A 124,740-nucleotide genomic window follows, 5' to 3' on the forward strand; every position below is an offset into this window, starting at 1 on the left:
CATTTTTTTTTTCCCCTGTACTTTACAGGTAATTGAGTAAAAGACATAAGCATAATTTATAACTCTCTTGCTCAAGTATTTTTGAAGATTCTGTATGTTCCTGTTTCAAGTACACCATACCTTTAGAGTGTAAATCTGTAGTGGAGCTTTTAAATACTAGCACTCAAAATCTGCATTTTGTGTCCCATTTTATATAGGGTTTTCTTCCACAGGTCATGTTTCTGAATATAGTGTGGGAATTTCATTATTGAGCTGTCATTTTCTGTCTATATAGAATTTATTTATTTGTGTGGTTTCTGTGTTTGCAATATCTTTGTATTTCTCAGTTTATTTATGATTGCAACACTATGTTGTGATGATATACCATACCCTAATCTCATTTTAAAGCTTTAAAGTTTTAACTTTTGATTTGCAGCATGGATTATACTGTGCATATTCTAAGATGGCACACATCAAAATTCTAAAGATGTATAGATGGATTCAGAGTATGTATGAAAAGATGATGTTGCATGTAATATATCCTGTCATGTGTAACAAGCAACTTCAGCTGACTGATCATGATTAAACACCTGTAAGAATGCTATACATTAGGCATAGTTGCTAGCTGTAGGAAGTGATTCAAATCCCTCAGTGATCAGAAATGAAGCATTATTTCTAGATGCCCTTGAGATTAGGATCCATAGCCCTTTAGTAGTGAATAAGCTCTTTTTTGAGGTGAAGAGACAGCTTTGAACGGGGTTGAGGACATCCCTAAGGCAGGGAGATTGAATAAAACATTACACTGAGGGAATTTTGACATCAGGAAGTAATGCAGAACAATACTGTTTGGTTTATACAGTGAAATGTTGTATTCAAGACCTAAAAAACATTTTGGAGTGTTCATACTTCTGGCTTGACACTGTTCCCTAGTAAGGGGTTGGAACACTTTGGGTACACTCCTAGACCATGTCTTCAAGTAAATTTCCTCCAAAAATCAATTCATGGGCTTTGAGATCTCTGTGAATCAAGTAAGACACTGTAAGTGGGGACAATTTGGAGACTCCCCTCAAAACTACACTCTTCACCTGAAGTGAACTGTTTGTGTAGACAGAGACTGAGAAGGTTGTTGACTGAAACTGTCCACTTGAGGAAATTGAGTCAGAAATACACCATAACATTTGCTGTTGTCCGCATTAGCCTTACACTAGAAACATCTTTGCATGTGAAATTTGCTACTTGCTTCTAAGGACAGTTGTCTATATTTCAATGGAAGCAAGCTTCTGTAGTAAAAAGCTGCTAACCATCTGTGATCTCCTGCAGGGTTGTACAAGTTAAAGAACAGAAATTGTTCCAGACAAAGGAAGGAATGAGTGTGTGGAGCCAAGACAAAGGTATTCCAAGACATTTCTGCTAAATGACAGGAGCAACTAGGTTAAGGTACTAAAACCAGCTGCTCACTACGCAGTTTGCACTTACAAATTTATACCCTTGCTTACCTTCCTTCTCTCCATCAAATTGTTTTCTTGATACCTCTCTTCACATCTCCTTGGGTAAACGAATGAGAATTCTTTTGGTAATATGTTGTCAACATAGTTTTTCCAAAGCCAATCTGGAGGAGAAATTTCAAACTCCAGATGATCCATGTCTACTAAGTGTTTGAAAATAGAGGGGTATAGAAGATGGCCAGGTTATCTGTCAAAGCCTGAACTACTAGAACTTTGAGGTTCAAACTTATTTACATAAAGAGTGACAAAAGATAAAAATTTCCATAAGGTGTACTTAGATTTTTTTTGCATTTCTTTCTGAAGCAGGGAATACAGCATCTGTCTTTCATTTTTATTTTCTCAAATGCTTACTGCTGTGTCATATTTCTTAATTAATATTCCTCTGCTAACTTTTACTACAGTAAGAATTGTATAGTGCACAGTATGTTGCTTTATCAACCTAGAATACTCTCTTATATATTAACCAGCGGAATGTGTGAGGCTTATTGCTGAAATTTATAACTTAGCAAGTAAACACAGTAAGATTATTACATTACAAACTACGTGTCACTGTTATGGTTTTAACACTTGTAGGTTGTAATCCAGAACAGTGAAGTTAAAACTTTGCCAGCCCAAACTGACTAAAGGTGAGGTAGCACATAAGCAGCGCTGTGATGGTACAGTGGGTGGGATTTTATTAAACAATTATATTTTAAAACTCCATTTGTGGCTCTGCAAGATCATACCAATGCTAACATTTAATAGTATCCAAGAACCTAACCATGTAAATGTGTATTGATAAAATGTAGACAATAATTTTATAGTAAAGCATGTATAGTTCTTTTTAGTAAGTCCAGCAAGTGACAAAACACAAAGTAAAACCTGCCTTAAATTCCAAGAGTTCAGTTTGTTTCTTGTTGTTGAAGTCTATAAGGTAGAGTTTAGAAACACTAGCTGATATTATAGCCCTATTGAGGCACATGCAGTGAAAAAGTAAAGAAGAGGAGAAATCTTGGGTTGGAGATTCTGGAAGAAGAATACTGGGATTGAGAATATGAGCACAAGAAGGTGGCAATTGAGATTTTCATCTAACATTCATGTGACGAGCAATGAGGCCCTTTACAACATGAATAGCTGGAACTCATTTGGCCGTGAAAGTAACAAGGCTTGTACTAGGTCAGACCGAAGATCAGTTAGGCATAGTATCCAGTTTATGGCAGTGCCACGAAGAATGGTCAGGAGATGGTTCCAGAACAGATGTGCATGTGCTTGGGTATCCAGGGAGTCTTGTGTGTGCCTGCACTAGTCACCTTTTGTCTCTGCCCGCCCAAGAGGAGGAGAGGCCTGTGGTCTGTGCTGGAGCTGAGGGCAAGTCCTGCATGTAGATGCTGTTGAAGACTGTGTACCACAAACAGGAAGGCAGCAGCAGCCACGTCACTCTCCCTGGTACAGACTCTGCATCCTCAGGCACCAGCATGGGCTCCAGTGGCTGGGCAGGACAGGAGGGCTCCTGGAGCTGAAAGAAATTACAGACCCTTCTAACGCCCTTTAACAATTCTTAGCCATAAAAGGACTTTGCCCTCTATGGTGGCTTATTTTATTTAAAACATTTTTCATGAGGAACCTTGTGGAATGTTTACAAAAAAACCTTGAAAATCAGCTGTATTCCCTCATTTTCATGTCCGTGACTCCTTGGGAAGTCTTCGGTAGTTTTCTGAGCCTTGACTTCTTTTTACAAAAATTATACTTTCCAATATATCACATATTCCAAATCTGTCTGCATTATTGTATTTTTCACTGTTTGCAACATGTAGAGGCAAGGTCTGCAGTTTTATGGATTTTCGTTGGAAGTATTTTAAAAGATTTTGAAAATGTTTATCACCTTCAAGTTGATATGTGCATAGGAGGCTTAAGGAAAATATCCTATTAACTCTACATATTCTCTTCCTCCTATTGGCCTTTAGAAAAAGGATTTTTGCATCCATACTTTTTTGCAAATTAATGGTCAAACTCTTTTTTGGCCTGCCTTACTGTTCTTTCACACTTAACATGCCAAATTTTGTGATCCTTTATAATTTACTCACTTGAACACAACTGTTCCTTATTTTGATAGGTTATAGGAATATAGGAATATTCCTCCTTATTTGTAGCTACTGCCGTTTTCATTCTATCTAGTCCTGGTGACTTCCTTCTGCCATTTCTCAGGCCCTTCGGAGAAACATGTATATACAAAGATGATCTGCTGCGTCTCAGAATGGTCTCCTCACATAGCCTTCTGTCTATCTGAATAGCTGTCTTGTAGTTTTTAGCACTAGTCTAACCTTTTTAATTCTTTTTAGCAAGTTTTCTCTTTTATTTTAGTGTATTTTTAAGTTATTCCTTGGTTCTGTTAGAACCAAGAACTCAGAACCAAGTCAAATGTTACTTCTTTTCCTGGAAGAGATAAATACTATATTATATAAACTGTATAGTATAGACACAAAATAGACATTGTATATGCTCTGTATTACACATATTTTATATATATAATGTATAATATGTTATGCCTATATACCTTATATATTTACCTGTAGAACAGACTATACTACCTGTATTACTTATGTTTTTTATTGTTGGGATTCCAATATTCATTCTTGAAGGCAGGCTGTTGTGGTTTGGCACTGGCCCAATGCCAGGCATCCTCAAGGCTATGCCAAACCAGTACAGCTATATATAGATAAATTCCTCTGTACAAGGGGAACAGAAGAACACTGAGCTGCAGAATAATACTGAAGCTTCTTCAAGCATGCTACTTAAGCTCTGACTATCCAGTCATGCCTCCTACCTTTAGGTTGCCATGCCTTATCAGAATGAACCAGAAGACATTAATACATTCCTTCTTACAAAGCTGTTCTATGCTGCTTTTTCTCATGTTTGACTCAGTCTTTGACACAAGAAGCTCTTTCTTCTGTAGGTGAGGTTGTCTGAATTGTTTTCCTAGTCAACATCACTGAGGTGAAATAAGAATTTCTTCTTAGATAGCAAAGTATGTCAACTCTTTTCCACATCAGGTATTTACTTGAGGTCCGTTTCCTGGAACACAGGCATCTTGGGTAGCTAGGCTAGGTAAGTGGCCTAGAGGATAGGGAGATGAGGTTAAGAAGGAACTCTCATTAACTTTGTAGACCACGAGCAGTGCACAGAATGATAAACCTCTGCCCTCAGAGATAATACTCTGATGAAGTGGGATGACTGAAGGAGGCAAGTACTCGTTTGAAAATATTATATTTAGAAGTATAAATTCTAAAAATTCAATATATTTGTGTGTATGGAGGGGGGCGGAGAATTACTACCCCCAGTATTTCCACTACTAGCAGACAAAACTACATGTGTGAAATTCAGTAATTATTGGAGCGATTGGCTTAAACTGAGACCTCTGAGGAGGATGGATAAGGTCGTATGTATACCTGATTTAGTTTTCTTAAAACCAGCCAAAGCAGCTACCTCTACAAGACCTGATGATGCATGGACCATGTATGTAAGAGGCATATACCCTCACTAATGCACAGATGATTGGTTTATATTCCCATACAAGCATAACAACAACTTCTATGAACTATGGACATTAATTTACTCAGAAATAAATGAGCCATGTGCTTTTGAGGTCTCAAGTCAATTTTTGAAAGGGTTCCTTTATTTGCAAGCCTTGGAAAGTCAGTTTTCCTCTAAAGCTCATGTCTGAAAATTTAAACTGTGGCCAACAGGTGCATTTCTGTCATTTCAAAATGTTTTCCCTTACAAAATACTCCGTGTGTTGGACTTAGTGGCAACAGACATCTGCATATAGTGGCCTTTTGCTGTAGTGATGATTTGTATACTGTCACGACTGAAAAAGAATTTCAGCAATCACACTAATTGCTCGTAGGTGGCCGTTGCCCCATTGAAGATAAAACGCATGGAGGAGCATGTCAACTGAAGGAAAGTTTACGACGAGAAATGCGTGTTTCTCAGTACTCACGAGCTTTTTTCACTGAATTACGAAAATGCCCCAGCCCAGAACCAACACACTTTTCCTGTCGGGATACAGACGCACGGCTGTCTGTGAGCACGTAAGAACGCTTCGCCCTCCTCCAGCCCCGGGAGCCCGTGCCGGCTGCTAGGCACGAGGCTGCTGCCCGAGGGCGGCCCGGCCGGCCCGGCGCTCAGCACGGGCGGCACGGACAGCTCCGCCAAGGGAGGTGCTTCCCGGCGGGGCCCGGGAGGGTGGCGAGCGGCTTCGGGGCCGACTGGCCGCTTTCCACCAGCGGCAACACCTCCGGGCTCTGCGCAGGGCACGGGCGCAGAAGGGCAGCGCACCCGGCTACGGCTAGAGGTGGTTGGTACGGGAGGATGGAAACCGCCCTGCCAGGTACGGCCCCGCCGAGTCCGGGCCCGCTTCTCGCCGGATGCCGAAGTTGCCGCCGGGCCGAAGCGAAGTTGGCGACGCGCGACCCGTCCCGGCTCCCCTCGCCGGTTCTCGGCGCGGCCGCTCCGCCCGCACCCCCCCTTCCTCGCGACCCGGGCACCGGCACCGCCCCCGCGGGTCGGCGCAGGCGTCGCCACGGAGCCGGCGGGACGGGAGGGTGGGCGTGGGGTGCGGGCGGTGCTGCGGGCGGCCGCGGCAGAGCGGAGCGGGAGGCTGCCCGGCCGCCGCAGCCTCTCATGCCTTCACGGCAACAAAGAACGCACTGAGCGGCGGGCAGAGGCGCCGGGCCCCTGGCTGTGCCCCGGCAGTGCCGGCGCGGAGGGCACCGGGAGACGATGGCGAGGAAGGGCGAAGCCTCCGCACATCTCTACGGTGAGCGCGGAGCACGGCGGGGCGAGTGCCGGTGCTGGGGCGGGGGCGGCTGGCGCCTGTACTGCCCTCCGGCCTGTTTACAGCGCGGATCCGCCCGGCGGGCAGCGACGGCCGGAGGCTGACGGAGTTTGTGTCCCTTGGCGAATGTGGGGGTGCGGTGGTCGTAGGGTCCTCCGTGTCGGAGGTAGACCTCGGGACGCCGGATACCTGGCCCGGCCTGGAGCAAGCAGGACGATCGGTTCAGGGATAGAGCCGGTGGGCGCAGAGATGGGGGCGGGCAGACTTGGAGCTTCCGCCGCCGCGGGAGCAGGTGCGTTGTGGCCGCTTTGTCCGCGTTCTGAGGCAGAGAGGGGCCGGGGGGCAGGTGCGCGGGCCGGGCCGGGCCAGGCCGGGCCAGGCCGACTCGACTGTGGGATGCCTGAAGCGGTGTGCGGGGCCGTGGGGTGCCGGGAGCGGTGTGCGGGGCCGGAGCCCGCTGAGCGGTGGTACCTGTGGGCTGCTGGTGTTCCGGGCGCGTGCAGCGGGAGCTTCCCGCTGGTCCTGCTAACCGGCGCCCCGGGAAGGTCACCGGAGGCAGAACTTCATCTGGGTGTTTGGGCTCCGCTTTAATTGCTCCTTGGAAGGCTATGTATTTGCGATGTGGGACACGGGGTTTGCAAAGCTGCTTAGACTGTTAGAAGGTGTCGCTACAAAGCCGATTTCCTCTTCCACTGTGCGCGAGATTTCCCTGGCAAAACAAACGTGCAGAATGAGCAAATCCGCTTAGGATAGGTCTGCTGCTCCAGGAGCCCTGAAGGCCTCCAGCAGTGAGCCGAGCTAGGCGTAGGGCTAAACGCAGCTTGGTAAAGCAGCCTTTGCGTCCATACCACAGACATGCTGTGTGACAAGATTACACCTTTGAAAAATCTGTTTTTTCATTCACTGCCATGGTCTGAACCTTGATCTGACTAAAGGAAAATCTATGGCTTGGCTTCCTCTGAAAAAGGGAAATAAAAAAAAAAAAAAAAAAAAATAGCCTTTAAGGAAGGAAGACAAGCCACAAAGCTAAGGTGAAATAAAAATTGGTGAGCCTGAAATAATTTAACTTCTGAGAGAACCTTTTTCCACTCCTGTGGAATTCAAATGGTTTTGCAGGTTACTGCAGGGAGAGTGTAGGCCTAGGATCATAGATAACAGCACTGATGGCAGAAAGTGTGGAAGTGTTATTCTGAAAGAAGAGCAGGAACACAGTATTCAGGAAGGGAAAACCAGCTTTCAAATAGAGTTCAGTATGTGCTGTGCAGGCTTCCTCATTAGGTGTTTGTAAGCAAGAGCACTCCAGTAAAGTCTTGATGAGTGATACCGTCGTAATACAGTAATCTTTTAAACTTAATTTAGAAAGCATATTTCATGGGTAAGAAAGGGTGAATCTTTTTATTCACCTTTAGGGAGGAAGGCAGCATTCTGAAGAATCGAAGAATTTTTGCTATTTGAGCTGTTTCATCAGTGTGTTTACTTCCTTTTAGTTCATTTACATGTATGGATATTAATAGTGGTAATGTTTATTATGTTACTACATTTGCAGAAATCTTGAGCAATTACTCTACTATTGTATTGGGAAGCAAGGTCCTTTCCCTTGTTAGATCCCATAATGTTAAGGACTTATAAAATGGAAAGTGCAGCTTTTTCAAGCTGAGCATATGGAACATGGTTTTCCTTTTAAATTAGGTTGCTGTAATAGTTATTCTGATGACTTTGTTGTCTTTGCCAGCAACTGGTTATTTATTAGCCTGCAGGTGTATTTTTCAGAGGAATAAATGTCCTAAACTTCTTTCCTTGGAATCTCAATAATTCCTCAGGGCATTTATAAATGACAAAGGTAAATTCTTCTCCAAGATTTTTAATTTGTGTCATCAGTCTTATTCTTTATAAGAAATTAATCAAGATCATTTTTGTTTTGGGCTTTTTTTGGTTTTTGGGGTTTTTTTTAAGAGAAGCGGTACTTTTCTTTCATGTGATTGCAGTGTTAACTGCTGTCATGTGACTGTTGAAATTAATGTGGAAATTATTTTTTACTTCATTGTAGAATCAGTGATTGTCCCAGAAGCTATTTCCTGTAGCAGTGAACTGCAGTTCAGTTTTACTTTACAAAAGGACACCGAAGGCCAAAGGGATGATGACATCTTTAACAAAAACTTTTATCACTATTTTAATAAACATTGAGAAGGCCCAATTTATTATTTCCAACTCAAATTCATCTAGCTTTTTTATATCTGCATGTTTAAATCTTCTCTAGGAAGAACTACTTATCTATGTTTTGTTTTGTTTTTTTTTTGCCAGTAATGGACGCAACCCAAACTTGAGTTTATAATTGTGATTTTCTAGTTACTGCTGTGAAGCGATCATATTAGGTTTCTCCTAAGAAGAATTTGATTTGTTTATGTTCCTAAGCTGGGGAAGTTCTGTTTCACTTCAGAGAGCTTTTGACAAACTGTGACACTTACTATCAAGGTGTCATTCTTGTCCTTTGGCCTGCATTTACGATTCCTAATTTCCCCCAGTTATGCATATGTACCACGCAGAAAGGGCATCCTCAAGCTGAGGAAAATGGGCTATTTAGCCACAGCAGTGTCATACGATGTGGAAGCAATTGGCTGTGACACTACTGCAGATAAAGCTTCCCTAGTTCCTGCTGGTAAATCCTCGTGCATGTGATAAGTAGTTTATTTTGCCTTCTGAGGTTCAAATTTCATACCAGTGAGGTAGGTTCATATCAAAAATGGAACTCAATTTAACACTTTATTAACATTTTAATATACTCAGAAGTGTTGGAAATAGTGAAATGCAGATCCAGATGGCTTAAACTTTTCTCCTCTGACATAAATTTGGTCCACTTCATCTAGACTTTGCAGTGCATGTTGTCGGCAGGATAAATCATTCACTCTTTGAGCACATCTCCTGAACCTAGTTACAGAGCTTCAGACATACCTGATTTTACCAACATTCTCGTTTTACATAAAACAATTCATTGTGGAATACATTTGGGAGGCTGGGCAGAAAAACAGAGAAAGAATTTTAAACACTTTTGTAGTATGTTTCTTGTTATTTTTTACTGCAGACAGGTGTTTTTGAGTGAAAACTTTCGTTCTCAGCATGCTGCTTCATTTTTTGTCTGGTTCTGTGATAATGCCCTCCACAACATCCTTGTTCCAAGAGTTACAGTCAATGGTTCAGCATCCAAGTGGGAACCAGTACTGAGTGGTGTTCGTACTGAAACCAGTGCTATTTAGTATGTACATCAAAAAACTAAATGAGGTCAAATGCGCCCTCAGGACAGCTGCAGATGACACCAAGGTGGGTGGCTCAGTTGATACATTAAAAGGAAGGGATGCCATTCAGGGGGCCATGACAGGCTTGAAGATCTGCGAGCTGCTTGAAGTCAAGCATAGCCAAGTGCAAGGTCCTACACCTGGATCAGGTGATACCCATTATCAGCACAAGCTGGGGGATGAATGGTTTGAGAGCAATGCTGCAGAAGAAGGACTTAGGATATTGGTGGATGAAAAATTGGCTGTGGCCTGGCAATATGCACCTGCAACCCAAAAAGCCAGTTGTGTCCTGGGCTGCATGAGAAGAAGTGGGACACCAGGCTGAGGGAGGTAATTCTGCCCCTCCTCTACTCCACTCTGGTGAGACTCCACCTGAAGCTATTGCATCTGTCTCCAGCATTCCCAGCACAAGCAAGACAGGGATCTTGGAGTAGGTCTGTAAGAGGGCCACAAAGATGACTAGCAGGCTGGAGCACCTCTCCTATGAGGAAAGGCTGAAAGAGTTGAGATTGTTCAGCTTTTTAATATGTATAAAGGGAGTTTGTAAAAAAGAGGGAGAAAGATTTTATTATATTTTTTAACCCTTTTTTTTTTTTTTTTTTTTTTTCCTTTCTTTTTGTCTCTCCCAAGGTTTCTATTGACAGGACAAGGGGCAATGGTTTTTAACTGAAAGAGGATTTTTGGTTGGACATAAGGAAGAAATTTTTTATCACATGCGTGATTAGGTGCTGAAACAGGTTGCCCAGAGAAGCTGTGGCTGCGCCATCCCTGCAAGTGTCTAAGGCCAGGTTGAACGGGACTGTGAGTAACCTGGTCTAGTGGAAGGTGTCCATGCCCATGGCATAGGGTTGGAGTGAGATGAGCTTTAAGGTCCCTTCCAACCCAAAACATTTTGTGGTTCTATGAAAATATGAAAAGTACTGCATACCAGAGATGGTTTGGTCAGTAAGTGAATAAGCAATAAAACTGGTAGGATTTAGGTAATACAATTTTTCTTCACCTAGTGGTCTAGCACTTCTTTGTATTTCTTGAGCCAAATTACTTGCTGCATTTTCTATTCCATTTAAGATTCTATAGTATCTGAAAGCATCTAGCATAACATTTGTTATCCTTTAGCACTTGAGTGTTGTACATTTCTAGCTTACTGACTTATTTAAGGTGGGCCATTCTTGGTAGTAAGGTATTGGCTTAGCCATGAGCAAGGACGATACAATCAGAACATCTATAAGTAAGGATATAAATGGAACTGTTATGCATAGTTATATGCTACTGAGTGTGTTATGTATAACTCTCATTGAATATTATCAAGAAAGAGTTTAATAAACTAGGCTTCTTGTTGACTAATTAAACTTGGTTATATCTTTTAACAAACAGTATACTAATACATAGTTGAGGGGAAATTCTCATTACTACCATCCCAAGCCTGTATAGTATATTATTATCCAATCTTCCATCTCTGCTTCTCAAAGTCTCTCCTGTTCTAGTAGGCCTGTATTCCTCTACACTGTGTCCTTATATTAGAGCCATAAATATCTCATTCTGCGCAGGCTAATTAGTTGTTACTGTTACATAATAAGTAAAAATAAAATAAATTGGCCATAATCATCTGATCAGAAGGAAAAATGCTTTTACAGTTAAACACACAGAAATGTGGAGGTGATTTAGTAAATTCAATAACTGATCTTCACTTGGATATGAGAAAATTTGTTTGCTCTGCATTCACTCCTGAAGTGTAAAGGCACATCACATTCACAGTTGCTTAACTGTGTTTATTTGATTTTCCTGTTGCTAGCATCTGGCTCAGAGGCAGTCAGATTTACAAAATCTGCTAATGTGGTTCCTTGGCATCTGTGTATTATATCAGGGAGTTAGTGTGTCATTGCTGTCTAATAATCTAATAAAATAATACAGAAGTATCTAGCAGGATAGTGTAAATTACATTAACTTAGGACTATTCTATTAAAGCAAATAAATGTTAAGAGCTTTCCTCTTTCCTTGTTCCTAACCTCTGTGAAGTCAGGGTGTGTTTTATGAAATAATATTCTGAATTGTTTAATACAGGGAAGATAAATACCCGAATTTGTTAACAACCTTACTTTGTTACAGCGAAGGCTAAGAAAAATGTGATGGCTGTGGATTTTGCAACATATAAGTGAACCTGGACATTTAGATTTCCATATGTGGAACTTGAGACTTTGAATAAGGTGTTTCAGTCAGAGGTTGAGGAAACAGTGTAGAAGTACCCAAAAAGTCCTGGAAGAAGACTAGCAGAATAACCTTTCAAAGTTCTTTCCAACTTTATTTTCTGTTGGCACTTACTTGGGAGGTGATGTGATACACAGGACTCAAGGTCCATGAAGATGGTGTAGGAAAGCGGCAACAAGTCTAACTATGGGGAAAAAATAAATTTATATAATACTGTGTTTTGATTTTGCTAGGATGACAGGAAATAAATGCCTGGCAGATGTTAGAATTAAGTGGACATCTTAGGTATCTAAGTATTCTTAGGCAACAGATCCCAGCAGTGACTGAGTATAATTTTGGACAAAAGACGCATGCAACTTAATGTGTCTGGTGGTGGTGGTGTTGTTTTGTTTTGTTTTGTTTTTTTTTTCATATTGCTCAGTCTAAATTTGTTGGTACCAAGCTTTTATGGTACTGGAATTCTGGTCTCTGGAATAAATAGCTTTATACCTGCCATTCTGAATAACAGAGCTCCAATCCATATGAAACATCAAGAGTTTTTTCTTATCACATTAATTTGCTGTAGCACTTTGCAGCAGCTGGAATGCTATAAGCACCCAGAAATAAAAGTAGCCAGGAGGGACTCTGGCTGGCTTGTGGGATAATCCCCCAGGGACTACTGCTGGTATAGTAATTCAGTGCTGTCCACATTTCTAAATAAATTATGGGCAACTTCTCCTGGCCAGAGATGGGATTCATCTGACTGTTCCTTCTAACTAAGGGATATTTGCATTTTTCCAGCCTCATTCCACATAGATGAAATCATCCTTTCCTTCCTAGGCTGTGCTGAAGAGAACTGCAGCAAGTGACTGTATTCATTGAAGTTACTCTGTTGAGCAGTCACTTTGAAGTCAAAGGTCTTCTGTTTTACTGAAACCTGGGATGGTGCCTTTGATTGGCCTCTGACATCTGCCAAGAAAAGGAATTTTTGCCTAAAGCAATCCTCTACCAAAAGAGGACCACCGATTAAGGTTTCCAAAAGATATTTGGTGGGCTGCTTCTCCAGCAGGAAGTCTCATGCTTGTACCTGCTTTTAACCAGTAGATATCTGTTAAAATATATGATTTAGTGTGTACTTCCACTGTGATAAGGGTGGGAACCCATTTGTATTTTAGGAGTGTGTTTCACCAGAAAGAAGAGCTCTAACATGAGTGGGCTGGGATACCACATAATTATCTCTTCTGCACAGCTGATTCCATATAGAAGAATGTGAGTATCTATTCCATGCAGATCATCTAGACTTGTACAAACTGATGTGCTGTGAAATTTGGTAGCTGAATTAGTGTCCTTTATAATCAGTGTATTTGAAATAAATGAATATATGGAATAATACCTCTGGTATTTTTTATATAAGATTATTTATAGTGGCTATTACATTAAAATTAACTGGTTTTTCATAACTGATATTTTTCTATAAGAGTTTTTTTTTTTGATATGAGCAGGTTGCTAAAAACTAGCTAAGTGTAGCAAAATACAGTATTTCTATTTAGACCCCCTCCCCCCCCAGCAGAATGATAAATAATTCCTATGCTGTTTCTTTATTCTGTCAGACAAAAGGCAATGAGCTGTATCTGTGAATACGCCTTTTTGTTGGAGTCAGTACAATGCAATGTCTGTGCTAGCATCTAGGCAACTGCTATAAACAGGGAAATGATGTGCCCTGTCACCAATACTCTTGAACTCTTATAATATTTACCTCCATAAGTAATAAAAAGGTTTGTGTAGGATTGTGAGATAATACAATTCTTTCATACTTATATATATGTGTGTGTGTATTTAAGTAAATATGTATATAATATGTACATATATAATGCTAACAGAATTGTTTTAATTAGGAATACATAATTTCATTTGGAAAGCAAGTAACATAATGTTACTATATATTGTATTTCTAGTTATGCAGTTTATGCGAAGCAGATCCTTGCTAATTTATGCTGATAGGCTCTTCACAAATGAGTGAGTGTTGTGGCAAGAGCCATGTAACACCAGTCCACAAGCTTGAGGTTAGCCACCATTTTGGTCTCCAGTCCGAGGAAAACCAACCATCTTCGCAGCTGCCTGGCAGCTTATTTTGGAATTGTAGAGAAGATAATAAAGAGAGCGCAGCTACTGAAAACTTGTTTTTTTCTTCTAATCCTTTTATAATGAAAGGTTTTCCTTTCAACTGAGGGAATCAAAAATCTGTAGGTAGTGAATGAGTGGTTTGGGATACTGACAAGTAGAATATGAAGAGAAATCAATGAAAGTTTCTTAACAAAGTGAAAGTTACCCCAAATCAAGTGAATCTGTAAGTGGAGATGGTAAACAAATAAACAAACAAGTGCACTAGAATTCTGAGCCAGTGACTATCAGTGAAGTTGTATAGTACACCTGTAAATGTGGGTGTGCAAGCAGAAAAAAATAAACCCCCACCAACAGCCAAGAGCTTTTTTCCAAGACTCTTCTCTGTTATGTACACTGTAACCACTGCCAGAATAAGATCTATGAGAAAACCTACAAATGTTTTTTATTTATGCTCTGTCTCACTCCAAAGTATAAGAAAAATACAGTCAGAAAGGACGGCAGGTAAAGGAACAATGTGGGGAAGTGTTTCTTTTTTTCCACACAGAGTGACTCCTGGGGGATGTGGATGGTCAATTAATGTATTTTTGGTCACCTGTTTTTTGACTTGTTTTAGGCTGTTGGGTCACTTCAGTTAGCGTGATCAGTTAATGATAATATTACAGGCAATGTAGGAATTAAAATTCATTAGATTTGACTAGTCATGTTGGGCTTGTGCTAAATTGTGTTGTCTAACCATTTTCTGTCATACTTTAAGGCAAAGTATCATAGTTTTATGTCTGTACCAAAGATTATCTTTAAAAGGCATCCTGCAGTGAATTTGCTTTAAAGTATTGAATTTGCCTGTATTGATTTTGCCATTAAAATAGTAAGGCTCAGTTGCCCAACCAAACAAGGGCAGTATTAAGGACAGTGGTCCTTAATACAGGCTGCTATGCGTTTGGAAAGTTTCTCTTGTTTATGGGTAAAATTCTGCTTGTCGCCTGCATAGTTAATGAAACTGAAAGAGGAAGTAGATTCTGTTCTCACTGTGTGATCCTAAGAGCCTTTCTGCGGCACTTGTGGAAGAGTAGGACTGTATAGCTGTACTTTGACCTTTCAAACATGCTTGTGCTACCTTGGCCTGTCTGCTCATCCTCTCATGCAGACCTGATGAGCGCTTGCAAACCCTTGGGAGAACTGGGCGCTATCTTAAAACATGTTTTCCTGATGTTAGGGCATTTTAACTTTGGTATGAGTCATGATTAGTGTAATAAAGAGTACAGCCATGTGTGTCTGGTTTCCCTTGCTATGGTCTTGTACATGATTTCCACTTACAGCTGGGATTGGTTTACTCTTCACCCATGTCCTTACCTTTTCTTTTTCAAAGACAGATGAAAGCTAAATATTTGATTAGAAGATTAAATTATGTACTTATATTTTTGTGGGCTATGTTTACATTTGATGACAGCTACATATTATGTCGTTTTTCTCTGTTGCTTTGGCTGCACTACAAAAGCTGTGGTAAGTTATCTTGTGGTTACTCACAGCTTCCTCCTGACAATTTGGCACAGTCCCTCAACCAAATGCTGCTAATGTTACTAATGTAGATGCTTCTAAATAATTGTGAGGTTGCATCCCTGCAAGGATAAAGAAAGTTTATGCAAATTATTAGTACAGATGTCAAGTTCTTGTACTATAGCTGTTATCATTACAGGCATCTGTGTTGACATCATCTATGCATCTGGAGTATCTGCTTTGTATTTGTTTTTTTGTATTTGATTTTTCCTTCCTATTCTCACTCAATTGGTTTCAATTCTGCAAATCTGACCTACATCAAAATAAATATGAGCAACAAGCAAGGAATCTGAAGCTTTTTTTCTGTGTTACTTTGCAGTGTCTTTCACCATCACTGCTTTTTTTTTTTTTTTTAAGGTTATTGCAGATTGCCAAAATATAATCGTATTTAGAACACAAGATTTCTCTCAGGAGGAGTTTGTACTTGACTTCCAGCTGTGAATCCTCTGTAATGCATGATGGACCCCTGTAGGAAACCTTCCATTTTCTTTGGCAAAACCTCATTAATGATAAATATTGATCAAGAAGTTGTTGGAGGTGATTTTGTTCATTTGTTGCAGCTTTCATAGAACTAGGTAGAAAGTACTTTGCAGCAGATTTTCTATATAGCTGAAAGTTGTTTGCAAATCTTTTCCAAATCTTCTGGTGAGTAAATGTACTGCAATAAAAGAAATATTTTGGCCATGAGAAAATCTTCCTCTGGAAGTACTGAGTAAGAAGAATGTTGTCATACACTATCACATTAGAAAAAGGTGAGGAAATGTTTATTTGGTAAAGGAAGCCTCTTGTTTTTTAGGTTTTAATGACTTGTGTGTTACTCAAGATGGGAGACTTGCAGAATGTGTGAGAAGTTGTTCATGCTTCAGGACCATTTCCCAGCAGCACTCAAAGCAATTGTAAATGTAATTGTATTGATACTACGAGAAAATGACAGAGTATCCCAGAAATAATAGGTCTTAATACCTAATGCAAGCTCTGGTTGGCTTGATGTATTTATTCCTGGTGATGTGCTGTGCCAGACAATTGAAACACTTCTATTCTGGGCATACCAATAGGATGGAATGTGCACTGTGGGACAGTTTCTTGCTAGAATTCTCTAGTGGGTGGGAAGTATTTAAAGAGTGGGGGGGCCAATCCACTACCATTTTGTTGGTGGTGGCGGTGCTGGTGGTTTTTCTTAAGTCTGGAGGATGGCTTTTGTATCTTCTGTGAAGATAACACCGTTGCCTCAGTGTTCCAGCACAAGTTGCTTAAGGAAGTAGGGTTTAGCAAGAGTAGGTTTCCAAATCACAGTGAGGGAAAGGGGGACCATATCTTGGCATAAAATAATGAGCAAACACATAGTTAGAAGTGTTTTTGCAAGACTATAGAGTCACTGGCAAACTGATTTAATTTTCATATTTTCAGATTTTTAGGGCAGTAATTCACAAGTGAAGCAATTTTTAAACTTTTTTTCCTAGCTTGTAGAAAAGCAGGAAGAGAGACTGAGGATAATTATTGGTATGTCTAAAAAAGCCTGAGTTGAAAAGCACTGGCTTCCATCCTTAGAATAAAATAGTAATTTGGAACAGCCTTCTGGCGTGTGAGACTAGAAAGTCAGTCTTCTGTGTCCTAGTATTCCCAGCTTGTCCCATTCAATCTATATTAATCTTTTCAGGTTTTATAGAAGCTTTGGTTAGGTTTAGTGATTGAGAGCTCTCACAAAAGGTACTTTAAGAAGAAAACCATTTGTTAGCCTTCATTTTGCCTATTAATAATAGGAAAATACATGGCTGTGTTTCAGGTAATTTTCCTTCCGTCAAGTTCCTTATTGCATTTCTAAAGCATTCAGGATATATATATATATATATATATATATATATATACTGTCATCTCATTCTGCATTTTACCAGTACATGCTCATTATCTTTAGGCTTCTGTCTTTGTTGTTAGCATTCAGTTTTCATTTCATTAGTGTATTATCCAGAAATCAAAATCAAGTAATAACATATTGTGACTATCTAATTCTTATCTATGCAGTTTCCTACAGTTATAGTTCGACTTAAATGGATTCTGTGGATGGGAGCATACTGTTAGTTCAAAAATGTTTAGGTGCATTAAAGAAATTATTGTTGATGGTTCAGATTGAAGAAACAACTCTTTGTAAGTCATAATATGAATTGTATCTTGAAAACATGCTAGGATTTGAACTTCTTTCAGTGCACACTGTTCTTAATTACAAGATTGCTGTGCTTTAGATTCAAATTTTTGATTCAGAAAAAGATTTTTTGAATAGTTTATTCCATTTTTAGCTGTCAGGATAATCCATGTCCAGTTTTAACTTAAAGCCTTTAGACTGCTTACTAAATACAACTTGTGGTGGACTTGTCTTTAGTGAAGGACGTATGGATAATTTACTGTTTTTCTTGAATACCCGATCAGTCTCATAAACTCTCCTACACTTATGCTACAGTTTGTTCTTCAATTTACCCTTCTGCATCATCTTGTTCCTGTTTCCCTTGGTTACCTGATTGTTTCCACTTCCACTTGTTTTCCCCTCTTTTTTTTATTTTTTCATTCCTTTTTTTTTTCCCCTCAAGGAGATTTTTTTTTTAATTCCACTTAATCATTAATCAAGCCCCATTACTTGCAGTTTAGATGGACATCTGGTATTGTGTCTTTTAAGCTGAAGAGCAAATATTGCTATTGCTGCATTGACAGGGAAAGACGTCTGGGAAGCTGAAAACATTTACGTTCTAAAATATTTGATCAGTCCTATTTTAATACCTGACCAAACAAAAAACCATCACCAAACAAAAAAAACCCCTACAATCCTGCCGTCCTGGAAGCAGCACTCATTGAAAAAAAAGGAATACTGCTATTGCACAGACCACATATTTTCTTAGCAATTACGTTAAGTCTTGTTTAGGTGGCTGGGGAATCTGAATAGGCAAACATTCAGAAGAGCTCTACTGCTGTAAAAAATCTCAACAGAGTGGTTCCTGTATGAGGATGTTCTCGCTAAGAGGCCAAGGAAAGCCCTGAATAAGTTGTGTGGTGGGTGTTTGGGGTGTTTTGTGGTTTTTTTTTTTTTTTTTTTTTTTTTTTTTTTTTTTTTTTTTTTTTTTTTTTTTTTTTTTTTCCTGAGAGCTCTTTAACATAAAATCAGTACTCTGAGATTGGCAAGTGTATCTGTCAACCAGTCCTATTTTCTTCTTGGCTTACTGACAGAGATCTCACCTTTTAAATTACCGTCCCTGCGGTCTGCTTGTAACGGGATCCCATAAGTCTACTTCTTTGCATTTTTTTTGCCCCTAGTTCAGTTTAGAGATCTGTCTCTTCACCTTAGATGAGCCCATACTGGGTTACTGGAGTACAGAAAACCTTCCAGAAAATAGTAAAAGGGCGTTAAAAAAACTTCCGATACTTATCTTTGGTATCAGTTTCTCTAGCATAAGGTCTGCTGCTTAAAACATGAGAGAAATGGAAGATTTCTTGCTATTTTCAGTGCATATGTTTGCAGCTTTTCTTGGAATTTCTGTAGTAATTGTCACTCAAATTTAGGTTCCTCTTTAAGACCTCCATCTGTCTTATGAAAAAACAACTAAGATACAATTTAGAAGCAGTAGTGAAAGATGAAATTTCTGAACCATTATTTCAGACTAGTTCAAATCTCATTCGACTTACAGGAAAGACTTAACCTGGCCCTTTCCTGTGGAACCCATAGAGATACCTGTCCTTTTAATTGAGCGAGTTAAAAAGGATTTGCAAGATTTAGCATCTGAACTTTCAAATTCATAATGCTGAATTATTCCCAGGAAAGGAATGTCAATCAAAGTAAGTATTTTTCTTCTTATGACATAAACAGTCCTATTTTTGACATTTCTTTTATTAATCTCTCTGTGAACACAGGGTTGTTTCTACAAAACATCTCTTTTTTCACATTAGTTTCTGGTTACCTTACATAATTTACAATATTGTTGGAATGTAGATTTCACTTTTCACAGTTATTTTCTGTGATGGGTTCCCAAACAGATTGACTCTTGACTGGAAAAATATTTTAGGGGGCATGAAGAGCTGATTTTGTTTTATTGGGCAGTGGTGCAGTGTAAATGGCACAAATTCAGAGGAGACTAGACAAATGCTACAGCTCACTGAGATATTTAATTAGTGCTGTGCATTCTAAGGTATAGAAAACAGATTGAGTATACAGTAGTCCCTTTATATGATTGGTCTTTATGTATCTTCTTAGGTAGCCTTTTGATTTTGGACCAGCTCTTCACATTAAAAATGTACAAAACATTTTTATCTCTAAGGGTGAACAGAATGGAAACCTGTCATACAGGAGCAGTCCTGTTTCATATATGGCAGCAGAATGGTAATAAAATGTGGTTAAAAAGAGAAGGGAGAATAATTTGAGATTCAGGATGGAAAATTACTTAAGAATGTGAACTAGGAAATTAGGGTTGAAGGACATTGACAGAACAGAAAGAAACAGATTACAGGACCTGGAATATTGGAAGTCACAGATAATGGAAATAACGCTTATGAATCCTTGAACATGTTCTACTTATTTTTTAGCCAGAAGTATTCCATGAAGATCTCCCTATCATGAAGGCATTGGTCTCTTAGCAGAACAGTCACTTCTGCTCAACTGGAAAGGAAGTATGTAGCCTGCTAGCTAAATATAGGTAACAAAAAGTGTTATTATGCAATAACATGTGTTAAGATCTTGCATTTTAGAGTCACAGTGAAGAAAATCCTTCCAATTAAAATTTATACGTGTGTATGCTCACAGATCACACATGGAAACAAACAGTAGGTGAAATACAATTGTTGCAAAATTGCTAGTTAATAGTTTGGGGTGTTTTAGCTTCTCCAGAGATTTGGAATATTTAGTGAGTGCTGATGATAAATTCACGTATTTTGCATTTATACATAATATAGTATAGATATTATGGTTTTCTACTCACTTTCCATTCTTTAAAGAGATGAGTGGATTAACAGAGTGTAGAAAAAGTAGGGTACAAGCATGCACTGTGGAATCTTCTCTCTACACACTGATGCTTCAGTTTTGCAATACCTTTTGTTTGCATCAACCAGAGGTTCACCCAAATGAATATGTTGTGATGGCTCATCAGAGAAAGCTAATTCGGATTGCACACCATAACATTTCTGTTGATGTGCAATTCCCTCAAGGTCTCAAGAGCTGAGATTAGGTGTCCTGTGGTAATGCCTTCTGTAGGCTCAGTCATAGCTTAAGCACAGTATCTGAAGTCCATAAAAAGAATGTTGTGACCTGCACTGGCTCCAAGTACATGTGTCCTGAAGGCACTTGCTTAGAATACCATTGGGAAAGACAGAGTAGAATTCTTCATGGCACCAATAGCAGAGTTACTAGCCACAGAAATATAAATTGTTGTAAATTCCACTGTTATAAATTCCATGTAGCAAAGTATGTTTGCAGCACCTTCATAGCTGAATGTTAAACTTACATGCTTTCAGTCTACCTCTTTGGTATCCGTGTACTAGCAACTAGCTTCATACATTGCAGAGAAAAGTTTAAGTAACTTGGGTGTTAATGTGTAACACTTTAAAAAATGCAGTTTTGCTGGGGACATGTAACAATAACAGCAATAATAACAATGTATTAGTTGTTTAGTATTAGTGTAATAGTTCTTGACTATCCTTTCCAGTGCCAGATAACTCTAAAAAAAAACAGAACAAAACTGGAGTCTGGAGTTGATTCAGCAATAAAATTGTAATGCTCAAGGCTCAATTTTCAAAATTTACTTTGTTTCCAGTTCCTAGGATTTCACCGTTTTCACAGTATATTACAACCTCGTCACATATAAGAGCAGAAACTAATTTCCAGTTATAATGTACGTGATTATTAATATTTACCAAATATAAGACATCCATTTCTAGGAATGAGATCGAGATTAATCCAGAGATTAACTTTTGGCATCTGGGGCTAATATTAAGCATTTTTGGCTGAGATAATAGTATCAGAACTTCCAGTCAGGAAGTTCTTATATACATTATGATTTTATTGCTTACTGTTATTCTCAGAATGTTGAGGTACATCTGCAGTGCATAGAGCTGAGTCTAGGACTGTAAAATGCTCAGGTTTTGTGACTTTTTGTAAGAAGATGAGACTTGTTCTACTTCTGAGACCAAGAAGGAATTTTCTGATTTTTCATTGAAGTAAACCAAATTCTTATTCATATGGCTTCCACTTCTCATATTATTTTTCACAACTCTCTTAAAAGCTTTCTTGGTGTTGCTAAGATTAATAGGTATTCTGAGAATCACTCCAAGTCCCCCAAATCATATTTTGTCTCCTATATTGGTCTTGTTTTGACTTGTCTTTGAAATGTTTCTTCTACACCAGTTACTTGTCAGTCTGTTAAATATTCACATGTTAAACATTCACATTAAGTGTTCATACCCACAGAGGGCTGTGATTCTCTTCTTCCTTTCTCCCTCTCCCTCCAGCAGCTGGAATACATTTTTCGTGTCGCTTGTGTATAACGGGTATGTCCCTATTCTGGAGCTGCTGCAAAGTCTGTAAGAATATCTCCTTCCCCTTAGAAAAAAGTGAGGGTCTGATGCAGCATTTGCATTTAACCAAATACCCAGCTTTTGGATCCTGAACGCTTGTTAAGATGGCCTATGGCCCATTCCTATAATGAAGCAGATATTGGTCTGGGTTATTGATGAGTACCCTTTCTTTTGAACAACAGGGAGCATTGTAGAAATGGTCCCAGAGTTTATCTTTCATGATCCTGTCTTCATTAATTCCACACATAGCTGATATGCATCTAATGATTCATATACGGGTTTTAGTCCTATAATAATTTCAGTCTAGAGGGACATTCAGGACTGTTATTTATGCCACTGTGTCTGTGGATTTGCATCTAGGATTATACTTTTCAGATGTTTTGCTCTAAATTGATATACCACAGCAATAGAAGACAAGTTCCAAATTACCGATCACAGACTGGAAAATCTTCAAACTAGTTATAACAAACCTAGTCTTATACAATGAGCATATAGTGTATTTTGCTGTTGAAATGGAGGGGGAATCTGAGCCAGTTCTGTGTTTTAGACACTAACTTGACAACTGCTTCTGCAGAAACAGATTGTTTCCTAGAATGACTTTCCTCATAATGCACAGTGCTTGGTGTAGTAGCATTGCAAGTCAGTCTGTGTACAGATTTAGGGGTCACTGTATATCAGTTTTTACAGATATCTAGCTAACATGAATGTTGGGGATTAGGAGTTTTTTGTTTGTTTGGGTTTTTATTGTTTTGTTTTGGCTTTTGTTTGTTTGTTTTTTATTTTTTTTTTAAATTGGGTTTTTTTCCCTATAGAATTTCCCCCCCCTTAAGTTGCTAAGAGACTAAGTACTGATGCTTAGAGGGTGCTTGACCCACACAAAAGAAGTAGCCGAGGGAGGGGGAAGATCACATAAGTTTGGGGGAGGGAAAAGGACAGGTCTGGGGGAGCTGAGGGTTCTTCCTGCTCTCGGCAGAGGATGATCAGGCTGCTGCTTGCTGCGGGAAGAGTCCACTGTCAATACAAAGTCCGGTCCTGGGAATTCTATCACCTGCTCGTGTGCCCAGGAATTCTAGGCTCCTTTGCCTGCTCTGCTGGAACAGGGCCAGCCCTGTCCAGCTGTCGCGGCTTCTTCAGCACTGCTCATTGCGCCGGGACACCCCCCTCTGCCTGCCGGGACATCCTGCAGTCTCAGCCACCAGCCCTGGAGTTTCCACCGTTCCAGCTTAGTGCTCTCGGAGTCCCAAGAGATGAGACTGCCCCGGGCTTTGTGAAACAAAGCCCCTCGAGGTTCCTAGTTCTGTTTATTATTAATGCTATAGTTGTTGTTTGTTTGCCTTGTTATACTTACTGGTAAAGAACTGTTATTCTTTTCCCCATAGCTCTGCCTGAAAAGCCTTTTTAATCTTCTAAATTATAATAACTTGGAAGGAAGGGATTGGAATTCCCCATTCCTAGAGAGGCCCCGCCCCTCACTAGCAGATCCCCGTCTTTCAAACCAAGACAGTGAAATTTTCCAGGCTTAGTCCTCTTATATCCAAAATTATTCAGTTTTGAGATCACCATTCGAATCATAATTTCTTTGTTGTAACACCTAATAAGGAAATGTATGCAGACCTTGTTTTCTGCATTAGCGTGTAACAATCTCTCATTAATTGCATATGTTGGAAATGCCAACAAGTTCCTTTGAGGAATAAAAACCTGTAATTAGTACTGGATTATTTATTTGCTAACAGTCCTAGGAATCAAACCTGACTCAAAGGATGCAGACCAACCTAGCATAATATGTTGTTCCTTTAGAAGCCTATAGAAACAGCAAACATCAGTAGTCACAGTCCTCTTCTTTTGTCTAAGCACACATTTGGCTTTGTGTAAAGTCAAGCTTCTTATTCCAGAGTATTTTTTTTAATGAAGACTAAACAGAGAGTACAGTGGAAGTCTTTTTTTTATTAATAAATGAAAGAACTTGGAATAAAGGGTGACTTCTGACCCATTCTAAGCAACTGTGTTTGCTCAAATAAATTCTTTAATTACATCTGCCTGTATTATAACTTTGAGAATATATTCATTGTTCCAGACACAGAGCCATTGTTAACACTACTAAGGCTACAGAGCACATCCTACAGTAAGTGGCAGAAATCTCAGAAATGAAGGCAAAATAAATGAAAAAAATGTGCCTGCCTGTTCAAATACTGGATATAATAAACATAGTCTTACAAACTCTTAATTGTCTTTGGGTATCTAATGGTTCAGAAACAAACAGGGAGAGCTGGTGCCTTGTTCATTATACCAGACACTATACTGTACAGAGACTGTACAGAAAGATAGGCATTCATAATAATGCATCTTATGTACAACGTTTAATAAACATACATTTTAACCTCTGTTAAAGCAGCAATAGTCATGACTCACCATATCCCCATCTGAATGGTTTTATTTTTGTATTCTAATATCATACTGAATACTCGTAACCAAGTGCAACAGTTGGTCACGCATTTGGGTAGCGAGACTTTCAGTGAAACTGTGGGTGCTTGGTTCAAACAAATCACTTTGTAAAGGCAAAATAAGACATTTTCTAGCTTTGGAAATGCCTTGAACTATCAACGTGTCATATGTTAAATTGTCCAGCTTTATGCAGTGCATTTTACCAGACATTGCTCTGCAGACATGATCTGTTGGTATTCAGCAATGTTTGGGTGAAACAACCCTTCAGGCTGTTGTGGAGGGTGTTCTTTTAGAAACCGTGTTTTACTAATGTTAAATGCGCTTGAAGTTCTGTTACATTGTTCTTAAATAAAAATTAATTAATCACTCTCTATGTAATCATCCTGCTACCAGATCAAGGTTTGTCTTGGAAGCTAGGCCACGAGTGCTGGGGTTGGGCTAGCAGGCACGGCCTGTTGGGTGGTGCTCAGCGAGGCCAGCAGGTCCGAGCGAGCCCGGGGCTGCGCTAGCCTGCGGCCGGGAAGCAGAGCTGGCGCTGGGCCGGTGCGGCGGGCAGGGCAGAGCACGACAAGGGGCCGTGTGGGCTGAGTAGGGTCGGATGCCTCCGTGGCATCGGGCAGGAGAGCGAAAGCGGCCTGGGCTGTGCCTGGCGAGGGCCTCCCAAAGGGGGTCGGCCCTGGCTGAGGCCTCCTCGCAGCGCTGCTCCGGAGCCTCTCCAGAGACGACTAAGCGAGGATGTCCCGTGGCCGTGCTGAACCCAGGCCTGAGGCAGAGCTGAGAGCTCACAGGGCTTGGCACTAGCACTTCTCTCACTCAGGTGTGCACCAAAAGGGGATGCCTGAGGCATAGACCTGAACTAGGGCAGAAATGTCTTGCTCTGCTTCCGGTTTTTCAATCTCTCTAAGCAAAAGAATGGTTTTATTTCAGATACGGAGTGCAAGAAGAATAGTGTCAACACCCACAGAAAATGTGTTGCAACCGCTTGTCATACAATAATGACATCCAAGGACTTGTTAAAGAAACTGATTAAAATTTTACTGATTCTCTAAGCTATGCAGAGATAGAAGATTCTGGATGGTTTTCTGTCTTCTTCAGTAATCAGCTGTCATAGCTGGGTTTGGTTCTCATGCCAGATTCTCATAGACTGTAGGGTTAAGAGTTTCTGAAAGCTGTGCATTTGATTACTAGAGACAATTTTTCCAGAAACTGTGCTATTTTTTAAGACCATACTTCATAGATTTGTGTCCCCTTTTCCCTCAGGATAAAGGGCTGTGGGAGTGGATATTTGTATATTCTGCTGAAAAACAAAGGGTGAGAGACAGTAGTTTCTTGAGTGAATCAGGATATCTGGCTTACAATTTAATTTTTTTTTTTTTTAATAATTTCTTAATGTTATTTTTAAAAGCAGAACTTTATGTGTATACTTCTTTTACAGAATTCTCTCATGTAATTTCTCTGGTTTTGGACTGACCTATACTACAAAGTTCTTATTCAAATCCTTTAAATTCACTACATAAGTTCTAAATGGAAGCTTCTAAATAGGTTGTAACCATTGTTTTCTAGTAGATACTTGTTAATATAAAATTACTAGGAAATAAAAGACAATTTAAAATTATTATTTGTTTTTAGTTCTTAATGGAAAATTATGACAAAACTATGAATTGTATACATTTTGGAGTAATTAATCATGTAGGACCAAGAGTTCATCTTACAGAAAATGATAGTAATTATCAAAGGTCAGAATCCATGAGATGTAATAATTTTGTGGAATTTGAACCTTGTGCTAAAGGCTTAGTGATACAAATTTTGTTAGTCACAAAAATTAATTGTGAAAGGATATTAATAGTCTGCTTTCCCCTTAACAATAAATCACAACTTGTTCTGGAGCTAAAGCTTATCTTACTTATTTTACACCTACCATTTGATTTTGGTATCAGACTAATTTAATTGTCTAATAGTAATGATGGGGGTTTGTTGCTGCTGAATGAAAAACCAGAAGACAAGCTAGAGGACTGGGCAATCACCAACCTTATGAAGTCTGACAAGGGCAAGTTCCAGATTCTGCACCTGGGATGAGCAACCCTGGATGTAATCCTGGATGTATGGACAGACTGGGGAATGAAATCCTGAAAAGTAGTGCTGTGGAAAGTGTCCTGGGATCCTGGTTGACAGAAAATTGAAGTATGAGTCAGCAGTGCCCTGGAGCCAGGGGGGCCAACTGTGCCTGGGACACATCAGGCCCAGCGTCACCACCAGCTGGGCAAGGGAAGGGATTGTACCACTCTGCCCTCCAGAGGTCAGCCTCACCTTGAGTATTGCGTGTTTTGGTCACCACACTATGAGAAAGATACTAAGCTCTTAGAGAGCATCCAAAGAAGGGCATCAGAGATAGTGAAGGGCCTTGAGGGGAAGCTGTATGAAGGGCCACTGAGGTAATTTGGTCTGTTCAGCCTGGAAAAGAGGAGACTGAGGGGAGATTTCATTGTGGTCTATAACTTCCTCTTGAGGGGAGGAGGATGGGCAGACACTGGTCTCTTCTCTCTGGTATGCAGTGACAGGACCTGAGGGAATGGCCTGAAGTTGTGTTAGGGGAGGTTTAGGAGGGATATTAGGAAAAGGTTCTTTCCTGAGGGTGGTTGAGTGCTGGAACAGGCTCCTCAGGGAAGTGGTCACAGCACCAAACCTGACAGAGTACAAGAAACATTTGGACAATACTCTCGGGCACGTGATATGACTCTTGGGGATGATGCTTTACAGTGCTGGGTGTTGGACTCGATGGTCTTTGAGGGTCCCTTCCAATTCAGTACATTCTGTAATTGTGTAAAAATTATGTTCAAATTCCTATGTTTACCTGCAGGAATACAGTTCCTCTTAAAAGTGGGGTCCTAATTGTGAAAGTGAACTCACCAGTTTCTGAATGTGCTCAGCAGGCACTTCCTGTGCATGTCTACATCAGCAACAGGGTAGTGCACATCAGGCATAGAGTCTCTGAGACATGAAGAACCGTAACGGGAGATAAAACAGAGGTAATTGTTTTTAAATTTTGGATGCCTGATTCATTGTCTTCAAGGCATAAGCTGCATTTTTAAATGTCTAAAAAGGCCATGCAGGAAAAAGGGGAGAGAAAGGATAGAACCTTTCCTCAGTATTCCTAGAATTGTCTAAGTAATACTGACTGAAAACTTTTGGAATTATGGAACTTGAAGCATGGCAGCTAAGTTCATTTTATATTGGACATTGTACCAGCACGTTACATTAGGATGATGTCTAGCTTTCAAAAAAAAAAAAAAAAAAAAAAAAAAAAAAAAAAAAAACAAAAAAAAAAAAACCTCATTAAACAATTACAAGCAACCATTGGTTTAATACACAGCTATTACAAAAGGCCTGCTATACAGAGAAAGACAGATCTTCAAAATTATGCATTGCAGTCAAGGCTCTGATTACTGCAGTTTCAATGTTTTTTGTGAATTAGACACTAGATTATTCAAAGTTTGTGTGTCTAACTGTTCTCTTGCTTCCAAAGTAATTGAATGCATTTGTACAAATAAAATAGTGGCAGATAGATGATATACATAAAGTCCAGAATAATCCAGCTCTTGTTTCATCCACCTGGCATTTTTATATGTGTATAGTTGCACTTTTTTCCCCAATAGCAACAGTGCTGTGTTGTGATTATTAATGGTAGATGCTGAAGATAACACCCTCCCTCTGAGATTATGAAAGTGCTGTTTCAATGATTTATAGAAAGGTCTTGGTATGGTATCTGCATGCAGCATTTTACTGCATAAGAATAACTAGAAAATGTTGCAATGATATGTAAAGGTGTAAAGTTTTGGGGTTAGAGACTCTGCTAGGAGAAAAAAAAATAAATTTCTGCCATTTGTCATTTTAGATCAGCTAGGGCAAAACAGCCTACAAACAGAAAACTGTCATTTTCTGATCCTGGTTAAGAGGCATCTGATTATTTCAAAACATTCCTTTTTCTGGGTAAAGCATCATCAAAGCTGTATTTTAGGTGCTGTTTTTTCTAAAGCATGAGAGTGTGTTCCAAGACCAAGAGCCCTTTCTAGCTGGATTAATACATCAAAATGTTTTGCAATATTTAACAAAAGAGTTACATCAAACATAGCTAACAAAGAGAACTTGCTTTGTTCTAGAGTTCACCCAGTCTCCTGGGCCTAACCTCACTTAGAAAAAAATGTCTTGCAGGATAGTTGAGTTTGCAGAGAAGTACTCTTCCCACGCATCATACCATTTCAGAAGTATCTTGGTAGCTGTAACTTTGCTTGGATATTCCATGAAACTCGTTGCTGCAACAGTCCCAGAACAAGAATAAGAAATGGAAGCTGGGGGAAAAAAAGGACAATTTCAGCTCCAAAGAAGAATTTGGGGGAACAGCTAATACGCACATTGAAATGGAAACCATAATGAAGCTCTGTATGTGACCCAAACTACTGGGAACATTTTGTTTATTCTTCAGACATCTGTAAAACTTTCACTAGGTGCTTTTGATTGCATGGCAGAATTGCAGTTCAGTAATAATTTGCTTGTAATACATTAACTCTATAAATTTTCAGTCCCCTTTCTGAGGGTAATTGTTTGACAACTAGTATATTCCAATACCTGCCTAACAGCCTGTGCTGTCACTATTATTAGGAGAATGTTAAATGTGGAGCCTTGACATTTGATTATATCATGCTGGTGATGTTTTGTCTAGTATTACGTAAACATGGACAACACGTTAATTGTACAGTTGCCATCAGGAAAACATCTTGCATAAACTTTGGACTGATAGTTGCCTGGGAGTATGATGTATTCTCATTCACTTTGTCTTGTGGCTATGACATGGAGTACATCATACTTTTTCAGCTACATGACTGCAATGATAATAATTTCATTCTTATAGTTTGATTTAGTGTTTGTTTTTTTAACCACAGTAGGAAAAAACCATCAGCCTTCTCCACTGAACTGTCATTGACCTCAGGATTCCTAGGCAATTCGCTTTATGTAGTGTGCATGCCCTGGACTTCTTGGGAAGCAAAGGAGTCTGAATGATCGGTAAAACTAAATAGTACATAGTAGTTTGGTCTGCTTCTAACCTTAAACCCTTGCCTTACACTGTGTTGTGTTTTTTACTCCCTCTTCCTTTATTCTGTCCTTTGGTAAGACTTGCAGCAGAGGCACTTGGTTTGTGAGTAGTGCTGAATGCCCTCAGCTTCCCTCTAAGTCACCGACTGTCACTTTTGAAACTTGGACTAAGCGTGGGTGGAAACTGACTTGTACGTTGAGATTTCTGTCTTTGCAGCTTTGTGAAGAAAAGGACAGTAAGGTGATGAGGTGACTTGTTTGTCTCATCTACCACTCCTCTTCCCTCTCTTCCCTCTTCACTCTTCCATTTTTCCAAGTCATGAGCCAGTATCAATAGTATAGTGACATTTCAGAAACTTATGCTGGCATATAAAAGATATTTCAAAGGCAGCTACAATTTAGTATGATTTATTACACAGGAGAGGAATCATAAGTGTGTTTTTATTATAATTGCAATTTATGTGTGCATGATTGTACAAAACAAAGTGACACAGAGTCTCCAGACAGGTGCAAAGGAAAGATGCTTTATTTCAAAAACCAGGCCTTTTTAAGCAGTTAGCCCATTATTGGTTACGTAGTTTAAAAACATAACAAACATAATTCGACCAACCACTATAAACCTCGATGTGAACATGTAATGGTTATATAACTTGTTTTTCTACCTCCAATTCAGCTGAGTCACTTTTCCATGGTCCTTTTCTGCTTAGCTGAAGTAGCAGGCCTGAACCATGATTTTACAAGGGTGACAAGACCCTTATTTTATAAGGTTTTACCTATATGCAACGCATGATCTCAAAACTGAGTTATACCTGAATCTTTCAAAGAGGAAAAAAACCCCAGCATACTGGTAAATTAGGTACAAGACTTACAGAAAGAATTGTTTTTGTATTAATGTCAACCTTTTGACTTAATAGACTGCTTCAACACATGTGTGTCTTACAGTAATAATGTATTATTTTACATTATTAGGATTATTAGGCTGTGTCTGCTTAAGAAATATTGCATATGGCTTAAAATGTACCTTAAGTTTGCCTAAAAAAATCTTCTAAGTAAAATTAGACTACTACTAAACAGCAGTGCATTTCAAACATTTATTTGGATTCTTTGCAAAATTAAGACAGTAAACCTTGAAAAATTTAGGTTTTTATATATGTTTAAAAAGTTTCTCCTTCTGAAAGGGATAGATCAGTTGTGCAGGAACTTGTGTTGGGAATTTTTAATAATCCTACCGAGAACAGATGGGCAGAAGCATCAAAATCTTAATGTGATTTTTTTTTACAGAAACATAACTGCAATGAACCTCTTTCAGTCCTGCTACACCCCGTGCATTTGCTAGCAGCCTAATTCTTTGTCATGTGCACTTGGATCTTTGAGCATTCAATTAGCAGCTTGAGTACAAGGAGGCCTTATTGTTGCTGAGGCCTTTTCTAGCAATACTTTGAATTACTTGAACAAACTGATGTGCTCCAGTAGAGGGGAGCAACACCTACACATGCAGGTCCAGCGGCTTGCTAATAAAGCCTCTATTTTCTTAAAAAGCTGTACCTACTCTAGTCTCTGGTACATGTAATTGTTGACCAAAGACCAGGGAAGAAACCTGAAGAAACTAATGGTTATCAAACTAGAAATAGCATTTTATTGGAGTTGAGTAATATATTGTGGACCAAATGCATGTTAGTTAGTGTGCATTTTTGCTTAGCACTGTCTGTTCACTGCCTTCTGTTCCTTTACTATATTGAGATTTAGTGAAGCAGCCTTTCAGAGAGGTGCAAACTTGAGTGGGAGCACAGTAAAGTCAGTCATTTGGCCTCACTGCATTTCTTTTTTATTTCTGTCTGCCTAAGAATTACAGGAGGTCTTGGGAGGTAGTTAAGTACGAGGGTTCAGTCAACAGTTAATATTTTACAGATCAGTCTACATCTTCAACATATTACTTTTACCTTGGTTGCCTGATACTGGTTACACTAAATATCTAATATGGTAAACATTAGAACATTGCTGCTGAGTTCTGTAATAACAAAATGGGCTTTGACTTCATATCACAGGCATCATTGGTTAAATGTCATATGGGATTATTCTTCTTTGTCATTGCGTACTATGCAGTGACAGGGCTGACTTAAAAATGTTGGTTTTGTTGTTCCAGCACGTAGTTCAGTCTTGTCTTGTACATTATCGTAGGAATGCATATGCAAGTGTGCACATTTCTCCTTGCAGAATTCTACAATTGTTACTTTTTAATCATATTCCACAGGGAAAGGAAATATATATATACACACCACATATAGATTTTGTTCCTTTGTGGCTTCAAAGCAGAGATGCCTCAGACTTTCAGATTCACATATTGAGTATAATGCCTTGTACTTCCTTTCAGTATAAAAACATTACAGTATCAATGTAACAATGCTGAGACCTCCCAGTGCTACCTCTTCTGTTATGCACTTTTGTGCTGTGCAGAAATACAAAAACTGCATTCTAGTAAGAAAATAATTTAGTAAATTATGACTACTTCTACACATAGATTTCCACTTGACCAGATTGGAAATTTGGTACACGGAAGACAGTTTACATTTTAGACTTACATGACTTGAACTTTGTGGTGCTAATCATATGTATAGAGGAGGAAAGATGTGGCCACCTGTTGTAAAGACTATTTACTGTCACAGTAGCACAGGCTACAGAAATGTAGCCAACAGTGTTATACCTTATTTTCAGTTAGCAAATCATCAGAATTTTTTTTTGGGGGGGGGGGTTGTATTTGGTTCCATATGTTTATTTCACGAATGGTATTCAGGTGCAGCCATTTCCCTTTCTGCATGTATAGCGTAAGTTAATACAAGCTGATAAGAGTCATTCCTCTTTGTACAGACTGGCTTGGGTAGGTGGAGAAGGGACTGAGTGATAACTTTCTATTCAGAGAAAGGCCTGCCTACTTTGTGAATTTCTGTTCTGGTTGGAGAAATCCTTGACAATCAGCTTTATTTTTAAATCTATTTAAACAGTATTTTTGTGTATCTCTGCTTGCTAGGGAAAGTGGGATAGCTAGCAACACAGAAGTACACAGTCAGTATCTCACACAGACAGCTTGCTCAAGTGATCCAGGTACAGTAACATGGATAGAGATGAAGAAAACTACTACGGAAAACATGGTAAATTACTTGCTTTCTTGGAACAATTCAAAACACCTAATCTAAATCTCACATATTTCAACTGTGTTCTTTTAGTTGACTTAAATGGGCTTGGATTCAGATTCAAATGGTTTTCTGTAACTTCTTCAATTATTGGCAGTGTTCTACTTTTTTCCGGCACATCATTTGCTAGTTTATTTAAATTGCATGTCAAAGGAAAATTTTACATGTGTTTATAGTCGATTTTTATTTTAAGTAAGTAATTTAGAGTTGTTTTTTTAAAATTATTACAGTGGTAAAGTGTAACAATTAACTTCATATACTGTTCGGAGTCAAAATTCATAAATATCTTGTGAGTTGTTTCTTGAAATTATATTTTATTTCAACATACACAAGTTCCATATTGTAAGGCAGCCTTTGAAATAGATCTGTCTTGTCTGGAAAGAACAAATATAATCCCAGTTTTTAACCTTAGTGAAAGGTGTCACTCCCCCCTCATCACTGCTTTCTTCCTTCTGCCTACCAAACTCCTAAAGCTTGGAATTTGCTTTCTAAATACATTTGGGCTTTTGTAGCTGGGGAAGTGGTTTGCTTTTACCAGGAGCTATGTAGATGCTAGAAACATAAATAATTCCCACCTCACCCCCCTCCCCCCCCCAAATCTTCTGAATTTTAAACAATAGTAGTAATTAAGTAGGGAATTTGAATTTAATGTAGAATTAAGTTAGAAAAATTAGATTAAACAAATAGCATTTTTCTTTTCTCTGTTGTTCCATGAAACTGATCACAGTTGTGATCAGCTGTAATACGTGTTTCAGGGATCCAACTACTTCTGACAGTGAATTCTAGTGTATTTTGGCTTTAGAATGTTGTTACCATTTCTTACCATATACTGTAATGAATTTATACCAAGAGCTTAGTGACAGAGGAGGCAGTTTGAGCCATGTTGTCTTACACCATGCCACCATAAGCATACAGACTGCTGGTGTAAAAGACAGTTCTTGGAAGGAGTTTGCAGTACCACAATAATTTTACAGCTTTTAGTGGCTGTTACTATTTCACAGCTTCTGTCTTCTTGCTTGTTGAAGATGAGAGTCTCCATTTAAATTAAAGCTCCCTTTCTTAGTGCTTTGTTTTTATCCTCTTATTTATTAGATCCATTTGGCTGTCTGTGTGCTGAGATGTTACCTTTTCCTCTTCTCTTCCCAAGTGGTATTTGTGTAATCCTTTCTTGAAAACTTAGGGTGATGAAAATTCCAGTATATGTTTCAGCATATAACTGTGTCCTAAAAGATTTCCTAATGCCTAATTTAAACTGTCCTTGCTGCAAATGAAGTTAGCTTATCTAACTGGTAGAGGAAACAGAACTGCTGATCATTGTCAATTTTGTATGGTGATTGAAGACTATTTTGTGCTCCTTTGCTTAATCACAGGCATTGAAGTTGCATTCATTTACTGCTTTCTGTAAACCTCCTAGTATCTTCTTTTCAACAAGTCTCTCTACTTTCTCCAGTTTGTATCTTCTGAAATTCTAGTGCCGTGATCTAGAAATAGTTATTTGTCTGAGGCCTCACATGTCCCCAAGCACAAGGAACAGTGACTTTTTCAGTCATACTCGTCCATCTTGAAAAAGTGGTGGTTTTTTTGCAGGCATTGCTTGACTGACTCATTCTCTTTCTGTACTGTGCTGTAATCCTTTAGGATTCTTCTCAACAGTGTTTTTGAAATCAATTGTTCTGTATGAATTTCTGAATAGAGTTTGTCTTTATAACTTGTGCTACTTTACAAAAATCACTTTGAAATGTTATCAAAATCCTTTTTGATAAATGCTTGTCTCCAGAAGTATTTTAACACTTGCCACCTGCACAGTTTCAAAGTGTTCATTATACTTAATTTTTCTAATTTTTAAGGAAAACATTGAATAGCTTTGGAGAATAGGCTTCTTCAGTAGTGGGATTGAGCTAACTCCTAAAATTCAAGAGTGAGGACCTGAAGTCTTAATGGGTGATCAGTAAAAATGTTTGCCCATAGAAGCAAATAGACTGTTAGAAAGAATTGTTAGGAATGGACTGAAGTCAGATAGGAAGAGTCATTATAGAGTTATATAAATCACATCCAGTATTTGTGGTGAATATCCTGTGCCATTCTGGCCCCCTCCTTTTCTACTGCTCTGTCGCAGCAGTGTAAAAGGTAAGAAAAGGAACATATGCATGACCAAAACTATGAAATGGCTTATGTACAAGAAACATTTGAGCAGACCAGGACATTTGAGTATGATAATTTGTAACATTCTTGGTAGCATAACATGCTGCCATGTTAATACAGTACAGTTATGGACTGATTGCAAGCTTAAAACAGATAAAAGGAGGTAGTGCTTCAATGCTTGATTAACCTGTAGTACTCTGTGATGTAGGGCATTGCAGATTGTTAAAGTATATGCAAGGCAAACAGAGAGTCCTTGAATCTCAATTTTTCAATGAATGAAAAAGAAATTCACTCCCAGCTATTAAATGCAACGTCAGTACTTTTAATTAAGAAAAATGCAGTTGCAAATCTCTGTAATATCAGTGTTGGGGAAATACTACAGTGTTTGCCTTGGTGTTGCATTCCTCCTCACATATGGCCCCTTATAAGATTCAGGGTGTGGGTTCAGTGGATTTTTTTGTGTGATTGGATGTGGCCATTCTTATGTGCTCAGCAGGTCCCGTATGAGCAATGAGCAGAGGTTCAACTTCAGTGTGATTTAAACCAGAACTTGTCTATAGGGCATGATGTTGTATGCAGTTTTGTCCTGGCAGCACATTATTTTGTAGTAGAAATATTTATTTTGTAGAAATTTCTGTTCAAAAAGGTTCATTCAATATACAGGTGTTGGTCCAGCATTAGGTATTGTGTATAGTATGTTTGCTTTCCTGACCACGTATCAAAGCATAGTTTCCTCCACTCTGCAGTACTGTGCTCATACATCACTTCTCCAAAGTTTTAGTTTTTCATTCTCCTCTGTATTCAGATATTTTTGTTGCAGGAGCTTGCTGAGGTGGATCTGAATGCCTCAGATGAAGGGCAAATAGGATTTTACTAACTGCTGTGTTTATTGTACTGGTCTGTGTGTATTTTGATAAGGCTTTTCTGATACAAACCAAGAACAAAGTCTGGCATTTAATAAGCAAACTCTGCTTTTGAGAAGTCCCTGAATTGTTCTCTAATTGGCAAAATAAGTATTTTTCTTTGGGGCCCAGGGGAGGAAATTTAGGCTGATAGCACCATGTAGTACCAGGGATATTCAGGAGAGGAGATCCTTAAGAAAGCAGAGAAAAAGCACCCTGAAGAAGTAATTTGTATTGTATCTTTGACATTTGAATGAAGAAGTAATTTTTCATTGCACAGAGTTTTGTTCAGCAAATCTTCATAATTACTGAACTTTGTAAAGAAAAAGTCCCATAAAGCTGCATAGCTAGCTTCAAAAGGAAAAATGCAAATTCTGATCTGCTGGATAGAAAACTGCTTGTTTCTCTTCATACAGTGCCTCAAAACTTGAACATTTGAATTTTACCATATTTTTTTGTTACTCTTTAGCAAGATCATCCTTTAATTTCTCTTATTCAGGTTCACCTTGGAAGCACAGGTTGGTGGGCTAGTATTTGGTAGGTTTTTAGTATAGCTTTTTTATGTATAGAGTAAATCAGTTGGAACTGGGCTAAACAGGGTAGCCACATGAAAAACAGATTGCCCATTGCTGTGGATGCCCCAGCCCTTGCAGTGTTCAAAGCCAGGTTGGATGGGGCTCTGCGCAACCTGCTCTAGGAGGAGGTGTCCCTGCCCATGGCAGGAGGTATTGGGACTAGTTTATATTTAAAGTCCCTTGTAACTCTTTAACATTCTATGATTCTAGAGAAAAAGCAGAAGCATATAGCCTGTAACTGCAGAGAGGTAGGTTCATTTACTCACTGTCAGACACACTTAGCCTGTGACTGAGAGACATTTTTCTCTCAAATATATTATGAACCTGTGCATAGGTGTAGTCATAGGATATATGTTAAAGGTAATTTATCATGTGGTAAATGTGAGGGCCTCAATGTTTTTAAGTTAGAAGAAAAAAGCTTTAATCTCATATACAAAACCTAGGTAATTTTATTGGTGAATTACTGGTATTGCCCGTATGAAATGATTTTAACAAAACTGATTAAATAGGAATATATGGAAGATGCTCTTCAAAGGCTGGTGTTAACATCCCCCTCTGGACAGATTTTATTTTCAATAAGGACATGTTTTTTATACTGTTTTACTTTAAATGCAGGTGAACCAAGGAAATTTGACCCGAAGTTCAGAGGACCTATTCATAACAGGTAAATATCATAACCCATTCTGTTAAATTCTTTTGGTGAACAGGGTTTAAAAAAAAGTGTTAGAAAAACTTGTGAATTTGATTCTGTAAGTCTCCTAAATCCAGACCACCATCTTTACTACCCTTGAGGACAGATAATTACTGGGGAGTATTAAGCTGTGTTGTCTTAAGTCCTTTTATTTTGAATGCTGATTCTGTGTGCCTTGCATTGACTAGTATCTGCTGTCTAATGTGCAGTAGTTCTGATATACCTCTTTGTGACAGAGCCTCCTACCAGAACAATCTGGCTTGCCTTCACTTTGTTTTATGAAATGCAGATGAAAGCATGTTACCACTTAGAAGGTTCATTAGTTTACAAGCAGAGTGAAATTGCTCAGAAAGCATCTAAGGAAATCAGAAAATCATTAAGGTTAAAAGATATCTCCAAGATCATCACGTCCAACTTTTAATCATGGGCAATTTTTCAGTGTTTTTCCAGATGTAGCGAGCTAAGTTCAAAACTAGCATTTATTGTCCATACTGAGAAGAATAAATTAGAGAACCACACCTTATTTCAGTTTTATCTTTCTCAGGAGAAAATTGATGACAGAGAAGAACGCTGCAGAATTTGTCATACTATCACTTGAATGCACTGTTCTTGTCTATGCAGGATGCCTTTCTTGCTTTCTTCCTTTCTGAAATCCAATTATTTAAGAAACAAATAGAAATACTTGTTTAGGGACTTCATCCTAATTTGTGAAATATCTTTGTGATACTGCCAGTGTATCAGGCCAAGCTTGAGCAGTCTCAGAACTGCTTCTGAATGGAGGCTAGGAAAATGAGAAGCATTATTTTAGCATTGCTTCCTCAATTTTGAGAAGTTGTCCTATCTTAGGTTACTGTCATATTGACCCTGCATCCTGTACCACCTTGGCCTCACCAAAAGTTTATTTCAGTGAGATGATAAAACTGTTCCTCTCTAGAGAAGCGTCCACACTTGGAAACACACTTCAAGTTCTCCAGCTGTTTAAAAAATCTGCTCTCTTCATCTCTTTTATGTTAAAAATGTTTCTCTGTAAGAGGAAACATAGATTGGAAAACAGAAAGAATGGGAGAGGCTAAAAATGAATTCTGAGGCAGATGTCCTGTAGTATGTCTTGTCACTTATATAATCACTTCTATGATAAGCAATCTCATGGATTCAGTGAAAAAAGCATATGCATATGCATTTATTTGCTGGTCTTGCTGCAAAAACAGGACCTTACACCTCAAACATGAGTTTGTGACTAAAACTTCTGCAAAGTGCTGGTGCAGATATCTTATTCAGATGTTAAAATACCCTATGACAATCAGTGGTTTTGAAGGGTCATGTTAAACACCTTATTTTTAAAAAGTGTTTCTTCTTGCCCCTAGGCACTGCACAGACGTTATTTGCTGTGTGATCTTCATAGTTGTCATTCTGGGTTACATTGCATTAGGAGTTGTGGGTAAGTAAACAGAGATATAGTAATGCATTTTCATATAGACAGGAAGCAGCTTTGTGAATGTTAGAATTTTTAATTGAAATGTCTCTTTTGCTTGTATTTTTGCAAAGCTTTCCAATCAATAAGTAATTCCTTTAAATTATGAATTAACATTCAGTATCTATTGTAATTCAAAGAATAAGAGACTGGGTAAGGGTGAAAGGGACCACAGTGGGTCACCTGGTCCAACATCCTTGCTCAGAAGGGTCATCTCAGAGTGCATGGCACAGGATTACATCCAGATGGCTCTGTAATATCCCGTGTGAATGAGACTCCACACTCTCTCTGGGCAATCTGTTTAAGTAGGCAATCACTGCACAGGGAAGTTCTTCCTCATGTTTGGGTGGAACTTCCTGGGCTCAGTCCCTTACTGTTCCTCTGGTGCCACTGCTGGGGCCCCAGAGCAGAGCCTGGTTCGTGCTCTGCCCCCTCTCTGCAGACGCTGACAGACTGAGGGCCTGAGACAGACAGGGGCTGAGGGCCCCTCTCAGCTGGGGCTCCTCTCCAGGCTGAACAGCCCCAGCTGCCTCAGCCTTTCCTGGGCATGGAGATGCTCCAGGCTCTTCCTCAGCTCTGCAGCCTCTGCAGAGTCCTGATGAGCCCAGAGTGGGACACAGCACTCCAGATGTGCTTCACAGGGCTGAGCAGAGGGGCAGGATCACCTCCCTGACCTGCTGGAAATGCTCTTCCTGAAGCACCTCTTTGCCCCCAGCACAAACTGCTGGCTCAGGGAAAGCTTGTTGTCCCCCAGGGCCCCGAGGTCTTTCTCTAAAGCGCTGCTTTCCTTCAGGTAATTAGGGAGAAGTTCAAAGCCACGTGTTTACTGATTAAAAATTTAAAAAAAAAAACCAAAAAACAAAACCACTTAAAATTAATTGTGTTCAAAAAAATGACATGGTTTGATAAGTTTGGAATCATAAAGTAACTGTAATAGAAAATTTCAGGCAGCAGAAGTTGGAGGAAAACAAGCTTGGGTTAAGAGCAGCCCCGAGGAAAAAGAATAGGCAATGCTGATTGATGAGGTTTGGGCACGAGCCAGGCATGTACACTTGCAACCTAGAAAGCCAAATGTATCCTGGGCTGTGTTGAAAGAAGTGTGGTCAGCAGGTCGAAGGACCCTGCCCCTCTGCTCTGCTCTTGTCAGATCCCATCTGCACTCCTGCATCCAGCTCTGAGGCCTCCAGCACAGGAAGGACATTGACATGTTGGAGTGAGTCCAGAGAAGAAATGCTCTGAGGACTGAAGCACCACTGCTGTGGAGGCAGGCTGACAAATTGGGGTTGTTCAGTGTGCAGAAGGGAAGACTCTGGGGAGACCTTAGAACCCCTTCCAGTGCCTAAATGGTTTTCAAGAGAGCTGGAGAGGGACTTTGCATAAGGACATGGAGTGACAGGACAAGGGAAAATGGCTTCTAAACTGACAAAGGGCAGAGTTAGGTTGGAGATTAGGAAGAAATTGTTCCCTGTGAGGTTGGGGAAGCCCTGGCACAGGTTGCCCAGAGCAGTTGTGGTTGCCCCATCCCTGGGAGTGTTCAAGGTCAGACTGGAGGGGGCTTAGAGCGTTGGATTTCTTTCTTACAGATTAACCCATATTTTAGTACAGTTTACTGTGCTTTGCATTTTCATTTTTCATTAGGAAGTCTACTAATCAGTACTCTTCAGTGTTGATCAACAAAGTATAAAATGGTACTTTAGAAGTTATACATTTTCATGCTAGCTAGTTTTAATCATTAACTGCGAATACCTGACTAAAATCCTAAGAGATATTGTATATTTTGCAGCTTGGGTGCACGGGGACCCCAGGAAAGTGATTTATCCAACAGACAGCTATGGGCAGTTCTGTGGTCAGAGAGATACCCTCAATGAGTGAGTACTAAATCCATTCATATACCTTTATTACTCATGCACTGTGAATAAGATGTGAGGTTTCAAATCTCTCTGTCAAAGTGACAGTGACACTCTTACTGCATTTATTCCAAATAAGGCTCAGAAATATATTAGTTTTCCAGTGAAAATCCAGTGCAAATTACTGTAATGCAGTTGTTTGTGTAATTTAGAGAATATTTTTTGTAAGGTATCAATATAACTTAAAGATTGTGTCAGCAGTTGCATAGAAAGTGATTAGCTGGCACAGCTTCTAACTGCCAAGTTTGGGTAATTCATAACCTGTGGAGTAATTCTTCATCCACCTTGGGATAAGAGTAGTCTTAAGGCATTGTAGCCTGGTCTACAGTTTTTCTCAACGTGCACCAAGTAACAGGAAAGTGTGCAGTGAAAAGCTCTTCTTTCTTTTCTGGTCCTTATCCAGCGCTGGTAGAGAGAAGAGTGAGTAGTCTGGAAGACTAGCAACTGTAACCACATCCTCCTTGGATAAACAGGAGGTAAATAGAGCCAAATGGCTCTATTTACTTACCTGTTTTTCAGTCGTTTTAGATTTTGAATTGTAAGAGTTAAATTAGTTGATATCAACAGAGTACTTACACATGAAAATAGCTGCTCAGGGAAGAAAGATGTTGCATCAATGTTTTCTCTGAAAATCTAAGTAGTTTATGAAACAGAATTATTTAAAAGGTTTGCTTTTTCTCTCACTGTCTTCCCTTTCAAAAGGTAAGTTTTAGGCATGCTTTATGCCCTTGTCACTGTCAAGAAGCTGGATGCTATGCTAGTGTTTGATAACAACTCTTTGCTGCTCCTTTCTTTCCTGATTTAGTTTTCTGTGTTGGCCTACAGCTGGTCTGTAGGCCTCACAGCTATAAGTAATTCCAACTTTATAACCGAAAGGTTTATTATATAATTACCTTGATTATGTAATTCGACCAGTAAGGCCCGTTGGAGAGCAGGCCCAGGCTGTTGGGGGTTCAGGCTGCTATTGGCTGGTTGGCCGGGTGGCAGCTGGCTCAGCCAATGAGGATTGACTGCACGTGCCTTCTGATCTATATAAGGAGAAGCGATCCCAGTGAGGGGGGCTGTTGCACGGTCGGCTTGTGTGTCGCTTTCCTGCCTCTGGCGCAGCATTGGGGTGGGCTTCTGCTGAGTTATTAAAGAAAATATGGGTACTGATCTAGTATCGATACCCAACTGAGACGGACAAAAACTCTCTAGCAGTTTAAAGTTAGAAAGTGTATGTTTATTACAGCGCCGGACAGTGTGCGGGATAGCTCCCAAATTCACACTGCAATTTACAGAGTGATTACAGAGTCCTTTTATTTACAAAAGTATTGAATATCCAAACCACAAATGCATATTCATAACCCTGGTACATCCCATTCCCCGCTTTGTATGGTAATTAGCTCAAAAGCTATTAAGCATGTGTAGTTTGTTCTTTGAAAGGGGTCGGTGGTCCTTTTCATGGGGAGGGGTCCCCAAAATGAGGAAGCAAAGAAGTCTTCCTCGTTCTGACCTTTCAACCTTTTCAATGCAAATGTGATAAACGAACCATCGGTAGGACTCCCATTTCATGTCTTCGTGACCGTTCAATGAGTTTCTGGGCAGAGGAGGCGTACAATTGTCTTATGTTCCTAAAAGCTATTCATCAGTTTCTATATGCTTCATTATAAACACAGCTAACTAAACAAAGTTGACAAGTAATCAGTTTTTCTAATATGGAAGAGTGATCCCAAACCAAATTTCTCTTAGTTAATTACTAACTTTTAATTTCAGCAAAGCCTACCTATCTACTTTAATTAATTTCAGCAAAGCTTATCTCTAACTAAAATCATAACCCCTCTAAAAATCCTTAATTCTCTCAAGTTTATGTCTCACTGCAAAAAAAAAGTGAGGAACCTAGTGTACAAAGGGTAGTTCGGAAAGGGAGGAGCAGGAGAGAGAGACTGGAACAGAAGTAGGGCTAGGGCTATATATCCTCTCAAGTTTTTTTTTTACTGGGAAACAGGCTAGTAAAAGAAAAGCGGTTCCACCCTTTGACTACTCTTCACAGCAATTGTTGGAGACTCAAACTTCCTGAAGAGGAAAAAATGTGGGAAATCTAGATGCTGAGAATTTTGGACTCTCTGTGCTAACGGGCACAGAACTTCAGGGAAGCATTGCATTTGACCTGCAGCCTTAAAACAGGCTTCCAAAAAGGAGTTGATAGTACTATGATCATAGGGATGTAGCTTAGTATTGTGTGATCTCACAGGGTGAAAAACTTAGATTTAGGATTTTAGTGTATGGTGATATATGGGAACCAAAATAGAAAATTTGGGGTATGGATTAGTTGTCTTTTTTACACCTTCTTCTTCCTTCTTCTTCACGAACCTGGGTGGTTTTCTGTAATTAGGTGAAAGAAGTCCACGTTGCGGGTTTCAAGTGATCATAATTAGATTAAAAGTATAAATAATATAGATGTCAACTGTTTATTAGATAATTAAGACTTAAATAGCCTTAAATAGGCACCATTTTAGGCTCACTTTTTCAACTTCTTAGAGCTCACATCTCATAAGTTTATAATAAATAAAGATAATAAACTTCAGAGTGAGACTGTAAAAACAACATCTCCTAAGCTTTATTCACCTTGACCTTGAAGCAAGAAAGAGCCTAAAACTCCAACATATGGTGTGAGGAGAAAAAGTTGTAGTGGTGTGTGTTCCCCTCACTGCACCCCTTCTCTGCTCCCCACCTTGTTGCCAATTTCTCCTTGTCCCCTCTGTCACCAGTAGGAAGTATTGGACAAATGGCTTTGGGAGTCTCAGACACACAGCTTCAATATCCTATGTGATGTGGAGCCAGGTGTTTCTCTCTGATTCTTACCATCCACTCCCATTCCCTCTTTTCTTTTTGTTTGCTTGAATCTTCCCTTTAGTTATTTCTTACACTGTGGATTTCTGTTTGTATTTGCAAATGACCCTCACTATATAGGATTGCTGGAGAATAATAGAGCTACTGAGACTGCATTTTGGCACTTATTTGGTACAGTGAGGGGATTCTTATAAAAATATAAATCAGAAGACATATAATACAATCTACTGGAAAATCAAGAGTGTTTATGACAGTAGGCTAGGACATCCCTTTGAATGAGTCCCTCTAGTCCCCGGAGTGGGGCTGTGGATCTGCTTGTGAGGCTTTAATCTATACTATTGTTCTTCAGATTCCCTCAAAGTAAGCAGTGTGAAAGACTAACCCAGAACTGTCGTTTTCCAAAGTCCCTAAGGTTTTAGTCTGAGACATTTTTCTTGGAAAATAATCACAGTAATCACAGTCTTCATGCTTTGCATCTTGTCCTTGTAACAAGTATTTTCAACAATCTCACTGAGGAGTAGAAAAGACAAGTTAGAAACAAAACCAACACTCACAGTTTGTGCAAAACCCCATTTGAACTCCAGTGAATGCTGTGCAGTCAAATAAATTCTTCTTGTATCATCCGAAAGTCACTATTAGATCTGTTCATGTCCTCTTGTAATCTGTCCTTTAGTTGTCATGTAATTTCTGAACTTGTTTTGTGTTGTACAGAGCATAATATACTAATGGAATAGAGCTTAGTTTCATTATATAGAATACAGACATAATTCTCAGTGGGTGTTTTCATGTGTTATGTATATGTTCAGACTTTCTTTTCTGCTGACAATACCAGCAAGGGGCTAAGAAGGAAAAATTAATTCATTAATGGTTTCACAGAACATAAATACCACCAAGAAACTATTGAAAAATTATGACAATCCAAAATTGTATTTTACTGACTTAAAGAAATAGCAGCTAATGGTGGTGAATTAGTTTTGCCAGGATGCATCTTTTCTTAAACAGTACATAGCAGAATATACCTCTGTGGAAACAAGTTAATCTTGTAAAATGTCAAAAAGTTGAGTTAATCCCAGTCTTAAATGGAGCTTAACAGTGAAGTGGTGCTATATAATGGCTTTGAAGACATAGCCCTATTCAACAATTGGTGGGAGTCACATGCTGGTTGCAGAGTAGAGGATATGTCCCGGACTGGGGGGATACAATAAGCTGTAGGAGCAGGACTGATGTTGAAGCAGGACTGATAGAAGAGGGGAAGCCTTGTTAGCCCAAGCATGCTTCATTGTTATTACTGCCATCCTGCTCACAAGACAGAGCTCCCACTGAGCTCCATTGCCATGGTGATGGACATGCTCAAACGCTGCTTTGTGGGATCTCTTGCACATCACAGAAGCGTGGACTAGCCTGAGTTGGAAGGGACCTTAAAGCTCATCTCATTCCAACCCTCATTCCAACCCTCACCCTCATTCCAACCCTCATTCCATGGCCAGGAACAACTTCCGCTAGACCAGGTTGCCCTGTTCAACCTGTTCTTGGACACTTTCAGGGATGGGGCAGCCACAGCTGCTCTGGGCAACCTATGCCAGGGCCTCTCCACCCTCACAGCCGAACATTCACACTTAAACCTACTCTCAGTCAGTGGGAAGCCATTCCATGTTGTCCTATCAGTCCAGGCTCTTGTAAATAGCATATTTTCATATTTTCATGGCATAATCTCCATATTTTTTGTAGGCTCCCTTCAAAAGCCACAGTTAGACCACCTCCTGAAGTCATATCTTCTCCAGGATGAACAATCCCAATTCTCTCAGCCTTTCTTCGTGGGAGAGGTTCTCCATCTCTCTGATTTACTTGGTGGCCCTTCATGGTCTATAGGGGAGCATATGCATCACTTCTTACAGGGACTCTGCATAACCCTGACTAGCTGGCTTTGAAGTCTTGTTCAAAAAGGGCAAGTCTATTGCCATATTATCTTCACTAGAGCTATCTGATAATTTTCTGACATAGCAAAGACTAACAGCACATTTTGCTGTCTTCAAAACACAAGTCTTTAAATCAAGAGATCTTGGTGTCCTCTGATTCCAGCTAATCCAGACTTAATGACAGCTACCACAAGGCTCCAAGTTCCAGTAGATGTGAAATATGTGGGACTGACAGACTGACCCTTATTTATATCAAGAGGGATCTTGTCAGTGTTATTAGTAGATGCTATTATATTCTGTTTTCTGGATAGCTGCTTTTGGTTTCCAGCCATAAAAAGCTTCTGATTGATTTTGGTGCCACCTTCTGATCATCAAAAATTAGGCAGCTTTTACAGTGAAGCATTTGCTGATGGTGAGTTTGCATGCATACACGGGATGTTGGTGGCATAGAGACTATAGTGTTTTTGCAAACCTCACCCTCTTGAGGTAGAGCTGCAGATCCATGGAGTATTTCAGCTTAAAATCTTGCTGCAGAGAAAAGCTTGTAAAAATTAGCCTTCTTCAGAGCAAATACTTCTGGTTTCATAGATGTCTTGATGTGAAACATTCAGTGTCAGCTTGGGATTTTTTTTTGTTTTTGTCTTGTGTTTGCAATATGAATGTTCACAGTAATTGAATTTAAAGATTAATATATTTTGGAACGGTAGGATGTATAAGCACCTATATGTATGATGATAATTACCTTATATCCATTTCCATAGGAACAAGACCATTTTGTTTTACTTCAACATTCTGAAATGTGCCAGCCCCTTAGTGTTAATAAACCTACAGTGCCCTACAACACAGGTGAGTGAAAATGTAGAGATAAAATGTTTTCCCTGTATCTTAGTCATGATACTTAAAATTGTGACACATATTGTTTGGATTAAAGAATTGTTGTTCGTGTCCTTCAAAATATAACATGATTGTTTTATAAATGACTTGTAGCACACATTCTCTGTAGCATGTGATGGTCAGAAAAATGAGATGGAAGTGGACAGGGTTGTGCATTTTGGCTAAGAGTAGACAAAAAAAGTCTGCTGACTTGAATACAGCAATTTATTACTTATGAATTCATCACAGGCAACTATCCAGTAGTATTCAGCGCATGCAGAAAATATTGATTTATACTTAAGTTTTTCAATGCTAGTCATGTTCAAGAAACTGTGCATATCACCAATGACAGGAATATCTGAGTGTGGATAGAGCCTGTGGCTCTTTAAAAAGCTAAGATTTTGAAAGCTTGTTCTTGCCTTACGCCACAATTTGCACTCTCTTGTGCTGTGACTCCTCATGAAGCTGTGAAATAAACTTAGTCACTTCATTTGTTTGGGTTAAGATTAACCTCCTGATCTTTCTTACAAGACCAATTTCCTGACCATAAAACATGGAAATATCCAAAAAGAAAGAGCAAGAATTCTCTTAGCACTGGCTAGTTGCTGTCAGAATGAAAACTTGGTCCATCAGCTGCAGATTTGCTTCAAGAATCCCCATCTGTCCACATGCAGACACTGACACTGTTACCCTACAGTCTTTAGACTCTTTTACTAGAACAGATCATTCAGAAATATGAGGTCATTTTGTGGGATTTGACTGGTGCTGTTGGCAATGGCCATGAATCAAATAGAGTAAAATACTTGTTGAAGGAGTGGTTTTAGGAACAGAGTAATTATTTTGTTCATTTTCAAATATGCAACAACTTCAAAACTAAAATGGTGGTTTTGAATGCTGTTTCTTACTGCAGATGGTTAAATTACTGGTCATTTTGGAAAATGCTGAGGAAATTTTTTTTTGATCACTCCTCTTCAGAACTGCAAACAGGGTCCTTCATTCCTGACCTACACATATAAATAACAGAAGAAAAAACCTCCAAGAATTAGCATGAGAAGAGCTTCAGTTCTTGAATAAGACTGGATTTGAAAACTATTATTACAGTCCATTGGATCCATAGACAGCGCATTTCACTGCCTGTTTTGTAGATGGCAAACAGTTTATAGGAAAGTGTGTACTTGTTAGTCACCTGTTGCCTCAGCAAGGACAAAATTCTTCTTTGTTCCTTAGCCTGTGGGTAGTCCGTAGGACTGAAACACTCGTCTAGAAAGGCCATCTTGCAGCATCTGCCATGTTCTAAGGATTAGTACAAGACCTTTTCCCAAAACTCTTTTAGTTGAATTACTTACGATGGAATGCCCTTGACATGAATGACGGTTTTTGTGCGTGACATCTCTCTGGTACTTGGACAGTAGAGCTTTGCAAAGGGTGTTTGGATAGCACAGCTTTGGAAACAAACTGCCTTCTAGGAAAGGCTGAAACTTGCTGTAAAGGTGGAATTCAAACCACCTCACAGTCTTAACGCTGAGTCAGAATGTCTGTCCACTTGTGTGATGCCAGGGACCAACAGAACCTTCAGGGTCTGTTTATGGGGGCAGCCACTTCTCCATATCCTAAATCTAAATCACAACTTCTCAGTGGATGCATTCAATAAACCCCAGCCCTCACCTGATTTCTCACATAAATCCAGCTTATAATGGCTGTACCTTGAGTCATGTGAACTTCATACTTGACATGTGCATCCCCTGGCTTTGTAGGTAGGGGAGATCCATTCTTAGTCCACAGTTAAAATTCACTTTTGAGTGATTTACACCTAACTTGACAATATTTGTAGAGATGTAATTGACTGAAGGGATTGTGTTAAAAGGGTGGAACAACATTATCTGAGAGTTTTGATTTTAGTGAGACTTTCTTTAAATAAAGTTCTCCTTATACATGCAGTAGAAAGAAATTGCATTTATCCTGTGAAAGTAGCTGTCACACCACTTTGCTCATATATACTGCTGCTGACAGATATAGAGGAGGACTTGACAGGTTTTTTCTTGCTGTCCAAAAAAATAAATAATACTCTTTTCAACAGACTGAAAGCTCTTTTTACCTATCAGAATGTGTAGAACCTGAGAAGATACAGAGGGGCCTGATATGTCACATATGAGGAGAGCAAACTTTGAAAGTGTTTTCTATCAAAGAATTCTAGAAGTATTCATTTAGGGAATCAAAAGGACAACATATCCTTTCTAAATCCTGCAATAAACATTACTGAAGGCAGTGACATTTTCCTTGCTTTTTCATTACACCAGCTTTCCTTACCCTTCTCTACCCAGAGTGTATCTTTGCTTACTTTTTTTTCTTTTCTTGCAGCTTTGTGTCTCAAAGTGCCCAGACAGGTTTGCAACCTACATTGATGTTCAGGCTTCCTACAGATATAGACCAGATCAGTGGAATTACTTCAGGCAGTTCTGCAAACCTGGTTTTAACAATCCTCGCAAGGTGTGTATGTATCTGTAGATGATAAAGCACATTTTTTCTTCAAGCAGTGTGTAATATGCATGATTTTACTGAGCTGCATCAAAGATTTGAATTATTCTGATTTCAGCATATAAGGAGATGTCCCATTTATGTGATTTGACAGTTGTTTAATCCAGGCTGAAGGACTTGAATGGGCAGTAAATCCCCCACTTTCAAATTATTGCAGTTTGCTTAAAAGACTACCTACAGCTACTCATGTAGTTGCAGTGCTGTGGCAAGCAGTATCCTTTAGTACTTAGTTAGGTACCCCAGAGCAGTAGAACGGAGTGTCTCAAACCAATTCTTAAGGCTCCAAAGTAATCTGTAGCTACTTGGAAAGTAGCTAAGAAAATTATCTATCCTTCATGTAACTGATTTTGCACTCAAATGTACTGCATTACTTTTCCCATCATTAAAACATCTTGCAATTCAGCTATATTAATTGGGTTAAATTCTTACTTTTCTTTAAGAGAAAAGGTGAAGGGTAGGCAAGGAACAATTATCCAGTCAGTTCTGGCTTAGATGCTGATCCAAAGGTCTTTTCTTTTACGTCACTAGAAAAGAAAAGAAAAGAAAAGAAAAAAAAAGAAAAGGATAGTCTTTTTCCAGGTCACAATTTGGATTCTCACTTAGATACATTTGTATCTTGCAGCTCCACCAGTGAAATTTGGGGAGGAGGCTGCAAAGCCCAGTTTGGGGCTTTCCCGCAGACTGGGTGAGAAACAAACAGCTCTAGTTATATTGCTATGTATTCAGTGTTACTATTTTTCCCTTTTTTAGTCTGTTGCTCAAGTCCTACGTGATGAAGATTGTCCTTCGATGATCATTCCAAGCAGGCCTTGTGAGTGGTTCTACTTCTTATACACATCTTAGCAGATTGTAAGCATTCATATTAAAGCAGAACTCCAGTCTAAAATGTGTTTTGTGGCAACATCACTTGGAGCAGTCTGTTACCTGACATTGACATCCATTCAGTACAAATCAATTCAATTTGAAAATATAAATATTTATTAGTATTTTTTCTAACAGTCATCTGGGAACATTCAGCATGTGATCAGGTCAAGCTGAGCTCTTTCTTCCTCTTATATCACCACTGATAGCAAAAGCCCTTCAGCTCAAATGGTGCCTTACAAAACAAGAGCAAGCAACGCCATTGGCATAAAGAAAATGCTATGAATGTTGGAAGGATCATAGGGCCATCTGTTGAAGTTCAGATAATACTTCGGCCCAGTTACAATGCAGCTCTCTTTTGAGTGCAATGCTGGCTACGCAGGGCAGACAGAGGAATTAAAGGGCAAAAGATGTCACTATGGTCAGCAAGTGTTTCTGAATAGATAACCACTGATCTCAGAGCTCATCTCAGCTGCACAACTGTACTACTGACCCAGAATCTTATGTAAATAAGAAATTGTTTATTGTTTATTTTTGCCATACTTTAAAGTAGGGAACAGATCATAAAGAGGAGAAAATATGGATTAAATTTTTAAAATGTAGTATGAATTTGTATGAAAACTGAAGTACTGACCCAAAAAACATAAAATAATTTGCAAAGAAGCTCTTATATTCTTTTAGATTACATCAAGGGGTAAAGATTACAGGGGGAGGAAAAGATATGATAAGATAGGTTACTAAATCATTTAGTCAGAATAATTGCTGGGAGAGATACATCAGACTGAATATTGAGCCCTGGTATCAGTATTTGTTGTAATCTGGTAAGGAAAGCACTGAATGGTTATGTGAAGTACAGCTCTGAAGGAGAATTCACCTCCTCTTCTCCTTGAAATGAAACTAAGGACGTTTTGCAGTAAAGAACAGGGCAGTGTAAATGATTATGCAAACATCTCTCCTCTTCTCGCTTTTTAATAATCTCTGCTTCCCTCTCTCTAACCAGTTGTTTTTGGTTTTTTTTCCTTGCTTCATTTCCAAGAATATCTAGTGATAGTGACTGTTACTGAAGCTCATCTGGCATACAAGGAAACTGACACTTGCTTTTATATATTTTTGGGGGGCTAATATGATTCACGACCAGTCAAGCTGAATCTGTCCCTGGGGGCTGGTCTGAGTATTACCATAAAATGGCATACTTGAGAAGCCGCATTTTTTATAAGCTGCCCAGATACCGACAGAGAGTAAGTTCCACATTTGTTAAAAATTCTACATATAGTACTGTTGTTACTTGGTAGGACCTAGAATCTCCAGTTGAAATCTGTGATCCCACCCTGCCTGAGCTTAGACAAAAAGCTCCAGAGAACAAAAATCATAAACTTGAATGTAATGGCTCTTCCTTAAGATTTGTCAAAGTCAACACGTTGTTAGATAATCAGTTGAGAAACAATTGACTGTGAATCTGAAACTATTTAAATACATTAGAAAACAAAACACACATTGATAAAAGTGGAGCTCGACATGAAATATAATATGCAGATTTTGCTTTGTTTTTTTGAATAGTTCTGAAGAGATGCTTCCCAGACTTCTCCACGAAGAATGGTGTGTTGACCGTGGCAAATCAGACTACATTCAAAGATGGAAGAGGGAAAACAAGAAATGTAACTGATCTTAGGGAAGCTGCAAAGTAAGTTTTATCCTTCTTCAGTGTTTGTTGGATTCTGAGATTGTGCAATAATTTAGTAATGGAAAAGAAATCAGAATCTGTTGTAGCAAATGACTGAGGATACCCAAGCAAGACTTGGTAGTAAATGGTCTCCCTGTGCCTGAACACTTCCAAAGTTCCATTAAGGAAATCCAGCACTGTGGTGTGCAGAAAGGAGCAAAAAGTGCAAAAAGTTTTAGTCTGATGGTCTCAGTCGTTTGTGAAATAATTCTTGTTTTTATTAGCAAAAATAAGTTTTGCAAGGAAAGTTAAATGAGTTCAAAATGCAATCCTCATGCTACAGGACTCAGGCCAGCCAGAAATGGCCTTGGTTATCCTGTTCTGTGATGACCTTTCCACTACCTGGGGCTGGGCTAGTACTTCAGGCATCTCACCCCATTAGAGTGCTCCTTCTTCTGGTAAACAGTAACATATTGGGCTGTTCTTTAGAAAACAATTATATGGCCAAGCATTCTGCCGGATAGAAAAAAGTTCCATGAAGTTGCTTCACTGATTTCTTTTCTGGTTCCATGCTATTAGCAGTTCCAGGGTCACAACCGTTTGTCCCTTGGTACATTGCAGATATTGACAGTATACACTTGTGACATAATAAGCAATTCTGACAATAAAGCCTTTCTAAAGAATTTTTTTTCAGGACTTACAGAGAATCACTGCCGAAGATATTTCAAATTCTTTCACTGATCCTATTTGTTGATTAAATAAATTCTCCTTTTCTACCTGAAGCAACCTTTTCTTTAATTTTTCTTTTCTCAGTGGCATCAATAATGTCCTGGATGCAAGATCAGTTGGAATGAAAATTTTTGAAGACTATGCCATTTCTTGGTATTGGATTTTAATGTAAGTGTGGGGTTTTTTGTATTTTTAGTGTTTCCAAAGTCATTTGGAGTGTGCAGGGAATAAAAAATTAGATCACGTATGTATTTGGTACAAATCTTACTTTAAAATTTAAGGAGAAACTAATCTCCTTTCATCACACATGACAATAAGATTGTTACGGTTCTGTGCGTGAGGTAAGGATAGTACAGCATACATACAGAGAGTGTCAGTTGATCTGGAATATCTTTTTATTGTCCTGCCAGACATAAAATCAGGAGGTGCAGTGTTCTGCTGCAGCACCCGTGTGTGTGACAATTCCAAAATGGAAAAATCTTAAGTGACTTTCAAGCCAGTTACAGTTGCCAAGTGTCAATAGTACATATATAAAACAGATAGTTTCTAAATTTGTGCAAGCAATATGCAGTTAAATCCATTATAATCCCTAAATTCAACATAAATCCATAAATCCCATGCATCAGACAACATCAAGAACAAAAATTATTTAACAGTATTAGCTTTATCTTGCAATTAATATACATTAATCACCAATTAATTAAAATGCAGAACTGAAACAAGAGAAGTAGCTATCTTGCTGAAGCAGATATGTATTTGTGAATTCCTAGCCCATTAATATTGATCTTGATGGACCACTGTGTTGATCTATTTAAACAGGAAGAAAATTTGTCACCAGGTGAGATCCTATAATTGTGCACATGTTAAAGCATACGTTAGTCAATCCTGAATGCAAATCCATGGCGATTAATACATACTTTAGAAAATAATATGGAGATTTAGTCAGTTGAGAAACACGAGTTGTCAGCTTTTAAAGGTGTTCAGTCACTGGAGGAAACACAGCTTTCTCATAGTGTGATAGTCACCCACAATATGAAACCCACAGATATTTGGCAAGCTTGGGTCTCTCTCTCTCTCTCTTACTAAAATCAGGCTTATGGTACAGATTCTTGCAAAGGAGATACCACTGGACAGAGAACTGGCCATTTTTTTTAACAGAAATTCTAAATATTGAAGCAAGTTTCCACATTTCAAATATGGTATTTTTTTTGTAAGGAAGTGTTGCCACTTTGAAGTAATTGGATAGAATTTTCTTCACACTTTTCGCCAAGTGATAGCATAGATGAAATGATTTCTGGACAAATATATTTAAGTGCCACAGTTTGGGTGATGACAGTGAAGGCTTCACAGTGAAGGGAGGCTGAATTAAAATTGAAATATGGAATTGTTGTAGTGTTTTTTAGCATATCCCCAAAGAGCTAATGCTTCACGCCTCAGTTTAAGGGAACTAGTCTGTTGAAGACAGTTGCTACTGTGTACTCAGTTTTGATGTTACTAGGACTCATGTATAGCTAAAGATAACTTTAGATAAATTTACTGCTCTCAAGATGTAGCTCCAAAACAACAGGTTTTCTTTAGGAATACATGCTGAATTTCAGTAAATCATTCAAAAAGGGAAAGTACATCAGGCTAGGAACCTTTAAAGTCCTAAAAAGCATTTAAAGAACTTAAGGCAAGCTCACAAAGGTTTGACTAAATAAGCTGATGTCTTTTTTTATGATCAGGCTGCCCCATTATTTAGCTTTGGTTATTGGCTAAATAAGCTGGGAACATTGAGAAGAAAAGTTACTGAACACAGGCAAGAAGGGGATTTAATTTTTGGGGGGTCTGTACTAATAGAAAATTCTGAGTTGTAACACCTACTAAAAATAATGAAACATTGAATCTTCTTTGAAGCACCTGAGCTGCATATTTGTTTGATGGGATTAATATTAATATTGCTTTCTTCATAATAATTTAGAAAGCCTCATGAAGTAAAAAAGCCTTTTGCAATATTTTTTTCGTTTCTGACTTGCTTTCTAGGAGTGAAATGGAAACAAAATGTTATATTATATTATATTATATTATATTATATTATATTATATTATAGTATGGTATGGTATTATATTTATTATAATCTTATAGTCTTGATGAAGAGAAGGCACTGTAGACATCTTTCCTAGGGTCTTCATAGAAAGGCTCTTTAAAGTTTCTTTCTGTGCATCATAGTGCCCTGATCATTTCTTCTTCTGCTTAATAGAAGTGGTGATGAGTAGAAATTATGTCCTCCTAACCTCCTGATGGTTTTCCTCCTAAATTTAATTTGTTTTTTTTACCTAGGAAGCTCCTAGAATGTTGTTTACTAACATTGTTCTTTGCAAGCAGGGATTTTCTGTGGAGGACATAAACCAGCAACTTCCTCACACATAGGTATTCCTCCAATTTAACTTTCTGTACTATAGATTAGACTGTGGCCTGAAAAAGGCAGTGAGTTTTTCAGCTGGTGTAAGTGACAAAAAAGGCATTATATTAGTCCCATTCAACCAGCCTGAGAACCTAGCGCACATAAACATTTCAGTCTCTGCCCAGTGAGATCATCATATATAAGCTGTTTGTTTGCAATGGCCAATAATAGTCATGAGAATGTATTTCATAACAAATTTTGAAATACATTTTTACAAACCATGCTATTATGTGAGATGAAGTGACCCTCATTTGGAGTAACAAGAATGCAAGAAAGTGAATAGATTCTCACACTCGTTTTCCCTGTGTTTCTGTTTCTTCACTTTCTAGTGGGCTGTTCATTGCAATGATGCTGAGTCTGCTCTTCCTTGTGTTGTTGAGATTCACAGCTGGGGTTCTCTTTTGGATTTTCATCTTTGGTGTGATTGGAATTATAGGTTATGGTAGGTGTCATTTCCTAGCCTCTGTTTTTTTTCTTATTGCTTAAGTCTGAGCCTGGAAAATCAGTAGTTGCTTCAATTAAATAGTACAAATGGGTGAACCAATGCCTAGTTTTAGACACAATTAAGTGAGAAGGACATAAATGGCAGGAAAATGTAGTAAGACTCCAGCTGTGCTGATACTTAGCAGCAGATGTAGTAACCTGCATTACCTATGCACAGTATGGTTAGTCTGTAATCGCTTGTATTGATATTTCTTTCCCATATATGTGATATCATAATTGGCTAGTCTCATAGTGATACATTTTTAGATTTTGCTTACCAGGCTTATACAAAAGCAAAACGTTTGGCTTGTAAGATTTTTTTTTGTCTTTGCACTCTTCAGACACACTCCTATTATATTGATTGTTTTTTTAAAAGGCATCTGGCATTGTTACTGGGAGTATGATCATCTTAAAGGAATACCTGGATCTGACCTCACTGTTTATGATATTGGATTCCAGACAGACTTCAAAGTATACCTGCAACTGAGGCAAACATGGTTAGCATTTAGTAAGTGCCCTTTAAATTTGGTATCTGTTGATGGATATTCAGGAAAATCAATCAGTGTCTTGATACACTTTCTGCCTTGTTAAATCTCCTCCTCTCCAAATGTTGCTCAGAGAATTCCCTTTCTCTATATTGTGTAAAACTGTGCTTTTTTCAAGGAGACTAGTATATTTGTAAGGGGAAATAATGCAATCACACTAGTGATAAGAATGAAAAAAATCTTTTGTTATTAGCATTCTACTTCCTGTAGAATGTTTCCTGTTTGTTCAGTCTTCATCATGGGGAAAGCAGAAGGCAATGAGTTTGTCATAATGAAGTTGCATAAGGAGGGGTATTTTTCTCTCTCAGATTATTTTTTTTCTCCCTCTTTGAGAGCCCTGGAAATGAGATTAATAAGTCACATTAATAACTACACTTCTTTGTGTCTTAGAATCATAAAATATGCCAAGTTGGAAGGGCCCATCAGGATCATCAAGTCCAGCTCCTGGCCCTGCACAGGACAGTCCAACAATCCCACCCTGTGCTCGAGAGTATTGTCCAAATGTTCCTTGACCTCTGGCAGCCTCGGGGCCATGACCACTGCCCTGGGGAGCCTGTTCAGTGCCCAACTCTAGAGGAAGAACCTTTTCCTGATCTCCCACCTAAATCCCCTTGACCCAGCTCCATCTGTTCCCTCGAGTCCTGTCACTGGTCATGAGAATGAAAAGATTCTACTTCCCCTTGTGAGAATGTTGAAGACCACAATAAGGTCTCCTGTCAGTTTACACTTATGTCACTGAATTTTCTTGGAGTCTGATCTAAGACTTTGGAATGAACCATTTTAAACAAAATTCTGCTGGAACAAGACAACTGTGCTGGTTTTGCATGGAAGTGATTTTTCCAAGAAAGTTATAGCAAAACCAGTCAGTGACTAGGCTTGAATATTGACTGTTCTTGTCTTGTGGGAAGTTTCCATGACAGACCAAAAGAGACTTCTCTCTCTAAATGAACTGATGAAGAACTATTTTATAGGTGGTAAACTGATTTAGAGTTCCAGGTTTTGTCTCTATATGTCGTCCATGAGAAGGGAAAGGAAAGTTGTGGAGGAGGAGAAATGTTTTGAAAGTTTTGTTCTGATTCTCAATTTTTTCTCTATCTTGTAGTTCTATTAATAAACCTATCTTTATACCCTTTTAAGTTTTGAGCCCACTTTGCTTTTCTCCTAATCCTATCTCACAGCAGAAAAAGAGTAAATAATTCTGGTGGGCACTCAAACCACTACACATAATTCAGGTAACAGAAACTGGTGATTTTGAAACCACTACATGAATTGGTGTTTCCTGATTTCAACCTGATTTCAACCTGGAACGGTCATAACAACCTACAGCATACATGTTCCTCCCCAAGAAAGGAGGGGCAGAAGAGAGAAGAAATAACTGTCAAATATTACTTGCACTCCTGTTACTGCTCTATTAGAAGATACACAGACTTTTAGTTAATGATGAATGGGTCATAAGCAAAAACACTGCCTCTCCCTATTGGTAGCTAAATTAATAGAACAGTAGCTTACTGCTTAAATCCCTTCTCTTCTTTATGTTGTCATTTACTTCTGTGTTGGATCATTGAGCTTATGAGACATCTTCTATATATGTTGTTGAGGCAGAGCTTTTTAGTATGCTCTCCCTAGAGAATTTTAGGACTTTATTATGCATTCTTTTCTTGTAACTCTTCAAGCTCTTCCCCTGCCTGATTTTTAGCCAGAATATAGTTTATCTAGAGTTTAGTGTCACTTTCACAAGAGTAAATTGAGGTACTCAGGAATTAAAAAAAAAATACAAAAATCACCCAGCAAAGTAAATAGTTATATATCCTTGAAGAAAACATAGAGTCCTAGTCTAGAACTCATCAGGTACTGTCATTGCTTGCCTTTTTCACAATGTTTCGGACAAGTACATTCATCTAACAGAGCCAAATTGGAATGAGACCAACTTTAAAGAAACCTGTTATATATTCCTTCATGGGAAAACGGCATCAAAATGTATTGAACAAAAACTTTGTTCTGATCAAGGTCTATGACTCTGAGCACCACAGCAGTCACTTGCCACTTGCAGTTCTGTTGCCAGGGGTAATATTTGGGATTGCAATTCAACATAATCTGTGACTATTGGGTCTGATATTCTGAGACTATATCTAAGCTGTGGGACCTAAAGCCAAGTCTCATCTTCCTTTGCAAACCTTCGTATAAGTTTTGAGATACTTAAGGGTACTGTCCCTTCTGTCTTCCTCTCCTTCCATGGAACTTCTTGGTTTCAGCTGGAGGACACAAGTCCTGCTGCGTAGAGCAACCTGCCCCTACTGGGCTGGTTTAAGTGTTGTCTTAACGATCTGACGCACCAAAAATAAATGGATATGTCTCAGAGTCAGAGGACATGTGCTTCAGGCATTAAAGACTCCGTCTTCTCTAGGTGAAGTTCACAGAATTTTCTTACTTCCTACTGCAAAAGTAGGTTTTGAACCAACACAAATGGAAGTCAGACAGAAGTAGACTTTACTGAAGTCAGAGTTATGATTCAAATACTGCTTATAACTAAGAGCTCTCAGCTCTCTAATATCAGAGCATGATTCCAGCGACACAACTGGAAGGTGAAAGTAATTTGTCCAGAATGGTCCTATCTTAAGTCTCTTCCTTTTTCTTTAAACAAGCAAACAAACAAACAAACTCAAATGAGGTGAAAGGAGCTCATGCCAGGTTAATAAACAAACCTATGGATTTTAGTATATCTACATTATAGAACAATGTAGATCAGAAAAATGCAATGTCCATGAAAAACTTTACTCTTCCTCTCCTATTTTTAATTATCTAAGTACTGCAAATGGGCAACAGCATAGTATGAACAAATGCTTGTATTATGAGCAAAATTCATGTTTATGGAAAGTAAAATTTGTAAAGGATGAACTGTATCTAAGGCTAGATACTGCAATCACATTGAAGTAATTTTTTATCTTTTTCTGAGAATTATATGTTCCATTTTTCTGTTAAAAATATAAATATCAGGGTCATGCACATTCTAACTAACTCTGCATATAGCATTTTTTTAGAATGGGACTTAGAAGCCTATGAAATGGGATTGAAGTTTGGCAGATGCAGCTGGAGAAAGAACTGCTCAAGCAGAGAATTTTACAGAGTTCATGGACAGTAGTTCAAATTACGAGGAAAAAATTACAGAATAAGCATATTGGTTTGGTTCTTGATAAATCTGATTTCTTTATTTGCTTGTTTACAGTGATAATACTTTGTAGTGTTGAGGTCATAATCATACTGATGCTGATCTTCCTAAGAAATCGGATCCGGATTGCTATTGCACTGTTGAAAGAAGGTAGTAGGTATGTCTGGTTTTAATATATGTTGAATTTTATTCAACGATCTCCAGAGTACACTCTTCTTGAACTCCATCTTGCACCACCACGGGCAGAAAATTGGCGTTTAAAATACAGCTCTGCATTTGTTGAACCAAACAGGTTCAAGAAGGAGTTCAAGGGAGGCATTCAAGGAATGCGTTACCTTTCAATGAAGTCATGCTTAATAGAGCTTTCTCTTTTAAAGTAAGGTATTTCTTATCACTCCACTTCTTGCCTTAAGAGTACATACACTGTTGATGTTACCACATATCCTCAGTGCAAAAGTGTCTCAGCAGAAAAGCCAAGTGTGGTATATTGTTCATAGGAGCCTGGGACCTATAAGTGCCACCTTTGCTCTGTCATTGGATTGTCTCTGGAGTCATACACTAGTGGTAGAGGACTGGTAGTGTTTTGGCTGTGACTTCTGTTTAGGAAAGACTAGGAAATTCTACTGGCTCCAATCAAACTTCTGTGTGGACAGGCATAAATCTGCAGAGAGAAAAGGAGACTTCTGTGACCAGACATTATAAGAGGGTGCAGTCTAAAGTACTTCTTTTTAGCTCTGAGTAAAGAAGAGAGCAGAGGAGGATATGAGAGTTTAGGACCTAAGGGACCTCTTCATTGTGTGTCTCCTGAAATATGCATAGGCTTTGTTCACAGTTGTTCTTGTTTTACACAGTGCAAACACTTAGTGGTGATGTTTTGTTTTGGTTTGTTTGTTTGTTTGTTTGTTCTGGTGATTTGTTATTTTTTGTTTGTTTTGCTGGGTTTTTTTAAATGAGATATTACAAAGGATAAATGTACTCGAAACTGACTGACTTAAAACATCAGGCCCTTGGGTTTCATTGCAAATAGGCTGTGGTCTCATAGGCTCTGAAAGCAAGGCTGTGTTCTCAGAGCACATAGTTTGCTCTGAGTTCATCTATACGGACTTGCTTGTGGTTTTCTGCCATCTCTATTGCCACTGTCATTCCCGGGAATCAGGATTTTGGATTTTTGTCATGGGATTGAGAAATACTGAAGTTCTGCATTTAGCCAGGTGTCTGTTTCCTGCCTTATGCTGTGCAATTACAGCATAGCAATTAATTTAAACACACTAAATTATACTCTTAAATTCCTGTTCATTAAAATCCAGGGACACTTTTAAGATTCTTCAAAATCTTTGTACACAGCTTTGACAAGTGGAAGGACTTTCTAAAGTTCATAAACTTCTTGTTGATTTGTAATAACATTTGGTAGTTTTCCTGTGGCATGGAAAGGTCACTTGAAGGTGAAGTTTTGCTCTCATGCATAATCGATGAGATGAAACACTGTAATTACTGTAAACCTAACAGACGGTGTCCTGTATTTAGGAAGATAAAAAGTAAAGTGCTAATGACTGGAAATCAAATTATGTTTTTCAATACCTTTTAGCTACATTTTCAAAACTATTACAGTTATAGTGCAAATAATTGACTTGAAATCCATAATGAGAAACAACAGTTGTTAATCAGTGTTTTGGAATAATAGGCCGTGGTCTTAATGGTAACTGAGAGAGAGGTCTATCAATAACTGCAGAACACAGGTAATTTGCTGTGATTATTTCTCAGACAGTATAAGGCTGTGTCCTCTAGTATGACTTGTGATGGACTTTTTTGTCTCTGGACTCAAAAATTGATATCTTACTCGTAACCTCTGGATTGCACATGAGAATTTTCTTGCATTTCCCCGAGCATTTACTACTTTACCTTTTGAGTAAATTTTTCTCCTTTTGCATTCTGGAAACTGCATCCTATAAAACAAATAACATCAGAATTGCCCAAAGTCATAGGAGAAATACTGTAGGAAATAATACTAGACAAAAAGACTTGTGATAAAGAGAGTCAACCTGTAAGTTTCGGTGAACAAAACTCATGCTTTTTGAATTGACATCCAGTGAGATACCCAGCTGGAGGTGTTCACTTCTGGGATAGCAGCAGGTTTACCAAGAGAGTTGGTATCAGCTCCCACTTACAGAGAATGAGCCCGTGGCAGGGTAGGAACTAGCATCTGCAGGTTTCTGCTCACTAGTCACATTCTAGCCACGGCAGTTAACAGTAGAATATCAGTCTACATATGCCTTGATATTACAAGAAGCTCTCTAAGCTGTCAACAGGAAAAGGCAATTACTCGTTTTGCCTTCCAGTAGTCATAGGTGAGCACCACTTACCTGCAGCACATGCAAGGAAAGTCACACAGTCACAGGAAAGTGTCAGTCTGTGCTGGCATTGCAAAGACAGGTTGACTGTCTCTGCCTCTGAGTAGCTAGCACTTAACACAGGAAAGTTGCTGGAAACAGAGTCAAATACAAAACAGAACAAGGTCGCTTCAGGTCTGTAAGAGTGAAGGAAGAGCACAGGACGATCAGAGTGGGATAAGGACATAAAGGGTAACGTCTGCAGCAGCTGGCAAGAAGATGTCATGGAAATCAGTTAATGGCCTGGAAAGAGGTGGATCTCTGAAGCGGTTGTGAAGAAGTAGAAAGTAGAAGACAGGCTGGAACATGGCAAATTAATAAAGTTCACTGTAGTACCGTTGATAGAAGTGCAGCGGTAGAAATGACAGTCAAGGTTTGAAAACATAAGAAAAAAATTCCTGCAGTACTCTGAGATCCCAGTACCTAGCTTATGCTATGGGTGTCAACAAGGTTCTCAGAGTAAAATCGCTGGAAGAGGACTGATAGAAAGCTTGTTTCTGGAGTTGTGGAGGGTTATTGATATATTTTGTTTCTTTTACAGGGCAATTGGCTATATAACGTCTACACTGTTCTACCCAATCGTCACCTTCTTACTCATTGCAATTTGTATTTCCTACTGGGCTGTGACAGCTGTGTATCCTTCTGTCTGTGTACCTATCTGGAACAAGTCTTCTGGTCTGCAAGGCTAGATAATCTTCGGCTATTTCACATTAATTAAACCAATATTAAGAGGGCTATTTGGTCACTTAGCACTTACTCTTCTGGTGTGGTCTTCCGCGCAACACATCTATATATGATGTACAAATCAGACAGTGATTTTATTTGAGTTTTAAAAAAAAATGGACTAAAATTCAGACCAAGGCAGGGGGATCATACAAAACCTTGTGTACTGCATAAGGTTGACTCTAGGGTTGAAAATCAGAGCTCTCATCAAGGAGTGAATATGGTCTTTATTGTACTGTGCACTCCATAGGCCTGGTGTTAATGGTTTCTTAGTTAACTGGAGGTGGAGTGGGATCTCTGTGTGTTTTTTTCAGAAAAATATGAGAAAGGAGTGAGAGGATATACAGTGCACTATCTTCTCTGAATTACCTAGCAGCAACCACTGTTTGTTCCTGAACAGCAAGGGTTTGGTAAGGATTAAAAAAGGGGAAAACTGCTATTTAAAAATAATATTATTTCGTATGAAGAGAGGGTCAGTTGTTGCTGTTCAGGGAATGTTAATTCATCCTTATGCTCTGCTTCTGCCAAAATGCAAGAACTACTGCCTCGTCTGCCTTGTCAAAGATAGATGTGGAGGAGAGATGGGGACAATTTTCAAGGTTATCCCCCCTGTCCATTCTGGTCGGGGGTTATTACAGCTCCAGGTATGAGTTTGCCTTAGTTCTCCCAGTAATGAGAATACTTGGTCTTATCAACCCTTCAGATATATGTTTGCAGAGCAGGAGCAGCTTTTCTGTTATCTACACAAGTTCTTTAGAACCCTTACTCACTGCAGAACCCTAAGTTGCTCAAAAGCCACTGTTCTGTTATTCCTCCTTAAAATATTTTGTTCAGTTTTCTGGCCACATCAGGGGAACCTGTGTATAAAGTAATGGCTAATCAAGCACTGTGCAAGTATGCAAACCTAACATGTGACCCGGAGGTAAGTGTAACAAATATTTACCTATACTGAGAGCATGTTAAATCTTAAAATATTACCTAATGTTCAGGTAACACGTTTTTGTTTTACAGACATAAACTAGTTGTTCTGCTAAACTATCCTGTAAATGTTAACACTCTAATTTACAGGGTGAGAAAGGAAGAGACAAATAAAATTTTATTGCAAAGATGTTCTTGAATTTGTGAGGAGTCTGTTTTTTGGTCTTCCAAAGGCAGTGGTAAACTTTGAAAGCTGCGCCTCAAACTTGCTCACGGACTAGCCATGATTTGAAGCAGAAGCTTAGCTTCTTCTGGTGCAGTAATTAACTTTATGAAGCTCCAGAAATTTTTGTCTTTTTTTTTTTTTTTTTTTTTTTTTTTTTTTTATATATATTTTGCCTTCAGTCAAATGTATTTACTTGTCTCTGGGTTTAAGGGTTCTTTAAAAACTAGAAATATTTATCAATTGTTATGCACCAGAGGAAGAATAACCCTATGCACCAGCACAGGCTGCAGGTGACCTCCTGGAGGACAGTTCTGAGGAGAAGGACCTGGGCATCCTGGTAGACAACAGCTTTCTCTGAGCCAGCAGTTTGTGCTGGGGGCAAAGAGGTGCTTCAGGAAGAGCATTTCCAGCAGGTCAGGGAGGTGATCCTGCCCCTCTGCTCAGCCCTGTGAGGCACATCTGGAGTGCTGTGTCCCACTCTGGGCTCATCAGGACAAGAGGAACATGGAGCTCCTGGAGCAGGGCCAGCAGAGGCTGCAGAGCTGAGGAAGAGCCTGGAGCATCTCCATGCCCAGGAAAGGCTGAGGCAGCTGGGGCTGTTCAGCCTAGAGAAGAGCCCCAGCTGAGAGGGGCTCTCAGCCCTGGGTGTTCCTGTGTGCAGGAAGGGGGCAGAACATGGGCTAGGCTCTGCTCCAGGGGCCCAGCAATGGGACAAGAGGCAATGAGCAGAAAGTGATGCATTAAATTTCACTGTATTGCAATGGTGATGCACACTGTGCTGATGTCTGAACACTACAAAAGAAAGGAATTAGAATTGATCTGGTTTAGTTTCATGTCCAAAACAAGCAAATACATTAAATGAACACTAGAAATAGGGAAAAGTAATTCAATATAAGGATTACTCCTTTTTTTAGTAGTCTGAAACAAGCTAAGTTGTGACCACATCCACAGTTTGTATTAAATGGTATAGCTCAGTTTTTCATTTCAACCATGATGATTTAGCTGAACATCTGATTTGGCCTCTAGTTTTCAAGTTTTTGGGTTTTTTTTTTTTTTTTTCCTTCTTTTAATTGAGCAGATTTTCTTTAGCAAAGCATTTATGTATCTTACAAGTAGATTCCTGAAATTCAAGTTCCACTTATTCAAGTTTCAGGGATGTGGTAAACAGCCTTGTTTGCCTATATGAAGTTTAAAGTTAAGCCTTTGCATAAGACTGCGTAAGTTCTTAATACGAATCCTTAAATATGTAAACAGGTTACATTGAGTTGCAGTTTTGAATGAGCTAGTGAAACATCAAGCAGAGTTACATTATTTGTATTAACCTGCTAAACTTCAGAGGCTATGCACATAGAATTCATTGGTTATGATTGTGTTGTTTATTTTTCTTTCTATTTAGACTTTTAACACAACCAATGTGACTAAATTGTGCCCAGGTGCTCAGTGTACTTTTGCTTTCTATGGAGGAGAAAGCCTGTACCATAAGTACATCTTCATCTTCCAGTTAGCCAATGCCTTTGTCTTTCTCTGGCTGGTGAACTTTGCAATTGCACTGGGTCAGTGTACCCTTGCTGGTGCCTTTGCCTCTTATTACTGGGCCTATCGGAAACCAGCTGATATTCCACTGTGGCCACTCTTCTCTTCATTTGGACGAGCAATACGGTAAGACTTTGGAGCTGGAAGTGAGCCTTGCCATATATCTGACAAGTGCTCTTTTTACATCTAGGGAAGCCAGTCCTAGAATACCATAAGAAAATTATTAGTCAGCATTATGGTTTCATCTTGGTGGCAGTCAAGCCCCCCATAGCTGCCTGCTTGCTCCCCAACAGTGGGATGGAGGAGAGAATCTGAAGGGTGAAAATGCAAAATCACGTCGGCTGAGTTGAAGACAGTTTAATAGGTGAAAGCAAGCTGCGTGCACAAGCAAAGCAGAGTAAGGAATTCATTCCCCATTTCCTGCAGACAGGCACATGTTCAGCCATCCCCAGTACAGCTTCTCCATGTATAGCAGTATCTTGGAAAGACAGACTCCTTAACTCCAAATGCTCCCCTCTTACCCCTCCTTCCACCAGCTGTTACTGCTAAGCATGACACAGTATGGTGTGAGGTATCCCTCGGGTCATTTGGCATCAGCTGTCCTGGCCATGTCCCCTCCTAGCTCCTCATGTACCCCCAGCCTGCTTACCAGTGGGGCAGGGTGAGGAGCAGAGCAGTCCTTGGTGCTGTGCAAGTGCTTTCAACAGTGGCTAAAGCATGGGTGTATTATCATAACTGTCCTGGTCAAAAATCCAAAGCACATCACAAACTACTATGAAAAACACTAACTCTAGTCCACTCAACCAGCACAATTGGGAAGATGTAGTTATTAGAGGAAGGCTGAATCCTAAAGCCCTACAGCACCAAGGCTACTGCAGGTCCCTGCCCCTAGTTCCAACCAACTGTAATCCTAAGCAGGTACTCCCAGTAGGCACACACACAAAATATGTGTATACACATGTGTACACAGATTGAGAGACAGACACAGCACTCACACACACCAATAGCACCAATGGCTTCATCCTGTTCTCTGTGGTAGATTGGGATGAAGGCCCATTAATTTTATGTATTTCTCACCAATGGACCTTCCTTCCTTCACTTCTGATTTTATTTGTATAAAAATACACATATGCATGCATATATCCATGTACATAGGCACATGTGTGACATAACAGTCAAATATTCTGTTTTCAGATATCATACAGGTTCGCTGGCATTTGGAGCCTTAATTCTTGCAATTGTCCAGCTTATTAGAGTAATACTGGAGTACCTGGATCACAAACTGAAAGGTGAGATTTATGAATCTGCCCTAAATTGTTAAGACCTTCATTGCTAAATTACTTCCTCGCTTTCCTTTTTAATCAAGGAAAAGAGACTTAATTCCACAATATCCATCGTAGTTTCTTTTGAAGCCAGTAAATTTGTGTTCATTTACTCAAACTAAATCTATGTTCTTGGGAACCTAATGCGAAGTTCAGATGGGATATGAGTCTGAACTAATTGAAAACTAGTGAGTTATATTTGGTTGAGAGAGTCCATACCTAGAAATTAAGAAATAATGTCACAATTTAAAATCTTCATCTGAATAGCTTTCTACATTCTGAAGACTGTTCATGAGTTCTATGTATGATGTACTCTCTCATCTTTTCAGGTACTCAGAACTCCTTCACTAGATTCCTACTCTGCTGCCTCAAGTGCTGTTTCTGGTGTTTGGAAAAATTCTTAAAATTTATAAACAGAAATGCCTACATCATGGTATGTGCCGTGTCTGCATGTGGTCTCCCTTATCTAGGACACTAAAATATCCTAGACACTACTAGTAGATCAGAAGCCAGCAGTACTTGAATCTGCTGAACAAATAATGGGATTTATGGGAGTTTTCAGTACATGCATGTGGTTCTACCATGAAAAAATAATTTTTTTTTCCTTCTAATTTCAGCCTCTTTTTTTTCCTGTCTTTGTCTGTCACGCTCACTCCCAAAACAAGTGGGAAGGGATAGAATAATTGGTTAACTCTCCCTGTAATTTGATAATTGATATCCTGATTTCAACAGGAATATTAGCTTGTTTCGTATTGCAGGTTGATGACATTTCTGTTTGGAGGTGATATTCGAATAAACAGGTCAGAAGGCATGTGATAATTACACTTCCACCTGGAAGTTAAAAGCACAAATTCTACTAGCAGCAGCAGTGATATTTCTCTCAAACAGGTCTTCTTAGCTTCCAGATAAGAGAAGTTTTAAATCTTCATTAATAGATTAACATACATAGATTTCAGCCTAGGATGTACTGGCTTGGAACAATTTCAGTGATTGAATGGTACAGTCACGGACTTCCTGTCTCAAAGGAGATGGCTCTAGTGGGTCCATTACAACCTGTGTTGATGCAATTGATGTGTCAAATTATTGCCATCTTGAAGAGAAAGCATTGTTTTTGACAATCTTCTTTACAGGTCATAAACTGTCTGAGCTGTGAGCGGTTCTAGTATATCTTACCCTGGTGGACACTATTCCAGGAAGAAGTGGTTTTGTTCCTGAATAACTTTAGTTGCTTTACTTTATGCTGATTTCTTCTTCAGGGAAAGCAGCATCAGGTCCAAGGAGATAAATACAGGGGTCAGCTCAGTTCCGCTCTACAAGAACCTATTCTTTTCCACTGACTATAAACCTAGTGTAGGTAACTAGCAAAGAGAGAAGAATCCCTCAATGAGTACCTTTTTTGCTTTGCCTGGCAAACTAAATACTGAGTCTACTACCTGTGAGATCACAAGGGGTGGCATGCTCATCACCAGGTGATTTGAAGGGGAAAAATGGAAAGTATTCTGTCCCAGCCTGATGGGAAGCATTGAGAAGTAACAGAGGACTGAGGAAAGTGTTCTATGTTCATTTGAGTTTCAAGGCCACATATTAGGGAGAACTATGTATAACATGCAGATAGATCCTTGCATACGAGAAAGTATCCTATTTATTTAAAATACTCAACAGCTACTATTATTTTGCAGATTGCCATATATGGTAAGAACTTCTGCACCTCGGCAAAGGAAGCATTCTTTTTGCTCATGCGGAATGTGGTGAGGTAAGGGACTATCTCCCAGAACTTGAAAATGTCAGGAGTTCCTGCTGTTGCACTCTGTGGGCACACTTCTTTCCTCTCCCATATCTCCTCCAAATACTGAGTGCTGCTTCTGTCCTCAGATGTGGCTCTCACTTCTTACACTCAGTGTGTAACAGCAGCCTGTCCAGCACAGTAACCTATGCAGAGTTGATGTCATCTCATGGTTTTGTTGTGATTGGTCCTTTAAATTCCTAAGTATCCAGTACATTGTAATAATGCCTCCAAGAAACAAGTGGAGTCCCTGAGAGGAGATCTGCAGATACATGGGAATGGGGTGCTCATCATCTGACATACGTTTGCTTTTGAGCTTTGGTCCACTTGGTCTGAGAAAGGGAAAGCAGAAAAACCTAAGTGTTCAGATTAATTCAGAAATCTTATGACGTGCTGGAGAGTCAAAGTAGAGAAGACAGAATACTTTCCTTTCAAAAAGATTGTCTTTAACAACCAGATCTCCTCTGATGCTTGGAAATTTCCTGGCCGTTTCCTCCACTACCAAGCGTGTTGCCAAACTCCATGTTCTCATTAGTACTTTCTTTCATTGCTCCTGGCTCCTCCCTTGCTACTGTAAGATCAAAAAATAATGGGGGAATAACTTAGGAGCAGGCCATATTGATGCAATAGCACACAATCTAATTACCAAGCAAGCGACACGATAAAACTGGTTAGGTGGTTTAAAGCATTAAGTGAAGTACTGGGAGGAAGACAGAAATGGAGGGGAAGGCATAAAGAGGAAAGTGGAAATGATGCTTAAGAAAGAAGAGGAAAGGACTGGAGTTGGGAGATGAAATACCTTCACTGTGTTACCCTGCACTAATATCAGGACAGCGATGTCCATAGTGAGTCATGCCTGTGCAATAGAGAGGAGAAGTTGCCTTTATTTCCTTGCAGAATATCACCTCTCTGCCCTTTATGATTTTGCTCTTAATCAGTAAGAACAAAAGTTTAAAGCTAGACGTATAATTCTGTGGTTTCAAATAAAGATGTTTTTATCTTGTGTATTTTGCTAAATCTGTGTTCTGGGAGGCTAATGAAGTTTTGTTTCTTTAGTAGTTCTTAATGTTTATTTTTTGCAGAAGTCAGTACTGAATATTACCATATCCATAATGGTAATATGGCACTCAATGCTGTCAAGAGGTTGATAATACAAAGTTCATTTTTCGTCCCATTATTTGTCTGCAGTTTCTGATTAGACAGGCTGGCCGGACATTGAGCTGAAACTCCCTGCTGTTCTTCAGTGAGAGCTGCAGATTTATTGTCAGCTTTTCTGTCTGCTTTTTTTCATCTGTGGTTGTCTTCCTGCTTTGAGGTCTCTTGCCTTCGGTGTTGTACCATGATAAAACAGTAGATTTGGCATGTTATGGGCTCATGAAAGATGGCCAGATAGGACCGAGTGAAAAGGAGGCCTAACAGCAATCTGCATAAATACTGCTTTTTGTTTTGATGTATACTTCCCTTATTCTGGCCTGGCTTATCTGTACCCATAGAAGTAAGGCTGAAATAAAATATTTTGAAGTCTTGGCTTGGTTGATTTTTTTAAACTAACTTGAGGAATAAACAGTCTTCATGTCAGTCCTGCAGCAGCATTGCTGCATTAAGGCCTTACTCAACAAAGGCTCAGTGCTTTTTTGCCTCCTGAGATTACACTGTAGCAACACCCATCTCAGCGCTGCCTGTCTGTGGTGCTGTGTTGTCAGCCTGTAAAACCAACAGAAGACAGCTTCTGGTCATGTTTTGCAATTATCCATAGATCAAAGGAGAAGGAATACAAATGTCTGGTTTGTGATGATTATGTATCACTTTGTCCTTTGCTAAACAGGGTTGCAGTTCTGGACAAAGTTACAGACTTCCTTCTATTTCTGGGGAAAATCCTTGTTGCTGGTGGTATAGGTAAGTGGGGTTTTTGTTTGTTTGTTTGTTTGTTTTTATTGTTTTCTAAATGGCTCTATTTTCTGGTACCCACAAGCATGCCTGCCATATTAATATATGCTTAGTTAGCAGGTGGAGGTTCTCATTGGTCTGACTATTTGGAAATCTGTTTCTGTTTTGCCAGGATTTGCTAGATTGAACTAAAACCATTTTTCTTCCGCTTTCTCCCCCCTGCCCAGCACCTTGTTTGCCTTGACAGTATCTTTTCCATAATTGCTCTTACAGCTCTTGCATGTGTGGCTGGTGCAAGGACTTCTGCAGCCACAGCACCATAGCTAAATCAAACAAAACTCATGTCCAATAAGTCAGCCACAGTCAGTTCTCCTTTTGTAAGAACTGAACAAAACTTCCAATGAGATTCACCTGGTAACAGACAGCTGCCTACAAGATGTGGTGGTACAGGCGTGGACCTGAAGCTCTGCTGTATTCGAACCCACTATAGCTATAAGCTATAGTAAAAGAAACAGAATATTTCTAACATCCTTATAGGGATTTTCTTTGTTATCAGTAACTATCAAGTAGAGTATTCATGGTTTTCTGTGACAGAAAAGTGGTTTTCTATTTTTTAAATGAAGTGCTTTCAGAAATTCAGGTTGGCAGCGTTCTATTGTGGTTTTTCCAAATTGTCACAGCAGTTTCAAAAAACTATTTTACAAATAACCATATTTTGCATTCTGTATACTTTCAAGGTTAACTAATTAATTATATTTTAATCAAAAGTAAAACTAGTACCAAGAGCTGATCTAAAATATTTTGTCATCACTGTAGAATTACAATATTTATTCATTTTGCTGTTAAATTCAGTACAGTGGTGAAACAAAACAACTCACTGAAGTCTTTCTGGGCCCATTAATATCTTTATGGTAATTGATTAATTTACATTTCTCTTCTGTTAGATAATTAGTATTGAAAAATGTACTGTTTACAAACTTTTATTGAAACCAGCCTTGGATCTGTTGTCTGTCTTACCCATTCTTTAGATCCTGGGAAGTCAGAGCTAGCATGGGAACCACTGATTGCTTGTTCTTCTTGCAGGTGTTCTTGCATTCTTTTTCTTCACACAGAGAATACCAGTCTTTGCACAGGAAGTGCCAATGCTAAATTACTACTGGGTACCATTGTTGGTAAGGCAACCATTTAATCTCCTGAATGCTTGGGGCAATTCAAGGTGCTCAGACTAGTCAGGGCATGGTCTGGTAACAGCTTCTTTGGCCAGCATCTCAGTGGCATAGTATCCACACAAGTGCAGAGCTGCTGCACTCCAGTCCTTGGGATCCTTCAGGCAGAAGTGGAACTGCAGTGGCTCTGAATCTTCAGAAAAATTAGGTTTCACATCTCTTCAGACTTCCCAGACAGCAAGACACTGAGGACAGTATGGCTTCTAATGGAAAGGACTCGCAATGCATCTCTTTCTCCTTTTGTAGGCCCCATGCTTAAACTTCAGAACATCTCTAGGCTGAGTGGTTCTTAAAGGAGTTTAGAATATTTTTGCCTTATATTCTCCTCAGAGGTTGAAATAGTTCCAGTTTGGTACTATTTCCAGCTGAAAAACTAGAAGCTACTACATTTAGAATGCAGTGTCTTGAACCTGTGATGCCTGTCCACAGCAGTAGTAACCTTTGGTAGAAATACAGAGCTGACATTAAATTCTTCTAAATTTGCTTAGGCTTCTGACTTGTGTTAATACTACCACAGTGGTGCTGAAAGAAATTTGGGGGTTTATTGTGGTTTGTTTTTTGTAGACGGTCATCATTGGCTCCTACCTAGTTGCACACGGGTTCTTCAGCGTCTATGCAATGTGTGTCGACACGCTTTTCCTCTGCTTTTGTAAGTACAATGTTTTCTTTTTGTAATCCCTGCAAGTCATGGAAAGAGGAGTAGAAAATCATCTTATCCACTCCTTACAGAAGTCTGGTGACATACTAGCAAACTGTGTGAAAAATTAGCATCTTCTTCTTTTCATATTATCTCTGTGATACAGTCTTCCATGCTCTAGTATTCAAATTTAATTACTTTAAGAAGTGTAAGGTAGCTTTATGGTTTATGAAAATATCTGGCTTTTGTTTTCCAGATGTTCCTTAAATTTCATTAAGTTTGCTTCTGGTTGCTTTGTGAAGAGCCCTGTACAGTACTGATTTGCTTAAGCACCTTGACAATAACAAATATATTCTTTGGTATATAGGTGGTACTTCATTTTCATTTCATTCATTTAATAACCCTGAACAAAGTATTATGCTGAATTACCTCAAAGATTCTGTAAAATACCACTTGAAACTAAGTGTCCCTTGGATTCCCAATAGCAAACAATCATCAAAGGCCATTCAGGCTGTCCAGTCAGAGAGTACTAAAATCACAAAAGAAATCTGTTGGTCTTGAATTAGGATATGATTATAAGAAGCAGACGTTCCTTAGCATGTAGTACCTTCCATGTGCTGTATTTTTCTGTAATGAAACCCATTCTGGTAGGTCCAAGGAGAAATCAGTTACATGGTAGTGATTGTTCTTGCAATTTGTGTATTATTTTATAATAGTAAGGGAAATAGTCATAGGCTTGATCTTTCAGAAATATGCACTATGGATTACTGAAGTGAGGTAAACATGGTAATACTGAATCTTTAAACACTCACTTTAACTTCGCTTCCCTAGAAACTAGGTTAGCAGGGATTCTGAAAAACTGCATTGCCAAAGAATCACAGGAACAAGATCAGTTAGAAAACTCAAAATTGGTATCTAGTTGAGAGCTACATCCTATTTCTCTCATATTATGAACTTTGGTTCTAAGCAAACATGAGCACAGGCAGACATAGCACTAATAACACTCCATAAAATAAGCTAAACCACAGATAAATAAATATATAAATAAATACTGTTACTTTATTCATTTATTTTGTTATTTAGAATGAAAGGGATTGTAGCAAGTTTGTTGGTGCGCTCAAGAACGAAAAGATTCTCTTTTTAGCTTACTACAGAGACACATGGTATATATTGCCACGGAGATATATTAAGATTTGCCTCCTCTAGCTTCTTTGGCCATTCCTTACGACTCAGACTCTCGTTTCGGCTCTGCAGATCCAGCTGTCTGCCTCTACAGGGTTGCAGTCGCAATGACTGTGCTTCAGTGACACTCCCTCCCCCGCTGCCCGTTGGTGTGTAATTGTTCATTGGTCTGTCACTGCTGCACGGCACTGTCTGGGCTGAGCCCTGACTAGTGGTTTAGTCATGACCTTCTGTAGGATAAAAAGTAATGTCTGCCTTGTTGTTCTAAGTTCATATTCTGTTCTGTTTCCCATGCGCCCATTAAGTAATGAACAATAGATCAGATAGAATATTATTAATTCACAGCAACAAGTTTTCAAATTAACTTTATCTTAGGCAGTGAAAAATGGTCCACTTTTAGAAAGTGCTTAACTCCATGGCTGTCTTTGTGACACATTTTCTAAAAAGAGATTTACAAAATGTCAGGGTTCAGTGGAGGAAAGAGTTTTTGAAAATTGCCACCTATACTGCTAAACCAATGATCTGGAGAATAAAAAAGATATATTGCTATCATTAAAAAATGGCAAGATGTTTGTGTCTCTGCATCATATAAAACCTCTTGTGGTCTAAGAAAATAGAAATTCTATAATGTCCTTCATCATCTTAATAACAAAGCTAAATTACCTTGATTGAGTTTCTTTTAATATTGGACCTTCTGCTCTCTCCTTGTTTCAATTCTCTTTGTGTCTCTCTGTGTGTGGTTGTACCGCTGCTTCCTTTTTTGACTGGTTTTGCTCTGTAAATTCAGGTGAAGACCTGGAAAGAAATGATGGATCTACAGCAAAACCCTACTTCATGTCAGCTAGCCTCCACCGAATTCTGGGGAAGAAGAAACTAAGCCCTAAGAAGGCAATGGGATAATGAAGGCTAAACCTCAACATCAAAAAGTGTCACTTTTAAGCAAAACATGTATAAAGTAGGCAAAAGTAAAAACTGTAAATGATGCTTCTGGTTAATGGGTGATTCTTTTTTCCTTTTGCTTTTATTAAAAAAAAAAAAAAAAAAAAAAAAAGAGCAACATTGGTAACATTAAACTAGTTTTAATGCTTAAACTAACAGCTGTGAAAACAAGGCCACATTTTAGTTTATAGAGTGCCTATGAAAAGGAAAATGTAAATTTGAAACTTTTGTAAGTGTATAATGATTTTTAATAACTTTTGTAATACAAGTTGCTGCCTTAGATGACAGCAGTTTTGATAACGTTTCTTCTTATAAGTGTATATTTGTAAAAGAAATTCAGGCAATTTTTGAAAGCACTAATGTATAACCTAATTAGCCATAAAAAAGATAGTTTGAGACTCTAGTTAATGAGGAGATGATACTAAGTTTGTAAATATGGTGCTATGATTGTATTTTTTTGTACAAGCTGGTTCACAGCTATTTAAACTGTGATTATACATGCATTAATGATTCCCTACATTGAAAATTGTAGTGATATTTTAATCACACCCACAACTGCATCTTTTAAGACATGATGGTACCCTGCGGGTCCCAAAGAAAGTAGTCAGAAAAGACTTTAGTTGATACTGCTTAAAGTGACGTTTTCTAGGAGCTGTGCTTAAAAGATGATATAACTGAGAGAAGGTCCCACTGCAGCTGAAGTGATTTGTGGTTCACACAAATGAGGTTCCATCTGGTACAAGATGGTGAATGTATAATTTTTAGCTGATGTCTAAGAGAGATGCACATGTGTTAAAATCCCCCTATCCCTGACAAGGCTCCGGTTGCGTTCTGTGTTACAAGGAAGTTGAGCTTCACTGAAGTGAAAACAAAATGCAGTCTTGTTTTTAATTGAAAGAAAATCTTTGCTCTGTGTGTGTGCACAAGGAATTCCATTGTCTCAGCCTAGCTTAGAAGGGCTCCTACCAAGCCATTGGAATGACTGTGTGAGTGCAGAGGGTCAGGGCTGCACTTCCTGCATATCTCCGTGCTCCCAGTGGCTCACACAGTAAGGTACTAGGACACTGAATTCAAGTCTTCTCATGGTACAGGATGAATGACTCAGCTACTGAGATATGCTCTGAAAGATTTAGTTTGCTTTTTGATGCCCAGTCATTAGTACAAAGTCATTAATACACCCATTGGTAGAAAGCACATTAACATTCGGTGTGGTTTATGACCCTCCCAGTAGTGGAACTGTTACTACCATTAAGTAACAGCTCTGCTGATGGAAAGTCTTAACACTGGAGAGTTTCTCCAATCTGTTGCTGCCAAGACTGAGCTAAAAAGATTTTAATTTACCAGTCTCCTGGAGGTGCCAAGGACCCAGACATACTGAGGCCTGCCCTTAGTTTTCTTGGATTCCGGTGTACTGAAGAAGCTATTCCGGTACTGTCCACTTTCCAGGAGTGGCATGTGCCATACATTTGCCAGTTTTGTGATAGGAGTTTAGCACTTAGAAATACTTTTCTAATCCTAGAAGACTGTTGGTGTCACAAAAATAAAAGCAAATTCTTTTCCAGGTTATTTGAAGGCAAGTTTCTGAGGAAAATTTATTGATCATCCACATCCCAATGGGATTTTGCTCTCTAACTTAGAGCTCTGGTTTGTGATGACTGTAATCACTACAAAGGCAGTAACACTGTCCTTCTTGCTGCGGGTGTGGGGTCATGTTGATGTACAAGTGACCACCATCCACATGCTTGCAGTTGTGGGCATGGTAAGATCTTGAAATTCAGTGACCTGAGGTGCAGGTGCAAGATTTCTCTGTGGTTCAGTGGGTGCTGGAGCCCAGAAGCAAAAATGAGAGGTTTAGTGTAGGACTAAAATAATATAAAATAAAGGCATACGATTTCAAATGTAGCTACTGATTATAGGCACCTTGAGATTTTGATAACTCCTCCTGAGATACCCTAGAGTAAGCTTGCCTTTCAGAAAGGACTGAGAATCCTTTGGGGAAAAAAAAAGGACTCCTGAGGGATGAAGTTTTTCATCATCAGCAATCACTGTCATCATCATCATCATCATCATCATCATCATCATCATCATCCTCATCGTCATTCCTTTCTCATTATGTGCATGACATGGATTACACAAACCCCCTCCATGATTCTAATACTTTCTGGGAATTAAGTCAGTAACTTTTGGGGGTATGTGTAACCATTCTGTGATTAAAGAAGCCTGTTGGTCTCATTACAATCCATGTTCTAAACCTTTTTTTTTTTTTTTTTTTTTTTAATGCTACTGATTAATTTTCAGCTAAAGAAACTGCATTACATAATCTATATTTCTACTGGACTTGAGTGTCTTACTGGGAGCTCAACTGAAAAAGCATATTTCTGAATATAGCTTGCTTTTTTATCGTATGAATGTAACCACAGAGTTTACCAGGAATAAAACAATATAGAAATAGTATACAATTATTTGATCAGAAAACTTTTGTAACAGACCTATGCATTTACTAAAGAAATTTCTAAAAGTGAAAGTTTTAAATTGTATTATTATTTATATACAGTAAAAAATATATATGTATAAATTTGCTCCTCTCACTATTTTGTGAAAGCATTTAGAATGTAACTGATCATCATTTCTGAGAAAAAAACTTAAAAGCCATTTTCTTATGATGTGTTTATGAGAACTGTGAAAATACAAAGCAATACTGTGTCAATTTTAAAATACATAAATTCAGTAAGTAAGTAGTAATTATTTAATATGAAAATTGGCTTTCTAAAAATAAATTACTGATAATTACTAAGTCAAAATTAATGCAAATATTTAATTGGGAAAGATTGACCTAAGATGTTTCAAGACGATCTTATTATAATGGTTCCTAATTAATCCTGTGGGCCAGAGTCTGCAGATATGCACCACAGAGGAGGTACTAATAATGACATTTATGGATTTGGACTTTGTTCCTTGGTTTAGTATGAAATTCAAAATTCCATTTTCTACTCTAGAGAGTGGAACACGGTAAAATATGCCATGTGCTTTGCTCCTGAGCCCCCTGGGCCTGGTGACGCAGTGCCCACAGTGGCACCAGCTGCGCTGGGTCTGTGCTTGTGGTGCTGATGCACAGAGGGCGTGGGAGACCCCCAAACCCGCAGGCTCCCAAGCTGCTGAGGGTGTGCCAGGGTCAGGGGTGAGTCAGGGTCATGCCAGGCACCTTCTCCCTGAGAGGAGCTGTGGAAAAGCAGGTGGATCTGAAGAAAGACCCTTTTACATGAGTAGAAATAAAGAACATTCTCAAGAGTATAAACAAGCAGAATGTAGAAACCAAGACAGTAGAAAACACCTGCTATCACATCCATGTAATCACGTTTGTTTAGCTTGGTTTGGATTCATTGTTATCTCCCTAGAGCATATTACTGAATAGCTTTCATTTACATGTTTTATACCAAAGTTTTAATGTCAAGCCTTCAAATTTTGTAAAAAAACCCACAAAAACAAACAAACAAACAAACAAACACACCACCCCACACCACCCCCCCCCCCAAAAAAAACCCAAAACAAAACAAAAACAAAAACATGGAAACAAAACACAGAAATAAGAAGATAGAAACATTTCTTCTACTGAGGTTTTTGGGGGTTTTTTTTCCAAACAGTATTCAGCAGACGATTCTTGGGTGATCCAAGGATGCTGAATATTCTTTTAAATGTTAGTATTTAATGAAATATTTTACTATTGCATGTTCTGCTGTAGAATGGGAAAAATATTTTGATGGATGCAATGTCAGGCTGATTCTGGAATAGTCAGTAAGTGTTCTTCCACAAATGGGTTGTCAGAGAAGTGATTATGAAGAATAAACTGACTGTTTTTGAGTAACCCAGAATGTCTCCCTTTGACCAGTTGCTCAGCCTGGACAGCTGTGTCCTTGCAGACAAAGTGCCTTACTGGCTGTTACTTCACCTGGCTTACATTTTGAAATTCATTTATACCATGTAGACTACAAAACAGAAAAGGCTAGAGAGGAAAACCAACACTTTATTTCAAACTGACTAACAAAAAATGAACTGTAGTAAGGATGTCAGATGTGTTTGCACTGTGTGATGCAGCACCCATCATTTCCCTGTTGCTGTTGTCATTATGAAAGTTGATGGTATGGTCCGGAAGAAAATACGACAATAGTGTTGCAAATAAATGAAAACAATGCAAGACTGTTCCATTTTTATAGAGTAGGTTTTTAAAATAGCTTTAATTTGAGGTATAGCGGACTTCTGAGTAGGGCCTGTTCTGCTTTCTGTTTACAATGATCATGTGTGTTGTACCTGTGTAACTGTGGGTAGAACTGGGCTCTTGCTACTTACAACAGAAGAAATAAAGCTAAAAAGTACATATATAGCACTGTAATACGTCTATTTGTGTGTTTATAAGCATAAAGTTCCTTCTCCATTTCAAGACTGATAATTTCCTATTCTGGAACCGTTTTATAAATTGTTCTAAATTTTTAAACTTTTGATACAGGCAATGATTTTTGGGGTAATATGTCATTTGTACTGCACTGTAAACAATTATAAAATGAGTGTTTCTTCATGTTCAAGTAACACTAGTGCTACTAATATTAAAATTGTCTGTTACTCTATGCTACAAAATGTCTACATGCATTTGTCCCAAATAATGAGTTTTAAAACCATAAAAATGGCTCTTTGATGTTTAAGAAATGAAAGTTAGGTTACTGTTTCATTAATATTATTCTTAAGATTGCACTGTTTTGCCAAAACCGAATTAACACGAGCACGATGATTTGAGCTCTAAACCCTGTTGCTTCTGCTATGCAGAAATAGAATCCTATTGTTTAAATATCTTTGATAACGGAAGTGCTTAATTTTGTTGTTACTTCACCGTTGTACAGTTCTTGGGGATTGTTCTAATAAAGATTTCGATATAAGCCGGAGTGCGTCTGCGCCGTGCCGGGCGGTACGCGGGGCTGCGCTGGGGCGGACCGGGACGCGGGACGCGGGGCGCGGTTCGGTGCCGGCGGGGCGCGGGGTGCGAGGCGCACTTTGGTGCTGACGGCATGTTAGAAATATGAATCCACAAACGCCAGAGGTTCATGTCCAAAAAGGAGACAGAGGAGTCCTTTTACTTTATTCCAATAAAGGGAGAGGCCATGGGGCATTTCCCCTGAGGTCTCTCCGTTTTTCGGAGGACGCAGCCTCCTTTTTATCCCAATTTCCCGGCCGCATTTCCCTCTCTCTTTCCCCATTGGCTGAGGTACTTGAGAGGCACAGACTTCCCGAAATGCCTAAGACCAAAGATTTCCCTTTTAATGTATAACCCCCCTAATTTTTAATTCTCATGGAATTTATGGATTTTCCCCATTGTTTCTTTCATCTTTCAATATCCAATTTAATTTATCAGCAAACCTACAGTTTGTTTGTAAAGGCAAGTATCTTCTTTTCCATTCATCAATCAGTGGAATCCTTCCCATTGTTTCTCTCATCTCTCAGTGCTGGTTTTATCTCCCAGCAGACCCAGGGCTTGTCTGTAAAAACAAATCTGTCATTCCTCATTCCTCTCAGGTGTGCGGGCCGACTGCTGCCGCGTAGAAGCGGAGCAGAGGAGGTACTGGGACGGGCCACTGCCACTGCTCTTGGTTGGAGGGGTATTCTGGGGTTTATTTATTTTTTATTATGTTATGTTTTATTTGTTTGAGGTTTTTTTTCTTTTTAATGTTTAATCAGATGCAAATTTGGCAAACAAAACCTTCATGCTTTTTGTTCTGTGAAGCATTGATGTAAACCCAATTTTGACCATGCCAGAAAGTGACAATACTAGTAAAGCATTGTGTAGGTTAAAAAACATTGCTTGAGTTCAAGTGATAGAGTATAACCTCACAGAATCTAACACAGTGTACCCAGATAGTGGAAGGAAAAAATGTAATATTAAAGTTATTTTAAGGGGATTCTGGAGGATAGAGGACCTTTACTATGTGTCTCATATTATGTTGTTATTTTGATTAAAATCTGGATATTTTTATTTTTTAAACTAACATCAGTATCTCCTGTTAACACATGCAGCTTGTTGGAACTGACTGCAGCTATTAGTGATGTTGTCCTCCTTTGGAAAATGTCGGGTTTACTAACAAAATTGTGTTCTTGCCTCTTTTAATATTTGTTTCCAGACTGATGGGGGTTTTATCTCACATCATTTTCTTGTTATTCACATTACATTTAAATCTAATGTCAGCTGCATGCCATAGAAACTTTAATCCACATCCAGATTAATTCAAAGCCTACCTGGAGCTTTTTCTCATGTACCAGCAGTCTGCTCTCCAGTCTTTTCTAGGGTTCCTACTTTTGCACAGTTTGCTCTTTTTGGTTAGCCAAAAGAAATGTGTGAATCTCCCCAGCAGTCCTGGAACATGGACCAGTGACCCACGTCACCACTTGATGGAAAGCAGCGTGGCTACTCATTTTCAGTCAGTAGGTTTGTTTTGGGAAGCACCTGTGTTCTTAGCACCTTGTTCAGGGAGGTCCCCTCTCTGACACTGGCGCCAGCTGCTCAGGGAGAGGAGAAAGGCTGCCTCACTCTGCTCTGGCACCACGAGCTGTCATTGTGCTGCAGTTGTTCTGGGCCACAGTAATACTGCAGCAGTGGCGTGGGCTGACTGAAATTTCTGCTAAAGAGGGAAATGGTAACATAACTGACTTGTTACAGTCAAGCAGACCCTGGTCATATAAATATGAGATCAAAACATTTCTGGTTTTGTCTCAGCTAGCGTCTGGTGTGTACCAACTTTGTGGTTTGACTTTGCAGATGACTGTTGCTTTTGGTGCATTTTCTGCAAAAACCTGGCATGTTCCTTTGCAAATCCACGCATCTGCAGATGGCTTGGAGAAGGAAAAGACTGTTTTATACGGAGCTTCATAATGTAGTTTCTGGTTGCCATCATTTTCAACACATCTGACCAACTCAATTTCCTGTCTTGAATCAACTTCCATTTCATTAAGTCCCAGGTTCTCATTTCTGTTGGTTTGGCTGGGCTCTGCATGCAATCTGTTTTAATTTTAGAATCTGAAAAAGGCTAAGTTTGGAAAAGAATCAAAGTCCTCCCATGAGAATGTACTGTACTTATTTTGCTCCAAAAGATAATGTCAAGTGGGGTTTGTAGGTTTTGTTTTACTTTTTTGTTTGTTTATTTTACTTTATGAAGTTCCACTTTCTTACAGAAATACTGACAATTTGAACAGTCATGACACTGGTATGTTTAAACTCACAAGTGTATTCCTTTTTTGAGGACTCTAACAATGGTCCAAAAGAGATTAACAAATCATAATACAACAGCCAGCTGTAGTGGTTCTGGCTCACCAGACCTTCAAAAAATTTTGTTTTTAAACCTTTTGTAAGTTTTATATTAGTGGCTCTTGTATTGCAATGGCAATTCTTTCTGAACTGATGTTGTGATAAACCTGTGTGGGCACATTTGAATGTAATTGGTAGAGCGTGACTGAGCATTCCAGCCCACTACCCAGTCACCTGCACAAATTCCTGCAGGGACACTGACAATCAAAGTGCATGTTGAAAGGTAACATTTGCATGCATTTAACTATGCGTAACATAGATACACGCTTCTTTGATTTTAAAATCATATTTTGGCTAAATGCCTGTATCCATATTATAGGAATGCTAGTACTTCTACTGGTTATTTCTGAAAATAGTAAAAAAAAAGAGGGCTGCTAGTGATTCCTGCATTCAGCATATTACAGCTTACATAACAGTTATGTATTTAACTGATGACCTGCCAACTTATATTAAACAGAAGTGCTTCCCTGCGTGATGTTTTCTAATTGAGTAGCTATCTTAAAAATACAATGGTCTAATTTTAAAATAAGAAAATGTGGGGGGGTTTTCTTATATACTAGTATACTGGTACCTGTCATAAGTTTCCCCTATTTTGGCAATAACCTTTGTTTTTGGGAGTCTTGGAGCAGGAGACATCTTTCTCCAGTGAGATTAACTTGGGAAATAAGATTGGTGAAACTGCATCACATGGCAGCTGTTACATAATTCAGGAAGGGGGTTGGTTTCTGTTGCAGTATGGCAGAGTTTTAAAAAACTCTCTCAGCCTAACACCAGCTGCTGATGGCTCTGGCACCGGCAAAGGAAGACTCAAAGCCCAGATTCTCTGCTGCAGTCTCCCATTTTCAACGCAGTCTTCATTTTCCTATCCCCACCCACAAATATCTGCTCATGCACTCAACAGTAGCAAAAGATTAATGCTCATGCTTCCTATTTCCAAAGAAAAATAGGAAAACTGCTCCTCATATACTTTAATCCTATACTGACTTTGCAACTAAACAGAAAGAGGTGCGCTTCATAAATAAGCTTAAATTTGATTTTGTTTCAGACCACCTGAAGCTAATTCAAGTAAGAGTAAATAATTACTTTTCCTTAACGGGGCTTGTTGCAAGCCAAGTTGCATTTTAAATTACCAATTTATGTTAACATCTAAATTAACACTATTTAGCATTTAACTGGTAAAATTTCAGCATATCAGACAAATGAAAAAAAACCCTAGTTTGTCTACTGCCATGCATACACTTTGGTAGCATGCAGAGATATGGAGCTAGCTTAGGTACTGAAAATGACATCTGGAATTCAGTATTTGACCCAGGACGTTTAACTTAAAAGTTATATATGCTCAAATCAAATGTAAGGCCAGTCAAGTTCCACTACAGCCCCCACCTTGAGTGCTTTGAAATAAAGAAAAAAAGGGCAGGATAATAAAAGCCTTGACAAACCACTGTGTCAGTGCAAGGAGATTGCTTTGGCTGCTCAGATTAGCTCAGACATCTATGAGCAGCACTTAAAAGAGTGCCAGAACTTAATTCAGAGCATGCCATCGAAGTTCTGCTCACAAAAGTCATCAACAGAAAAGATTACCTTTTCCAAATTGAAGTGGTGACCAGCATTGTTAAGGAATTTCACAGAGTAGACACCAATGCATAGTTAGGAGAGGGGAAAAAAAAAAGATACAGACACAAAGACCATTCCAAAGTATGGTTTCCTTCTGATGCAAATAAAATTTTAACAAGCAAAGGGGATCTAACTGTCTTAAATCATTGAAGGAAACTAGTCATTGAAGACAAAAATCAGTTGAATTTACAGTAACCTTTGTGCATCAAGTGTATCAAAACATGCTCTACTAGTAAGTCTAAACAGTAGTCTAAAAAAAAAAAAAACAACAAAACACCACAGTAACAGCTCTAAACACAATAGACTGTAGTGCATTTGACTGAATTCCATTCATTGTTCATACGCAGTTTGATATTTGGCATTTTAACTGACTAACTTGATTTTACTTTTAAAAATCAGACTGTTTAAGTATTGCCTCTTATTTATCTCCCTTCTTAAAAAAATCACAAGATAAAAACACAGACGAAAACAAAAGCTGAAGTAAGAAAGATTCAAAATATTAAACTAGATGCGACTTCAGTTTCTCCACTTGCCAAGTCACAGTTTAAAACGTCCTACACATCCCCAGTTTCCCTCTTCCAAAATGTGCACCCCCTCAAGAACAGCACTGCTTTGCCTGTACCCACTTCTATAGCACACCTTTGGAGTGTTTCAAGACCCAGCTAAGCCCATTAAATGGTTTTTACTATCAATGGAAATAGATATCAGCCCTCCTGAAGGACTTTGGTGTAATGTTCCTCAGTATACCAGGGAGCTTCTCTTAAAATTGAAAATTCAAGTTAAGTATATGACAAATTATCAGAGATCAGTCATAGACACGGCAACAACTTTGCTTAGCATGCTGCAGCAGAAACTTTATTCAGTTATTTTTGAAAATATTTGCAACCAAAGTTTATTTTTGTAAACTCACAGAAATCAGCTTTGACATATAGACTGTATACAACTCAAATACAGGTAATACTTTTAGCAATAACTTACAGATTCAAACTAATGATAAACTACAATTTCACAAAGAATTGTAAACATTTTGCACAATTGTCAGTTCTTTCTTCTAGGAAAAGTGCTCTTTTGATGACAAATAAATTAACACACACGTAACTAGAGTGGACTACTTCCAGACAATACAAAAAGGTGTTTAATAAGGCTTGTAAACAATGTAATTGTGACTTATGGAGAATCCATAAAAGTGTCTTGCAGGCTAAATAGACATACATACCTGGGCAAAAATTATCTTGAAAATGCTTTGGGTGTTAAATAAAAAGTTAACATTAATATCTTTCTAATGATATTTTCAATATACTATGACTTAAGGTTACATCTTTAATAGTTTAGATCCCTGATGAAAAGGAATTAGGTGTGACTTAGTGGCAGTTGTGTCATTGAATGGGGTAGCAAAGGCTGAAGTCCAAGAGCTGTAGGTGAATGAGCTACAAAAACAAATATTTACCAGTCAGCTTCCTTGAAAGTAGCAAGAGATTATAAATCAGTAAATCCCACTGGGTAAAGACAGTTCACTGTTCCAACCCTGCAGCACGTTCTGCTTTTCCTAACCCAGCATCTGCACTCCTTCTCCCACAGCCAATCTTAGCACCACTGCTCTGGAGGACAACAAGCTCAGGCCACACATGCAGCTCAGCTTGGTTCTCCCAAAACCTTCACAGTCCCTCCTAATAACAAATAGGAGCCAAAGTTGTTGGCTTGCTGGGTCATAAGACAAACAAAGACTGAAGCACCAGGCTCTCCCCACTCCCTCCCTCCCCATTGTGTGTTACTGCAAGGGAAACTGAAGCTCTCAGAGAATTTGCTGGACTGTGCATATTCACAGTCCATGGGATAAAAACCAGGGAGCAGGTGGCAAACAGTTTTCATTAAAATTATGTATTATTAAAATATGTGAAGTAGATGTTTAAATAAGTATTTAATTTCTTATTCTCGTTTTAATAGTCTAGAAGAAGCACAAATTGTTACCTTTGTACTCAAATATTCACCTATGCTACTGCAGTGAAGGGCTACTGCTTTCTTTATGAGGCATAGATAGTAAGTACTGTATTGATATATCCATTAGGTTTCTTTAATCAGAGCTTTGTAAACTATTCTTGCTATAGCTGATAATGTTTTCATGAGGATAAAACCAGCCAAACTGTTATACCTACCATCCATGTAGCTGTGCAGAGCAGTGAGCATAGTCCCATCCTGGGGTACATATGCAGAGTATGCCATTTCTTCTAACATCGGTGGAGACAACCTGGAGGGCTGAACTGCTGTGACAGGAGCAGTAGATGAATGATTAGGACTAACATGTTTCTTATGGCGTGCTCTGCAATTCTGAAACCACACCTGAAGAGGAGGGAAACATACATCACATTGATAGATTGCATTAAATATCAGCACAACAACAACCTTGGAGTTTATCTTAAGCTGAGTTAGTGTAGTTAATTGGGCCTTTGACACAATGCTGACAGTCCAAGTGGAGAAATAACCATTCTAAACCTACAAGTGTGGCCAAGTCAAGAATGCATCTTCAGTACCCAGCAGCCCGTCAAGGACAGGGACAGGCACAGTGGGGTCTGGGCATCTCTCAGGGCTGGCGTCCCCCCAGGCCAAGCAACATCACCTGCACCTTGCTCTGCTTGAACCACACCGCCCAGCACATCCCAGGCAGTCTTCTCCCCACCTGGGACTACTGACAGCAAAGCATATTTTTCATAGGCTACCCACTTGTCTTTTCACATGGAAAAGTGTGCAAGATGGGATTTCTTTTTTGATGGATTGCAGCAGCCAGGTACCTCATTTCTATAGAGGAAACACTCTATCAATCTCTCATGCTAGAATGAGCCAAGGTAACTCAAAATTTATTTTTATTTATATTAACACATAAATATATATTTTGTATTATCTTTTTAAAATCACATTTGCATATAAAAATGCAACTGTGTGTTTGCTGAGAGACATCTTCCAGCAAAGATTCCAAGTTTGTGTTTCAGCTTTGGTTAACACGGGTATTTTAACTCTGCTCTCTAGAACAAATTACTAGATACTCACTTGTTCCTAATGTCATACCACAAGACACTTTCAAAAAGAGTGCAGGTCTTAGGAACAGAATACTACAGTCAGAAATATGTATTTGGAATAACTTAATGCAAGTTTTTGTGCTATTTAGGCTGAGAAGTTTCTTCCTAGAATCCTCCACACAAAGTGCAAGAGAAACACAGCAAGTTTTCCAAATTATGATGATTGTTCTAGACCTAGGATATTTTCTGAAGTTAAAACAGATTAGGATCTTTTTCCATGTTAGAATAACCTCAGAGAAAATTGTGACTGATAATTTCCAATAGACAAGTACCGGACTGTGAGTCAAGAAACTTCACACTGTTACCTGTATAACACGCCTGCTCAAGCCCGTTCTTTCTGCCAGCTTCTGAAGTGTTTGTGCATCTGGATTGTTGTCCTGAGCAAACTGTGCTTGCATAACCTGAAAAGGCAAGATAATAAGATTGCAGGAGCATTTGTGTCAAAAGCCACGTTAGACAGTCTTCTCAGACTATCATACTACTCCTGGCTTGTCTTCAGGAAACTGAGGTTGTGATCACTAGTCTCTAGAGAGTACCCAATACAGGGGAAAAAAAAAAAAAAAAAAAAAAAAAATCCACCAAAGTACAACTCCTTGCTGTGCTTGACTGAGCTGTGACATTTACCAGAAATTAAAGAAATGGATTCTGCTTGGCAGTAATAAAAACTGGAAGACACCCTCTGTAAGATTGCATTAAAGGAACTGTAGGAGAAAATTCACTGCAAAGCAACTCAAATATGCTCAGTGAACACCTATAGCAGCAGACCACAGCATAAAAAAAGCACGAGCCACGATCCATCACTCTGAACTCGTCAATCACTCGTGGCCATCCTATGTTATATGGAGTAATTGATCATCTTTTCATCTCCATGGAGGATGCAGAGACACTCTGTGTTTCCTTTGCCTTTCACCAGCCCAAGAAACAGAGGCTCCACCTTGGCTGACATGACCTTTTTGATGGCTTGGTTACTCATCTCTTGACAGAAAGTTAAAGTCAGCACTTGTCTTAAGGATATAAATTACACCTTTTTTTTAGGAAGTAAATGTCAATTTACTTCATCCTGAAGGCTTTCAGGCCTTCCTCCTGAAGCCTGCCTTTTTCACAGGCTTTGCCCTGCTTATGAAAGTAGGGCTTCATGGATTTCTGCAGGGTATCTTCAACAATTTAAAAAAAATTTTTTTTTTCTTTTTTTTTTTTTCATCCATCATACTCTGCCTGGCTTCATCTTTGAAAATTCAGACAACTACTTTCCACATTCAGGAACTATTCACTTTTGTAATTTTTCATAGCATCAGAGACTGGTTTGGGTTGGAAGGGACTTTAAAAGCTCACCTTGTTCCAACCCTATACCGTGGCAGGGACACCTTCCACTATCCCAGGCTGCTCCAAGCCCTGCCCAGCCTGGCCTTGGGCACTGCCCATGTGACTTCAAGACATTAATATCTCCCATCCAGGGGCAGCCACAGCTGCTCTGGGCACTCTGGACCAGGGCAGGCCCACCCTCCCAGGTAACAATTCCTGCCCAAAATCCCATCCATCCCTGCCCTCTGGCAGTGGGAGCCACTCCCTGTGTCCTGTCCCTCCAGGCCCTTTGTCCAAACTGCTTCCCCAGCTCTCCTGGAGCCCCTTTAGGTCCTGGAAGGTGCTACAGAACAAAAACATCAAAAAAGCATGGACATTCTTTGGTACAAGTGCTTTGTGAGGTGATTAATTACATGCTGCCGCTCTGACAGTGCACTTTTCCCTACAACGTTTCTCTTGTTGGAGGTCAAGTCTCATAGCAGCTTCCAGCTTAGTGCAACAAGCAGGTAGAAAGTATCATAAAATACCAAAATGCCAAAACAGAATCACAGAATAATGAGGTTGGAAGAGACCTCTAAGATCATCAAGTCCAACCTATGCCTTAACCCCTCAACTAGACTATAGCACTAAGTGCCATGTCCAGTCTTTTTTTAAACACATCCAGAGATGGTGACTCCACCACCTCCCTGGGAAGACAATTCCAGTGCTTTATTATTCTTTCAGTGAAAAATTTTTTCCTAATATCTAACCTGTACCTTCCCTGACGTAGCTTGAGACTGTGTCCCCTTGTGTGGTCAGCTGCTGCCCAGTGGAAGAGACAGACCCCCATCGGTCTACAGCCTCCCTTCAGGAAGTTGTAGAGAGTGATAAGGTCACCTCTAAGCCTCCTCTTCTCCAGGCTAAACAACCCCAGCTCCTTCAAACGTTCCTCATAGGGCTTGTGTTCCAAGCCCCTCACCAGCCTCGTTGCCCTTCTCTGACCTCAGACACTGTAGAGTGTAACATTTTAAAATAGATTTGAAAGTATGTTACAGTCTACTTTAAAATGTTACAATTTACTTTAAACGGGAAAAGAGGGGAACATTGAAGTTCCAATGACGAGAGCTGGGAAGAAGTCCTGAAAACAGCCCCCATCCTAACGGCTGGTCCTAGCTCCCTTCTAAGCTTCTGCTGAAGTTCAGTCTCGATGTCCAGAGCCCTTGCCCTGTGCACCTGGTTGGATTATTGCTTATGTGCTTGCTTTGTGTTAACACCACCTTCTGTCTCCAGACATGACTATAACAGGAACCCAAGCTTTGAACAGCCCCATGCCCTTTTATTTAGCACTACTTTATCACCTCACATGTTATTACACCTCAAGATGAGTTTCTTAACTGCTTTCACTATGAATAAGAGGATAGGCCAACAAAACAGAACTCATGCTGTGACCAGAAATTCAAAGGTCTGTTAAACTGAAGGCAAGGATGTACAGCCAGGATTAGGCAGAAAGTCACAGCTTCCTTCTGACTACAGGTTAAAACCTCTAAATCTTGTCTTACCATCGCCTCTTACACTGGAAGCTGGCCCCATCTTAGTGTTTTTTCCCTAGAAAGCTAATTTAAGTGGTCGTCTAGAGTTTGAAATAGCTCTGGACTGTCTCCATAGGAGTTAAGTCTTGTCAAGGCAACAAAAGACAAGAAGCCTGGAAAGCAGTGGAGATGCAGGCATTACAACAATTCCAGCTTGCATCCTATTAATGTCTTGAAGTCACATACAGTACCCATCTTTAGTACAACTTTTCAAATTACATAATCTAAAAAAAATATTTTCTCTAATATGTTTAGTGATGTAAATGGCTGATTAAATAGATTTCATCAAGCAATCAAAACAGAACCACCTTTTTGTTTCCACTCTTCAGAATTACAATCTGTCCCCAGGGAAATAAAGAGCTTGAAGAGTACTATTTCATGTTAAACTTCCAGAAACATGCTGTGTCTTGACAGTTCATGAAGTAGTTTGAAGTCTTCAAGCTCCCCATGTGCCACCCTCCCCCCCAAAACATGCATAAAACTTTCTATTGGTTTAGCACCCATGTCCTGCATAAAACAGAGCTACACAAGTTTTTAGCACTGTCGCTACCTGGAGTTGATCTGCTGTGAAGCTGGTTCGAGCTCTTTTTGCTGGTTTTGGATGATTAACATCTTGTTCTGTTAGTAATGCTCCTTCCACACTAATCCCATTACCTGAAACATTAAAAAGAAAACAACACTGCCTTCTAAATACTCACAATGATAAGTCATGCTGTTCTCCAACAATAACCAACAACAGCTGGTCAGCTGAATTTCAGCTCAAAAAAAGCCATATTCTAGTCAAAGTTAAATTGATCTTGTACCATAACACATGCCCTAAACAACTCCCTTGCAAGTGAGGGAAGAAATAAATCTAACATGATATTTTATCAACAGGATGTCATTGCTTTCTTTTCCTTAGGATACAAAATAAGTTCTTCAGTCTAAAAAAACCCAAACACAATCAAACAAAAACAAACAGATAAATTCCCCCAAACGTGGAATAATTTAACATTATTTTGATTCAAGAACCTGTGCTTTCAGTCCTAGTAAAACTAGTCAATTATCTCTCTGTCTGGAAAATGAAGTAAACCCCAACAATTTAATTAAGTCTGAATCACAAACATCGGTCTTAACACGAGCAGTATTGTTACCATTCTCAACTTCTCTTTTCAGATTGTCCAACATGCAGTCATAATGTACTCTGCAAAGGACTTTCTCCTCAACCAAAGCGAACTCCTCTCCCGTCGAAAGCTGTCTTTTGCAGGAGAAGCACGCGAAGCACGCCAGGTGGTAGACGTTCCCTTTAGCCCGCCGGACCCAGTCGGTGGAGTGGATGTGCCGCCCGCAGCGGGAGCAGCGAGTGCCGTACCGCCTGCAAGGAGAACGGCAGCCGGGGAGCTTACACACCGCCTGGGGCAAAGCCAGGCTCCGGCAGGATTAGGGGTGACCGAGTTGTGGCAGCGCAACTGAAACCCACGGCATGACCGCGCAGGCATTGCAAAAAACCAAAACAAACTCCAGCAAGTTTCTATATGATAGCTTAAGGCAAGACGCTGCTGAAATACGGAGGTTAGTAGCATTTTCAGAAGGCAAAGAGCAAAGTGGAAACATTTTAACTGCTGCATGAATTCATAGCTTCTCATCAATCCTTTTATAAAGATAATTACTCTTCAAAGCTGAAAGATGGAAACAGCAGACTGTCCAACATTCTTCCAACTTTTCAAATGTATTTCACATTACTCTAATGGTAACCTGAACTAATATATTTAGCTACGTTGTCCTTTACCAATCTTTCAGCATCTTCAGCAGAAGGAGGAGAAAACTTTATCTTCATAGTTATTTCCTCAATTCTCATCACATTAGGATTTTTAAATAAACTAAAAAAATCTGCATTTGCATTATTACACTAGAAAATTTCTCTTTGGAGAGGAAACTAGCCACCAAAATGTTTATTGTTTAGATAAGAATTTGTCCTGAAGATCTTTGCACACCCAAATTTTTTTCAAGTCCCACAAAATCTAGTTTTTTTTATAAATTTACAGCACTCAGCTTGCCCCTCCCACTCAGTGCCACACTTGACTAGCTGGGTGCAATCTATTCACTGCACAGCCTAGAATCTCAGAAATAGTTTGGTCTAGCAATCCAACTCGAGAAGTACCAGCAATCACATCAAAATTAACAGCAACAATTTTTGCTGCTTTCTGGATCCAAGACTTTGCATCCTGACTACTATATTGCCAACACAAATAATATTCTTCCTTGCAAGATTAATCTATAGCTTTGAAAGAATAACATTCTAAATCAAACTGATCACAGAAAGGTATAACTTGTTGAAAGCTTCTTTTAAATATCATGGGATTTATTCTGGGTAGATTTTGCAGCTCCTTGTGATGCCTTAAGCCCCACACCAGTGAAGCACTACTCCAAACAGATTATCTCAATTTTATATTGCATTCTCAGCCAGCATTACCCACGGATGATTCTTTGCACATACGACAGCAAGGACTATCATAGCACGCACAACCATCCTGTGGCAGGGACCCTGATATTTTCCCCCTTGGTGCTACACGGGTAAGTGATGGTATAAATACAGCAGCTATGCACAACAGGGGAAGGGCAGACAGGAGATTTAGCAGGCAGTCACATGACAGTCTTAGCGTTCCCCAAGTCTCTCCTCAAGAAAAGTCAGAGTTCAAACTTCTGAAAATAAACCCAGCAAATGAAAAAGAAAGAGCCTCAAGTGAATTTCAGTTGTGGTTGCAATGAAAAGTAACAAGCAAGTATAACAAGATATCTGATAAATTATATTCCTGAATGATATACCTGAAATAATCAAGTTTGCAGAAGATATCTTTATCTTTGATGTAGCAGCTCGTGTGCCTTCCCAGGGACGTTCTGCAAACGCTGCATGAGAGGCAGCGCACATGCCAGCAGAGGTCATTTACCTGCAAAAACCCAACAGAAAAATACCCCTCAATACTTGTACTACCAATATTGCATTTTGTATTTACACACCCTGCTTTTTTTTTCCAGAAATGGTCCAAAGTTTTATGCACCATGATTCACAGAAAAGTTGTCTTGAATGCAAAACATTTTCCCTATAGAACTACATGCATATTGAAGATTAACTAATTTGACTCAGGTCTTCAGAGCCATGGGTTTGTAATGAAAAGCAGTAGAAGAAGAAGCAAGGGATACAAGTTCCATGCAGGTATTTTGTGCCCAGTTCTGTTCTCACAGTGTTAGAGTAAGAGAGCAAGTTTTGGCCTTATGTGACCTTGGGAAGGCAACTAACTTACACACTTCTATTTCCTAGTCTGCATAAATTCCTGCCTAACAATAAAACAAATTTGTAAAGCTATTTAAAATGTAAAAATAAAAGTTTTTTTTTTTTAATTGAAAGGAAAATTAAAAGGAAAAAAAAGACTGTCAGATAGAAACACACCATGAAGTACTCCGGCATTTGCCACATTTCTGTTAAAGCAAAATTAGCGAATGGTATTTGAGTTTCAAAACAGCAGCAGGTGTTTTAATAGCAAATTTGATATTTCTTTAATATCAAAGCCTTGCTACATGTCCATAGCAAAACTAACCATAATGATGGAATGCAGTAGAAGTCAGCATTTCTGAAAACAGATATAATTTTGGGGCATATAAAATAAATAAAATGAGAGCAATTATTTTAACTTCTGCTTTCACATAAAAGGACCTCTTAATTGTGCAGATGGTGCACATCACCAAAATAAATCATTTGACAAACCAAGACTCCCCACGACCAGAAAAACTAAGTAATAACCCTCTGGATAATCCCATATTTTACAGGAGGAATTCTGAAAACCAAATAATGACTAAGTTTGTTTTTGTTTGGGATCATCAGTTTCAGTCATTCTTCAGGCTGCAATATTGCAGTTTGCCCAATGCTTTCCTAACCCTCATCCTTGTTGGCAGCCAACTTCCCATGTGCTGACAAGTAACACCACAATATGTGAAACTGTTGATAGCAGCTGATAGCTGTCACCAAACTCACCCTCCCAACCACCTCTGAGAAAGGCTGCAGAGCAGAGGTGCAGCGCTGAGCCAGGCTGAGCCTACCCCGCGACCAGTCCTGCCGTGCAAAGCCTCCCTGGGCTTCCCCAGGTCAGCACCGAGCCCTGGCACGCAGCTCTGCGCAGCATGAGCTGACATCCCAGCCACTCAGATTCCACTGCCTCTTCTTCAGAGATCAGCGCTCTTCCGAAGAGCAGAACACCAGCAGCTTCTGCAGTTGTCCCATTTGATGTCATTTGTCTGTGCTCCTACTTGTCAGTTGACAGGGCTGAAGTTGGAAGGCGTGCTGCTGCTAAACAGTAGCAAATCAACATCGATTCCTCTGCCTACACAAGAAGCAGTAACAGCTAATTTAAACTCAAGGCTAAATAACTTAGAGATCTTTTTGCTTCAAGTCCTGTTTTGCTGGTTGTTCAGATAGGCGACAGACGTGCAAACTATAAATAAGGTGCCAAAATGTTACGGGGGTTAACAGAAGTGAAACTGAGTTCAAGTCAGTTCTGTTCCTTGTCCATCTGCCCACTCTGTGCCAGCCGAGGCTACTGCAAGGGGGACGGGGTCAACTGAACCAGGGATGCGGGGCAGCTCCTGCACCAACCCCGTTTTAACTGAACACTAGAGCTCGCGCAGACATTTTCCTTGGACCTCCACACCTCAGCCAAGACCTAAGCGGATGGTTTAATAACAGCACAGATATGCTTCCAGGGGCGTCACCCACTATCACTTCACAAGTATACAACAACTTTGTTTAAGGCTGATGGAATCAACCGACTTCCGCCACGATCTTTACTCTTACTTTTGAAAGGAAAGACGGCAAAAATCTAACCCAGAATAATTTTAACGGCTATAATACAAAAGAAAAATAAACTCCCCCGTCGCCTGCCCAACCCCCGACCCCCCCGCAGTAACATTTCATGTTTAAAGCCACTCGATTTTGTTCGTTAGTTTTTAAATTATCTTACTCGGTCCTGATTGCTAAGACAGAAGAACTACTCCGGCACACAGCTCATTTCCTTCAAATATGTTTGTTGATCACTTTTTGCAGGAATAATATATTCCCACATTTCTCAAGAGGCACTTTTGGCTTTGAGACTCACGACGTTCCTCTAAACCTACTTCAGGATAGTGCAGGTTGCGTCTGACCGAGGGCCCGCGGGAGTCACCGCGGTCGGGACCGCCCGTTCCCATTCCCTTCCCCGCTTCTCCCTGCGCGTCAGGAACACGCAGCCCAGAGCAAGTAGCGTCACCCGAAACACCGACAGCAGCTAGGAGGTTCCCTCTCTGGCCCGAACACCGCGAACAAACCGCGCTGGGACCCTGCATTCCCGTGTCCGCGGCAGCTCCGCATCGTCCAGAGAGGGCTGAGCCGTAGCGAAGAGGCGACCTGGAGGGTTGTACCCTCGGATCCCACCGGGCTCGGTTCCCCGAGGCTCTCCGGGCACTGCCGGCGGCCCGGGTAGGCTCTCCCTAAGCGGGCCGGCCTCAGCGGTGGGGAAAGTCGCCAGACGAAGTGGACTCCGGATCGGGCGCCTTTACCTTGAGCAGGTACTTGTCCACAATCTCCAGGCCGCAGCTGCTGCACACACACTTGCCGGGAGCGCAGCCCGAGCCTGAGGCCATGGACCGCGGCGACGAGGAGGGCGACAGGGCAGCCGAGGAAGAGCAGGAGTCCTCGTCAGCTGCTGCGGGGCTGGCCTGCGGGAGAGCGGGGAGACCACGGTCAGCTCCCGGCCACGCCCAGAAGCCCCGCGCCGGTCCGGTCTGGCCCACCGATACCTGTGGGTCCCGGCGGGACCCTGGCGGCGGCCGCGGTGTCCTCGGGACCCGGCGGGAGCGCCACGCCCGGGGCCCCCAGAGCCGCCGAGCTGCACCAGGCGCCCGAGCCGCCCCCCCCACCCGCGCACCTTCTCCGCCGGGCCGCCGAGCGCGGGCAAGTCCTTGTCCTCCAGCCTGCAGACGAACATCGGGTCACTCTTCCAGTACATGGCCCTACCCTACCACATACCAGCCCCGGTGAGCGGCGAGCCGGCTCCGGGGACCCCGCGCCGGTTTCTGCTCTCAGCGCCTGCAAGAAAAAAAGTTTTGTTTTCAAGTGGGTGGACCTGCCCCTCTGGCCTCACCTCCCGCACAGAACCCGCCTTCCAGCGCGGTGGGGCCGTTATCTCCACTAGCGAGCCTGTGCGGGCCTAATGAGAGGAGGAGGCGCGGACCCCCGCCCCCCACCCAACAGCAAAAACAACAAAAAAAACCCAGCAACCCCCCTCACCCCCAGAACCCCCGCGCTCGTCTTTATCTTTTGCTTCAGCTTCCCCCCAGCACCCCAGCGTAAGCACACGTTCCAGTTACATCTCCCTACGCGCGATGAAAACAAACACGGAGGAAAGCGAGAGCCCGTGTGACGGGAGCGATTTTCCCATACTCGCGAATCCTGTAGCTCCAACTCACGGCTCCTGCACCCACCTCGCCTCCTATTTGCACCTCCGAAATCCCGTAATAAAACTTTTCTCATTTAGCTAAAGTAGAAGGACCTGAGCTGCGGAAGCGTTCCTCCGGCTCTGCGCTCCCGCAGGTGCTGCTGATTAACACCGTGATGGTGCGGAGGCTGGCTGCCCCTCAGTACCTGCAGAACCAGCCAGCGTCTCTCAGAGGAGGTTGTGGGTTACAAACACCCCCTCCCCACGATCACAAATCTTGTCCGTAGAGCTCCCTCACACCAAACACTGATGATGCTCTCGGGACATTAGAGCAGAATAAAGCAATAGCTCGTCCTTCGCAGGTGAGGTGAATAACCGTGTATTTGCTTCTAGGCACGTGTTTAACCAGCCAGCTGCTTTTAATTAAACTTGTCGTTTAGCTTCCATCTTCCCCCTCACTTCTGTGGTTCAGCCTCACCTCACCATGGATGCAGGACGTGTTGTTGAGCCTCGGGAAAGCGATCTGAGAGAATTGTCCCTACGTTTCAAAACATGATGGATTTGATAAAAGGGTATTCTGCGTTTGAGGAGCTGCGCGAAAGGCGAAACCCCATATTGTTCTCCCTCTAAAAAAGATGATCGTTGTTTCAAATTCCGGGACCCGATGTTACGGAACCGTTACTCGGCTGTGCCGAACTCCGGTAAAGCCGGAACGTCCCGTCAATTATTCGTTTGTCCAGCGGTTTTAACAGGTCTAATCTGTGGACAGAATCCCCCTGACATCCAGTCTCGGTGTCCCTGACACCGCTGCCTCAGCGAGGCAAGCAAGTTTTGGGGGTTGTGAAGTGGCTCGGGCGCAGCGGGACCGACGCCCGGCCCGGGGTCCAGAACTCAGAGCGGCTGCACGGAACATGGACAGCGCCGGCCCCTGGGAGCCCCGGCCCAGCCCCGGCCCAGTTTATGTTCGCCCGGAGCCGGCTTTCTGGAGTCTCCACAGAGGGCCCGGCGTGTGCTTGCGCAATCTCCCACCCCGATCCGGCCCGAGCACCCGCCCCGCAGGCGACGGCCGCGGCCCCGCAGAGCGTCCGGTAACCGCACCTCTGGGACCCCCGCAGCAGGGCTCCCCCTTGGGCTCTGCTCCCTGTCCGCAGCGGTGCGGGTCGGGGCGCCAGCGGCCGAGTGCTCGGGCGGCCCCGCGGCGGAGCGGAGCGCTCGGCTCGGAGCGGGGCCAGAGCAGATCCTGCCGAACCCCCGTCCTGCCCCGCACGCCGATCTCCCCATCCGTGACTGACAGAGGCACGACGGCGCTACTGTCGTCTGTCGCAGGTAGCACGACAGAAAATGAGCACCTGGAGGGGGGCTCCGAGGGATGCGTTGCGGCGGGACCGGACCACCGTGACGAGAGCCCGTAGCGAGCCCGGGCGCGTCGGATCGGGTACGGCTGGGAGCAGTGTCGAGGCTGTGGGTCGTCGGTGCTTTTCCAGCGCCTCCAACGAGATAATTAATGAGGTTGGTGCGCGCTCCGAGGAGGGCTGCGGGTTAAATTTCTATGAACTAACTCCCTTCCTTCGCGCCTTTTCTCTCCGGAAATACAGCGGTAGGAGTCAACAAAGTCAATTTGCGCGTTGTTTCCCGCGGCGATCGTGAGATTACGAGCAGAGGTAATTCATACTGCGGTGTGGGAGAAAAACCGGTGTGCAGGAGATCTCCGTGTTTCGCACCGTGTCCGGAGCCGGCTCCGCCAGGTGACGAACGGGCCCGGCTGCGCTGGCCGCCCCGGCCTCTCCTCCCGCCCCGAGGCTTCGGAGCAGCCCGGCGCAGTGCGAGGGTCTCAATGGAGGCGGGGCAGGGGACGCGCTGCGGGGTGCGGTGCTTGGCGGGGCTCATCCAGGGCTTCTCCGATGGCTGCGCGGAGCCGCAGGCTGGGTCGGCTGCCCCGGGGCGCGGGAGGTTCCGGGAGTCAGGAGGAAAACGCGCCCAGAGAACAGTCCATCAGCAGATCCGGATTATTGTTATGGCTGAAGGGGCTGCGCAAGAGGTGAGCGGTTTTGCCGAGCTAATTGGAGAGAGGCATTATTTCTGAGAAGCGGTCAGAAACGCGATAACGTGTACAGGGTGGACGTGGGAAGTATATGGGCTTGGTTATCCGGCATACACCTTGGCCCGTGCGCCTTTATCACCCATCTCTCCGAAGTCCAGTTTAAACTTCATTGCTTAAATTTTACGCTCTCGATATTTTAGTGAATATTTCCTTCCTCGTTTTCTGAAGAGATGGAAACGGGCAGACACGCAGGCTCTAGAGAATTCCCGACTCTTGCTCACTCTGCTCTCCCACTGCCGTCTCTGTGCACATCAGAAGGATATGTCCCCTTTTGGGGGCGCCGGGTAGGGTCCCGCGGCAGAGACAGGAGGGAAGGTGAACCTGCCGTGGGGAGGGCAGGGTGGCCCTGGCCTGATCCTGCTGAGGCTGAGAGCCGAGAAGAGCAGGGGACTCCGGCGGGACCCTCCGACGGGGACTGTTCCTGGTTCTGATTCCTCTCTCTCAAGGGTTATACCAGGATGTATGTAGGTGCGAGCGCTGACCAGTTGCACATAGGAGAGGTCTCTTAAATATTTGACGAATACGACACAACACGAAGAAAATACTGAAAGTGGAGAATCAGGGCTGTTTTAACGAGAGGGTGTTGGCATACGGACTCCTTCATCAGAGACTGCACCGTGCTGCAAGGACATGCGGCTGGGTGCTTCTCTCTGGAGCCTTCTTCAGAGACAGCAGTCCTGCCGTTAAAACAACTTTTGTAAGAAATTAATACCGCCACTGTCAGCTTACGAAAAACGGGCACCGAGACCGGTGAACCGGGTGCCCACCCCCGACTGGTCCCGCTGGGCAAGGCGCTGTCGGTGCCCGAACGGCGCATCCCAGCGGCCTCCCGGCGGGTCCCTCGGCGCTGCCGGCGGGACGGGCGCGTCGTAGGGCCGGGGAGACCGCGGGAACACGCCGTCCCCTCAGCGGAGCGCCACCCAATCTCCCCCCAGCAGCTGCTGCCTCTCCTCCAGGAGAGGCGGGACGGCTCAGAGACACCCGTGCGGGACAAGGTTCACTTCCCCGGAAGCTCCCCTCTCTTGTCTCAACCATCTCTATGCACTACTTGGGCGTTTGTCCACCTGCAAATATCCAGAGGTTTTGCATCTGTAGATTGCCTTGTCTTGGGCTGTGGAGCTTCTGTGGGCTGTGGAAGAAAGAACCGAGTCAGCGCCCTCAGGCTTGCTCTTTGTGAATTTGCACCCCCACTGATCCCAGCCAGTGGTAAAAGCTGCAGGGTTTGGACTAGCCCTGAATAATTGACTCTGGGCTGACTTAACGGGAAGGAAACGAACCCAGTCTCTTACCAATGATTCGTTTTCCGAATCATTGCAATGCACTTTCATTGGGTCAGGCTGTCTGTGTCCGGTTTGCGGGTCTAGGACCTTTCAGGGCTGCAGGCATCCAGCTTTTGTTCATGGCTCTTCCAGTGTAGAGCTCTGTGTTGCCTAGTTGTGAGTGGCAAGATCAGTAAAAGGGAAAAATTCCTATTTCCTAACTGGATTCCTGACTCTGTGGTTCCCCTACCAAGACCAAGAATTTGATGCAATTTGCCTTTTTTTTTTTTTTTTTTTGAGCATTTGTAGCATTATTTTCCCTTCCTTTCAAGAGGGCGCTGGGGTGCGGAGGCAGATGACAAGAAAGGAGTCAGTGAGATGCAGCCCTGCGTGTTTTTAGAGCTCTGGCCCTTGCACTGCAAGCCGAAATGCAGGGAGTAATTTCGACATCCCAGGGTGGAACTTCATTTATTTCAACTCTTGGTTGCTGCACTCTGAACACACTATCTGGATGAAAGCCGTTCCTGTCCAATTCAAGTGTTTCACATCTGCGTTCCTGAAATCACGGTGAACACTTGATATAGAAATTGACTTTTTAAGCATCTATGCTAATTGTGTCACTCCGTCACTCAGTTAGGGAAAGTGCTGGGGACAGAGGAAATTAGAGTAGTGATCAGATTGTGTAAAAGAGCATGTTGCCCCTAACTTAATAGAAGACAAAGCCAAACTGGAAACCATGGCGGGTTGTTCATAAGTACCCAGGCACGGAGTCGTAAGGATGTCTTGGTTTCGGTGAGCACGGTAACTCCATGCTGGAGGGCCCGAAAGATATCGGGTCGACCTGCCTGATTCCTTTCGCTTCTGTTGATGCTACGAATGATCACTCTCTGGCAGGAGCCCCGGGACGTCAGGCGGCATAGCCTGTGCGGGGGAGGCGGGGGCCCGGGGGCCGCAGTAGGCTCAGAAAGTTTTCGGCTCCTTCGGCCATCGTCCATGCGGACAGGGCACAGCCGGAAGCCCCTCCCTGGACGGGCTTTGGGAAACACCCGAGGGGTGCGGCAGTAGGAGAGCTTCCCTAGGAGCTATCTCTGCCCCCCGCGTGCTGCCCAGCTCCTCCGAAACTCCCTCCACCGGAGCCGCGCCCGGCTGGGGTCGGTGCCACCGACGGCCGTGCGCACCGGCCGCTCGTCCCGCAGCTTGTTCTGCAGGACACCGCTCGGCCGGGGGAAGGGGGGAGGCTGCGCCGGGACCCGCGCAGGTATCGTGGAAACCCTGTACTCTCCCAGCTCCCCCGCGGAACCCTTTCCCGATGGGTCCGGGGTCGCGCCCGACGGCGGCGCGGTCCCAGCGGCGTGCGGTCTGCTCGGCACCGTGAGCAGCCCGCGCCGCTAAGGGTTCGCAGGGCCCCGTCCCGCACCGCCCACGCCCCGGGTTTCGTAGAGGCTCTCTCCGGCCCGTGGGCCGCGGTCGCTGTCGGGGCTGCGGCGGTGGAAGGACAGAGGCGTCCGGGTAGGACGTGTGGAGAAAGCGGCGGCTGAGGCGAGAGTCAACAGCCGGCAACGGAGAACGCCCTGCGGGCAGTGCCGGCCGGGGTGGGCCGGGTCGGACCGGGACCCGCCGCGGTTGCGGCTCGACAGCACCTGGGCTGTCCCGGGCTGAGCGGGCGGGCAGCCGCGGGGCCCGGGGGGCCGAGCTGGACCGCCGCCTGTTCCTGGCCGCACTGGCTATTGTCCCCGAAAGGAAGGACTCGAGCCGGCTCGGGATTTAGCCAAGACGAGAGGTAGCCGGGCAGCGTCGCCGGCTGCAAGACCCCTCGGAGGAGGCTGGCTTGGGCTCCCAGTCACCCTGCTGGGTGTCAGCCCCCGCCGAGGAGGCACAGGCAGCCACCGTTGTGAGGAACGGCAGCTCCCTTCCCCACAGAACAGCACATGCTTCTCAGAGAAAAATCGGAGTTTCAGGGCAGATTCATCTTTCAAATTCTTCTCCAGCCAATTTATGACTGCTTGTTTATACAATGTTAAGCATGTCTGTTAAAGTCAAAATATCCGTTAAAGATCGAGAACATTCGGGACTAGGAGATAGAGATGTTTTGTTTAGTAAGTTGACGAACCGGGAAGGGAGCTCATGAAAGAAAGGTGATTCATTCATACCAGGCCTGCAAAACACAGAGAGCCTCCAGAAGCGAGATCCTGGCTTACTACCCGCAGGTTACAATTGACGAGATGTTTGCATGTGTCTACAAGTAAATCAAGATTTACAGTTTTGTAACTGGTGTTTACAAAGTGCTACTGCAATACTCCTGAATAAAACACATTTCTTTGGAAAGTGCAGAGGCTGCAGGCTTTAAGTAGCAAGAAGTGCAGTGTTCTAAGCAGAAATGAGAAATCTTATTCTTCTTGGTGCTTGTAATTTTTAAACTGATACGGCTACACTAACTCTTGACTGACACAGAATTGAGTGGGGAAATTTTGGCCGGTGCCAGAATGATGTTGACCTGGAGGGGAATAAAGTGCCTGAACAGTGTATGCTTTTGCTTAGACATCTTTTATTGAGTTTAGTGCCTGAAAGCAGTCCAGTGCTTTCGGGCAGGTGACAAAATGGAGGAAATGTCATGTTAAGTTTAACACAACTCCCTTTGTCAACCTGCTTGGTTTGAGCTGTTTTCTGCCTTTAACTAACCTGTTCACACAGGAAAAGACACTGGTCAGGATTTAAAATACATCTTTGATCTGTGAGCTCATGGTGGCTTCTAGGAAAAATCATTGTTCTGTGGTACCTTGGTTATAATTGAGGAAATCTGGATGCAGCCTTAGTCCTGCTGCTGTCAGCAGTGCCCCAGCTATCGTTGTCTTTGTTTTTGAAGGACAGTAAGGATAGGTTTCACTGAGCATATGTAAAAAATGAAAAAGTAACTGAAGAGGTTGATTACTTAAGCAGTATGTTAAAAACACAGTCTTGTTTGCCCCACTGCTCCACACAAAACTACTCACCCCATTTTTGGGGCCCGGGAGATGCTGTGCTCTCGTTATGCACCCTCAGTAGTCTTTATACTCCACAACAAAAGTCGACAGGAAATTAACTTCTTTACTGGTCACCTAAGATGAACTTCTGTTTGTTGCTTCAGCTTGAGACTGCAGAAGGACGAGAGAGTGACAGAAGGAACCACTAATTTTAAAAGTAACAGTTTGTTTTAATATATATAAGGAAACACTCAAAGATGAGTCAGCTCTGGCTGATTACCTGAAAAAAGGTTTACATACAACACTTCATTGTTTCATGTTTTGCCGTTCCTTGGTGCCAATCTGAATGTTGGTGTTTGAGCAGGAGAAAAGTTATTTCACCATCTCTTAGGGAAAGAAGGTTTGATGGATGAAATAAAACTTAGAATTCAGTGAAACGCTGACATCATCAGGGTTATGCAGACTATAATATTGTTGCAATTCTACTGCTCTATTGTAAATATCCAAACACTTACATCCCCTTCAATGAGCCCCTGGTGACACTGAGAAGCAGATTTACAAAACAAAGACTGCAATGGGCCCATGCTCAGTGTTTCGTGGCTCAGTGTCACAAAAGTAAAGCCCTTGCACTGCCATGCTCCTGCCCACTGGAAGTCTCCCAGTGTGTGGAGTCCTGTCAGGCTGGAGCCCAGGATTTTGGCAAAGTGGAAAGACAACTCTGTGAATCCCTGCTGGCTTTGTGCTTGTCGCAGCAGCAGATGTGAGGTCATCAGGGTCTGTCTGGTTTTGCCTCTAGGTGGCTGCAAGCAGAGTGGGAGACATGGCCCCTCTCTGCCTTGTTTACTGGTTATATTCTGCAATGTTTTTGCAGATATTTCTACAGTTACTGTGGAAAATCTGCACTTTCTAGTGAGACAAAATCACAGAGAATTCAGAAACGGAAACTACATTTATCCTATCTTCACTACGGTCCATACCAGTATTTGGGGGGCTTTTCACATATTATGTTTGATTGTTCCCCACATTCTCAAGATACTGCTTTATGTCTGGATGTTAGTGTAAAATGGGATATGCATGATCCCATAGCAAGTATTTCAGACAGCTAGATCTCTGCAGGGGAACAAGAGGAGAACATATGGATTCTATTCAGTGCTAGAGGCTATGAATGTGCTATTCAGCTGTGATATGTGTGACTGGATGATATATACAAAAAGAATGGAGTCCAACCAGACAGCTATTACACCTAAAGACTAAAGAAGGCGTTGGCATAATGAAGGACTCCTTCCCATATTGAATGAATAGTGAATGTAGATTTAAAATGTTGATTGGTACAGCAGAAAAATGAAAATATCAAATGTGCAGTGCTCATCTAACCGCAAATACATCTTCTGGAGCAGACAGAGGCACCGGTTAGGACTCATCCATGCAGTAAGAGGGTAACCGGTGTGGTCTATGATGACGCTCCTTGAGGAGACTTGTTTTGGCATATGTTTTGGCAAGTGTATCAGTTTGCTGATATGTTTGCCAAACTGACAAATGAGGTATCTCCTCATTGCCTGCTGCCCTGGGAACAGTTAAGAGCTCTCTCTGCAATGTTTAATTTATGCTGGTTTTTGCCATGTGGAGAATTTGCAGTTAGCATCGGTTGTATCTTTGTGCATTTCAGGGAAACAACACTTTCTCTCTGGTGCTCAGGCCGCCTGAAAATTAACAGCTGTGTTGATTCCCTTTCTTGAACTTCTCATTTATGCTGCACAAATGAGAAGCTCTGGCTCTCATCAGGCACTAGGAGCAGCCCAACAGTGCAGGGTCACATTTGCCATCTTCGGGGAGAGGTTTGTCTGCCCATGTAGGAGAGAAGTCTAGGCACCACTTGGAGAAAAATGAAATGAGACTGAGGATCCACAAACTGCATCAAGGTGGTGAGAGAGCAGCTGGACCATCCAACAGAAGTAATCTGCTTCGTGTTATATTTCTTTTCTGCTTTGTGGCAGGGTTACCACTTCTGTGCCAGGAGTTACCCCATGAGTGTCAATGGGCATTGGGTGGGACGTGTACGTCTGTGGGCAGGTAGTTTGTGTCTCTGTGCGTGCACAGGTGGGTTAATTTAGAACACCCAAAAAGGGTCAATAACTCTTGGACCTCTACTTGTCACTTGCACATGATATGGTATGTGGGATGGGAAGAAACGTGAGGCTCTGTCCCCCGGTGCTGTCCCATTGCCAGCAGCTCAGGTGTCACCGCTGCACTGGGGACGTGCACACCCTTCCCGCGTTTCCGCTGGTGCTGCAGCCCTGGCCCTCCCCGACAGGCAGAGCCTGTGCCAGCGCAGCCAGCACCCATCGCTGGGGCAGTGCCGGCACCCTGCCCCAGCCCCACGACACCGCCTCTGCTCACCTCAGCGCTCACATCTGTCTGTGCCTGGTGTCGGCTGAGCGAGCGCTCTGACCCTCAAATGAGCTCTGCGTGCCGGTGTCTGAACGTTACCTGGGTGTGGGCAATGCCTTAGCTAGAGACCTAACTCTGGCTTCTATCTGGGTGCTTAAAAAAGAACAAAGCAGGCTGCCTGGGGGTGAAGTGCATGCAGAAATGTCAGTACACAACATGAGGGAGGTATCAGTGCAAGCCATTTCTGTCTTTCTCTATTTTAGCAAGTGCCAGAACCTCCCTGTCCTCAGGCTAATGTCTGTCTGTGTATGCTGTAGTTAAAGCTTCTTTGTGCTAATTATTCCAAATAGCAGATTCTGTGTAATCATCTTTGCACAGTCCTGAAATTGTTGAGCAACTTTTTAGCCAGAAATCCTAAGAAGCAGTGAAAGTATTTATCTTGGAGTCAGTGGGGACTGTGCGCTTTACACACTTCTCAGTTCATAACAAATGAAAAACTTTGTTTTAGTTTGGCTTTATCTGGATGTGGCAATTTCTGATTAGGATTTAAAGAGAGGACTTAAAATGACTTAATTGTGTTTTGTGTACCTCTTATTTAACACTGTAAGCAAAATAATTCAGAATGGGATTAGTTAATTTTAATTTGCTGTTGTTACTAATTATAAAATTAAGACCTCAAATACAGAAACACTTTTACCTGAGTAGGAAAAATGTTTTAAAATAGGTATGTACAAGAAATAGAATTTATTTTCAGGGTCAGTCTTAATAAATAATATTATGTATATTCCTGGATCCTGCATTCTCTGAAGTTCATATCACTGAAGAGTTCCGCTTGGTGCAGCTGAAGGATGCCTTCTTTCTAGCTCCACTGCCTTTCAGGGCCTGTAGAAACTCTGTTTTTAGTATAAGAGAAAATTAGGAACCAAGTGTGTTTTTACCAGTTTGACTGGGCAAATGAACTTACTTTTACCCACTGTGTCTTAACACCAGTTGCCTTTTGATGCCAAGAGAAGTTAAGATAGGGCAGCCTGCTCTCCAAGTGCATCTTTGTGGTTTCATTGGTCACAACATCTCTCATTTTCTCACAGGGGATGAAGGAAGAGATTCATTCAGCCTCACTTTCATAGAACAGTTGAACACCTTTTGGCAATAAAAAGTTCATACTTTTGAAGCTCAGTTGAGATCATCTGCTCCACAAAGTGTGGTCCTCAGGGTCTGTGTCAATCTTTAGCCAGTTGCACATCACTGTGTGCCAGGAGGCTCCTTCCAGCTTGGTCCAGCAGAGAGAGAAGCTCTAACCTCCTTCAGGGTCACTTGAAGAACTGTCCTCTTATGCTGAGTGCCCATGGGTCACACTGGTGCAGGATTTGCCTGTGTACAACCCTCTTTGTCTCATTTCAGGTGTGAGATAATACCTGGGCTAAAGCACAAGCTCATGGATCTGATGCAAAAGGCTTTAAAGTCCATGGTCAGGAATGGAAAAGGAAACAGAATTAGACCAGCTCAGTGCATAGAAGTGATGATTTAAATACATTTTGCACTACATATGTATGCCTCCTTCCATTTAAGTTCTCAAATAAAAACAGTTCTTTTAGGAAAGCATTGGAAGAATGATGGATGCAGTTAACGGTGTAATATCTTCTTTGGCAAATGGGGTACTGGAGGAAACCTAACATTCTGTAGAAGTGACATTGTTTCCCTAAATTGCTTCACTTGTGACAAGCTGATTTTAAAAGTACTTGTCCATCAGAAATTTTCTGACTGGTGCTGGTATAAAGTCAGAATTGTTTTTTGTGTTGAGATGAAGCCAAAGTTCTCTAACAAGTTAACTGAATTTTGCCTGTGTCAAGTCCCATGTTTCTCAAGAGGTGTGGAAACTGGCTGTGTTGTGGAGGTAGGGGTGGGATGGGTGCAGGAGAGGACTGTGACCTGGACTCTGTCCGCAGGCATCGCTGCCTCGGCAGATGGCCAGGTCAGAGCTGCACGCCAGCTGCACCGCCACAGCAGAGACGCACACTGAACACATTTTATCAGATATTTTCAAGGTAATTGCTTCTAGCAGGATTATCAGATTAAGTGCCAGTCATCCTAGCTTTAGCCAATTTCATCTGTTACACTGTCAAAATAGTTTCCTATAAAAGATCAGGGATCAGGCTGCCCTGCTTCTGAAGTCAGCAGCATTTTTCTGTTGAGCTGAGTAGATAAGATGTCCCACTGTGCTTCTCAGAAGGAACGTCACATTTTCTCAAATCTGTTACCAATGGGTAGGGCAACACCTCAAGGTCAGAGAGCAGGTGTGGGCTGAAGTGTTGAACAGCCAGTGTGTGCAGTTTATTGGGGTCATGACAGCTGGTGGTTGCAGGCCTGGCAGGGCTGCCCATACGATGGGTGCCCCGTGGGCACTGCCTGCTCACCCCGTGGACAGTCCTGATGCCCCCTCCTTCCTGTGACAGAGGGAACTTGCTCCAGATCATGCACACAGGAGGGGAGAGCTGGGTGCTAAAACCCGTGTGTACCTCAGGTGCCTTGCAAGGATAACAGTGATTGTTTTTGGCAGATGATGCTGCCCTTCAGCAACTCAAGGCATTATCAGTCTTGATTCAAAGCCTTAACTGCCTCTGGAACAAGCACTTACAGCAATGTAGTGTCTTATTTTTTGCTTGATAGAAGACTGTAAAAGAATGAGAGTTGTTCAAATGCCTCTAAATTACAGGCTCTTGAGCATCAATTTACCATCTCCCATTGATATTTTTGTTTTCCCTTGGGGGGGCTGCATTTGGGAAGGAGGGATGAGTTTTGACTTCAAAGTGAAAACTTGGACTTTAAGGCTGATGTACACAAAGAAGGGGATTTGAAATCCCTGAGAGCTTTCCAACCATATGCCACAAGAGATGCTCTCCCACTCAGACAAACCCAGCCTACAGTCCTTCTTCTTGCAGAAAGAGCCCCTCACAGTGTTCCCCTCAGTCCTTAATGAGTTTAGTCTGCAGGATTTCCTCTTCCGGTGACATTATCAGGAGAAATTACCCTATACCATTACCTGTGGCCAATGAAGGCTGACAGGCCTCTCCCAGACTGTGTCTGAAGCCCCCAGGACAGGAAAGTATTATCTGGACTTAACCCTTTGAGGCTGCTCTCACCTCCACCTTCCAGCTTGCTGCGGTGGCAGAGCTGGGGTTCCCTGTCCTGTGCTCTTGGGGGCTGTGAGCGCTGCCATGGTTTTTACAGTTGGGTGCAACGGGTGCCTGTGGGGGCCCTGCTCTGTGGGAGCCCAGGGGAGAGGCTGTAGGGAATTTGTGTTGTCATGTGACATCCAGGTACACAGGATTATAGCCAAACACCACTTTTTTATTATTTTCCTTCCCCTCTGATGTTACTTTGCAACATTCATTGCATGGATATATCATCCATTATGACAATCTGGGAAGGGTGCACCTCAGGAGTGTTCAGGACTCTGATGGCTCCACTTTACATCTTTTGGCTATGTCCACGCCATAGCCAGCTGTCCAGCCTATGTTATGTGACTGTATCTACTGCACACAGAAATTCAGGCCTCTCTGTCTATACCACTAGAGTAAGCAATGATCCTCACTATATGACCTGCAAGGGTACCGTGAGTGTTAAACCCTTGTCTAAAACATCTGGCAAAAGATGGAGAGACGTTTTTGGAAGGTGGCTTTCCTCAGTTCTTGTCTGATAATCTGATAATTTTTGGTACAAGAAGTGATGTCCTGTGGTATCAGTTTGGGAAGGATGAAACAAGGTTCAGGAAAGAATTTGCATTCTGTGCCTTGTGGCTTCAGTGCTGGGTCTACAAGACTCTGAAGGAAGGACTCCAGGGAAAAAAGCAGTGTTGGCCTGCTTGGAGGGCACCCAGGAGGAACATAGGAACATCCTTCTCTCCAGTCCTAACTTCATCCCACTCTGCTGACCCTCTGAGGGGATACAGCCTGCAGGGGAGGATTTGTCGTGGGTATTAGAGGCAGTAATTCTGTCTAGTGTTGCCTTCCTCTCTAGCCTGAATGCTGAGTTGCTGGGGAGCTTTCTGTGCCCGCGTCAGCTCAGTCCTGAGCTGCTCTGCAGGGAGCACACCCGGCACAGCTCCAGAGCTGTAACTTGGACATGGAAGATGGAAGAGGGATTAGTGCTTCTTGTGGATCATTTTGGTTTGTGACTGCCTTCTTTCCTGGGGAACAGAGAGCCTTTCCTGCTCCTATGAGACATCAAGTGTTAAACCCTGCCTGGGAGACCCTGCTAAGGATTTGCATTTCTATCTCTGCTTCGGATTCTTCAGCTTCTCAGAGGCTTCCTTAGCCCAGTCATTAGTTTCATTGCTTGGAGAATTATTCAGTTTTTTTTTTCTTAATGGCAGGCCTTCATATAAAGCTTGAATTTGGCTTCTCAGTCAATGTGGTAATTTTTATTGTGCCTCAAAAGTATTCCGTGGTTGGAGGACATGCTCTGTGTAAAACTCACAGCTTCGTTTGGTAGTGATTTGTCATTTACCAGGCTTTGGGCTTGCTGCCAGCTCAGCTGTTGCCAAACAAAATGAAGACAAGGGAATAAAATGATTATCAGAAAAGGGCTTAGCAATGTTGCAAATGAAATAAACTAAGAATAGCTTAAAACTAAGATGAGGATATATATAAACAATCACAAATTTAGAGGGACAGGCGGCAAGGGAGTTCAAGTTTCCCCTACACTAGAGTCCTCCTCACACTGAAAATATTTTGGTATTGTCCCTCAATATATGGGATTTAGTGGACCACCAAGAAAAACTTCCTGTGAGCCTGGAAAAATGGACTTGTTTCTGTTCTGTGTCCTTTGCCTGCAGAGCAGTTGGGAGTCCATTTTCAAATGGATTGCCTAAATCCATAGGAACTTGGAAAAAGTTTCAGTTTGTGAAATTTTTGTGTTGAAGGACAGAACAAGACAGGTGAAATATTTTGTGTTATATATGTCAACTTCAAATTATCATATTTAATTTTTATAAGGCTTTGTTGTTCCTTTACCCTACCGCTACTGGGTTTTTGTTTAATATGCGCATTCAGGCAGAAGTTGTAACTTGATATTGCAAATTAGAGGTCAAAAGATAATGCTCATGCAACAAATACTTTATTCGAATAACAGGCACTCATAGGGCTTGTAAATTGTTTAAGATACAGTTCCACAGCTCTGGCAGCAGACAGCAGTGAAGGGAATTCACCACAACTTTTAGTATGTTAATTTAATAATTTTTCTTCTCAGCTGTGTAAGGTAAGTAAAATTTAATGGAGACAGCAACAGAGATGCAGGGAGATTAATGACTTGCCTGGGGTCCTAGAGGATTTGTATCTGCTAGCACAGTGCACCCCAGCAGCACGAGGTGCTGTGGGTACACACAGGTGGTGCGGCGTGAGCATGCTCCTGTTAGCTGGGCACCATCACACAGAACTCTGCCTAGGCAAGAAAGAGGTGTTCCTGTGTGGAAATGGTTGTGCCAAACATGGGTCAGAAGGGTGGAGGGACAACCAGGGAGACAGCCTCATCTGGGCTGGGTTTGGGGCCAAACATGCTGGGCCAGAAGCAGCTCCTGTTTATTCACCCTAGCAAGGCATTCACAGCTAAGTGATGAGGTCTGGGCTCAGCGAGAGCCACAGCCCTGCAATCCTGCTGAAAGATGCCTGACATGCAGATATTGCCTTAAAGGTTTTTTACCTTTTGGTAGAAAGCAGCTGAACAAAGAAACAGCTGTTCTTGTAAACTTGCACTTGTCTAGGTTCCAACCCTGCTTGTGATGTCCCAGCTTTCTCAGTCCAGGTATCCTACACACTAACAAACTGCAAGGACTAAATTTTCCCCACTTTATCCACTGCCCTTGCCATGGTTATCTTTCCCACAGTTACTGCTACTGCTTTCATCCCTTACTCTTCCTTCCAAAGCCACTCTTCCTCTTCCTGCCTTTAATTTTTCTCCTGCTTTGAGATGCATATTGCCTGAGCTACTTTTCTCCTGCTGTGCTAAATTGGCCCTTGAGGAAGGCAATGCCTTCCATCATCACGTATCGCTGCTGATTTTCCCTTACAGAGAGGAATGGCTGCTGTCGAGGGTGTCCTGGCCTTGATGATAGGTGGCTTGATGTCTGTTATGGTTGTAGTCTTCAAATACATGAGCAGCAGAAATTTCCTTCTCTTATGGCCTTTTTATTCTTTCTTGAATGTGCAGTGAGAATAAGGAACTTAAAATGAGCTGGCAGTGGCTGAATAGCAGCACAGTGGAATACATTGCTGTCAGGTGCAGAGGAGGCAGAATGCTGCTGCTCTTGACATGAGGTGCGCTCCTGCCTCCCATGTGCCCCCACCCAGAGCCTCCACTGATGTTCAGTACCTATCTGATTTTAATGGTGGTGAAAAAATGAGGATCTATCTCCTTCATATAGTTAATGAAGCAATTAAATAGTGAGCTGAATGGAGACCTAAGATCAAAGAAATGTTGTTTTATTTCAACCTTTAAGATTGATTTCCTTGACAGTGCTATAAGCTGTGCTATGTACAATCTAACTTAAGAAGTGTTAATGTGAACGGACACCTGTAGGGACAGCACACTCAAATGTCTGTTTATTGTGCCTGAGCCATTGCTTAGTGAAAGGCAGGATCCGTTTAGAGAAAAGATGGGTAAAGGAAGACAGCTGAGATGCTAAGTAGACATAGAAAGGCAATGATAATTTAGAAATTGATTTATATTTTGTATCTGTAGAACAGTGACATATATACTTTTTGATATTTGGGAAATGTAAATTTCTGTGCTGTGTTCTAACAAAAGCATGGATCTAGTTTTCCTAACCATGAAAATATAGATGGTCAGCACACTGAAAACCCTTCTTCTACGTGTTTTGGTCACGTGTCATCCTATTTCCAATTATTTGGGATCATTTGAATTAAACAAAGTCTGTAAATGTGATACACTTATGGCAACTGTTTGAGCAATATGGAAGTTGGGTTGATTCTGAACTCTGAAAAGATTTTTGATATGCCTTGATGGATTGTTTGAGGGTGTATAAGAAGTAAAAAAATAATAGGGCTCATCCTGGTAAGTTCTACACTGGGGTCCAGCATGATTGCTGTGGTTTAATCTCGGCAGCAGACAAGCCCTCCACAGCAACCTGCTGAGAGGCTGAGGTGTTCTCGGTGTGCCCCCACTGGTTCCCTCCCACAGGGGCTGGCTGGTCAGCAGCCTGTGCCAGGCGTGAATGGGTATGTGTGTTTACCTCTTGTTTGGTTTATTGCTGACATCTTGTGTAACTGGGTCACAGAGGTTCACGCAGCTGCTTTGCTGGAAAGATTGAGCAGTGCAGGTGAATAATGTGGTGGCTGCTGCCATCTTTGGAGACATTCATACCTGATCTGCTCTCAAAGTGTCCCTACTTTGAGTACAGGTCCCTAGATCATCTTCTAAGGTTCCCTCCAATCAAATCTGTTTAATGATTTGTGATAAGAGGAATTTACAAAAAAACCCCGACTTACTTGTTTATCATGTCTAGTTATTTCTTTAGCATATCCTTTTTTTCCCCTACAGCACTTCTCTGAGAATACCCCATTTTGATTAACTCTCTGGATATTTTTTTGATTATTGAATGACATGTTTGTTACTTATTCATGTTCCCGCAGATGAGAGAGTCAAAATCCAGTCTAGGTGGCTGGCTATGAATTACGCACCCAATCTGAAAATTGATATCCATTAATTTTCTTAATCTGAACCATGGGATCTATCTAGTATTTTTGTCCTCCCAAAACAAATGACAATGCCATTTCTAAGCCTCTCTTAGCAGAATAGAGGTAATGTACATTGGAAACAGGAAAGACAAAAAGAAAATATTTACATTTCTGAACAAAATATCCGTTCAAGCAGGTAATTGCTGTGAGAAGGATGGAGGGAATGCCCATGAGACTATGCCGGATAAGAACATCAGGGAAGGATGGCAACTGTACGTCTGTCTCCAAACTGAGAAAGTATAGTGTAATGTTCTTCACTGCATGTAAGTTGTTAATTGAATAAGCACAAATTAAATGTGAATCCAGGAAGACTTTGAAGGCACATCAGTTTTTTTACACTAACAAAGAATCTTGCGGCTGTTTTCACAGAGGCAGAGAGGATGGCTGTGGCGGGAGGGACACTGAGTGCCTGCTGTCATTGAGAAAACCTTCACTCTCACACAGTGGCACCAGGCTGAGGTCTGAGTATCTCCACAGCCTCTCTGGGGAGCCTACCCCAATGCCAAATATTCAACAAACTTTCTCCCTTAGGATGACTTCCATCTTTGCCTCAGATGTGCCGACCTCATTAGAACTGGGTTTGTGAGACCCCAGGAGGTTTTAGAGGGCCCAGTGTGTCCAGCTGGCCATGTTCACTGCCAGCAGCTCTCCTGGCAACCTGAGCTCTGGGCCACAGAGCAGAGGGCGAGGGCTCTGGCACAGCCCTGGCAGGGCTGAGGGGCTGTGGGGGTCTCTGCTTTGGGGGTGTTTCTGGACAGACCTCTGCACAAACCTCCCTCCTGGGCTGGTGTCTCCTCTGCTTCCAGCCAGCAGAACTGCCCAGTTCAGCTGTCTCAGACATGTTTAGGACATGGGAGGTTTGAAACCTCAGATTCCTAAGTCTTACTTGAAAGAGGGAAGCTGATCTAGACTGCAGCTGAGGATATGATCCAGCTGGTTTTGTAGTGTAGTGAGCTGGGAGGGGAGTGAGCTGAGATGAATCAGCACGTGAAGCATCTGTGGGCATATGGGTGATCTCTTTTTGGATAAAACCAGTTGTGAATTATAACTGATTAGAAAAAAAGGAGAGCCACAAAATGAGAGTCTGATGACAGGATCAACTTCTATTAAGCTATCTGCAGTTTAGAATTCATGGACTTTTGATACAAAAAGCAATCTTGATTCAAAAAAAACAAATAAATCTCCATTTTTTTTATGGTTTTCTCATGCTGTTATTCCCAATGTGTAATCTGAGCATAAAGGAAAAGACCGCTGCTGAACTTTTTGAAGCCTTCATTTAGCATCCTTATGAAGAACATTAAAAGAAATAATACAAACAAGTTGAATGTATACAAGGAGTCTTAGAAGATTGTATCGCAGAGAAGGAAAACGCTTAGAATTTTCTCTTTGCATGTGTAATGCCTTTGCAACCTACTCGCAACATTGTTCCCTGCATGAGGGCCCCCTAATTATTTCATCATGCGGCAGGAAATTCTGGTAGGTTATATATAAACAGCCCGAGGCAGAGACCTCTTCATCAGATAGAGCGTGACATCTGACATCTGCGCAGCCTGCTGCTCGCATGACACAATCACCCGGGCGCTGAGGAACGCGGGAGCAGCCGGGAGCATGGGGCTAACTGCAAGTGGCAAAGGGCTCCTCTAATCCAAAGCTAAAACTCCATCCCTTCCCTTTCTGGTGGCCACATCCCACCTCTCTGCAGCGGCCGCGGTGCGGTGCCAGCTGGGCAAGGGGCGCATTCCCGGCCCTGCTGTCCCCGGAGCTTCCCCCTGAGCGTGGAGCGATGCCGCCGGCCCCTGTCCCCGCGTGTCCCGGGAGGAGCCGAGCCCTGCAGTGGCAGGGGACCAGCAGGCTGCGTGTCCCAGCTTCAGCTGGGGCTCCGTCCAGCCGTGCTCCGAGCACCTCCTGGCACGGGTGGCAGTCTCAGAGCGCCTGCAGTACAGCGGCACCAGCTCCCCGCGCTGCCTGAGATGCCGTGGTGAGGACTGGCTGCAGGCTGGAGACAGCCAAACCCCAAGCGGTTGTGATGGCTTAGGGCGTCGTGGCAGACATGATGTGCGACTGCCTTCTCTTTTCTCATTGCACTTGTTTTTATGGTTCCCAACAAAAAGGCGGATTATTTTCCCTTAGATGGGTAAACGGTGTTTCTGCTTGGTCTGTAGCGTTTCCCTGGTACAGAAAATGGCTTCTTAGGGAAGTTTTTGGGAGTAGCGGGCTAGGAGGAGTTTGAGCAGCGTAGGGAAAGCACGTGCCAGCAGCCCTGGCTCTGCCTTCCAGCATTTCTAACCTGAAATTCCACGCACCCTCGCACTCCCTTCCTGCGATGGATTACCCGGGGCATGCTGTGCGTCCAGAAGAGCACTGCTTGCTCTGACACCTGGCGAGCTTGTCTCTTTCTTGCATGAAACAGACTGCCTGAAAAGCAAGGGGAAATTCTCTGAAGGAGTGTTTTAGGGAAGCAGCAGCTCCTTGTTGTGACATGTAATTTTCCCTCTAGTGTATATTTCCACTGTCTTCAAGTACACAACTCTGTTTCATTAATAAAGTTATTGTTTGGACTACTGCTTTCTGCTCTCATGTGTCATGGCTGTTTTGAATCAAACAAGGAAGTTTTAATATATTTTTTTACTTTGGCTTTAACATTAAGCCCAGCCCCAGAAAAACTTATGTTCAGCATTTTTCTGAACTCTGTCCAAATCTGTTTACACAAGAAAATATTCTTCCCATTGCTGCATCTAAGGCCATGATAAATTCCACTAGTTTTGGGAAACTGAGGGCAGTAACTATTTGGAGGCAGACTTTTGATCTTAATACCAGACTACTGAGGCTTGAACTCTGATGAATCTCCCACTACAAAATCTTCTTCAACTGTTTCATTATCAGTCCTTTGTCAAATTTCAGTAAATCAGTAAAATTAGTAATGCTAAGGATTTCCTGAAAAGTCAATTTATTTTTTTTTTCTTCCCTTTGGTGAGTGACTGAAACAGGCTGAGTTTGTTTGCTGGAACCAGCAAAACAGCAAATCAAAATGTGTCACAGACTGGAATTTTTTCCTATTTTCTTCTGATGTACTCTTTACATTAGTTAGTTACATTTGTAATCAAATAATTCCTTATTAACCCCTTTCTCTAATCTACTGTTCCTTTATTGCATAAACATCAATGTGCACCTATTCATATTAAATTTGAAGATTAACCTATAACTTTTTTTTTTTTTTTTTTTTTTTTTTTACTTAATAGAAGTTTGAAATTTAGTCTCTGAAGTGGATTGTCTCCAAGTTCCATCTACATTATTAAGATTCTCAGATTATCCTGACCTTGTGTATTTGTGTTTATTCCTGACTTGGGTGATATTTCTTATCAGCCTTTGTTTCAGGATGAAAAAAATGATATGTCTACCCTTAAGGGTAGACTTAAGGCTTTAAGTATTTCTAACAAATGTAAGTCCTGTTTAAAATTGTCCTTGTCCTTACAGGGAAATTGAATTTCCCAGATGTTTAGCCTGATTTGTTAAAAAACAGAGCTGAAATTTGGGTCCGTTTTTTTCCTGAGTAACTTTGAAGAGTGAACATTTTCTATTTCCTGTGTGGGTGAAATTCAGGAGGTGGCCAGTGCTAAAAATGCTTTTCTTTGCCCGTTGTTTCAGGTTCTACCAGGTGCTTTTTAAAAAACATACATTTGGTCATAGATTTGTACCTGCTTGGTACCTGAGAGACTTTCCCACAAAATGGAGCAGGCTTTTGGGGATCTTGAGGAAGAATCAGGGCTCTGGCTCTAGCTAAACAAAAACATGCAACTTCAGATAAGGGAAATGCGGACCCAGGCTAGATGTGAACACAGCAGACCTTTTTTCCAGAAAGAGGATGATGCTGTTGCTGATGTGTGCTGTCACACTTTCTGATTCCAGTCTGGAACGCTCCTATGGAGAGGTTTTTTGATTTATACTTGGTAACACTGAGCTCCTTGAATCCAAACACCCAGTAAATCTTGGCCTGATTACTGCTGGAGGTCATAGCATGCTGGAGGCATTTAAGGGATGGAAGTTTGACTACGTTTTACACATAGGTATTTATTAGGACATGTTCCACTCTGAGGCTCTGACTATTCTAGGTTCAGAGGACTTTCCTTCTCCACGAGGCAGCATGAAATTTTAATTCAATTTTACTAGTTCTTTAAAATGTATGGGCAATTTGTTGTGTCTGAGGTCAAATTCTGAGTAAACCTCCCTGGGCTTCTGGAGAATAAAAAGGTATTCCCCTCAGATATTCGACTAGCAGGTCTTGCTACGGATCGGTGACTCTTGCAGTCAGCAGTTGAGCGGTGTTTTCTAAACCAGAAACTTTTGTGTAGTTTTTCATCTATTTTTACATCCCTTGATCAGCTTGGTGTCTGAAATCTGCTGTATAAGTCCCTCATATCAATGTCCTGCAAATGTAGATGTGTCAGGCTCAGGTGGCTTGGTCTCCTTGACTCTCTCTTAGTAACATGTGGTTCTGTTTGCGAAAAAAGAGAGAAACATGGCTTAAATGAAGCCTTGGTTGATGTAGCTCACACAGATGATATGTTTTTGGGCAAGTATAGGATGGCGTAAACGGATGATTATTTATCACTCTATCTCTGACCTTTAAGAACCTCTGAAATCCAGCAAGCTATGAAATCTATGACACCTAGTGTCAAAGCAGTGGAGTGGGTGGAAGTGAAATTTGGTGGCATGACATCTGGGCAGTCACAGTGAAGATCTCACTCTGGGCTTGACACTGCTAGCCTGGGCTTTTAAAAATCCTTCACTAATAAATGTTAACATTTAATCACTAGTAATTATGTCATCAGCTCCATCTATTGGAAATAGCTGAGACTTAAGATGTTAAAGATTTTTTAAGTAATTTTGCCCTTCTGCACCAGAAAGTACATACAACAATACTATCTGGTCTTAAATATCTTTATGTTGTCTTAATATTTCTTCTCCATCTCCGCATTGAAGTCCTATATTTACTGCTACAGGGGAAAGAGAATTCTCTGCCCTTTAACAGACATTATGTGAAAGACATTTCATGAAACAGAATGGTAGAGGAGGAGACTGTATTCCTCTTTAAAAGGTCTAAAGATATACAAGTTGGAAGTAAATCCTAAAATAAAAGTCTTTGATATGGATGGAAATTTCATGAATGAATCTCTTTTCCTTTTTCCCTACCCTTAATGAAGAACCCAAGTAAAATTGCAGATTCAAACACTTGAGTACTGAGGCAGGCAGGGGGTTGATTAGAGTTCTCTAATTATAACTAATGACAGAAATAACATGGGCTCCTGTTTTGCCTGGATGGCATAGGAATTGAGCCACTCATAGAAATACAGCACGGCTCCTCTTATTTTCTTTATGGCAGGTGGTACAAAACTGACTCAATAAACCAAAGTGCTGTTTGAGGTTCTCAAGAACAGGACCCTCAGTCTGCTCCCAGCTCTGTGTGCTGGGTTCCCGGTGAGCGTGGAATGGCATTGACAGGAGCCGAGCGGCGGGTGCTGGAAATCACAGCTGCTCTGCTGTGCTCACTCTCGTTTTGGCTGCAGCCAGTCATGGGGCTGAGATGGACACCTTGCTTGGGGCTCCAGTTACTCTTACTGGGGCACTGCAGTTCTTCCATGTGTTGTACTGTTAGCAGTGAAATCCCTCTGACTGGATTGGAAATGATGCTGCTCTGGGGCTGTGCTGAGAATCCCAGTTCAATATTTACTCATACTCTAGACTGTGTGGAGTCTCCTAGGAAAGACATGCCAGGAAAAGTGGCATTTTTCCTTGAATATAGTTAGAATAAAATACTTAGGAATATATTTATTGCCCTGCACCTGCCCCAGCAAGCTCCCACCGTTCAATCAGCAGAGCTGTCCGTTCCTCCAGTGCAGTGCTGTCCAGAGCAGGGAGCCGTACACAGCCTGCTCCCCCAGGGCAGGGACTGTGCTCTGCTAAGGGACTCCTTGGGCCCTGGTGTCAGCGGGACAGTTTCTAAATCAGGGCATGCATCACTGATCCTGTTTTAAAAAAGACCTTCTAATCCTGTTTGTTTTGTCTACTAATGAGCAGATTCACTGAAACAGGCACCTCATGTCCTGAAGCAAAATTTCAGTGCTGAGGGAAACAGAAATAATAAATATTTTTCTTACGTATGTTTCTCTGTCAATATTTACACAACACGATTCCCCGGGTAACTGTGGGAGAAATTACAGAGGGGAAAAAGAATCCTCGAGCTTCTACCTGACTCCAAGAGATCCAGCCCGTGTGCACTTGTATCGAAGGGAAGTGCAAGATGAAGCCAAACAGCGAGCGCAGGTGAGGAGGAGCCGGGAGCGCGCAGGGCCAGGGTGGTCTGGCTGCGGCAGCTGCTCCTGCGCTTTGTCAAGCCCCGCCTGACAAAGCAGGGGAACAGGGGGCAGAGCCCACCCTGGCTCTCAGCCCTGCCCCACCACCCATGGCAGGGGCACCTGCCCGAGCTGGCGCTGGCGCTGGGCAGTGCCAGGGGAGGGCTGGGACGCTGGCTCCTCTGTGTGCCCTTGGCTGGGTCTGGGGCACCCCATGGGCAGCCCTTGGGTCCCTGTCCCTGCCAAGCAGCACCTGCTGTTCTCCCGCGGCGATCCTGCGGCTGCTGCCCCTGGGGGAGCTGCTGAAGCCGGCGGGAGACGCGGCATTCAGCTGCAGAGAGGTGCAGAAGTACTGCCCATTTATTCCGTTAAACACTGTGGGAACGACGAGACGGAGTAACAGGGCAGAAGCACAGAAACAATCTGGAGTGCAGACCACAATGTCTCCTCTCTTTTTAAATTTTTTTTATTTCCCCAGGGAGTCACATGCTTATTAAAGTGGTAAAATTTATTGTCTCACACTTCCTTTAGGCTAATCCCCGAATCTGCTAGAAAAATCCCTTCTTGTAGAGATGCATTGTAAATCTATTTTCTTTAAATAGGATTCCCAGTAGAATTTTGTGAGTGTCAACATTTAAACTTAGCATTTGTGGGTCTGTATGTATAATGTGGCTTTGCTCAAAATGAGAGTATCCATGCACACATGCTGTGTACTTCCTTAAAGCTCAGGGGAAAATGAGTATGTGCAATATACGTGGTTAAGTGTGACTGTGGAAGTGTGGCCGGATAGCTGGCTAAAGGGGACATCCTCTAATAAACTGCAGTTACCTGAGTGGTCTCCTTTACTGTGATTAGAGAGTAGATTTAATGCATTAAAGCAAATAGTGAGGCAGTCCAGGTAGAGGAGACACTGACAAGGGAAAGAGCTGCTGAATTTCAGGAGAGTCTGATTCTTGCAAGAGGCTTAGAACATGAAATATGCCTTTAATTTAATTCTTCAGTCTCTTTCACATTAAGAAAATAGAGAATCAGGTCACTCATTATAGTCAGTGTTTGAGCTCCATACCCTTCCTGGGTCCCTTGCTTATGTTGTAAATCCATATGATTTAGATAATAAGGGCTGTGAAATTACTATTTAATCAGTGAAATAGTTGTTTTTTAAAGGCTCCTGATTAGACTATCAAGATGGGATAGATTTTATTTCTGCTTCAGTGGTCAGAGGAATTTCAGAGGCATGCATCTTCATTAAAAAATATGTATTTATCACCTTTCTATCAAAGAGATGTATCTAGTTACTATTTATATTTATATTTTTTATTTACTTCTACTCTATTTTTAACTTTTTAATAATAGACCAGTCTATTAAATAAACTAGTGTGCTTTGGGGTCTTCTTGCGATATAAAATACCACATCAGTGACTCCGGAGATATGACACATTTCACTCCTGGTGCAACCCCTACAGTTTAAATAAATGGTGCATTGGATACATCTGGTCTGAAATATTTCAGTTTGCTGCCAATGAAACAACACATATCTCCAGCGCTTTCATCGGTAGCATCTTCTTCCATTTCCAAGTTATGATTTCAGGGCTCCTGTCTGCAACAAACCAGGATATTTTCATAATAGGGGAACTCTCTAAGTAGAGATAAGACAGGCAGAAAACCTCTGCTAAACACTGAGGAGAGCCCAACGCTACTCACAGGTGCCATGAAGAGGGACCTTGAGGGTTTTGCACAGGTGTGATTTGTCCAGCACTGTGCTGCAATGCCAGCTGCTGGGAAGTATCATCTCGGGCAGGGGACCTTCTCTCCTGGAGTCTGGTCCGGAAATGAGGAGTTTCCAGTGGTGGGGAGAGCAGAAGATGACTGCAGAACCTTCGAGCAGCACGCAGGGGCCGTGGGATCATGAGCAGCAGGTTCCCTTCCCCTGGGAGTGTGCGCATGTGCTTAAGGGGTCAGGCTGCACACAAGTGGCCTGGCCACAATGGCTCGTGTACAGGGCTACTCTGAGCTGAAATAATTGTGAGAAAGGATGGTACCAGGGGCTTTAGTAGAGGAGTGCCAAGTATCTACAGTAGTCACTCAGGATGGATTTGGAAGTGAAGAGAGATCAACATTTTTTTGGGAGGGAAATTTCTTTCCTCCCCTTTGTTCTCTATTGAAGTGAAAGTTTGCACAAGGACAGTCACTTACAGTTAAGTTCTGGGGATGTTACCACTGAGTGGAAAATGATTTCTCAAATGATTGAAAGGTGCAATGCCTTCTCCTTGCATATTTCAAAGAGAACCACAAAACTATTGAAGAAAAATACTCAAAAACATTGTCACTTTTGTCATTTCCCCCTCCCTGGGGACTGCAAACAGCATCTGGGTAGCTATGGGTCCCTACTCTGGCTGCCAGCTCTTCCCAGGAGCATAGCCTTGAGCAGCACAGTTACAGAATTGTCCAAAACCAGATGGCAACATTGGAGCTGAAATTACTCACAACTGAAATGCTTTAGTCCTAAATTCCTCCCTGATGTTGTTCCATCAAAGCCAATTACTTTGGCCTCCTCGGCCAGCATTCTTCTGAACTTTGCCAAAACTTTTTGGCTTACTCCTGCTGCTTGCAAACGATTTTAGAACAAATCCTCTTCCCATCCCATAGTCAGAGAGCACAGTCAGTGGGCAAAGGTGTGTTACCAGGAAAAGAGCTGTCCCCTGCCTATGGATTTGCACTTAACCTGAAGAGATTATGTATGATGTATTAACAGTGGGTCTAATAAAGATGGAAGGTTCTTAGAGTTTGGTATTTATTGCTTGCATCAAATTCTGCCAGCTGTTATAAATGTTCTCTTCCCCAGAGAATGTAAAATAATACAAGGTAAAAACTAATAATCTCACTCTTTGGAGTCCACAAACACTTGGCAGCTAAGCTGCTGCTCAGCCTAGAAAGCGCTGGGTTGGGTCAGCAGACCAAAGCTTGACAAGGTCCCTTCTTTGCTGGTCACTAGTTCCGGTCCAGAGCAGGTTGATAACCCCCGGCTGCTCTCCCTGGGGGATGTGATGGAGCTGCCAGTGTAAGCCACGGGCTGCTGGAGAATGAGTAGTCCTTCCTCCTCCAGCCTCCCCTGCAGCTACGCTGGTCTCAAGCCACAAAGGTGAGGTCGTGGGTTGGAAAGCAAGTGGGCTGAGAAAAATGTGGGGAGGGTAAGACATGTCAGAGGAGGGCTGGAAACTCTCCCTGCCAGTGAGTTTATTATTTCCTTGTAGATGCTTTGGTACGTGCTGGTTTCCCATGGACAGTGTGCTGTGCAGTGTTGTCTTACAGGCAGAGGCAGGAACACAGAAACTCTTTTTCCCCCCGTTCTTGTTTCCCACCCAGACATAACTAGAGGAATTTCCTGGAGTTACTCCAGTTAAAAAGGGGAGAAACGGGGGAGTGTTTGCTTAACGCAGTTCTCCAGAAATGACATTTCCTGTGGCTTATGTCGTCTCGTAGTGCCACATGGATCATGGCACAATGCTGCAGTACTGCATTGGTTGGGAGTATTTCCAACACTGCAGAGCTAAAGTCATGGTGAAGGGGAAGAGAACACAAACGTCTGGACTCTCGGTTTGTCTTTGGCCAGGTATGTATGGAAGGAATGGGAGTGTTTGTCTTTGAGCCAGATTCTTCTTTCCACACGCTTCAGTTTGATTGTGTTTACGATTTCAGGGGCTTCAGTTCTCTGCCAGGCATTTCAGGTGCTTTTTCCCTGTGTTCCAGGAAGGAATATAAACCCACAGCATTGGTGATGGAATAAATAGTGGACAAAAATATTTTGTCAAGGAGTCATCCTTCTATTGGGAGAGCCAGGGTTGGTGGTGGGGGATCAGGTCTCTGCTGACCATGGTGCTCCCCATGCTGATCTGTAATGCAATGCTGCATTTTCCTTGCACAGGGGGGAATGCTGCTACATCTGGTAATGATGTTATTCTTATTGCATTCATGTGTTGCACTGCTGTACAGACCTTGGAAACATACAGCCAGCCATCTGATCCAGCTTTTTCTTGACTCTACACATTCACTTACTCATCAGCTCTGAGGCATATTGACTTAATTCCCTCTGTTTTCTAATGCTGTGTGTGGTTTAATCACATCCCCAGGAAGAGGTGTAATTATTAAACCACAGGAAAGTTAATGACTGGTATTTGCTCTTCAGCATAACCCATTTTGGTGTCTGGGGTTTGGCATGTCAGACAATGGGAAAACCAGCTCTGAGATATAATCCTCAAAGCACACATGATTTTCCAGTGATTTATGCAGCTTTTTTTTTTTTTTTTTTTTTTTTTTTTTTTTTTTTTTTTTTTCCCTTCACATCTCAGTTTTAACAATAGCTTTGCTGGTTATTTTAGAAAACTGTGTTTTCTTGATCAAGCTTATTGTGCTGAAAATTCTTCCCTGAAATGATACCATGTTTTATTTGGGGGATGGGTATTATACCATATGCAAACTGTATTTTACATAAAATTTGCATACTTGTGAAATGTTTCCTACAATACTTGTTCTTACACAAATGTATAATTCAGGGTTTTTTGTTAAATCAAGGGCTTCTAATGTACTTTTCTTATTATGTCTAAAACCCCTAGGAAACTGGCTAACAAATGCTCAACATTTTCTTTAGTGAAGAGATTTCCTGATAGTCTCTCCATAGCAGTTGTATATAAGTAGCTCTTTGTATGTCTTATGAATTCTATTTGACTAATGATCCACTAAACTATAGCAAATTTTACATTGGTCAGAAGGAAGGGAATAGAACCCATCAGAAAAGCAACATTTCTGCATTTGCTTGGTAACTTATTTAGGAAATTATGTTCTAAAATCAAATTTCTGCTTTTTTGTCTAGGAGGTTCATGAGAAGATGACAACAACAATAATAAAAGCTTAGAAAAGGGCCAGTTTAATCTTCTTTGTTAGTCTCCAGACAAAGTTTGCAAACCAAACAAGAAATTTGTCAGCCATGGGCAGCTGAGGAGTCCCCATTCTCAGAGGAATTTAAAAGCTGTGTGGATGTGGAATTTGGAGACACAGGTTAGTGGCCTTGGCAGTGCTGGGGAGTGCTTGGACTCGGAGGTGTTGGAGGGCTTTTCCAACCCAAATGATTCTCTGATTACTGGCAGAGCTGCTGCCTGCATCCCTTGCCATTTGCACATGCCTGTCCCTGCCTTTGCTCCGTTACCCAGACATCCCTAAATCAGACACCAGAGAGATTTTATTATGGACTTTATTAGGGAATAGTTCATCTGGTCTAGGCTGAAGGAGACTGGTGCAGGGGCTGTGCTTTGTTTATGTTTGAAGTCCTAAGGTGGATTAGGATAGTTCAGGAAATAATTGTGTGATATCAGGGAAAACACCCATGAAATAGGGTGCTACTTTGTGTGAGTGAAAGTATCAGAACTGCAATGAATAAACTTGAAATAACCATGTCTTTTAAAATATACTGGTTAATAGCTCTGGAAATGGAGGGCAAGCAATATTTTCTGGAGTGGGCATGACCATGGTTTGCTTTGTGTTTCACAGAGATGAATAAATCAGAATTATTACTCAATTGCATTTTGATAGTTTTGCTTCCCAAACATTTGTAAGGCTTTTAGTCTTATCACGCTGGAAATTTACTTTCCTGCCTTTTTAGATGTTTAGTCTGAGCTTTATTTGGGGCTACTCTTAAAAACTACAAAAACCATTGGTTCTGGTTTTATCTGCAAACTCAACACTAGTGGTGTTTTACTAAATTCACTTTAAAGACTGTTTCTGATTTTCTATATTTCAGTTCAAGATTGTCAGGATTCCTAAATTAAACTGGCCTTGAGGTCATAAACAGACTTTAATCTTTTGTTTAGGAATTTAAGGTCATTTGCACATCAGAGTGGATATAAAGGCCTTCTACAGCACTGCAGCCCAATCCACCTGGGTCTAAGGATTGTACGTGGTCTGGACCTAGAGCATCAAGCTTTGGGATGGAAATTAATCATTCCTCATCCCAAATGCCTCAGCTACCTCCTCAACCTGGCAGCTTAGCGAAGACAGGAGGTGTCCCCATCACCAACAAAATTTCCCTACCCTGCAGGTACAGGTGAGTGGCACCAGTGAAGGTGACCCTCAGGGAAGGTCCTTCCCGCACGTCCCCTTTGGCACTGGTGGGCTGGAAGGGGTGGCACACGGGGGAGCTGGCTCCCTGCTGCCGTGACTGCGTGGCTGTACGGAATCTTAACTGGAGAAAATCAGGTGATTTCTCAATGAAAACGTCCATGCTATGGGAACTGTTTTCATGTCTCAAGAAAGATGAAATCTAGGAAAATGCTCTTGTTTTTGCACAAGTACAGGTCAAAAAGAAGAATGTCACTATGGAGAAGGGAGGCAGTTGTTCACTTAGAAAGTTTGAAACTTGCTTTTGAAGCAAGAGAACATATTGCTATTTTTTTCCCCTACTCTATAAATAACTCTTGGCAGGCAGAAACAACCTTGATTGCATGAGATGAAGTAGAGCAACCAGCAGGCTCTACAGCAGAATAAATGGCACAGTGCCAAGAGCTTCATCAAATGAATAATAGCTTCCACTCGACAATCAGTAAAGTGCCTCTTCTCCTGTGGATTTAGTTTTTAATGATGATTAGAGAGGATGGGCCCCTAAAATTTCTCTGGTAGAAATGACCTCCTATTAATTTCTGTTACTTGAAATGCTGAATTCAAAGCTATTTTACAGCTGCAAAACCAAAGGCACTGACATAAAGGAACTATTATCTTTGTAATTGTAGCAACAAGTCCTAAATTCGTCATTGATTAAGAGAGACTTTTAAACTTTATGATTCTTCTGTCGTCGATTTCCCCCACATAATGTTCTGGGCTGCCCAGATTCATGTCCTTTGGAAGTAAAATGTTTGTTAAAGCGTGACAGCTTATGTTGTGTATTAGGAACCCTTCCTATAGTACTGCCTTTGTTTAATTTAATTCCTTCACAGGTTTTTTTTCTGACATTTGGTACTGATGGTTGTGGGAAGCCAAGGGCATGTTTCAGTACACGGAGCGTGGGAGAGCCCTTCCCAGGTGCGTGGTCAGGGTGGGAGGAGTGCCTTAGCGGTGGGGTGCCTCACAATGAGAACAAAAAAGTAAATCCCAGTCGTCACTTTCCCCGTGAACAGAGAGATTTTCTCTGCTCTGCTGAGTAAAAAAACCTGGGGATTTTAAAGCAGAAGGATTTAATTGCCCTGAAAACCGAGACCTGCAACACACATCACGTGCAACTTTCACATTCTGTTTTGTTTAAAATAAAACTGTAGAAAGAAACTTTGGAGAATGCTTTTGGACCCTCCACGGTGTTGTTTTATTGGGGAGTTACAGGAAAGTTTGATTAGGAGCCAGTTCTCTG

General features: G+C 41.3%; 2 protein-coding genes across 5 annotated transcripts; one reads left to right on the forward strand and one right to left on the reverse strand.

Moving 5' to 3' along the window:
• Positions 1-6,109: 6,109 nt before the first annotated feature.
• Positions 6,110-78,129, forward strand: SLC44A5 (solute carrier family 44 member 5). Its single transcript, XM_040073476.2, has 22 exons — positions 6,110-6,279; positions 36,945-36,993; positions 38,385-38,458; positions 40,275-40,359; positions 45,908-45,992; positions 48,378-48,506; positions 49,305-49,365; positions 50,973-51,096; positions 51,889-51,972; positions 54,577-54,689; positions 55,107-55,238; positions 58,499-58,598; positions 61,370-61,462; positions 62,386-62,473; positions 64,092-64,354; positions 65,423-65,517; positions 65,880-65,983; positions 67,230-67,303; positions 69,159-69,229; positions 70,304-70,392; positions 71,011-71,095; positions 73,053-78,129. The coding sequence occupies exons 1-22, from the start codon at positions 6,243-6,245 to the stop codon at positions 73,163-73,165; spliced, it is 2,148 nt and encodes a 715-aa protein (XP_039929410.1). The 5' UTR covers positions 6,110-6,242; the 3' UTR covers positions 73,166-78,129.
• Positions 78,130-82,990: 4,861 nt separating this feature from the next.
• LHX8 (LIM homeobox 8) lies at positions 82,991-94,887 on the reverse strand. Of its 4 annotated transcripts, none has more exons than XM_040072953.2 (9): positions 94,659-94,887; positions 94,035-94,195; positions 93,667-93,825; positions 90,907-91,028; positions 89,235-89,455; positions 88,652-88,755; positions 85,537-85,632; positions 84,314-84,497; positions 82,991-83,587 (listed from the first exon to the last, which is right to left on the reverse strand). In XM_040072953.2, exons 2-9 carry the CDS (start codon positions 94,113-94,115, stop codon positions 83,511-83,513), a joined length of 1,044 nt encoding a protein of 347 aa, XP_039928887.1. In that variant the 5' UTR covers positions 94,116-94,195; positions 94,659-94,887; the 3' UTR covers positions 82,991-83,510. The 4 variants fall into 4 exon arrangements, with proteins under 4 accessions (XP_039928887.1, XP_039928884.1, XP_039928883.1 ...); XM_040072950.2 differs by having other exon boundaries at positions 94,591-94,832; XM_040072949.2 differs by lacking the exon at positions 94,659-94,887 and adding an exon at positions 94,550-94,599.
• Between the last annotated feature and the right edge of the window lie 29,853 nt (positions 94,888-124,740).

This window comes from Hirundo rustica, chromosome 9 (genome assembly GCF_015227805.2).
Source record: "Hirundo rustica isolate bHirRus1 chromosome 9, bHirRus1.pri.v3, whole genome shotgun sequence".
In the NCBI taxonomy this organism is placed as follows: domain Eukaryota; kingdom Metazoa; phylum Chordata; class Aves; order Passeriformes; family Hirundinidae; genus Hirundo; species Hirundo rustica.

Excerpts from the sequence above, each read along its gene's own strand:
- LHX8 (XM_040072953.2), bottom strand. The coding sequence starts at position 94,115 with ATGTACTGGAAGAGTGACCCGATGTTCGTCTGCAGGCTGGAGGACAAG. Across the intron at positions 85,633-88,651 it reads TCACAGCAGATCAACTCCAG|GTTATGCAAGCACAGTTTGC; the intron begins GTAGCGACAGTG and ends TTGCCTTTTCAG. Across the intron at positions 84,498-85,536 it reads TGAGCAGGCGTGTTATACAG|GTGTGGTTTCAGAATTGCAG; the intron begins GTAACAGTGTGA and ends CCTCCTCTTCAG.
- SLC44A5 (XM_040073476.2), top strand. The coding sequence starts at position 6,243 with ATGGCGAGGAAGGGCGAAGCCTCCGCACATCTCTACG. Across the intron at positions 38,459-40,274 it reads CATTGCATTAGGAGTTGTGG|CTTGGGTGCACGGGGACCCC; the intron begins GTAAGTAAACAG and ends TATATTTTGCAG. Across the intron at positions 67,304-69,158 it reads CTCATGCGGAATGTGGTGAG|GGTTGCAGTTCTGGACAAAG; the intron begins GTAAGGGACTAT and ends TTTGCTAAACAG.